The 144,179-nt window shown below is 45.5% G+C and overlaps 1 long non-coding RNA gene across 1 annotated transcript; it reads right to left on the reverse strand.

The window, feature by feature from the left end:
* Positions 1 to 129,625: 129,625 nt before the first annotated feature.
* LOC144819954 (uncharacterized) lies at positions 129,626 to 133,039 on the reverse strand. The gene is made up of 3 exons (XR_013607639.1): positions 132,954 to 133,039; positions 131,801 to 131,889; positions 129,626 to 129,849 (listed from the first exon to the last, which is right to left on the reverse strand). It is a non-coding gene; the product is annotated as an uncharacterized LOC144819954 (long non-coding RNA).
* Between the last annotated feature and the right edge of the window lie 11,140 nt (positions 133,040 to 144,179).

Genomic DNA, 144,179 nt, shown 5'->3' on the forward strand with positions numbered 1-144,179 from the left:
CTGCGGTGCCCCGGCTCCGTACCGCTGGAGACCTGCTGGGCTGACTTGCTGACCCAGGGAGCGCGGAGGAGGATGCAGGTGTCGCCGTGGATGTTGTCAACGTACTCTGCGTGTCCCCCTCCTCCTGGGCCACCAGCCGCCGATATTCGGCGGCAGTGGCCTCCAGCCTCCGTTGCCAGGCCCTTTTCGCCAGCTCCTTCCGTGTTGGTTTGGAAGGAGCATCTATATGAAGAAAGAAAGACATAGTCTGTAACCAATGCTCTTTAAGATTAACACAAAATGATTCAGCAGAAAGTTGTGTCACAGTAGAACTAGCAACTTGCAAGCGCAGTACATAACTATTGTGGCCAGTATCTATTTAACCTCCCACTTCTTCATCCTTGCTCTAACATTAGTGGGAGTTTAAGGAATCAATTCTACGAGCACTATGGACTCACTCCATTAGAGTCGACTATGACAGTACACCAGTCTTATTCTTCTTCTTCTCTCTTGTTTAGCAAAATATTTAATTCATTCTGGGGATCTGAAACCTAATTTTAACTGTGCCACATGCTCGGCGCTTGAAGCGCGGTCTTGTGCGCTTTTATCTGCGCATTTTAAAAAGGGAATACTTCACTTTGGATTTGCTGCGACTAGGGGGCTTGATTAGGACATACCTGCACAGTAAAATTGTTATCTGCACCGCTGTTCGGCGGCCCGTCAGCTGGACTGGGGGTTAGGCGCCATTTTGGGAGGGGAAGTGCCGGCAAGGGACGCCATCTTTGTTGGCGTTATAGTTGTTGCTGCAGACATAGCACGATTGGGTGCTACTTAAGCCGACCAGAGCAGGCGCTCGCTCTGTTCAGGTAAGCGTCAGTGTAGGCGAGGCATTTTTAGACACTCTGCTGCTGCGCTTGCTTATTTGTAAAATCTACTAACTGCAACTTACTCGTGGATATTTAATTCATTCTGGGGATCTGAAACCTAATTTTAACTGTGCCACATGCTCGGCGCTTGAAGCGCGGTCTTGTGCGCTTTTATCTGCGCATTTTAAAAAGGGAATACTTCACTTTGGATTTTCTGCGACTAGGGGGCTTGATTAGGACATACCTGCACAGTAAAATTGTTATCTGCACCGCTGTTCGGCGGCCCGTCAGCTGGACTGGGGGTTAGGCGCCATTTTGGGAGGGGAAGTGCCGGCAAGGGACGCCATCTTTGTTGGCGTTATAGTTGTTGCTGCAGACATAGCACGATTGGGTGCTATTTAAACGTCCCCATGATGACGCGCAGCGGTGACGCGCAGCGGGCGCGCCATATGCGCGCCAGAGGCGAGCCCATCTTTGCCCATCAGTGACCATCCGAGACCCGGGGCCAGAACCCCTGGCCCAAATGTGCATTATTCTAGGTGTGATCTATTGGAACTCAACATGGGTAAGTCCCACCTTGATCAGGATTGTATACTTCTCCTAGCTCGGGAGGGCCTTCTGATTACATCTCAGAGCACAAGAGCGCGGCAGCGCTACTCCAACACTCACGCTTTAAACTATGGCCTGTTGAATACACGCTCTTTACCGGGCCACAAGTTGGAGGTCTTCTCACTATTGGAAGACGGGGAGCTAGAGGCCCTTGCCCTTACCGAAACATGGCTGGATGATTGCTCGGCGCCGGATTTAGTGGCGGCCTTACCAGATAACTATCTGGCGCTCCATTTCAATAGGGAGGGAGCTAAGAAAGGAGGCGGAGTAGCTCTTTTCTATCAGGCCCGTCTCCGCGCCGAAAGGTTTCTATTCGAAACCCTGGGGGGCGCAGAGGTGATGGGGGTAAAACTCAGGCGGGGGCCGGTATGTGTGGTGTTTTTGGTAGTATACCGACCGCCTTGGGCCTCGCCAGAATTCCCGGCTCTCTTCATTAGACTGGTTCAGGATCTACGGTCGAGATATGACAAAATGATTATTGTCGGAGATTTCAACTACCATTGGGAAAAATCCCCTAAAGAGGGGCAAGCGCTACAGATTGAGGAAGCAATTTCCTCCTTGGACTTCACTCAACAAGTGAAGGGACCGACACACGAGAAGGGACATGTGCTTGATTTAGTTTGGACCACCATGCCAGTCCAGAGCTCTACAGAGATCTTGCCATGTGCCTGGTCTGACCATTCCTTAATAAGGGGTAGAATTCTATTGAACGGCCACCTGTCCAAGCCTGGGGAAGGTTGGAAAATGGCCCGGAAGTGGAGAAACATCGATGGGGAGAAAATGGTGCATCTCCTGGAAGAGTCTCCTCCGGTAAAGGAGCAGAATGCTAATGTTGATGCCCTTTGTGGACACCTTCAGCATAGACTGGGGAGAGCCATTGATCTGGTGGCACCCTTTGGCAGGGTGAAGAAGGTGGAGAGAGGAGCTGGGGCTCCCTGGTATAATGATTCCTTACGTGATTTGAAACGTGGGGTGAGGAGGAAAGAACGAGCATGGCGGAAAGAGTATGACGCCACAGCTAAGAAAGAATATATTTCATCCTTAGCGATTTATAAACTAGCCATTCAAACCAGGAAGGCTGCTTTCTTTGAGGAAAGAATAGTGGCAGCTAGAAATCCTCAGAAGGAAATCTTTCGGGTCCTGGCTGAGCTCAGGACAAACAAAGAGCAAAGCACTGAGTTCACCCAGGAGGATTGCCAGAGGTTTCAGGACTTCTTTGTGAACAAGATCTCCGATATTCTGGGAGAAATTGCTGCAACTATACCCCTTGATTGTCCTCGCCCACCTGACCATATTGGTCCGGCAGATATTACATTGTTAGCTGAGTTCTCCCCAATTGCAAAACAGGACTTACTCACGATTATGGACCGAGTTAAATCTGGTTCTCGGGTTGATCTATGTCCTCCTGATGTGTTTAAACTGGCACTGCCAGGAGTTGAGAAAGAAGTTTTGCATCTGTTGAACTCTTCCCTTCACACAGGACAGGTCCCTCTAGCTTTCAAAGAGGCCCGCCTGATTCCTCTACTAAAAAAACCTGGATCGGACACGAAGTGTTTGAAGAACTTCGGACCTATCTCCCAGCTGCCTTTTTTGGCAAAAGTGATCGAGCAGCATGTGCTGGCACTGCTCTCAGGACATCTAGAGAGCAATAACTTGCTGGAGCCTAATCAGGCGGGTTTCCGTGCCAACCATAGCACTGAACTAGTCATGCTATCAATCCTAGATGAACTGAGGAGTCGGGCTGATATAAAAACAGCGAGCGCCCTGGTACTATTGGATCTCTCCGCGGCTTTTGACACTGTGTGTCATGAACAACTATTGTCGCGGTTGAGGTCCTTTGGTATCAGGGGTACAGCACATGCATGGCTTACATCATTCCTGCAGGGCAGGACATAAAGAGTACAGTTGGGGGATCTTCTTTCTACCTCTGCCCCATCACTTGTGGGGTTCCACAGGGTTCGGCCCTGTCACCCCTACTCTTTAATATCTACTTGCAGCCTTTGATTGCACTCCTGAATAGGATGGACTGCCTAGTATATAACTACGCCGATGACACCCAGATAATCATCCGGCTGGATGATGGCCCAGGAGCGTCTACCAGGCTGCAGGACATACTTAAAGCCACGGTCAATTGGATGTCCGAGAATTCTTTAAAAATCAACCCGGACAAGACGGAAGTGTTGCCTATTTCCATCACGGGCAACCCCTGGAGCGAGAAATTCTGGCCTGCGGAATTGGGTGTGCCACCGGAACCGGCGTCTGCAGTCAAAAGTTTGGGCCTGTACGTGGATGACAAGTTTTCCATGAAAAAGCAAGTCACCATGGTAGTGGGTACCTGTATAGGCCTGATGCGACAATTGAGGAAGATCTCTGCATTACTTTCATTCTCCACCTTGAGACACGTGGTCTCAGCCACAATCCTGGCTAGGCTGGACTATGGAAATTCTCTGTATATTGGTCTGCCCCAGCGGTTGCTGGATATGCTACAGGGGGTTATGAATGATGCTGCCCGGCTGATTTATAAGAAACCTAGGACTGCCCACTCTTCCCCCCTGATGCAGGAGCTACATTGGCTCCCGATTCGGCAGAGGGTTGTATTCAAAGGTCTGTGTATCGTACATAAGGCGCTGTACGGTAAGGCACCAAGATACTTGAAATCCCGTCTGTCCCCATATACACCGAGCAGGACTTTGCGCTCGTCGGACGCTACCCTCCTGTCCCAATCCCGTTTTAAACTGGCTACGGTGGGTGGACGCGCTTTCTCCAACACACTCCCAGCTTTGTGGAACAAACTGGCCCCAGAGCTAAGGAAGGAAAGCAATCTGTTATCCTTCAGAAAAAAGTTAAAAACTGCACTGTTCAAGCAAGCATGGAGCAGCCTCTAGAGGTGGTGTCAAGATCAAGTAAATACTGAACCCCACTACGGAATCTGGACAAACAGCGCTTAGAGACCCCGGTGGTTATAACGCGCTATATAAATTAAATAAATAAATAAATAAAATAAATAAAATTGGTACTGTAACTTCTGCAAGCCGGCATAATGCCAGCGCAGTCAACTTGCACCCGAGAAAAACAGACGCCCGCCATGATGAGTGAGACAGACTTGCGTTACTGTACCAGTCCAGTACATGCAGGTGGTGATGCTCTTACTTTTCTATTACGGGTGGCACTGAGAATACTCTGTTACAAGGGCTACTGCTTAATTAATTTAACTTTCACCCTACAGTGCCAATGAATACTAGAAAAGGAAAATGAAGAAGATAAATAATCTGATTATCTATCACTGCACATGGTATGTATTTGCTTACATATGGGATGACTTTAGGTGCTTTGCTTTTTATTGAGTGAACAGTGATACATCCACACATGAATGACCGAGTTCTACTAAACTTATTAACAGAGGTAGTGAGTGGCCATCGTAATAGCCGGATATATGCTGTGCTTGCAATACAAACTACTGCTACTATTCATGGTAGTATTCGGACAAAATTACAACTTCTTTTCCTTGCCTTTCCTACACTGGGACGGACGTGCGGGTGCGGTGTTACATGCTCTTCAAAGTAACACTTAGTTCATCCGGTGACCGTCTACTCTTTCTAGATACACATATGCTATCTAAGAGTCAGATAGTACCATGATCCAGGCATCCATCCATTCAAACTATATGCCAATCATTCTTCTTCATGTCTCTCATCTGGACAAACCTTACGTTTTCTCACGGGAAAACAACCTTTTTCATTTTATTTGGGAAACCGCAAGCCATACATCCGTGCTTGACTTGCATTTCAATTTCAATCAAAGCATATATTGCGCACACATACAGTTTCTGTTTCAGCCACCCAGGCTGTTCTCCTTCCAACCATCCTTGCTTCATCCTTCACCCAGCCATGCATCATATTCCTTCCCAGCCACCTCGGGCACCAATCAAACACGTATCATTCTTCTTTGTCAGTCATCATTACTTTTAACTTGCTCGTCCTTCCACACTTACTTATACCCTTCTTTCGCTTTTCGTTCATCCCATCCATCAAGTTCATCTCAGATCTGATTTGGATTCTCGAAAAAAAATTCACCGCTGAGTTGAAGTAAATTTAGAGGAGGCTACTACCTGGTTGATAAAAACTTTGTTCTAAATTTGAAAGTCTGCTTAACAGTATAGTAACTTAACTGTAGAACATATATACTACACCCGTGCAGAGAGCACACTATGCAGTCTGCAATCTCAATAAGTAAGGAATATAAGAGCTTACCACTGCCCGCCACTACCGTGGCAACCCACACAGCAGTTTCATCCGGCACTTGCACCGCCTCCTCCCCAGAAGTGTCCTCCTCCACCTCCGCGCTGGGCCCAGCACCAGATGTTCCACCTACAAAGTACATTTAAGAATGTTAGATGTCATAGACATACACCACTCACTAGTATTTTGTCTAGGAAGGAAGAAATGTGAATACAGAAAACAATCTAATAATTTGTGACAGTCTACTCTAAAGTAAAAATGTCCCTTTTTCCAGGGAAGGGTGTTGTCTTGCTGCACTTTTTGGCACAACTGATGAATGCTTGCTTTTTAACACGCACCATTTTTCTCATAACAGACAGAAGCTTCACTTCAAAGAACAAATCATCATCACTAGGACGGAGTGACCAACGATTCAGCACCAAAAAGAAAAATTAAAGTTCAAACCAGGTGAGGGTTCGGCTCGCCCACAATAAATGTGTGAAATAAATGACTGAGCACTTTCCCATTTTTAATTAACCGTTCTTGTTTTATGACAAGCTTGATTCTAATAAATATTTTTACTTTTAATAAAGCTTTAAAACTTAAATAGACTGTGGTTTTTGGTCAAGAGTGAATGAGCAAAAGGTTTTGCAATTTCCAAGCATGAGTCCGTGCCTCTGACACTTCTGGACTCTGACTCCGTACTCTTGTCCTGCGTTGGATAATCATCATTGGGGATCAATCATCGATGAATTCGGGAGCTAAATGACTCTGCCACACTATCTAGTCAGTAAGGAGATTGGGGGTTCTTCAAAGTCTGATATCACTGAGGTATGTGGAAAGTCTACCTGCGCCTATTATAATTAATAAACAATGCACTATTTAGTGTCCATAGTTCTGTTTGTGCAGATTTGTCCCTGCAACAGTAGTAGTATGGATTGTCCTCCTATCCAAACCATAAGTAAAGTAGTATCTTATTCTTTCATGGTGGTCATTCACCTTTTTATTGTTGGTAATTGTCAAAGCATAAACATTTAGAAGACTTGAAAAGACGTTATGGACAATCCCAGAGGACTGCACTCAGTGCATAGAGCTATTGCTGACTAGAATGGGAGTTTTGTATATAACACCTTTTGCCAAATGTGCAATCTTAGTTAGGTACACAGACAGACTAATAAGAATAATCTAGTAATACCACAGGGAGTCATAGTAGAGGCAGGATAAGAATTTAGATACAGTCTACAAGAAGATCAAAGACGATTTAGAAAAAATCGAATGAGGAACGCTAGGAAAAAATAGGTACTCTATATTAAAATTAAAACTTATCGGGGCTAGCAAAGGAGCCCTCGCCTGACCAATCCTGGCCTTGAACAGCAGCAGCAGCCGATAACCCCTCCTCCTCTATCCTCTTGCCCCTTGGGGGAGCTGATGTACAACATAAAAGAAAGAAAGACCCGAAAACATGGATGATTGTTGTCAACTAAATCAAACATTTCAAAAGAACAATAACAAAATATTTTGGCGAAATAGCAAATAGACAACTATTCCACGGGATATATTGACCTATCTCATGTGGTCTACTACGATATTAGTATTGCTTGATTTGCGGACAGTCGACTTGGAAAGTTATGTAACTCAAGAAACAAACTACTAAAAAGGTTCACCTAGGACTGGCAGGCAGCAGTCTGCAGCACGCGAAGTGACAGACAAACTCCATCGTGATTGCAGATCAGTGACAACACTAAAAAGTTTCCTATTACATTAACCAGTCATTAAAATACTCAAACTATCAATCCACCACCACTATTTCTTCTTATTGGCAGGTGTACAAAGGAAGGACTGGACTTGAGTGTGTAGGGGCAGATTTACAAGCCCCTTGCGGCTCTTTTGCTCCATTGTTGCGTGACTTTTGTGACGCAGCAGCAGAACAAAAGAGGCGCCATGGTGTGGCGTATATTAACAACGTGACGCATATGGGAGATGCATCACGTTGTAAAGCCCTGCGCCATCAGGGGGCGTTCCGGCGCAAGGGAGGGCGTTCCTGCGCAGGAACGCATATAAAAGTGGCTGAGGGAAATCTACAAGATTTCAATCAGTCACTTTTAGGACAATGATGCATCACTCAAACCCTGCGCCTGCTTGAAGCAGACGTACGGCTTCACGCAGCATTGGGGAGATAGGGCACCCCAGAGCATTGCTGGAGCTGCGCCATCGTTGCGACGCAACTCCAGCAATGCGCCGCCTTTACGGCACAGATGCGTAACGCTTCGGTGACATTTTGGGCCCATGGTGCGCCGCATTGTAAATACGGTGCACCATGGGTGGTGGTGGCGTGGCGCACAATTACTGGCGCATCCCTGCTACTTTGCAGGGATGCGCCGGTAATTGAAAATCTGACCCTTAGTGTCTAGCATTAAGCAGTTCTTTAAACTACACTCATACATAATTTCTCAGGCCAATGAAATGAACACAAAATCGAAAACAAATAAGCATAGTAGCAACGCTACTGAGAAGGAGAGCAGTGCACCTGAAATGCACAGAAGATTTTGAAATATAATTTACCTACAATGTAATCGGCAGCATTATTGCTCTTCGTAAAAAACAAAAATTTGCAATATAATAACACACAGAGCAGGAGAAAACAGAGTAGTGATGAAATAGCTAGCTACTACTACTCACCAAGCCCGGGGATCTCGATGCCGAGCAGGTCGAGCAAGTCGCGTTCCCGGTCCAGGAGATCCGTCCAACGGTGGGTGGCCTGGTTGTAGGTGCGCCGGACCCGAGAGTGTTGAAACATGGCCCGGCACACCTTCTCCCACTGCTTCCGGCGCTCCCGGAGCCCGTAGCCGCTAGCAATCTTGCCAGCTGCCATGATGGTCCTGGGGAGGCGGCGCTGGACATAAAACACTAGTGCGGCTACCTCCTCCACGCTAAAGATCTCCCGTGGCATCACTAGCTCCCCCCTCAAACGCCGGGCACGGGGTGCGGCACCCTTCCCCTTCTCGGGCTGCTTCCCGGCTCCCTTTACCATGGTCTGGGCAGAAAGGAAGGTAAATAATAAATAAGAAATATAATAGGGAAGAAGAAAAGAAAAGGGTTTAAAAAAGTAGATTAAAATTAACCAAAAGTAGCAGAAAACACAAAAATATAGAGCTAGAAAAATAGAGGGATAGATAATAAGTAAAATAGATTAAAAAAAACTTCAAACAAGCAAAGGATGGCAGAGATTGACAGAGGATACAGAAAGCATGCCCAGAACCATAGCAATGAATGAAAAACAAGATGGCCGTGCCCGTTCACGACCGCGTGGGTAAGTTCGCGCGAGATTTCCCGCGCGATCACACGCGAACTTGTACTAGCGAGTCGCACACTTTGCGAGATTACACATAGCGCCCGGAAACGGAAATACGTCAGGCAAACAAGATGGCCGCGCCCATGTACGACCGCTAGGGTAACTTCGCAACGTTGCGCTACAAGCGGCTTGCAAAAACGCAAAAAATCAGGCGAACTAACACGCCGCAAAAAAAACAAATCGTATATTCGCACGAATTTGCGGCTTCCAAAATCGATCTTGCGCGAATTCGCGCCCCGCGAATCGCGCGAAATTGCAGAAAAACGAGTTTTGCAAAACTGAAAGCACTCAGCAGGTGCAAAAGTTCAATCTTATCATTCGTAACTATTCCCTGTAGTGCTTCCTGAGGGGCGCCTCCAGAGTTCAGTTGCCTACTTGCAACTATTCTATGACCCTGCTCTGACCCTCAAGGCAGGCTCAGAGAATAGCTACAAGTATGCCACAAAGGTCCTGTTAAAAAAAATTACACTGCAACAGAAAGCAATTACAGATAAGGAAGCAGGTGCCAGACTGGAAGTTCAAATTCAGTGACCATTAATCAGCCTCTAATTCATTCATGTCAGTTGAGGCAGGGCAGGTGTGCTTTTCCCCCCATAATCTACAGTGATGAAACAGAGGGTGGCATGGGTGAGCCAGAGGGTGGCAGTGGTGAAACAGAGGGTGGCATTGGTGAAAAAGAGGGTGCTGTGATGAAACAGATGTAGAAAAAACATGGTCGCGACCGTTGCTACCCGACAAGTAAGTTCGCGTTTGCGAACAGGTAAAAAACCCTCGCGAAATGGCAGAAACACTTGCGAACACACAAAAAACAAAATCTGCAAAATTCGCGAGAGTTCGCGGATTTTGCGGATTGCGAATCCGTAAATACGCAATTTCGCGGATTGCGAATTCGCAAAATTCGTCGATACTTAGTAAATATGATGCATCCAGCATGTCGCAAGGAGGGTGCAGTGAAAAGTGACGCATCATTGTTTTCACGCAGCGATGCGTCACTTTTCATAAATGAGGCCCCTAGAGATCAATACCGGACATCTCTAGAAACCATTTTATATGTGCATTATAAACAGCAATGGTTGCACTCCTCTTTTCCTGCTACACACTTTCTCTTTCTGTCTAGTTTACCAAATAGTCGATACATACCCCAGGACAATTTATGAATCACTATATCATGATGAGGACACACTGAATAAATGCTATACCAACATGCAGGCCAATCACAGCAAGGCCTTTAATGGACTGAAGCTGACGCGCTCTTCTTATATACGCTACGTTACTCCAGCATCAAGTATGTAACAAAACCTTTCATAATTTAAGGTAAGAGAAAACTGAAAATATTAACACTTTAAGCATGGAGTGCCATGTGCACATATCATTCACTTCACTTATGAGTGTATCACGTGTGATGCAACACCATAGCTTTGTTGCTTTTCTTAATAATGATGTCATGCTAGGAAATCAATGGTTGTCAAATGACCTTTCTATTTGCAAACTAGCTACTTCCAACAACTGAGAATTACACCTGACACCTTTAAGTACACGTCCTTCATTAAAGCTGAGAGGACGACCTAATCCTAAAGAGTGCCACTGACTCCTCATTAGAGAGTTATATAGGGAGAAACATATTGACTTCTGCCAGTAAATAAAATAATCCCCCACTTTCAATTTAGCCTATCACAGGGGGACACAGTAAAACTCACTAAGTTCACCCAAGAAATAGTTTTAACATTCCCTCCTCTGCCTGCCTGCCTCGTTTGAATTCACTATATAGCTGCGCATAGTTCTGCAATCTTGCTATCTACTTCTACTATACCTCAGTAAACTAATCATATCACTCCTTGCAAATCATAGACTCTCCTTCAGGGTATTTCTGCAATACCAACACCTCTATGGCTTATCTACTCGCATCACTCCCATACATCCCATATTCTCAGTCTGTTTAACCTCTCCTTGATATTTTACAATGTATTGCCTCCACCACCCTATTTGCTCACCCCTATTCCCACTTCCATGAACTCACTCTAATAATTGCACCTAACTCCTATTAGTCAATCAATACATCAGCTCTTGAAAATGGGGTATATTCTTTAGATTTCGTAGAGCGCAAGACTGAGCCAATAACCAAGATATCCATGGCAATAATTGAAAAACATTGAATTAACCACTAACTTTGGGGTACAGTGTAGCTTGTTACCCACCATAAAGACCTTCAATGCGTCATCAGGAGTAGCAACACAATAAATGAAATTACAGTACAATTATCATCCATTTTGTTCATTTATTTAATTCATTTTTTTTTATTGTGACAATTTGACCAGTTAAAGCTTTTTACATGTAGCAAGACGGACGAGAGATCTGGAAATAAAGATAGGGGAGCCTAGTGAAGGATAACCAATTTGACATCTTGCAATGGTGATAGATTGAACCATAAAAGCCCACTATGTTGGGCATAGTAACTTAAGGTATTATGTCTTGAGTGCGCTAGGTCCACAAGGAGAATAGATTTCTTTAGTGAAATCTTAGAAATTGTATCCCGTGAATAGGTAGGTCATGAGTTTTTGCAAACAGAAGGGACATCAAAAGCAATTTTTAAAAGGATTGTAGGCTTTCTAATTTGGAATGTGGGTCTAGAGCAGGATTGTCTTAGGTGTTGAGCTGGCATTTCTGTGCAGTCTGGCACTGTCAGATGGGCCCTCTTGAAATGGCCAGTGTGTGGTATATTTTTCTGGTCCCATCACGGGCCACAGGACCAAACAAATTTACTACCCTAGAGCCTTTGCAGATTGATTGATCTGGAAGAGTCAGACAGCTAGACTAGCTGAAAAGCCAGCCAATTATGGATTGTCCATGAGCTTGGGTTGTTAGGAATTTCAGGGGCTCCAAAGTGAGAGAGCCCTTTCTGATGGATTCTTTTACACCTTCAGCATTTTTCAGGACTTTCATTAATTTCCCGAATGGTGCTCTCAAAATAGCTGCTGTCTTCTTGCCTTTGTATTTCTTTTATGTTTCTTAATATCTTCCAGTGTTTTCCCACATTCTATAAAAAGTAGCTGTATGAATTTAAGGTTATCCATTGAGGGGTGTGAAACCCTACTCAAGCAACACCCATGAATCTTGAAAACTCTGAATTAACCTGTGATTAATCCTCTGGTAGCTTGTCACAAAATCAGTCAAGCTTAATTTAGAGGCAATGTGTAAAGTTTTTATGGACCACTTCAAACAGTTGTAAAGTGAAAACAAAACACATGGAAAATCCCACACCACTTTAGAAAAATTGAGTAACACTTAATACATTATTTGACAATGATGTGCAATTTTAAAGATTTAGGTAAAAATAGTACTTAACAGCACAAAGAACTAACTGTGTTTATCTGGTCATGCTGGAACAGGATAAAATCTGTTCAGGCTGACCACGATCGAGTGTGGGCTGGATTCAGGGACCAAGTTAGTTCCATTTAGAAATGTACCCTAAATCCTGGTAGTGGAGCATTGCTGCATGCATTGGCAGTTCTGATGAGCTGCGAAGGCTGCTATGCGGGCTTGCGTCGAGGCTGCATCACATTGCATCTCTTCTGATATGGAGCTGCAGGGTCCATGCTCAGGGTTAGTCACACAGCAGCCGTTTTGATGAGACACTGCCAACAGCTGCATCAGCTATGCGTTGTATTGCACCAGTTCTGGTAGAGACCACAGTTGGGCTAGCAGCACATCTTAAGCCCTGCTTCAAAGAGTCGAGGACTGGAGGTGCACCGGTTGGGGAGTTAGGACAACTCACAGCCTGCAGAGTCCAAGCACAAGGGTCATGATGATTGTAGCCTTTTCTATCCCTGAGGCTCTGATCATGAGGCCAGCTAAATAGCATTTGTAGGCACTCTGGTGGTCCTGTGGTCCAGATGCATGTCCAATTCTTCTCAGACAGACAGCAGGGCAGCCAAGTAGCAGGGCAGCAAGTTGGTCATTCTTGCAGCTGAGCAGCACATCAGTCATTCTTCTCAGTCTTCCACAGGCCCTAAAGTGTACTGAAGAGTTGGGTGTTAGGGTACACAACTTATACTGGGCACCCGACTTGAGGTGTCTGGAAATTCCTTCCTCCCTCCCCTAGCCCCAGCTGGGTACACAAATGACTATTGTGAAAGCCTTTGTGAGTGTGTTGAAGCAGAGTCTTTGTGGTATGCAAGTATATTAGTGCCAGCTCCTCCCCCTCATCCTGACAGATATGGCCCATTCTGAAAACACCTAGTCCATCTTTGTCTCACTCTCTAGGAGTAATCCACACAGACCAACTACCATCTACATCTATGTCTATGTCTATGTCTATGTAGGGGTATTTGTAGAGTGCACTGTTACTCCCAAGAGTCTCCTGGCGCTAAAGGCTGAAAGGAGAGCAGTGGGGAGGAAGATTATTGGCACAAATAGAGCCAAGTTTTCAGTTTCTTTCGGAACAGAGGAGTTGATTCAATGTCTCTTAAGTGAAAGGGCATTTTGTTCAAGAGGACAGGACAAAGGTAAGAGAGAGCCTTGCCCCTTGTACTTGACTTTCTAACTCAGGGGGTGATTGCTAGCAGCAGGTCAGATGAACGGAGAGTTCTACATGGGCTATAGAATGCGATTTTCCTTTTGAGGTACTCTGGTCTGGTCCCATATAGGGCTTTCTGGGTAAAGAGTAAGGTCTTAAAGATTACTCTTTTCCTTACTGAGAGCCAGTGAAGGCTCCTCAAAAGGTGGGACACATGTGCCTTCCAGGGGAACCTCGAAGATGGTACGGGCAGCTGCATTCTGGACAAGCTGAAGTCTGTCCAGCAGATAGCCAGGTATGCCAAGATAGAGACCAATCCTGTAGTCTAACCGAGATATAATCAGGGCTTGAGTCACCTGTTGTCTAGTCGCTCTCAATAAAAAATAAAAAAATTCCACCAGAGACATAGCAGAAAAAAGCAGGTATTCATCACCACATTGACTTGGCGTGGAAGAGCAGCTGGTTGTCCATTAAGAAACCCAGATTTTTCACCACCAAGTTGTTGTTCGCCATGGGGGTTGGTGCATCAGCTGGCCAAAAGACTTGCAGCGGTGTCTCAGCACCCTTGCCAAAGAAGAGCAACTCTGCCTTCCCTCCATCACATTTCAGCTGATTCGCAGCCAGCCACCCAAAAACTGCCGAAAGGCAGGCACTGATAGACAACCCGGGGCATGGTTCATTGTTCTTCCATGTAAACAACAGCTGCGTGTCATCGGCGTTCAACGCAAGTTTAGCCCCCAGCGATTCAGCCAGCGAAGCAAGGGGTGGGTGAGAGGTATATGTTAAACAGGGTCGGACTCAGTGTCGACCCCTGCGGTACCCCAATCTTTTACTGGCGCAAGGCAGCAGAGTAAGGGTGGTCCCAGACCTCTTGCCCCCTCCCCTCAAGGAAGAACGCCATCCATTTCCAGGCCTGATCCCTGATGCCAATCGAGTGGAGCCGAGACAGAAGCATATCCCGTGCGACCGTGTCAAAAGCGGCCGATAGGTCTAACAAGATCAACAGAGCTCTCTCACCTGCTTCCAAACTCAGCTAAATGGAGTGGTCTACCTCCAAAAGGGCAGTTTCCGTACTATGATTAGGTCAGAAACCAGACTGGCTAGGATTAGGTAAGCAGTTCAATTCAAGAAAGGAGGATAGCTGCTGATTAACATGTTTCTCCAAGATTTTTGAAAAGGCCGAGAGAAGGGAGATGGGTCCATAGTTGGCAGGATCTGAAGGATTCGCCTGCGCCTTTTTTATTTATTTATTTATTTAAAGTTTTGTATAGTGTGAACATGAACCAAGTGAGTATCAGAGCGCTTTACATATGAGTTGCAGAATACATAGGTAGATAGTTGTGGGAGAAAAGGAAAGATATATAGAAATAACATCAGGAACAAAATGACATATTAGAGGGCGACATTGGGGCCGTAGCATTTGCCAGGTAGCAAATTAATCGGCTATACATGATAGGAGACAAAAGGAGAAAAGCTTTTAGTTCAGGGCAGTGCTCATAAGTAGGGCTTTCATTTCCCTTTAGAAGGCTAGTGTTGAAGGAATCAGTGTCTGTTGGACTTGGCCTTTTTGGCAGGTTCACCCCTAAACTGTCTGCCTTTTCTGTGACCTGATATTGGTAGTTTTTGGCCTCTGCGCACTTTAGCACTGTGGCCCAGTGTAAAGTGTATGCGCGTTCTGAGTTGATGTGGTGAAATTGGCCTGCCCTCCCATAGGAATGCATGGGGGATATGTGTGTCCATGGTAATTCCTGGTATGAGGGGAGTGCAGGGACGTGTTTAGTATGTATGAACTCGTGAGAATACATGCCGCGCAATGGTGTGTGCAGATGTATGGTGAATGATGCAGAAATGCCACTTTTAGAAGTTGGCATTTCTGTGTACTGTTTGTCTGCCTGCCTGATGTGAATTGCATGTCTGGCTTGTGATTGACAGGAGCTGAGAGGTGTGGGTGGCTCCAGGAGCCAAGGAGAGTCAGCCCAGTGGTGAATAGAGAGATATGCATGCAGATGGGAGGGAGGAGTTGCACCTGGGACCTGAATAGGACTGTGCCTTCCCTCCACAAGGCTGGCGCTGCCCCCTGTAGTGCGTCTGATCCCTGAGCCCCCACCTGACAAAGGAGAGAGGAGCTGAGCAAAACAAAGTACTCCAAAGCTCCCCCAAACCAGTTGCATCTGGTTTTTCCCCCAGCACTGTGCTGTGTCACAAAGGAAAATGTCCTATAAAAGAAGGGGCTGTGACCCCAGCTAAATGTTGTGCTTTTGGGTGCTGTTCCTGACTTTGGGGGCCTGCTGCTGCTGGGCTCCAGGAGGAACCACCACTAAGGACTGCCTGGGCACAGGCTTTGCCTTTCCTTTATTCTAAAAGATTCCCCTGGACTGTGGACAGTTGATTTTATTCCTAAAAAAGAGCCTTGCTTTATTTTTCATAGAGCGGTGCTTTGTGAGCATTTTTAAAGAATTCCCCGAGGTGTGGAGGGTTCCCCTGTGCTCTAAGGGGGAGCGGGAGCCCACCCTGCATTTCTTCACTCTGAGCGGGTACCCACCCCGCTTTATATTATGATTTGAGAGGGAGCCTTCCCCTCAATTGCACTCAGAAGAAAATGCACTCCCCACCGAGGCCCGAGCCGAGCCACCTTTCAAAGTCCCTCCGGGCCGCTATCGGTGCGACCCGGAAGACAGGCGCGGTTGCCTGGTTGGGGGCAGGCCAACCGGAAGCTGTGTGGACTGCCCAATCACAGAGCGGCCCTAGGAGAAGCCCCAGGCGGGAGCCCACCCCGCACTGGGACATGTACGTCAAGACCCCGCAAGGCTTCCCTGCCGGTGAGAGCCCCGCATCAAAAGATGGAGCCAGGCGGGAGCCTACTCCGTGCTGTCAAGTGGACCGAAGACAACAGAGACTTCGATCCGTAAGGTGGGGACTCCCTGTGGAGAGATGAGAGCCCCATGTGCAACTTCCACAGCCGCCCCCGCCGCGAGACCGGAGGAGAGCCCGAGAGAGGAGCTGAGGTCTCCCAGAGAAGTCCCCGGTGAGTAGGGCTTCACAAGGGTAGTGTTGGAGCCCATCAAAGCACCTTGTCTGTACTTGTTGGACTTCACAGCTGCCCCATCCGATAGAGGGCAGCTGCCATGAGTGGGGTACTGCGTCTAACTTCAGAGAAACCCGAGCGGGACACCACCGGGTGCATGGTGGGTGCTTGTCGGTGCTCTCCAGTCCTTTCTCAGGTGTCCTGCAAGACCGCAGGCAGCTGCAATGCTGGGCCCCAGTAATTTAGAAGTCTCGGAGTGGGGCCTCCCCGGCGCGCCGAGTGCCAGCCCCATTCTTTCGCTTGAGGGCAGTTCATTTAAAGTCCCAGAGAGAGGGTTCAGGCGGCACGCTGGTGCCAAGGCTCAGTTTCACAGCTGCCCAGCAATTAGTGGGCAGCTGCTACGTTTAGGCCAGTTTTGCACACTGTTTAGATTCTTTGCTGCCTTGGCAGCTTACGCCCTGACTCTGTTGGACATAGGGCGTGGGAGCCCCTGAGAGAGGCCAGTTGGCCTGGGGCCAGTTTCAGGTGTGGTGCCCCTGCTTGGGGCACACTGTTTTTATGCCAATTTATTTCCTACGGTGTATGCTGGATATTGCATAATGTATTTATGCGTGTGAGGCCTATTGCGAATGCGTTCCCCTAATCTGTTTTGGGCCTCCTGATTCTTACATAATGTGCGTTTTGAGGTTGGTGCATAATAGGTGATCCTAATATTTGTTATGCCTAAAAGGATAATGCTGAGGTCATTATTGTGCCAGTTCTACTGGTTGTGTTCTACATTTATGATATCTCTTACTTTTACTATTTCTACTAAGTGATGATTCTGACAGTGGTCCATGTGGCCCTTTCATGTGTATATAATCCCCTGTAAATATCGCCCAGTGCCAGTTGGCACGGTGTACATTGTGTGATTACTACTCTAATGTGTTTCTTATAATACAAAGGCTATTTTTATATATAACCTTGTGTGGAGTTTTTTTGGTGGTGTGCCTAGTGTGTTGCTGCTATGTGGGTGTTGCGCAAACGACTTACACATTGCCTCCGGGATAAGTCTGACTGCCCGTGCCAAGCTACCAAGGGGGTGAGCAGGGGTTATCTTTGGCGTGTAACTCCCTTGCCCTGACTAGAGAGTGGTGGTTTCTGCCTGGCTTTGGTGCAAGCCTTAGCCAACCAGAAATCCCATTTCTAACAGTCTGGTTTCCACAGGTAGGGAGTTCCACATTCTCTGGGCAATACCTGAGAATGTACGATTGTAGGTTTTCATTATTTTTTATTTTTTCAGCTTGAGCAGCAAGGTACTGGAGCTCCTTGAGGAACGGGAGCCACCCGATAATTCGAGCTAATTTGCAAGGTATAGAGGAATGTTGAAATGTAGTGCTCTATGGGTCATACATGCAATTTTTAATTGAATCCTTGACTCAAACAGAAGCCAGTTGAGTGATTTCAGGCATGGAGAAATGTGGTTGGTTTTCTTGGAGCCAGTGATGAGCCTAGCAGCATTAAGAGATGCTCTGAGGGGGACTAATCTGAGTCTCAGTAGCCCGCAGAGAGTGGCACTGCCGTATTCTAGTTTTGAGATGACTAGCGCTTGCACAGCAGATTTGAAGTCATCTTGGGGAAGGTAGGGTTTGATTTTTCTTATGATGCTCTGTTGGAAGTTGCTCCTTGGGTAGATGGGCTGATGTGATCATGCATATTTAGGTTCTTATCCAGCACACTTCCCAGTGATTTCGTGGAATTAAGGATGTGTGGTGTGCAGTTGAGAGCGGAGAGGTTTTTCAGATATTTCTTCACAATGGGGTTTTGCTTAGTGGGTGAAATGAGGAGGAATTCTGTTTTAAGGGTGTTTAGTTTGAGGTGGTTGGAGGTTAGCCAGTTTAGGGTTAAGTGCAGGGTTCCATTGAGTATCTTGATATCTTCAGGGGAAGCGATTTTCATGCACAATTGGGTGTCCTCCGCATACATGTGATATTGGTTGTTAGATGCTTTGAGGATTACAGTAAGAGGTTTAATGAATAGGTTGAAGAGATTGGGGGAGAGCAAGGAACCTCGGGGCACCCCCAGTGTGCAAGGGCTGGTATTGCATAGAGTTTGATTGGACTTGCATTCTCTTATTGAGAAAAGAGGCAAACCATTTTAGTACAGTGCCTGAAAGCCCCATACGACATTCCAAAAAGTTCAGTAGATTGTCATGTTTGACAGTGTCAAACGCAGATGAGAGATCGAGTAGTATTAGTAGGCAAGATTCATTCTGGTCAAGCATTGTGAGAGCGTCATCCACTATATGAGTGATGGCTGTTTCAGTGCTGTGGCCGGGACAGAAGCCCTATTGGAATTGATCAAGAAGTTGGAATTCCTCAAAATGATTGCACAGTTGTTCATGGACACATTTCTAAAGGAGTTTTGCCAGAGTAGGGATATTTGTGATTGGTTGAAAAGTATTCAACAAAGGAGAGACTGTGGCTTGATTCCATTTAAAATGAACCGTGGCAGATAAAATGGAGGAACTCAATAGCTGGTTCACAGATGGATTTATGGTTTTCCACACCAGGGACTACAATGGAGGCGGGGGTGGGGTCCAATGGAGAACCCGATTTAAGGCCTTTTAAGACTCTAAGAGAATCTTCCTGGGAGTTGGGGTCAAAGTGGTTCTAGGAACAGGTCGCTGAAAGGGGGGTATGCAATGGTATGTTGTGCCTTGATCATTGCCCCCTTCTAAAACAGGACCTGAAGTAATATCTCCTAACAAAGGCGGAGGGAGGCTGGCCTGGATGGAAACTATTTTTTCTTGTAAGAATGAGGCAAGTCTCTCGAACCATTTCTCCGAAGGTGGTAACTCGATGGAGCACGCTTTGTGCGTAGAGAACGATTTTACAATTTCAAAGGTTTCCTTTGAATGATTACCTGCCTTTAGAATTTTCACCTCAAAGTAGGTTTTTTTGGCTAGCCTAATCAATTTGTGGTAGCATCTGAGCTCTAATTGAGGCCCCAGTAATTTAGAAGTCTCGGAGTGGGGCCTCCCCGGCGCGCCGAGTGCCAGCCCCATTCTTTCGCTTGAGGGCAGTTCATTTAAAGTCCCAGAGAGAGGGTTCAGGCGGCACGCTGGTGCCAAGGCTCAGTTTCACAGCTGCCCAGCAATTAGTGGGCAGCTGCTACGTTTAGGCCAGTTTTGCACACTGTTTAGATTCTTTGCTGCCTTGGCAGCTTACGCCCTGACTCTGTTGGACATAGGGCGTGGGAGCCCCTGAGAGAGGCCAGTTGGCCTGGGGCCAGTTTCAGGTGTGGTGCCCCTGCTTGGGGCACACTGTTTTTATGCCAATTTATTTCCTACGGTGTATGCTGGATATTGCATAATGTATTTATGCGTGTGAGGCCTATTGCGAATGCGTTCCCCTAATCTGTTTTGGGCCTCCTGATTCTTACATAATGTGCGTTTTGAGGTTGGTGCATAATAGGTGATCCTAATATTTGTTATGCCTAAAAGGATAATGCTGAGGTCATTATAGTGCCAGTTCTACTGGTTGTGTTCTACATTTATGATATCTCTTACTTTTACTATTTCTACTAAGTGATGATTCTGACAGTGGTCCATGTGGCCCTTTCATGTGTATATAATCCCCTGTAAATATCGCCCAGTGCCAGTTGGCACGGTGTACATTGTGTGATTACTACTCTAATGTGTTTCTTATAATACAAAGGCTATTTTTATATATAACCTTGTGTGGAGTTTTTTTGGTGGTGTGCCTAGTGTGTTGCTGCTATGTGGGTGTTGCGCAAACGACTTACACATTGCCTCCGGGATAAGTCTGACTGCCCGTGCCAAGCTACCAAGGGGGTGAGCAGGGGTTATCTTTGGCGTGTAACTCCCTTGCCCTGACTAGAGAGTGGTGGTTTCTGCCTGGCTTTGGTGCAAGCCTTAGCCAACCAGAAATCCCATTTCTAACAGTCTGGTTTCCACAGGTAGGGAGTTCCACATTCTCTGGGCAATACCTGAAAATGTACGATTGTAGGTTTTCATTATTTTTTATTTTTTCAGCTTGAGCAGCAAGGTACTGGAGCTCCTTGAGGAACGGGAGCCACCCGATAATTCGAGCTAATTTGCAAGGTATAGAGGAATGTTGAAATGTAGTGCTCTATGGGTCATACATGCAATTTTTAATTGAATCCTTGACTCAAACAGAAGCCAGTTGAGTGATTTCAGGCATGGAGAAATGTGGTTGGTTTTCTTGGAGCCAGTGATGAGCGTAGCAGCATTAAGAGATGCTCTGAGGGGGACTAATCTGAGTCTCAGTAGCCCGCAGAGAGTGGCACTGCAGTATTCTAGTTTTGAGATGACTAGCGCTTGCACAGCAGATTTGAAGTCATCTTGGGGAAGGTAGGGTTTGATTTTTCTTATGATGCTCTGTTGGAAGTTGCTCCTTGGGTAGATGGGCTGATGTGATCATGCATATTTAGGTTCTTATCCAGCACACTTCCCAGTGATTTCGTGGAATTAAGGATGTGTGGTGTGCAGTTGAGAGCGGAGAGGTTTTTCAGATATTTCTTCAAAATGGGTTTTGCTTAGTGGGTGAAATGAGGAGGAATTCTGTTTTAAGGGTGTTTAGTTTGAGGTGGTTGGAGGTTAGCCAGTTTAGGGTTAAGTGCAGGGTTCCATTGAGTATCTTGATATCTTCAGGGGAAGAGATTTTCATGCACAATTGGGTGTCCTCCGCATACATGTGATATTGGTTGTTAGATGCTTTGAGGATTACAGTAAGAGGTTTAATGAATAGGTTGAAGAGATTGGGGGAGAGCAAGGAACCTCGGGGCACCCCCAGTGTGCAAGGGCTGGTATTGCATAGAGTTTGATTGGACTTGCATTCTCTTATTGAGAAAAGAGGCAAACCATTTTAGTACAGTGCCTGAAAGCCCCATACTACATTCCAAAAAGTTCAGTAGATTGTCATGTTTGACAGTGTCAAATGCAGATGAGAGATCGAGTAGTATTAGTAGGCAAGATTCATTCTGGTCAAGCATTGTGAGAGCGTCATCCACTATATGAGTGATGGCTGTTTCAGTGCTGTGGCCGGGACAGAAGCCCTATTGGAATTGATCAAGAAGTTGGAATTCCTCAAAATGATTGCACAGTTGTTCATGGACACATTTCTAAAGGAGTTTTGCCAGAGTAGGGATATTCGTGATTGGTTGAAAAGTATTCAACAAAGGAGAGACTGTGGCTTGATTCCATTTAAAATGAACCGTGGCAGATAAAATGGAGGAACTTAATAGCTGGTTCACAGATGGATTTATGGTTTTCCACACCAGGGACTACAATGGAGGCGGGGGTGGGGTCCAATGGAGAACCCGAGATAAGGCCTTTTAAGACTCTAAGAGAATCTTCCTGGGAGTTGGGGTCAAAGTGGTTCTAGGAACAGGTCGCTGAAAGGGGGGTATGCAATGGTATGTTGTGCCCTGATCATTGCCCCCTTCTAAAACAGGACCTGAAGTAATATCTCCTAACAAAGGCGGAGGGAGGCTGGCCTGGATGGAAACTATTTTTTCTTGTAAGAATGAGGCAAGTCTCTCGAACCATTTCTCCGAAGGTGGTAACTCGATGGAGCACGCTTTGTGCGTAGAGAACGATTTTACAATTTCAAAGGTTTCCTTTGAATGATTACCTGCCTTTAGAATTTTCACCTCAAAGTAGGTTTTTTTGGCTAGCCTAATCAATTTGTGGTAGCATCTGAGCTCTAATTTATTGTCAGTTTTGGCCACAGGACAGTAGTTCATCCTCCATACTCTTTTCTTCAATTTGCATGTTAATTTAGATGCTTTCAGCGACGTTGTGAACCATGGGCTTGGCACTTTAGGTTGCTGCTGTTTAGTACAATTTTCCGGGGACAACATCAGACAGGTGGACTCAATCCAACCCTTAACCCGGTTCCCATCCTCACTAATTGTGCCAGTTAAACAGAGTCTAGAGGCATTAAGCATATCATTCAGTGCATCAGATTTGATTTTACCGAGGGTCCTAACTGTTCAGGGAAGAATGCTCTCCTTGAGAGGCGTGTTACAAAATGTAGGCCATCTGAACCTGAGCATGTAATGGTCAGACAAGACCAGAGGAGAGGGCGGGTCAGCATTGATGGGAGTCAATGTAAAAATGTGGTCACGTGTATGTTCGGCCACGTGTATCGGGCCATGATGGTAGGTATAGGGTCCATGGCTGTGCAGCTCTTTATGATTGTATAGCTGTCCTTTAGCTGATCTCAGTCCATGTGTAAGTTAAAATCCCCTAGAAGAATTAAATGTTTGTACCTAAGTGTCAGAGGGGATATTGTTTCACTGAGTACAAATCCTGCAGACATGCCCGGGGGTCTGTAAATAAGCCCCCCGGAAAGAGATTGTTTGGGAGATAGGGAGAGGGTAAACCCCAGAATCTCTGCCGCCTCCGTTTTCACCTGGGTCAATTGGGTCAAGATGAAGCTACCTTTGAAAATGATAGCTATCCCTCTGCCTCTCCTTCCAGTTCTATTGTTCCTTACTATTTTATAGCCCTTGGGGGTAGCTAACCAAATGTCTGGATCCGAGGCATCAGTGAGCCAGGTCTCAGTTAAAAACAGGACATCAAGGTCATCCTCCCCTAGCAGGTTGTAGATGTCCATCTCATGCTTAGGGAGGGAGCGTGCATTAATCAATGCCACTTTAAATGGGGGGAGAAGTTCACAGTGTCCTGGGAGGGCAAGTGTTTAGTTTTCAATGAAAAGTTACAAGATGTACATGAGTCAAGGTTCAATGGAGCACACCTATAGCGGGTGTTAAAAGCTAGGATTTGCGCTGTGCTGTAAATATAGTGAGACTTACCAGCTGTTCTCACTTGGGCATAGTGGCTATCACTAGACACTTCCGGGACGGTGACAGGCGCAGACGGACTTGACTTTGGCATGCCAGCTGCGTGCATCCGCTGCGCGTCTGCGCAGCAGCCACGGTTTATGTACATGAGTTGTTTTTGGAGAGCGCGCACTGACCCAGGATGGCCGCTCTAGCAGTCCCCAGGAGGAAACATGGCCGCCGTCTCAACGTAACACGAGACGGGAAGTCATAGCAGCTCTCACTGCGCCCCTCTAGCCATCAAGGCCGTCCTCCCACAAGTCAGGTGATAGGTAAGTAAAGTTTCTTTCTAGTCATTTGACCCAGGTTCCAGGATGCAGGCACCATATGGGTCGGACAAGAAAACACCAACTTTCTATAAGTGTAAAAGCTACAATTGTTCAGGCACAATAATTAATAAAAGAGAGGAAGAAAAAGACACTAATAACACAAAAACAGAATTACTCACTATAACATTCAAAGGACAAAAGTACAGAACTCACAGCAAAGTTTTGTAGAAAACGTAGTTATTGTAACTTTTTGTATGAATTATGGGTAGCACAAAGCTTAATATGCAATTAGTTCTTGCAAGGTGACACACAGCAGACAAAATAGAAATACAAATCACAGTGTGAACAAAAAACAAAAAACACAATGGTAGAGGGAAAAAATGCAAATATAGGTACGTATAATAACAAGACCAGAATGCAGTATATGCTTCCTCTTGATTTGCTAAAGGAAAGCGTTGACAGTGTTTCGACCTTATAAGCCTGGTTTACCAAGTACCATCTTGGGCCTGAACATGGCACTTTTTCCCAGACTGATTTAGTTGGCTCATTAATCAGCGATATCAACTGACACTTTAGTATTTAGTTGCACAATTCTGTTTAATGAAAGTTGGTGATGGTTTCTATCTTTGCCCGACTATTATGGCATGCAGGATACACAGGTTGTGTTCTGCATTATGCTCAATTTCAATTGACTTGCCCTTGATGGAATTCTTTGGATGTGATTTTTGTGCTTTGGTAGCCCAACAATTCGAATTGTTTTTATTTACAGATTGATTTTGAGGCTTTCTCCCAAACATTGTTTTATGTCTTGATGATGACCTGACAGATTTATAAGGTCGAAACGCCATCAATGCTTTCCTTTGGCAATTCAAGATGTTTCATAAACTACATTCTGGTCTTGTTAATATACTGCTTCCATAGGGTTTAATTATATTATTAAAAAGGAAGGTTAAGGCCTGGCAAAAAGATTTATCTGCCAGGGAGGAATGGTCGTTTAAAACTGCACACACAGGCTGCAATGGTAGGCCTGAGACAAGTTTCAAGGGATACTTAAGTGGGCAACACGATAAGTGCCTCAGACCCGCTTGTACCATTTAATTTACAGTCAAGTAGTATCAGTTTACTAGGGTTGTACTAGTAAAAAGCTGTGTTCCTGCATTTTCTGCTGAGACTCTTTTTTTAATCTGCAAGTCACAGGTTACACTTTTAGTCAATAGATCACTGACCAAAGGCCTTGGCCTTTATTGCTGAATGTAATCAAAAAGGCATTCTGTTGGATCTTTCCAGGATACCTCTATTTTAATTTCATGGAACGTGATAAAATTAAATCTATATGCTGCAGAATAACCAGCATATTCCACTAAATAATACAAATATTTCAGTTTGTTTTGGTATTAGAATATTTCTACAAAAACACATGCATGCCTATTGAAAATTATGTGCAGATAGTGTGCACTAAATATTAAAGTCGTCATCCTTGGCTCACACCTTTTTTACAATTAGGAGAGGTGGCAAAGCTCATCAGGGTGAATGAAGTTGTCTTCCTTACACTCGTACATTTTAAAGCTGCAATGTTAAACAATTCAGCAATTCAACAATTTTAAACAATTCAACGCATGCAGAAAAATTGAAAAGCAAAACAACACCGTGCATGCCTCCCTCCATCTTCACAGAGTGCCACTTCACAGCCCTTCTCGGCACCCATGACTTAATTTGTAAATTGCACACGTTTTTGCAAAGGCAATATGAAGAGAATGCGGGCGTATTGAAAACACAGCCTCAAATTCCATGTTTAGTACAAATAGGGAGCACAGTGATTGTTATCAACACAGAGGGAGTTTAGTGCAAAATACACGACACTGTTAAAACAAGCATTTACAATGCAACGGTTTCGCCTTTGGAAAAGTTAGAGCTATTAGCAATGTAAATGACAATGCCATTTATTTATCTGTTTTCAAAACCAACACATAAATACAAATTTTGTCATTTACAATGCCAATAGCTCAAACTTTTCCAAAGGCGAAACCGTTGCATTGTAAATGCTTGTTCAATGTAGACACTAGTTTCGGGCCAGCCTTTGCCCAAGTTCTTTGCACCAAGAGTCCACTCTACAAGGCCATTGTCGAAGGATACAATCTTCAGGCACACCCTGCACCCTATTCCCTCGCTCCATATCAATATGGGTATAGACTCCCCTCCTAATGATGTCCCTCTGTCCATAGAGCTTACTAAATGCAGTGTCTGGCCTTTGGTCACTTTCTACACTCACTCCCAAGTGCCCTCAGAGCTTGAGGCCATGGCATCTGGCCAGGCCCTGTGCAGTATGGCATTTAGCGACACCCCAAACTAACTTTTATTGACACTGGACCCCATAGAGCATCACATTCAGCCATGCCCACCACACTCTAGGCATCATCCACCTTCAGCAAATAAATGTAGCAAAAATTGTTTTAATGAGCTATTCATTGGAGTTAATGGTAATATGCAATGTCACCACTGATGTCCTCTCCGGACTAAAGTCTGATGCCTTCAGTATAGTTTGGTCTTGTTGAAACCAATATGTCAAATAAGGGTTTCAGACAACTTAAATATCTTAAACACGTGTAATAACGAATGGGTAAGGCACGCAAGATTATCGTCAAAGGGCCAAGTTGAAAATAATGCTTTCTTCACCAGGCAGTCAGAACAGCAGAAAAGTGGGCAGCCATGCATCTGAAAACAAACAATCCTAAAAAAAAACTCTGACATTTCTGTTTTATAACCTTGTTATATTTCAATCATAACTTTTCAGGATCGAGTAGAGCACGTGATGAGAGCAGGCAATAGAACAGACAGAACATATAAAACTGAGCAGACTTTCATAAACTGCAGAATAGGCAAATTACAAGAGTTATACATTTAGAGCATAAACTGAGAAGGGGCAGGAGTGGGAAATGGCATTTGACAGGGGCAGGAAATCAGGAGTGACTATGGCTATTACAAGGGGCAGCGAGGTCACGGGCATCAGCATCTTACAATAATAAATGGGGAGGTTAGATCTCACTAGGAGCAAACCTGAGTACAACTAAGCCCCAGAACGCTCTTAAACTGCACAAGAGGTTTGAAATAGGCCATGGGGGATTTTAGGGACCTCCTCCATTCGCTAAATTGAAAAAAAGGGCGATAACATGTTTTTCTTCATTACAGTGCAAAAATACCAGACATTGATTTTATAACTATTTTGCTAACTTTGCATTTATGGGTTTGAGGTGTGCAAATGTACAAACTAATTTCAGTCACAAAAATCTCTTAACAATATCCATTTCATCGAAGTCTTGTCAAACAATAACACTATGAAGAACACATTGACTCTGATGTCACGCTTTTACAATCAAAACGGTCATATATAATATTGGTTTTCCTGGCGGTTTTGTGGTGGGGCCTAGGGTAATGGTTAATTTATACTCCTGTAATTTCCTACCATGTACATCTATGTTCTCCCTATTGTTCTTTAGTAAAACCTATTTCTAGAAAATGGTGTTTTACCACAAATGCATGGTTTTGATTTATTTTATAGCCACTTGTTTGTTAAATCTGATATTGATTGCAAGGCTAGATCGACTAAAACTTAAAATATACGTTCAGAAAAACTTAATATGTAGTTTTGGGAAAAGCTCAGATGAAGATTTTTGGGGGTGCAAAAAGGGTCCTGCACCTACCAGTTGACAATAAACACCTGGAAATCTACACTAGTAAGTTTCCACCTGCCTACGTTTTTGTATTTATGCAGTTCACATATTTCACCTTCGTTATGCCAGTTAATCTACAACACCAGTGGATTGTCGGGTACATTTCTCCTGCGCTAAACATATGCATTGTCCACATTGCAGGCTATCGACCTGTGACAATTTTGTGGAAACGTGCATTTCCACAAGTAAATTTGGTCCTGATAAACCTGGCCCTGTGATTATGCCCACCTGTTAAATGCTGCTACCCAACTTTCACACTTACTCCTGGCGGGTTTTAGGAGGTCTGCCGTCTTCGCCATCACCCACGCACCACTCCTGGCTACTAAAGTTGGACACAGACTCACCTGACCTTAGGGCTGGGCCTGGCCTGGCCTGCTGCTTCAGAGGAAGGCGCGAGGTTGGGCAGGCAGCAGAAGCATAAGGCAGGGGCATGGCAAGGGTAGCCAGGTGGGGGTTGGGAGGGAATACTGATAAATTCATTTAAATTATGGATGGGGACGTCGGACAGGGCCTTCTTAGTCTCTGGCGACGGTGTAGGAGCGTGGCACCTACCCTGATTCAGACTCACCATTTAATGGAAAGCATAGCTGCCAAGGTTTCAGATTGCAGTGTGTGACATTTTCATAATTTCAGTGTAATTATGAGTGACATTTCAATGACTATGAGTGACACTTTCGTGTGAGCGAAATTTAGCAGTGAAGACGAAGGAAACATATAAATATTAGAAATTACACCCATTTGAGTAACAAGGGTTTAAAAACTTCTACAAAGGACCAGAAATTGAAGAGCTTTTGTAATCTGATCATACTGTTAAACGAATGTGTAACCATGGCATTAAACAAGTATTTCAGAGGCAGTATTTGATTAAACTTCTGTGCACATAAGGTATACACACACCCGGGTTGGGCAGGGGCACAAGCTGAGGTAGGAAAACATCAGAGATGCGCTGCCAGTGCCTGATTGGACACACTTATGTGTTGCCAACAGGATCGACAGAAAAGTCAATGAACAACCGATTGCCATAGCCATGCTTTGCCGACTGGGCCCCCATGCTCCTCCCTGGCTATTAATGATGCCAGCGCAGTTGCAGACCATCACAGTTTGGACTCCAGGGCCTTTCTGTCCCACGTAGGACCCGGCACTAACAGGATGCGAGGCCCGAACAACATTCTCATCTTAGCCCTCAATAGTTTTGCCGGGTGGGCCGGCAGAAAAATTAATTGATTTTGCTCACTGGGCCCCCTAGATACCCTCTGGGAGTCAATGAAATCCAATAGGCCTCGTCTTTGAGGCCGGTTGGCTCTACCAAAGTCGGGGGGAAACGTTGGACTCAGGTGTAAGGGCAATGGAGGTGCAGTTGGGGGAGGGATGGGATGGGGTGGGGAAATGAAAAGCAGCCGACAAGGGAGAGGAATACTGTGGAATCGGGAGAAGCATTCAAATGAATGAGTGCAACACGGAGCATAGGAGAGGAAAAGAAGCACTCAGGTGATAGAGCAACACGGAGCTGCTCCCCTGCTTTAGATGATTTTGTGCACAAGGATTATCAGTGCACACTGCAATATTGTGATCCTTCTGTGCGCCTACTGCTCATACCACACACCTGTTTTCAACTTTCCCAATTCCATGCATGTGCGTATACCTCATCCAGTTGTTTTGTTTTTGCTCTTTAGTTCTTCAAGTTGTGAGTTTACCAGGATAAAATATAGAACTACAATATAAAGATGCCCCAACAACACAGAACTCGTAATTTTAATTACGCACTGCAGCAGAGAAGATAGAGCGCCTTCTCAGCTGCAAAATTACGAGTCAACACAGTCGGCTGACTTGACGCATGTCCCCTGTCGGGATCTGGGGACGGCTAAGGCACACACAGTGACATAGTTGGGTCACAGCTGAGCTGACAGCCGGGGACGGGCGCTGCAGTGTACTTATTTCAAAAACGATATTACTCTCAGCCCAAATGAAACCATTACTCTGAAGTGGTCACTATCTGCGCACCGCTACCTGCCCAGCCCCGCAGGCATTGCAGTCAGTGGCACAGATGAGTTTAGCTCTCGAACATTGTTTAGAGTCAGCAGTCAGTATTTTACTCGCTGACTTGACAGAAGCACCTCCGGGCATTGATTGAGCAAGCCTCTAGCTAAGGCCCAACAGCAGGTGCTGTAATTGTTTTAATATACAGGCGGCTGGTACTTACTTTGAGCCGCGGACGAGAGTCCGGTCGCAGGACTGGGAATGCAAAGCAGTGAGCCTCAGAGGCCCGGCCGGGCCTGCGCACTACTTAATTAATGAAGAGGCTCAGTCAGAGCCTGAGGCCCGGCCGGGGCCCACGCATGCGCAGCACTTGCGCACCATTAAATTAAATAAAGAGCGAGCCATACCTCCGAGGCCCGGCCGGGGCCCGCAGGGGCCGTTTGTGCTGTGCGTACTGCACACCACTATTTAAATTATTAAGAGGCCGGACGTGCCCTTTACTTCATGATGAAGTGAGGGGCCCCCCCAGAGCTAAGAGGCCCCCCCGCAACGCGGGGGCTGCGGGGGCCTCTGTTACGCCCCTGGCCACCTGTGCCATTGACGCTGTGACCCACAAACCTTCGAAGAAGAGCTTTCTTCTTTAAATCTAACTGAAAGGGTGGAATAGTTTGGTGCAGGTCCACAGCAGACGCTGGAGTGTTACCACGATGTCCTGTTCTCCCAAACACCCCTTTCTTCTGTGTCCGTGCTGGGCGGGGTTAATAATTGTTTGTAAGAATAGCGTCAGTTCACAAGGAGCTCCTTTGGGAGTTACCATTTAAATATTTCTAGTAGCATAGTGGTTAATGTTATAAATGCTAGTGAGAGACGGCCTAGCCAGTGCACACATATTTAAAAAAGTGAGGTGCATTGATACATTCGAGCATATGATGAATATGGAGCTCAGTTCCTGCGGCGATCGTAAAGTGAAACAAGTCAGGTCCCGGGCCGCGCTGTGATTGGCTGACGTCACGGGGGTGTCCCGGGCCGGCAGCCAATCACAGCGCGGCCCGGGAATGACGTCACAGGGGTGTCCCGGGCCGGCAGCCAATCGCAGCGCGGCCCGGGACAAAGGGGCGGGGCTTAAAAAAAGCACCAGAAACGCCCCCGAATCGCGTTTTCGTGAGAAAGCGCGATTGACAGCCTCTGCCTCCCAATGGCTAGCCTCCATTTATGGAGCTAGCCAATGAGAGGCAGAGGCGGTCCGAACCTCACTACTAAAAACAAAAGATTTCGACTGGGAGGGGCTTCGCCCCTCGCCAAAGTCGAAACCTAAAAACGCCATAAAATGCAGATTAAACATTGATCTATGAAAGCTGTGCTATTTCAATGCAAAGCCTCCACTATTAATCTCTCAAACAAATAAAACATTGAAGAGAATAACCATGTTACTAATTCCTAATTCTATATAGCCAGTACATTTTCACTCAGTGTTTCTCTTGTTTGTGCTCTTCCATTGCGGTATCTCTGCTTGACTACAAATGTTTGGCATTTTCTCGGTAGGCAAATGATGAGCGCAGGTCATCAGTTTGGGGAATGAAATTTAGAAATGTCTTCTATATTTCTGAGTATAAATAAGGTGCTCGAACGGTGTCTGTTTCCTCATGTTCCTCCCCCTTGCCATTTTCTTCAACAGAGCTATTCAGATCTGTTATCTGCATAGCTCAATCCTCATTCTGCAGTGCAAATTCATGTTCTTGTTTTTTAGGGATAAAGCATGGCACAAGCCAAGTTCACCTAAGCAGAAGGATGTGCTGCTGACAGTATGAATGAATGCTAAAGTCACACCGGTTTCAATATCTCAATCGGAATTATTTCGCGCTATTTACAATTTCACACCCCACACATGCCGTGTGACATCCCAGGATGTTCCCACCATCCGGTTGATTAAATTTAGCTCTGCAAGGTGCACAGGCAAAAACAAGCTCTGAAATTTCCTAATGTCTGAAAAGGACCTACCCACATTTTACACTTTAATTGCTGTGCGTGCACCAGATCAAAGCATTGATGTCCTGAAGTTAGCTCAATCAGACATTTGTTGGAATTATAAAGAGCAGAGAATGCCTCTGATGTTCTGTGACTCAAAGAAAAGAATCAATCGTGGAGGACTGAATGGCTTTTTACATTTTCATAAAAAACATGTCATTACAGCGCTTTTATTCAAAGTTCTCTAAGTATAATATTTTGCCATTCTGTTATCACTGGAAAGTCAGAATCCACCATTCCAAATAGAAAGAGTACGATGCATTAGTCCAATAACGTGTGCTCACCCTTTGGTAGCTTGGCACTAAGCAGTGGGGCTTATTCTCAGTCCTCGAGTTTTAAGTATTGGTACAACACCAGTCTCGCAACACATTATGAATGCCACAAAAAACTCCACACCATATTTATAAAACATTTGTCTTTGTATTACACGCACTGAAATCAAACGGAGATACACATTGTATGTACACTTTAAAGTTATACGCAACTGTCAAACTTCCCCATTGAAATCAAAATGAGACACACATTTTTTATACACTTTACAGTTATATGATATTGTGGAGCTTTCCCATCAGTAGAAAGGACAAACAGTCACAAGTCTTTGGCTATGCATCATGACCCCAGCCCCTCAGTCATTCAACTACACTAGTCAACAATACACATTGCCCCATTGAGTAGCAAGTCAGGACCTCCTAATACAGAAACAGTTACTTAATTTTGTCTATCCGGGTCAGACCACCAGGCGCCGAACGACAACTGCACAAGTGTGGAATCACTATCCCCCCCCCCAAATACAAAAAGATAAGACCCAGGAAGCTGGCACACTTCCAAGTCTGGCAAAATGCTTTTCCCTCATGCAGATGTGTGACCTGTCATAGCCCCCAACATTCATTTGCAGGTGCCCACAAGGCACACAAAGGCCTCCGAGTCTCATCACTGTTTTCCACAATAAAGCACCTTATGGCGTGTGTACAGGGAGAGGAAGCCATCGGCCACAGGCCACGATGTCAGGCACTGTCATCCTCCTGACTTGGAGGCAAAAGACAGCCTCAGCTCCCAGCTCAGGTTCCCCCAAGGCCCATTGGATACCACACGCTCTGGAGTGCAAGTTAGCACTAGTCAATTTGGCTGTCAGCAAGGGTCTCTCAGACTCTTCAAGCTTCCCCAGAACTCCTTCAACTCCTCATGTCTTGGCACCACAAGTGGCTGTGGATCTTTACAAGTACACTCATCTGCACAGTGTGAAGATGGTGTATGTCGGGACGGTCCTTGTCCCAACCAATATTCGCTTCCACCCATCTCCCCACACACTGTGCGGTCCTTCGAACTCATGGAGACAGGAAGACCCTTTGTATCCCTGGCATTTCTTGGACAAAAAGCAAGCTCACCAGCCCTTGGAGAGTACTAAGGGACTCATGCAATGACAGTTGCCACTTATTTGCAGGCCAGCAACGCCCAGGCAAACCCCCCCCTAGTGATAGTCCCCTTCTTGGAGCACAACAAGATCCAGGCTACCACAAATCTGCAGATAGTTCGGTTGCAGTCTCTCCTGCCCCAATGATTCCTCTTGTTGATGTCCTGGTGTTGAACCAGTATACTCTGGTTCCAAATCCAAATGGGTCTCTACTTTCTTGGGTGAGAGACCCAGTAGATATACCCTCATTGACCTTTGAAGATACAATCAGTTCAAAAGTCCACCTTTGAAATGGACAGGCCCTTTCTAAATTTTGTCCTGTTTCCCATCCTACCCTGGGGGGTTTGATCGCTATCTTTAGTGGGGCCTAGACCCTGCCCCTTAGAATACAGGTGCCAATTCCACCCCCACGCAGCCACCCCTGAAGGCCCCTCAGAGGTCTGCATTTTCCCTTGAGTACTAGTTTATGGCCTTCTGTCAGGAATGCACAGATGTAGCTGTCCACCTAACATACAGATGTGAATTGGAAACAGGCTGGCAGGCACACAGAGCCACCAGCATCGAAATGCCCACTTTCCCAAAATGACATATCCATCACTGTAATGTTGAACCCACTCTTTCTACCAGAGAGGAATTGCCAATACGAACTCATTGATGCCAAACACTATATTGCTACTATTCTCCCCATAGGATATGCTGCTCAAAAGCCTTTCCTTACATTCCCCCATGCTAATCCAATGTGAGAAGCAGGATCTTTTGTAGCGAACACACCACACAGTGCCATTCAGGACCCTTGCATGTAACGTACAGACGTACATGTCCTACCTCTTCCCAACATAGCACCATGTCACCAGGGAGTACTCCAATATAGCAAGTGATATGCAGAACTTTGACACATTGCTTTTAAATGCTAAGCCGAGTAACAGTAACCCGTGCACACAGGCCCACCGGCTACGAGAGTACCGTCATAGAGGAGGACGCGCTGCCTGAGACACCCGACCCAACTGAACTTGCCTAATTATAACAGAAGGAACTCAGCGCCCATCGTTATCATAAAGATATTTCGTCCTCTATAGTCCGAGAACATGGAATAGATATCGCAAAGACTGGTGTAGATTAAAGTATCCCACTGGTATCACAGGGGACTTAATAATCACCAGGATACGAGGTACATAACACCATTAATGTTGTCTGAGTATTAAGGATAAGGCTGCTCCTCTCCTTTTCTTATTGAAAGACACCACAAATGGACTCTCAGGAACAGAGGTCCTTTTTATAGATACATATATCTTTTAATATCACTGTTGTTTCTCCTTATTGAATTGGAGAACAAAACCCCATGTTACTCTTACCATACAGGTTATGCGAATTTGCACCAGAAAATAGACAGTAAGAGAGACAGTTTATCATTCTAGTGCTGATGAAGGTGGTTTCTGAATAATCTATTGCCACCGAAACGCATCAACACCCCTGTTTGTCCATACAGGTTATATTTACAGAAACTTTCCATATTCAATTTTAACATTAATTGTTGTATGTACCTTGGAACTGATTGATTCTTATGAAATAACCACTATATGATGATCTGAATGTTTTTCACATATGTTACTTTCTCTTGCGCATTGTATTTTGCAATTTTTAACTGCGATTTTGCATCATATTGCTGTATTTTTATATATTTCTAGAAATTATCTTTTTAATAAAATTGTATTTTTATACATATTGTTGAGTTGTTCACAATGTGCTTGTAATTGTCTGTTGGGCCCACAGCTTGGGTTTATGTGAGATCCTTGAAGATATGTTTGGCTCTAAGAGGTTTGAGTGGGAATTAATGATATGTGGTAAAACCCGAGAGTTTCTCTTTACCTGTACTTTCTGTACCCTGTCTCTTGGTTAGTGGGGTCACTCCCTTTTTTTACATAACCAACGGGGTAATCCTGTGGGACAATCAATGACCTACCTCCATGGCTAGCACAATCTGTGCTTCAGGTCCATGGAGGAGAATTTGATATACATGCCCGGGTATATGTGTTACCCCATGACAACGGACTTTCAGCTAACTCAAATCAGCCAATCATGTATACACCAATCACCAGTATGTATATGATGACCACAGCACTTTGACACTAAATGGCAGTGTGAAACACGCTCTAAGTCTGAAGACTAGCATTCAGATCAGCGGAAAACTGGGAAGGAGAAAAGCAAAAAGTCAAGGGAAATCACCCTAGAAAGGGCCATTTCCAATATGATTAAAGACCTTAACTTTGATCTCATTGCAGAGAAAGTGCTAACCTTTGATTTGGAATGCCTCTATTCCTTTATCTCCTGAGAACACACTCTCGGGGTTGTTGATGACATCCTTAGAAACTTTTACTAGCAGCATTGTACTCTGATCACACTCATAATAGCTCTACCTGAGGGTACCTTGGCAAAATGTTTCTTTCTTCCAATTTGAGAACCATTTGTACCATCAGAATTGGGGTACTTCTCTGGGCAGCACCTTTGCACCATGGCTAACTTGCCTTCAGACCATCTTACCTACACCATGCCAAAGCAAATGAAAGTAGTCACATGGACTACTTTATGGTGTCTTCCTTGAGTCAACTGATATCTGTGTGCAACTGTGGTGTCTGTAGGCTCACATCATCCAGTACTATTTGATCTTGGCTTGAAATACTTGCAGAGACAAATGTCACACACTCATGTCAACATTGACTCTGTTTAGACAGTTCCCCTTTTAATCTTCACTACTAGGGGATGACTTCGTGTAATGGTAAAGTGAGGATAAATGACCACCAGACTAGTTTTGGAATATTAACAGCAAAATCAGTGTGCCACTTTAAAGAAAGACAGCAGACTGATGCACATTTGTAATTGACACTCGTTGAAAAGGTCCACAATAATGATACACCTACACTATGCAGGTATGAACAAAGGTGGGTGTTTAGACTAAAAATCAAAAGTTCACCTGAATGATAAGATTATATGGAGTAAAAAGCTTCTAGTGGGGAGTTTTATATAGCATGAACTTGGCCTAAATGTATCAGAGCGCTTTACACGAGCACCTCTTGTGTTACAGATGGACACATTTATTTCGTTATGCACCGGAAGATTCCGTGATTTGCCCTGAATCAAAGGATGTTGAATGCCCCTGCAGAGACTTGAACCCAGTTCTCAAGCTTCGAGGTTGACCGCCCTAGCCACACAAGCGAAATATATCCTGTATCCATTTCCCAGATTGTATTGTGTAAAGATAACCTTTTTTATTATTTTCTCATCTCTCTAACACATATAACTCTTATTTTACTTATCCAGTCTCTTCGTCTGCAAGCAAAACTGAACCTATCTCTTGTAATCAGAACATGCCAACAGGGTTTTACTTACCATATGTATTAACTACTTATGATTAAGACTTTGAGTGAGGCAGAATGTGTCTCTTCTAGTTTCATACTTTTGATACCCATTGATTACTTATGGTTTCATTTCACTCCTTACTTTGTTGACTGCATGTATTGTTGAATGCATTTCATTTGCTGTGCAGATAATATTAGCCTCTCTGCTGCATATAACACACCATATAGGAATGATTCATATGATTTGAGTTTGTCAGTTGTGTACACTCTAAAATATGGTGTTTCAGAATTGACATTGTGTTTCTGATAAATGTAAATGAAATGATCCCAAAGGGACAGTGCATTTCACAATACGGTTAGCATATCTTCTCAATAATAGTGAAACTTAGTGCATATTCGCCTTTTCTTTTATTTAAACATTATGGGCCTTATTTATGAAGGTCTTGCGCCGCCGGTGCGCCACTTTTAACATGGGAAAAAGTGACGCACCGGCGGCGCAAGGCCTTCATAAATAAGGCCCTATATATGTGTTCACCTGCAGATAATTTTTTCGATCGAGTGAAACTCATGGGAGACGGCAGAGAATAACGCGAAAGGAGCAATTGAGCGGAACCACGTGTTTCAGTAGCAAAGCGGGAAGTGATTAAAGATTTCGCTGAGGAGCAAGATCAAGTGGCATACAACCACGAGGAGGATTTAAGGCCCCGGAAGAAGAGCCACCTTGGGCTCGAAATGCATCGGGCATTCTTGAAAAATGGATATTATGTTTATGCCAGAAAAACTAGTCATTTTCGTTCTGTTAATTTAACTTTTGTCCTGTCAATAGCTCATGAATGTAATAATGAACAATTAATGAAAAATGAATGTTTAAATACAATGTATTGAGTTGCTGAAATGGAATTGTATTAGCAAATTCCTTTTCACTTAAGAGTAAACATATTTTTGGTTGAAAAATAAAATTGGAAAACTTTTTCCTGCAACAGTGTGAGGTACTGGGTTTTTCAGAACCGGTGCTTAACCGGTAACCCAGCGGTGTCAGGGAATACACACCCAAAGACCTCGAGTCCTTTTCCTGATTCAGACCACAGAAACTCAGAGTCTTCTAGGTGAAGTCAAAGATCGGTTTTATTGGCTGCAACCAAGGTAACAAGTGTCCTAGAAGTACAACACATGGAAGTATGTTCTCAGGATACTGCTTCAAAATCACGAAGTCAGACTTCTCTTCTTATACAAAATAATAAGCTTCAGGCAACATTCCTAGATTTTCAGGATACTATTCACATATTTCGACCCCAAATAAGTAACAGAGTTATGATGACAAGCTCACATTTCGTTTGTCTGATACATAATAAATTACTCGGCAAGGTCCGGTATTTCAATCAGATATCGGTGTTCCCCAATAGAATGAGCACGTTCTCATCATAAAACAAGTAGGAAAGAAGGAGCGGGGTCAGGTGTGGGCAAGATTCGGCAGGGTGAGAATGTGATGAAAGGGTTTTATGGCCGGGTGTGCCTAGATGCTATCTTGACCGGCCCCTGGGAGAGGAACTGACCAAATGGGTTGGCCTGGGGCGATGGTTTCAACCTGCCCAGGTCACGAAAAAGTCAATCGAGGAGTGCTTGTCCTTATGATATTGGATTAAGCCTATGTGAAGGGCAACATACAAAATGGCTGCCGTATACAAAATGGAAGCCAAGGGTTCAGGGTATAAGTGATGATTTTCGAGGTGAAAGCAACCTTCGAATGAAAATGTTTGTACATAATGTACTCGCCATTCTCGGTCTTTTGATACTAAATTTGTCGTGGTACGATGAATTTTTATTCTTGCGTCTGAATGGTTACACAAGTTTGGATTTTCAGTACTACAAACCCTCCTTTTGCCCTTACATAGGCAATTTAACCTACTCTCAAGTTAATCTGAGTTTAGGTCGATATTCCTGAAGTCATTGAGATGTTGCTGTAACATCCTCCTAGTACTTAGCTCGTCTCCTGATACAGGTTTCCTTATACATGATGTGACACAAAGGCCACATATTGCAGGAGCACACAGCACAAACAGACAGAACAGGAAAAGGATGGATAAGACCATCCCAATGACCATCAGGATTTTCCATCCCCAGCTGGATATTAGTTCCCAGAACCACCCCATTAATGACCATTCTCTTTTATCCACATGAATAGATTCGGAAATCTTATGCAGTTTGGAGATGGCTTGGTACACTGTTGGAGCGTTATCTGGGATAAAAATGCAGCAACTAGATTGGATCAATCTGCATACCCCACCTCGGTCTGCAAGGATGACATCTAAGGCGATCCTGTTCTAAAGGGTCATAAGACGATCCGACTGGAGCTCAGCAGTCAAGTTACTAAGGGCACCAGCAGTTTCAGTCACGGTGGACTCAACTACCCTTGTCAATTGTCTTATGTTCCTTCTGTTAGCCATGGATCCCCAGAACGGCAGAAAACCCTTTGCAAAGTCACCAAATTCTTGACCTGCAGTGTCCTCTTCACTCAAGACACCTCTAACTACCCTTGTCCTGTGGTAATCCGCTGCTGCTGTGTAGGTGGGAGGTAACAGGAACGAAACGAAACATGAGCCCGAGAAGTCAGGGGGCAACCATGTATAGTCTCTATCATGACAGATGAAATAAGTACCCTTAGCTGCTAAAAACGCAGGGGAAGTCTGAGACCCAAAAATATATGTTTCTGTACAGATACTTCTCCCTAACTGAGCTCTGGGATTCCTGCCAATGCCTTGCAGACACAAGTTACCTTGATGGGGTACAATCCAGATCGGGGAAGATTTCTTCGCTTGCTGTTTATCACTTAAAGTAGCTCCATATCCGGTCACGTTCCAACCTACATATGCAAGTATCTCGTCATTAGGGGTATTTTCATAAGAAGTTACTTCCTTAATCATGTCAACTATGCCTTTTACTAGGGCGCTAGTCTTGAGGTTGTCCTTTACAGAACGTAGGGGTTGGATTTCTCGTGCATATATGAACATCGTTCTGTATGCCCACGCAGAACCATTATGACTGAAAGGTAGAACTAGATAAGGGATACCTTTATCCGTCGTGTGAGGCATAAGTCCACATAGCCAACAATTAGTTGTGTTCATTACTAACTGGTGCTGGTGCAGGAGCAGAATGAAGGAATTATCAATGAATTCTAATCTCCTATGGGATTCATGGCCAGGAAGGGAGTGGAAAGAATGAGGGGAAACAGTAGTAGGAGGAGGTGTAGGGGATGCAGGTGGTGCGAGTATTACATGAAAAGAGAATCCTATCAGAAATATCATCACACTGGATATCATAAAAATGCATACTATTAAAAAACTTTTCCTTGTCGCCACTGTACACAACTGGCATCTAGAGTTCATTTGTTTGGCAGGCCTTTCCATTTCAGAAAACTCCATCCTTTCTAGAGTGCTGCCCGCGGTGGTAGGTTGATTCTGCTAAAAGATGCTTCTGTCAGTCCTGGGCCACTCCCTTAGACCAACCAGAACTCCCGACCTAACGTTGTTAGCTGCACCCAAAAGACTTTTTAGGCAACCGCGGCCCTAGCAGCGGAACCCGGATGGCGGTTCGAAAAACTAAAATGAGCAAGTTTTCTTCTGATGGAGGAGCTGCCTTTTCAAAAATAGTACTTGGAGGGAAAAAAATTATTCTTTATTAGTCCATAGGTGTTTGCTTTAAAGTGGAAAAAGAAGTTTAATTTATTAGTTCGTATTTCTTGGTCTCAAATCGTATCTTTGTCTTCCCGGTACTATGTTGTCCTGGAACAACAGTTCAGGCTCTGAAGTGTTCAATCGTTTTGACGGTGGCACACCTTCTTGAAGAATGTTCTCGTTTTCGCGCTCAGAGTTAGTTCCTTTTACTTGTGCATCACTGAAAGGTATGAACCGAGGTACTGTGTCTGTTTCTGAGTCGCCGACACCTTCCTGGACCCACTGGTCATATGGCAGAGGAAGAGGGACCTTCTTGCAGTGGACCCCGTGGATCCAGGCCTTTTTCCCTTCCACTCGCACTGCCGATCTTGTAGAGAGAAGGACAAGGTGTGGCCCTGTCCACCTGGGCTGGTCGTTTCTGGTCCTCTGGAAGTTTCGCACCAGTACCCAGGATCCAGGGTCAATGCTGTGTCCCGGAGTCTCAGAGACCGGAGGCAGGGTGTCGTTGACCTGTTGATGTAAAACACGCAATTTAGCCGTCAATTCATACAGATAGTCAAGTAGAACGGGGTGCTCGAGCTCGCTAAACTTTTTGGGCCTAGGCACTCCCCATACGTTGGCCGGGCGGCCGAAAATAATTTCGTAGGGGCTGAGTTTCACTCGCGAATGCACAGTCATTCTGGTGGATAGGAGTGCTAAAGGTAGAGCGTCAGGCAATTTAAGACCTGTGCTCGCTTGTATTTTGGCCAATTTTAACTTAAGAGTGCCGTTGTAGCATTCTACTAATCCAGCTGATTGGGGGTGATTTGCAGCGTGGAACTTCTGCCGAGTACCTAGTCCTTCACACACTCTCTTCATCACATGACCCACAAATTCACTCCCATTATCAGACCAGGCCATTCTAGGCATTCCGAATCTAGGGAAGTACTCTTTCACAAGGGCTTTAGCTGTGGACAGGGCAGTATTGTCTTTCAGGGGGTATGCTTCTATCCATCTCAAGAAGGCACAAACAACAACGAGCACATATTTTAAACTGTTGCACCTTTCCATATGGATGAAATCTAGCTGCAAAACCTCGAACGGATACGTAGGAGGTGCAAAATGACCAGCTGGAGTTGGGGTTCCCCTACCAGGATTGTGTTGCAGACACAACATGCAATTCTTGACCACGTTTTCTGCACACTTGGGAATCCCTGAATTCTCCCATACTGGAGCCAGCAACTTGCAAATCCCTTTCACGCTGATATGAGCCATACCATGAGCCATTGTGACTACTGCAAGCACGTACGCATCGGGTAACAACCACCTCTGATGCTCTGACAATTCAATCCAGCAACCACTCGCATCCATTCTACCCGAACTTTCTCTCCACGTACTCAACTCTTTCTCTGTGGCTTCGGCTTGAATGGACTTCACACTCTCTATCGTGTCTTCACACATTCCTATGTCACCAACCCATCTTGCAGGTCCTGCAACATACATTCGGCTCATCACATTCTTTGCAGTTTCTTTAGCCGTTTCATCAGCGAACACATTTCCACGTCCAACATCATCAGTCACTTTCTTGTGAGCGCTACATTTCACAATCGCTACTTGTAAGGGCAAAGTCAGTGATTCTAGAAGCTCATTTATCAACTGACCATGCTTAATTTTAGCTCCATGCAAAGTCAGAAATCCACGTTCTTTCCACAATCGTCCAAAACTATGGGCCACGCCGAACGCGTACTGGCTGTCGGTGTAGACAGTTACTTTCATTCCTTTCGACAACACACATGCTCTCGTGAGTGCAATTAGCTCCGCTGCCTGAGCTGAATTGTGTGGGATGCGTATAGCTTCAACAATCGTGTGCAAAGTCGTGACAGCATATGCTGCAGTCGTATCGCCATTCGGAAGCTTGAAACATGAACCATCCACCCACAATGTACCATCACATTCAGCAAGAGGAGTGTCGAAGAGGTCTACTCTTCCTTTCGTCTCTTCCTCTGTTCTATAAAGACAATCATGCTGTTCTGAAGCATCTGATTCTTCTATGAATGGTAACAACGTGGCTGGGTTAAGGGTGTTGCACTTTTGAATGTGCACATGACTTGCTAGCAAAGTCAGTTCGTACCCTGACAATCGAGCACTGGTTAAGTGCTGTGTCTTGGTTCTATTTAACAATGTGTCTACTGCATGTGGGACCATCACGATTAGTGTATTATTCATTACTAGACCAGCAGACTGTCGAATAGAAACAGCTGCTGCTGCTGTGGCTCTTAAACAACTAGGCAATGCTCTAGCCACTGGATCCAAAGTCGAGGAAAAGTAAGCACATGGACGCTGTTTGTTCCCAAATAACTGAGTCAGGACTGACAATGCACAACCATCCTTCTCATGGACATACAATGTAAAAGGCTTACTGTAGTTGGGGTTACCCAACACAGGAGCTGAACATAAGGCTGTGCGTAATTCGGAAAAACTCGTTTGACACTCTTCAGACCAAGGGACGGGATTGGGTGTATCTTTACACGTTAACGCCACCAAAGGTTTGGCTAATAACGAAAAATTAGGGATCCATTGTCTGCAATATGATGTAATGCCCAAGAAAGCACGCACTTCTTTCTGTGTTCTTGGCACACTCAATTTCGCTATTGCCTGAATTCTTTCTGGGGTCAGTTTCCTTCCCTCCTTCGATAAGAGATGACCTAAGTAGGTCACTTCTTGTCGGCAATATTGAAGCTTGGAAAATGACACCTTGTGATGCAAATCGCACAGATGGTGTAACAATGATATTGTTGCTTTCTTGCAAATTCCCTCAGTATCCGCAGCTATAAGCAAATCGTCGACGTACTGTACAAGAGTAGCACCTTTTGGCAAAACAATGGTATCAAGCTGCGTTTTGAGAGCTTGACTGTATATTGACGGACTTTCACAGTAGCCCTGAGGAGCGCGTTTAAAGCGGAAGCTTCGTCCTCCTAAACTGAAGGAAAAAATATCCCTGCTCTCCTCGGCGATCGGGATGCTGAAGAAAGCATTTTTCAGGTCAATCACTGAAAACCAAGTGGCAGAAGCTGGAATCATAGTCAATAATGTAGTGATGTCGGGGACAACTGGAAATTGTGGCACAACTATTTTATTCACCTCTCTGAGATCGATCACAAATCTGTACACCGGTGGCTGAGATGGGTCAGTTCATTTTAAAACAGGTAGAACGGGACTATTGCAAACGTTACCTCTTGTCTCTTTAATTACATCTTTTTCAATTAACTTGTGAACGATCGCTAGCAAAGCTTTTTCACCCTCACTAGATATTCGGTATTGCGGAATTCGTGGCATTTTAACATTGGCTTTCAATGTTACAACATATGGTGGTATTTCTAAGAGTCCCACGTCATTGGGACCAACGGCCCAAAGTATGTCTGGAAGAAGCGACAATTCTGTTTGAAGTTTATCTCTCGATAAGTACATTGGAGAAACCACTTTCTCACCCAGGGTAAGTTGTACTCCTGATGGAGAACAGTACAAAGTTGCATACAATCTTTTTAGCAAATCTAATCCTAGCAAATTTTCGCCACAACCTGTTGTCAGAATAAGGGGTGCTTCGAATTAGCAAGGACCAACAGAAAGAGACAACGGGTCAGAAATCGGGTTCCTAACCGGGGCGCCAGAAAAACCTACAGAAACGTTCGTTTCGCCAGACAAAGGTGCGCCAGGGAGTTTGGAGTGCATAATAGAACTCTTTGTAGCACCAGTATCCAAGAGAAAAGGCTCTGACACACCTGATGTGATCACCTCAACGTATGGTCCACTCTGATCTACTGGAACTGAAACAACTCCCTCTCTTTGTCTATGGCTGTCCTAGCAATCATTACTGCTCCATTGCTCGCCTTCTGTATAGTAATCATCTGTATAGTACTGAGCTGTCCTACCAGATGCGTTGTTCTGCTGATCGAATTTATTCATAGAATTCTGTGGTGGAAGAGACTGCGCATTCTGGGGGACGTTTCCACGTCCTCTACCTCTAGGTGCTTGCTGAACGCCTCTACCTCTTGCGTTCGAAACACCGTTCGCACGTTGTAACAAGATAGGGCAACTATACTTGAAATGACCTTCCTCCTTGCAATATGAACACTGGTTGGGACCTATATTGACACGTGGCTGATTATACTCGACTCTTTGTGAGTTCCCTTGATACTGTTGTGGCTGCCAATAGTTATTCTGATAGGTGTTCTGACCACCGTTATTCTGGCCATTACCACCACCACGTGGCGGATAGGCTTGCTGCAGTAAAACCTTAGACTTTAATTCTTTCATTTTCTTTTCTACTCTATCTTTCTCGTCTTTGTCTCTATTCTCGTAATATTGCGCAGTTGCTAATATCTGTGCTGAAGAGGAAACAGCCCAAGAACTCTCCGAATCTTTTAACTTTTTACACAATTCTGGAAGCAGATTGTGCACAAACTTATCGACAAATAATCGCTGACCACCTTCTGTGGTCATGTCTTGGCCACTGTGATCGACAAACGTTTCTTCGAACCTGGTGAAGAAATCTGAGACCGTCTCGTCTTTCTTCTGTTTACATGCAGATAACTTATCCCAATTCACACGTATTGCAGGAATTATCGTTTTCATGTAATCAACTATTTTACCAGGAAGTTCTGCTATTAATGGCTCAGGTTTAGCACCACCAACTTGCCGGGCATCTACAGCAACAATATTGGCCCATGAATCGCCTAATTCCTGATCATGATCTGAATGACGAATCTTACTCCATAAAGGCTGTGGAACAACGTTCCCAAATAACATATCTATATCGGCTAAGTTCATTATACATGACCCAGCAGTCTGCGACAATTCCTTGTAATACCCTGCAGGATTCTTACGCGGATCTGGTAATGTCTGTTTAAGTGCTAAAACTTCAGCTCTCTCCCATGGGACATGTACCCATACACGCTGAAAGTGTGGCGGAATAGGAAGTTCAACAGATGTGTCACCCTCCCTCCATTGCGGGGGAACTTCTCTCATGGGATACTGTCGTGCCTTTTTCCTAGGTGTATCACGCTCAGACTGTGAACCAGAAGTGTTCCCTTTACACCGATAAGACAACAACATCTCAACCGCTTTTTGGACATCGGGACCTACGATCATTCCTTCTCCAAACTTGAACCGTACATGACACAACTCCTGAGGGTTACTTTCTAAATCATTATCTTCCAAATCCTCACCAAGAAAAACACACATTTGTTCAAAAACATATCTTTGTGTCGGTGCTTCCCACTGAAGGAAGACTTTCATGATAGATTCAACGTCATACTTTGCAGTATCTATGATCCATTTACGAGCTAAACGATTCAATACATCTCTCTCTTGGTAGTCAGGCAGTTGACTTCGCAACTGTCTTCGTTCCGTGTTAGGGGTCGTTTTAGGCGACCGAAAAAGGGGTGAAGGAATGTTAGTGACAATGCTGGCCATTTTATGCCAAACGGAAGGTGAAAGTGAGGGAGGAACGGGCGGAAAAACAGTGTGAGATAAGGCTGAAGTAGAGGTAATAGCAGAGGGAGCATTATGAGAGATCGAAGATGCACTAGGCAAAGTCATAGAAGGTGTAAGCGAAGTAGATGTAGCCGGTGTGCCTTGAGGAGGCTGCACCGGAGGAGCGGAAGCCAGCTGAAGAACAGCTGGTGGGTGCTGTAGAAGGGCAGGCATAACAGCCATGGGCGGCGCAACTAAGGTTGCGGAGGCGCCGTGGCTGTTTGTGCATAGGGGGGTGGTGAACTTAATAAATGCGACATTAATGGGTCTTTTTCACGTTCTTTAGCTGTCTCTTGCTGAAGAGACAGCAAAACTGGATAGCATTTATCTGTTGCCATTTTACGTTGCCTGTGCAACTGCTCACTCATCTGTACCTCTTCTTTGTCTTTAAACCGCATAGCAGCTTGTATTACTGAAATATTCCCTTCTCTCTTATTTTTCTTCTCTAATTTAATTTCCTTCTGTTTGGCCTCTTTACGCAATAGGCGGAAAGAGTCAAATATCGCCGGCCGGGCTTTCTTTTTGAAAAGTGTGACCTCAAGATTATCTAAAATTTCGGTATCAAAGCTACCATGTTGGGGCCATTTTAAAACACCATCTTTTCTGGTGTATTTAATCCATACTTCGTTATATGTGATGGGGCCTACCCCATGTTTCACATATAACTCGTAAGTTGGAGTTCCAACCGGAGGAACCGGACATGAGTCCTCCAATCGGGAGTCCCTATTATTACCACCGAGACAAAACAAATTTCCAAGTCTAAGACTAGGCATCTCTGCTCTCTAGTCTAGTTCCAAACGTCAAAGGATTATCGATTACGATATTTTCTCGTGAAAACACGAGTCCTTCGGTTTTGGTGCTTGCAATACCAACACAAAACTTTCCCAAAGGATACCCAAAACTAAGAACCAACTAAGGACTGGGAGACGCTCCACTTATACTTAACTGAAATGTCGATGACGTCACTAGAAGACTCGTCTTAGTGTTTCGCTCTACCAAACTTCAAGGGTCCAAATCAGGGCGATAGCCAGGGCAGCAGTCCTTTGTAGCCGTCGGGAAGCGGGGAACCTCGCAGCAAAGACCTTCGGACCATGTCGACATGCAGGGGTCGCTGAAGTGGCGGCCTTCCTCCGGAATTTTCACACGAAGCTCCTCACGAACCTCTAGCTGGACCGGTACCGCTGGAATCGCCCCAAACGTTGGGCGCCAACTGCGGTACTGGGTTTTTCAGAACCGGTGCTTAACCGGTAACCCAGCGGTGTCAGGGAATACACACCCAAAGACCTCGAGTCCTTTTCCTGATTCAGACCACAGAAACTCAGAGTCTTCTAGGTGAAGTCAAAGATCGGTTTTATTGGCTGCAACCAAGGTAACACGTGTCCTAGAAGTACAACACATGGAAGTATGTTCTCAGGAGACTGCTTCAAAATTACGAAGTCAGGCTTCTCTTCTTATACAAAATAATAAGCTTCAGGCAACATTCCTAGATTTTCAGGATACTATTCACATATTTCGACCACAAATAAGTAACAGAGTTATGATGACAAGCTCACATTTCGTTTGTCTGATACATAATAAATTACTCGGCAAGGTCCGGTATTTCAATCAGATATCGGTGTTCCCCAATAGAATGAGCACGTTCTCATCATAAAACAAGTAGGAAAGAAGGAGCGGGGTCAGGTGTGGGCAAGATTCAGCAGGGTGAGAATGTGATGAAAGGGTTTTATGGCCGGGTGCGCCTAGATGCTATCTTGACCGGCCCCTGGGAGAGGAACTGACCAAATGGGTTGGCCTGGGGCGATGGTTTCAACCTGCCCAGGTCACGAAAAAGTCAATCGAGGAGTGCTTGTCCTTATGATATTGGATTAAGCCTATGTGAAGGGCAACATACAAAATGGCTGCCGTATACAAAATGGAAGCCAAGGGTTCAGGGTATAAGTGATGATTTTCGAGGTGAAAGCAACCTTCGAATGTGACGAAAATGTTTGTACATAATGTACTCGCCATTCTCGGTCTTTTGATACTAAATTTGTCGTGGTACGATGAAGTTTTATTCTTGCGTCTGAATGGTTACACGAGTTTGGATTTTCAGTACTACAAGTGCACAGTGGCTGGGTGTGATTCCACTTGAGGTAGGAAGGTTCACCTGTAGATAACGACTACTGGTTTTATTTAGGTCTAGTGTTGAAGAAGCTGCCGTTCTATTTCCTTCTCAAGATGGCAGCTGGGCTATGACTTTCTCTATGTGACTAATGCATTGACACAAATAAACCATATTCCACTCATAAAGAAGGGTTAAAGCTTGCTCCATGTTGGATCCAACCACCCCCAATACTTAAATAGGCACTTTTACTAGTCCTTCAAGTACAGTGAGAGATTTTTAATTGCTCCCTCCCTAGTGCGGCAATGACCAAATTATGGAAACATGCAGTTATCAAACCCTTCCTAAGAAAAACGTCCGAGGACTATTCATTGTCACAGACCTACAGACACATCTCACTTCTTCCTTTCCTTCTATGGTTCTATAGAAACATCAAAAGCTAACTCTCACTTTATTGAGCAAAACAGTCTTTTACATCCCTCCTATGCTGGCATTCGCTCATGCCACAGCACTAATTAAGCACTCCTGGCTGTAGTGGAGGATCTCAAACTAACTTTGGACCAAGGTGGTACAGTAGCCTTAATGGTACTGAATATTAGGGGCGCATATGATACTTCATGCAACAAGATTTTGCTAGGAAGACTGCGCAATTGTGGGGTAACAGACAGTGCATGAGAACTTGCTAAATGCTTGCAGCATTTCAGAACCAGGATTGTGACATGCCATTTTACTCAGACTAATTTCCTCTGATTTGTGTTGTTCATCAGGAATCTTCCCTGAGTCCCACCCTGTTTAATGTTTATGTTCAGTCTTCGGCAGATATTATGTAGACCTCTGGCCGCTCCCTGGTGTTGCATATTGATGACACCCTGCTGGTTGTAGCTTTTGTACCATACAACCTACTCAAAGAAGGTTATATCAAGGACTTCCTTACGGAGGTTGTCAACTTGATGGTGGACAGCTTTTCAAAATTCAATGGTGGCAACACAGAGGTTATGATAATGGGCAACAATGCATGTTAATAGACACCCAATTACTGGCTGGAATGCCTCGGATCCTTGCCACAGCCCAGAACCACCATCAACAATTTGGGACTCTGGTTCATGACTATTTGTCATCTGAAGTGCAGGTGAGGAAATTGGCAGACTTTTATTTTGGCATCTTAAGAAATGTGTGGAAGGTCTGGGCATGCCTGCCTACCTCCTCACAGAAAACTGTAGTCCTTGCCTCAATTACATCTCGGCTGGTGTACAGTAATGCCCTTTATTTGGGCACCCTTCAGTTGGGTCTAAAAACATTACAGATTATTCAGAATGTGGCAGCCAGACTTCTTCTGAGGCTGCCTAAACACCAGACTGTAACAGATTACTTGGTATAATTCCACTGGCTGCATAATACAAAGACAATTCAATGTATAGCAGTATGCTTCACCTATTGTACTTTTACTGATAAGGAACCTAGGGCTAGATGTAGGTAATTCCCATTTACAGACTCTTAAATACCGAATTTTACCGATTTGGTATTTAAGAGTCTGTAAATGGGAAGAGGGCAGATGTAGGTAATTCCGAATTCAGGAATACCGAATCTGTAAGATTCGGTATTTACCGATTCGGTAAATACCGAATCAGTATTGCCCATTGATTCCTATGGGCCTTGAAGCCCATAGGAATCAATGGGCAATACCGATTCGGTATTTACCGAATCGGTAAATACCGAATCCTGCAAGGGTGCAGGGGGTGTCACTTTGACACCCTCTAGCACCCCAAGTAGAGGCTTGTGTGACATGTGGCACACATACATGCCTTAAGGGCATGTCTGTGTGTCACATTGCACAGGTGTGCATGCACAGATGTGCATGCACACCTGAATTCGGTATTTTACCACACAATAGGATTGTGTGATAAAATACCGACTCTCAGGGCCTGTGGCACTGTAAACTGTGCCACCTACATTTGGAATTACAGAATCGGTATATTTACCGATTCGGTAATTTACCGAATCGGTCATTTTACCGAATCGGTAAATATACCGATTCTGTAATTTTCAGCCCCCTACATCTGAAAACCCTAATACCGGTCGGGAACGGATGAAATCGGCCGTTTCCGACCGGTATTAGGGCTCCTACATCTGGCCCCTACTTTTCTAAATTATTTGGTTTAAGGACATACCGCTTAATAAATGACTTAATTCCTCTCATTTCCGTCTTACAGTGATGTCCAGTTTCCCTAAGAGCTGCAGAGGCGGATGCTCTTGTTCTGTCTTTTCTGTCTTAGCATCTAAACTGTGGAACTCTCTGAATGAAGTAACGTTTAAGAAATCCCTTTGGGCATGGCTCTTCAAACATACCTGCTGAGATTGGCAAGCCTTGGCCTTGGTTATTAGCACTGGATAGCCATGCACTCTATAAGTTTGGTATATATCCATTCATGTATTCATTCATTCATCTCCTTGTGTTTACTGTGTTCACCCTAAGTTGGCAGGGTATACCCAGACGTGGGTCCTTGGTCACTTTGCCAATGGATTCAAGCTAGCCTGGCTGATGAGGGGTGTTACTCCAAAACCAGTTCCGGGATGCTTGTTTCTGATCCAGGGATGACCTGGCTGGCAATGTGGGCTGGAGTGTTTCCATGAGGAACAGGGGCAAGACTGATTTGCATATGACTGGGTCTGAACCGGGGTGGCGAAGTGAGCTAAAGAACGATGATGGATTCAACCCAGATCTGTGACTGGGGGTGAGTGTCTGAAAAGTTTCCACGCTCTGTCAATCATCTTCTTGTTTTAGCTTAATTTACTCATAATCAGTCATGTGTCCTCCATTTAAATGATTGACCCCCTTGGAGAGGATCCCGTTGGTGGACCAGTATCAAAGGGAAGTTGCATGTCTGACATACAGATATGATACAAACACCTGCTTATGCATGTTCAAAGATCAAACCATACTCCAAATCTCAAAGACTGTTTCATCTTTGAATAGTAGTGCCACTTGGTGCTGACTTTTGCCAGTTAGCAGTTTAATGAGTCACTGCTAGTGACTATCAAAGGTGTTTTAAAATGATTGCTTCTTTTTAAACCTTGAGTGGGATGGTGCACTGTAAGTGTCTAATGCGCAAATACCGCAGATGACTCGCTATGAAATGTTTGAAATTTGAAGATTTTGAACCATATCCTTCAAATATGAGGCAACGGGTGCATAATATGGGTTTAATAATTGTGTTCTCATTATGCCTACCTAGGTAATTGCATTGGAAGCTGCGCCATTCCAAACAAGGTGTAGATTTATCTTTACACATTCTCCCTTCTTCTACACATGACAAAATATTCAGCACATACTTCGATTCTGAATTGCAAAGTATCTTAAGCACATCATTCTTGCTGCATTAGTAGGAACACCAAAATAATTTTCTGCACCATAATCCACACATTGTTCATTTTTAACCAAATAAGGTCTCAAGTATCTCACTTTTAGAGAGTCATACGATATTCCTATCTCCTTTCAAGAGTTCCAGAGACAGCCTCTCTGCCTTCGTCTTGGGAGCGAGAGAGAGGAAGGGCCCTATGATGAAACATGGCACTTCAGTGGGTAAGGGCAAAGAAAGACCCAACATAAGGACCATTGAGTGCATTTCAAGCAAGCGCTTTCAATGTACAAGGACCCAGTATCTTGTCCATTTCAATGTCTTGTTTTTTCTGTGACTTATTATGCCAGGGAGGGCGTATCATTGATGCTAAAATTACACTAGAAACAATTTCTTACCTCGTTCTCTCCTTTGTAGTGAGTAAAGGATTTCTTTTGAGACAATGCAACTATCTCTAACTACTACTAAACTAGATAAGCTTCTGTTTCAAAATTAATTTCCCTGGAGGTGTTGGTGGTAATTATAGCAAATGTTATGCAATGATGTATTTCACATTGCGCTGTCCTTAACCTATAGTGGTCTAGTATCATTGCATAACTTAAGCAGCAGCCCTGAGCCAGTCAAACTATTGTTTTTCCAGTTTGCTAAACTGTACTAATATTTCTATGGGTACAGTTGACCAGTTGTATATTACTTTTTATCTTTCATTGTATTTTTCTTGTATTGTTTTGTCAAAGTCTAAGTCAGACTAGTAGACTTCATTCTCCATCATCCAGCTCCACTAGAAGTGGCAGCACTGCATTTCACATCAACCACCACCACAGGAAGTGACATCATGTGTTTCCTGCCAGAACCATCTTTAAAAGAAGCAAACTTCATTCTCCATCATCCATCTCCACATAGAAAGACCCCTGAGTTTCCCAGGATCCATCTAGACAGCAGGTGACATAACTTCCTGCCTTCTCCCCACCTACTTCAGTCAACTCATTATGGCATAAGAGAGCCTAGGCATCCCCAGCAAAGGTCAAACACAAATAGTAACATTGTTTATTATACCGTACAAGGTAATATATAATACAGTGTCCTACCCGACACCCCATGCTGTCAATCCCATTAATCACACCAAGACCTAGACAACACAAACTCTCGCATAGCATCCATGCAACTCATACACCACAACTCATTAAGAATCCACCAACTACCACGTACCCTCAGATTCAATACCACACATTCCAACTCCTGCTCATCAAAGATTGCTCTGCTGTATACCAGGCACCAGGCACCAGACATTACAGTCATTTTCACTTATCACAGGACTGAAACCCTCTTCATCACAGAAAACAGGTTTATCCCCATGGGAGGAGGCTTCATTGTCAATCGTAATTTGTCCTGTATCCTAGACAAGCAAGTAACACTAACCTCTATTTGCTCCTGACATGTCACTTTCAACTCTACTCAACGGAGACTTCCACATTCCATCTCATCTACAGGTCTCCCTAGGCAAAGCAGAGATTTAATTGATGAATCCTTGCATCTGTTTGCCACTTCACCCATCCACCATCCTCCTGGGTGACTTTAACCTCCAAGACAACACAAGCTCATAAAACACATAAGACAATCTTCTCAACCTTCTTCTCCTACTCAATGTGGTACAGCACGTTATCCAACGTACCCCAAAAAACAAAATTCTCAACCCTGTATTCTCAAGATCATCAACAACCGAATGTAAACCATACATATGCCTTGACTGGACCGACCACCATGCTCAACATCCTACCAATAAACTGAGGTCAGCCCAAAAGAGAAGAGCAAACCTTCAGAGACTTCTAAATCAACAACCTAATGCTTGAACACATAGCCAGCACCACATCTGATGACAACAACCTTTTAACTCACTCTAAAATTTGTTTAGAAAACTATGTGAACATCCACACTCAACAAAAACAGGTTAGTGCAGCCAAAACCTTCAGCAACCTGATACTGTAAAGACCTTCATGACAATAAATGTTCCATTTGCAGACAGGAAAGGAAATGAAAAAAAACATAACTCCTTGATGATTCCAGAAGTGTAATCCAGCATTTAGTGCTATTTTCTTAGTGCAAAATGCACCTTTGGTCCCAAAAATGCAAATCAATCAATCAGGGAATTGTAGAGCACACTACTCATCCGTGAGGGTCTCAAGGCGCTGGGGGAGGGGGTTCGGGGAGCTCTGAGGTCATCCCACGAGCCAGGTCTTGAGGTCCTTTCTGAAGGCTTGCAGTGCTGGGCTTCGTCTGATGCTGAGGGGGAGTTCATTCCATATCTTGGCAGCAATGTAGGAGAAGGATCTGCCTCCCATTCTGGCTCTGCGGATGCGGGGGATTTCGGACAGGGCAAGGTCTGTGAAACTGAGGTTTCTCTTGGGGGCGTGGAAGGAGATTCCGGTATTGTGGAGGGCTTTGTAGGAGTGTGTGAGCAGCTTGAAGGTCACTCTTTTTTCGACGAGGAGCCAGTGGAGGTCTCGGGGGTGCTGGGTAATGTGGTTGTGTCGTGGGATGCTGAGGATGAGACTGGCTGCAGCATTCTGTAGTGTCTGGAGTTTGTGAATGAGAGATTTGTTGATTCCGGCATATTATTAATATTATTAAATTAGTTTTGTAACGCGCGCAGCTACCCAAAAAGGGTTTCCCGGCGCCTAGCACACAAATTGCTAGAAAAGGAGCAGTCAAGAACCATTTGCTACTAAAACAGCCAAGTTTTATGATTTCTTCGAAAGCTGAAGTAGGACAGGTCATTCTTCAAGGACACCTGAAGAGAATTCCAGATTTTGGGGCTTAGACAAGAAAAGGAGCGGCCTCCCATTCTTGCAAGTTTAAATCTGGGAATCACGAAGTCTCCGTGGGCTGTAGAGTGCAGATGACGAGAAGGAATGTAAGGATGGATGAGCTCTTGCAGATACACTGGTGCCACACCTTGTTTGACTTTAAAGATGTAACACAGGGTTTTAAATTTAATTCTTTGATCAATTCTAAGCCAGTGAAGGTCACGTAAATACGGCAAGATGGCGAGCATAGACAGCGTTTCCGTAGTCCAGCCTGCTAGTAATGAGTGCATGGGTGACGGTCTTTCTGGATTCAGGGGGGATCCATTTGAAGGTCTTGCGGAATATGCAGAGGGTGTTGAAGCATGTGGAGGATACGGCATTGATCTGTCGGTTCATGGTGAGAGTGGAGTTGAGTATGATACCAAGGTAGCGGGCATGGTCTATGAGGGAGGGGGTGTTTCCGAGGGCGGGGGTCTACCAATAGTCATCCCACTTGGTGGGGGTGGATCCGAGGATGAGGCCTGCTGCTCATCCAGGATGAGACGTCCTTCATTCCTTCCTGGAAACTGTTTCTGGTGATATTGGGTTCCTTGGTGAGGGAGAGGATGAACTGGGTGTTGTCGGCATAGGATACTATGCTAAGTACATGTTTTCTGACGATGGTTGCGAGGGGGGCCATGTAGATATTGAAGAGTGTGGGACTGAGGAAGGATCCTGGGGTAATCCGCATCTGATCTCTGTGGGCTCGGAGAGGAAGGGCGGGAGTCTTATTCATTGTGTTCTGCCGGAGAGGAAAGAGTGGATCCAGTCTAAGGCTAGTGTGCAGTGGGAGACGGTGTCGAAAGCTGCTGAGAAGTCTAGTGATGAGGGACTCAGTGAGGCCTTGATTGAAGAGTGTGTGGATGTCGTTCATGGCAGCTAGGAGGGCAGTTTCAGTGCAGTGGTTGCTGCAGATTCCGAATTGAGATGAGTCAAGGATGTTGGTGGATTCTATGAAGTGTATTAGCTGGGTGTTGATGGTTTTCTCTGTGCTTTGGCAGTGAAGGGAAGGAGAGAGATGGGCCTGTAGTTCTTGAGGTCTGTCGGGTCTGCAGAGGGCTTCTTGAGGAGGGGTTTGACTTCGGCGCGTTACCATTTGTCGGGGAATGTGTTTGTTTCGAGGGTGTAGTTGATTGTTCGTCGTAGTTCTGAAACGGTGGCGTAGGCGGCTCTGTGGAAGTTGTGAGTTGGGCAGGAGTTGGTGGGTGCTCCGGAGTGGATGCTTCTCATAGTTTTTGCAGTGTCTTCTGTTGTGACAGGGGTCCAGGTGAGGAGGGTCGGCTCAGTGGCATTGCTCATGGGAGGTGTTGGGTCGGTGCCTTGGTCTTGGTCGAAGTTGTTGTAGAGTATCCTGATCTTGTGGTGAAATAAGGAGTTGAGTTTGTTGTAGAGGTCCTGGAAGGGAGGCTTCACTGTTGGGTCTGGTGAATTCTTGTATGATGGTGAAAAGTTCCTTGGAGTTGTTGGATTTGGAGAGGATTCTGTACTGAATTAAGTTTCTTTTCTCCTATGTGTGCTGCACAATGCAGCACACATAGGTGTTACAAATCACCATTAGTGATTTTTTATGTGCAGGAGGGACACCTTTTCCATCTATCCATCTAGGCTCTGAAAGAACATTCCCACAGCCATCAGGACCACACAAAAGCTGCTCAAATTTAGATAAGAGTTAAATATACACCTCTTTAAAGAACAGTATATCACAATGTAAAAATAGTGCACTTCTGCTCCAAGAACCCAGCTATCTCTCCTACTACTTGTTGAGCGTAGGCTTGTTTGACCCTGTACAGCACTAACATGGCTATTGGCTACTTTTTCACTATACAAATACCACATACATACATGAGTACACAGGAAAACAATCCATTAGCATGAAGATGGTGGATTTGTCTCCTAATATTTATTTTCTTGTATTAGTATACATATCCTCTAACAAAGTTGGCACAGCTGCGGCTGTGAGCTGAAGCAGAACCCTGGCGGTGCTTTGAGTACCAAGTTTGAAGAACTACGAATTAGGTGAGCGGTTTATCTGCTGTGTGGCGTTTCACTTGATCTCCTTGCCAAAGTTTTTTTTTCTGATGCTGCAGACCTGCTTGCCAGTCTGTTGAGTGTTGAATGATGACGCATAAGAATTCTTCGTAGGTATTGATGATTCTTTGGACTCCCCCTCTTCTCGTAGCAGTATCAATAAGCATCAAAAAACGTCAAGAAACGTCAAGGCTGCGTGCGCATTGTCTGGAAGTGTCAGGAAGCGTCAAGTCTATGTGCGTATTGCCTGGCATTCTCGTCATTTCTAGGCATTGGTGTCAGTGTTGGGGCAACGTCAGGTGTTCCGCCTATTAGGTGGAAAATATGGTACAGGGCATTTGAGAAGTATATTAGGGCCATGGGGGTTCCAGGTCTAGTGCGGAGAGGAAGAAATTCATTTTAGAGCACAATCTAAGGATTGAAGGACAAGCTGTACTAGAACATTTACCTTCTCTTGTTGTTGAAGGTGAGGAGGAATTGAATGTATTTGATCAGGCAGTAAAAATAATGAAAAAGCAATTTGACGTAGAAAGTAGTCTAGTGGTAGCTAGACACAAGTTCTTTACTAGAGTACAAGATATGGATGGGAGTATTGTATCTTATGTGGCAGCCTTGCGCATTTTAGCCTCTCAGTGTGAATTCAAACATTTTTCTTCTCAGCTAATTCATGAGAAGATTGTCGTTCATTGTAAAGATAAGAAGGTTCAAGAAAAATTATTAACTTTGAAAAATTCATCTCTAGAGGAAACTATTACCATTGTTAAAAGTATTGAATTGTCCCAAAAAGCATCTAAGGAGCTAGAACCTGAGAAAAGTACTGTGAATGTTATGAAAGAGCATAAAGATCAAGCAGGCAAAATTCAAGTAGAGAAAGATAAATGTTTCATTGAACAGAAAGGGAGAGGAATATTCCTGTTAGGTCAGAGAAAAAAGTAGGGTTTGGTAGAAATGTATGTACTAAATGTGGATTTCCATCTTATTTTCCTAATTCAGGGATCTGTCCTGCCAAAAATGCTTCTTGTCGGAAATGTGGCAGACAGGGACACTTTGCTATGGTGTCCTCCAAAAGTATGGTTAATGTAGTGTATTCTGAAGAGAATAATGATGATCCTGTAAGTGAGATTGTGAGTTCTTTGACTAATTTTGTGGTGGTTGTCAAGGATGACTCTGAAAATTGTGTGGATCCTGTAGTTGAATTGTTGAATTGTTTGAGAGTGTCTGGGGAGAAAATTCTCTCAATCCCCCAGACAGAAGTCCTGTCTCGTATGAGGGTAGGAGAATTGAGTTGAAGTTTTTTTTTTAAGCCAGTCTTGTTTTTAAGGACAGACACATCAATGGAAAGGCTTATGTGGCAAAGAAAGGCCTTAACATACCTGGGTGGTATCATCAAGGTTTGTTTGGCATGACCCTAAGACCTGTTAGTACTGAACAAGTCTTGGTTGTTGATGATGTTTCTTGTGGTGAAAATGTGCGTGTGTTGCACAATAAATTTCCAACGGTGTTTGATGAGAATTTGGGGTGTATCAAGGGTTTCAAACATTTTGCCACTGATATAAATTTAGTTTTGCCTCTTGTTGAGTATCTCTGGCAATATGTCTGGTTCAGCAAATAATCAAGTGTATACCTTTCAAAACATTAAACAAATATGTATCATCTTTCTTTCAAATGAAAGAGGCAGCCAGAAGACGGTTTTAAAATGTTGACATGGTGGACAGCAAGTAATTGCAGGGAAAATAATAGAACCCAGCTACTGATGGACCCTTTTCATGGAGGAAGGTGGTGGATACTTCTCATAATATCCTCAGACTCCACTCAAGTCCTTTTGTTGCTAAATAAAAAAGTGCAGGTATTGCTTAAGGATGCTGGCTCCATACCCATTCTTCTAAACCATTTGTCTCGGTCTCTTTTAGGCCCATATGTCCTGCCACACCTAGTGTTCTGAATTTTCCTACTCGCACCTTCCACACCACCTGGAAAAAACCTGTTTAGACTCACTGGAACCTGCTAGGGCTTGTCTTCCCTTTCAGTCAATGTACAGTTTAACTTTTCTCTGTAGCACCAGGGCTCAGTCGTGTGAGAGAAGTAATACCGACTTGTGTGTCTACCTATTTTATTCTCATGACATATACCACTTGCACAACGCTTTGCTGTGTTGGAGCAGGGTAAGACTGGGAACTGAAAGTATCATGACACGAATCCCCATACTGCATTGATCTAGCATCGCGAGTGCTCTTGTCTATTGCAATGAGGGTTCGTCCCGCCACAGGAAATTAATGGAAATAATGGGAAAATACATGCATTTTACAATACATTTTCTTTTCGTTAAACTGTATTCCCTCGTCTCCTTTTCCAGTTACTTCACCTTTCTTCTGCTCTGTCATGCATTTGCCTGATCCCTATCCTCCACTTGTCTTAAACGATACAATCCCTGCGACTTCTACTCTCACCCTTCTTTTCTTGTACTGTCTAATTCTTAGTATCACCCTCTATTTCATTCATGCTCATACTTATTTCTGTCTTCTTCTTTTCCCTCCCCAACTATTCTCCCCATCTCGTTTACCCTTTCCAATTCACTTTCTTCTCTCTGCAATCCTCTCTCCATTGCGGTGTCTCTTACTGAGATCCTTGTTCTTCTTTATTCCTTTTGCCGCCTTCCCTTCTCTCTCTTCTGGCTCACTTGCCCTTTTCATACCATTCCTCATATTTCTCTTTCTTCAGTTTTCAATCATTTTCTCTTTTTTTCCCCTGACTGCTATCACTTCTTCCATTTTACTCTTAGAAGCACAATGTTATTCTAATTGAGATGCTGCCTAAGAGACTTGTACTTTAGTTAGGAAGGGATTGCTGGACGCGATTCAATTTCTGACATTCATGAGCATACTGTGATATACAATAATGCACTACAGTCTCATGGGTTGACCTCACCAGCACTCTCCTTTAAGAAAGGCATAATTTCTACACTTTTGATTTATCATAACCACACTCTGCATTAGTATACACTCACACACCTGTGCAGGGAAGATATGATGTACATAATCTCCTTCATATTCACATGATTGTGACTCCAACCCACTTTCAAGACTCTGTCATCAGCCAAGTGCTGATCCTTTCTCTACCTATGCAGAAGGGGCTTTGTAGCAAACTGGCAGATATGTTGTTGACTGCAGAAGCATTAGAATCCGAACAAGGGTTCAAGGTAACAATGCATACATCAAACATCAAACTACACACTAAAACCTCAAAAGATTATGTCAGTTAAAAAGATCAATAAAGAAGAAAAGAAGGTAGGGGAGGAAAAAGGTAGAAGCAAAAAGAAGAAGCCCATGTACAAGTAAATACAAATCATAGAACATTTATTACCAAACATCTTAATAAATACTAATACTAAAACATGTAGGACAATGGCGCCCAACACAGTACACAAACCACAAAAATAATCAACAATACAATGTGTAATCGAACAAGTGGCTGAGGGAAGGGATTATGCATAGATAGGGAGTTCAGGACAAAACTGAAACAACACAAAGCATAATAATGTATCCTTCTTCAATTGCGGCCACATATAAGCATTGAAATGCTTGAATGAGGGCAATGTGGTGGCCATGCAAAAACTGCCCTGAACAAGGAACAAGACTATTGCCGAATTTGAAAAAATTAAACGCACCAAAAAAAAAATCCAAAATGACATTGCTAATTTTGACCAAGTGAAGGCCCATCCATATCTTTTGGATGATTTTTATTCTCAGTCTAAACAACTGTACACAGAGAATTACGAGACTTGGGGTAGATTTAGGAGGAATACAGCTATTACTTTCTCAGAATCCTCTGCTAGCTCAGCTAATGAATCTGATGACTTATTTACAACAAGGGGTGGTGATGGACAGAGTCTCTGAATTAAGCAGAGTACTCTCACCCAGTCAAGAGATCAGGGCTAGATCCAACACCGTTTTTTAGCTCATTGCACCATCCCAGTTTCAGAACCTGGCTGTATGCAAATTAGTCTGTCCCTGGCCCAGTGCATCATGGGAACAGGGCAGACCAGACTACAAAAGCCAATTCTTACACTGGGAAGGAAACAAGCTTCCGGGGACCGGTTTCTGCCATTTCAGGCGTCTTCGGCCCGGCTTGCTTGAATCCTGATGGTGCAATGAGCAAGGGACTCACATCTGAGTATACCCTTCCACGCTTAGGGTGGACAAAATTATTTACAACAAGGGGTGGTGATGGACAGAGTCTCTGAATTAAGCAGAGTACTCTCACCCAGTCAAGAGATCAGGGCTAGATCCAACACCGTTTTTTAGCTCATTGCACCATCCCAGTTTCAGAACCTGGCTGTATGCAAATTAGTCTGTCCCTGGCCCAGTGCATCATGGGAACAGGGCAGACCAGACTACAAAAGCCAATTCTTACACTGGGAAGGAAACAAGCTTCCGGGGACCGGTTTCTGCCATTTCAGGCGTCTTCGGCCCGGCTTGCTTGAATCCTGATGGTGCAATGAGCAAGGGACTCACATCTGAGTATACCCTTCCACGCTTAGGGTGGACAAAAATATTTACAACAAGGGGTGGTGATGGACAGAGTCTCTGAATTAAGCAGAGTACTCTCACCCAGTCAAGAGATCAGGGCTAGATCCAACACCGTTTTTTAGCTCATTGCACCATCCCAGTTTCAGAACCTGGCTGTATGCAAATTAGTCTGTCCCTGGCCCAGTGCATCATGGGAACAGGGCAGACCAGACTACAAAAGCCAATTCTTACACTGGGAAGGAAACAAGCTTCCGGGGACCGGTTTCTGCCATTTCAGGCGTCTTCGGCCCGGCTTGCTTGAATCCTGATGGTGCAATGAGCAAGGGACTCACATCTGAGTATACCCTTCCACGCTTAGGGTGGACAAAATTATTTACAACAAGGGGTGGTGATGGACAGAGTCTCTGAATTAAGCAGAGTACTCTCACCCAGTCAAGAGATCAGGGCTAGATCCAACACCGTTTTTTAGCTCATTGCACCATCCCAGTTTCAGAACCTGGCTGTATGCAAATTAGTCTGTCCCTGGCCCAGTGCATCATGGGAACAGGGCAGACCAGACTACAAAAGCCAATTCTTACACTGGGAAGGAAACAAGCTTCCGGGGACCGGTTTCTGCCATTTCAGGCGTCTTCGGCCCGGCTTGCTTGAATCCTGATGGTGCAATGAGCAAGGGACTCACATCTGAGTATACCCTTCCACGCCTAGGGTGGACAAAATTATTTACAACAAGGGGTGGTGATGGACAGAGTCTCTGAATTAAGCAGAGTACTCTCACCCAGTCAAGAGATCAGGGCTAGATCCAACACCGTTTTTTAGCTCATTGCACCATCCCAGTTTCAGAACCTGGCTGTATGCAAATTAGTCTGTCCCTGGCCCAGTGCATCATGGGAACAGGGCAGACCAGACTACAAAAGCCAATTCTTACACTGGGAAGGAAACAAGCTTCCGGGGACCGGTTTCTGCCATTTCAGGCGTCTTCGGCCCGGCTTGCTTGAATCCTGATGGTGCAATGAGCAAGGGACTCACATCTGAGTATACCCTTCCACGCTTAGGGTGGACAAAATTATTTACAACAAGGGGTGGTGATGGACAGAGTCTCTGAATTAAGCAGAGTACTCTCAGCCAGTCAAGAGATCAGGGCTAGATCCAACACCGTTTTTTAGCTCATTGCACCATCCCAGTTTCAGAACCTGGCTGTATGCAAATTAGTCTGTCCCTGGCCCAGTGCATCATGGGAACAGGGCAGACCAGACTACAAAAGCCAATTCTTACACTGGGAAGGAAACAAGCTTCCGGGGACCGGTTTCTGCCATTTCAGGCGTCTTCGGCCCGGCTTGCTTGAATCCTGATGGTGCAATGAGCAAGGGACTCACATCTGAGTATACCCTTCCACGCTTAGGGTGGACAAAATTATTTACAACAAGGGGTGGTGATGGACAGAGTCTCTGAATTAAGCAGAGTACTCTCACCCAGTCAAGAGATCAGGGCTAGATCCAACACCGTTTTTTAGCTCATTGCACCATCCCAGTTTCAGAACCTGGCTGTATGCAAATTAGTCTGTCCCTGGCCCAGTGCATCATGGGAACAGGGCAGACCAGACTACAAAAGCCAATTCTTACACTGGGAAGGAAACAAGCTTCCGGGGACCGGTTTCTGCCATTTCAGGCGTCTTCGGCCCGGCTTGCTTGAATCCTGATGGTGCAATGAGCAAGGGACTCACATCTGAGTATACCCTTCCACGCTTAGGGTGGACAAAATTATTTACAACAAGGGGTGGTGATGGACAGAGTCTCTGAATTAAGCAGAGTACTCTCACCCAGTCAAGAGATCAGGGCTAGATCCAACACCGTTTTTTAGCTCATTGCACCATCCCAGTTTCAGAACCTGGCTGTATGCAAATTAGTCTGTCCCTGGCCCAGTGCATCATGGGAACAGGGCAGACCAGACTACAAAAGCCAATTCTTACACTGGGAAGGAAACAAGCTTCCGGGGACCGGTTTCTGCCATTTCAGGCGTCTTCGGCCCGGCTTGCTTGAATCCTGATGGTGCAATGAGCAAGGGACTCACATCTGAGTATACCCTTCCACGCTTAGGGTGGACAAAATTATTTACAACAAGGGGTGGTGATGGACAGAGTCTCTGAATTAAGCAGAGTACTCTCACCCAGTCAAGAGATCAGGGCTAGATCCAACACCGTTTTTTAGCTCATTGCACCATCCCAGTTTCAGAACCTGGCTGTATGCAAATTTGTCTGTCCCTGGCCCAGTGCATCATGGGAACAGGGCAGACCAGACTACAAAAGCCAATTCTTACACTGGGAAGGAAACAAGCTTCCGGGGACCGGTTTCTGCCATTTCAGGCGTCTTCGGCCCGGCTTGCTTGAATCCTGATGGTGCAATGAGCAAGGGACTCACATCTGAGTATACCCTTCCACGCTTAGGGTGGACAAAATAATTTACAACAAGGGGTGGTGATGGACAGAGTCTCTGAATTAAGCAGAGTACTCTCACCCAGTCAAGAGATCAGGGCTAGATCCAACACCGTTTTTTAGCTCATTGCACCATCCCAGTTTCAGAACCTGGCTGTATGCAAATTAGTCTGTCCCTGGCCCAGTGCATCATGGGAACAGGGCAGACCAGACTACAAAAGCCAATTCTTACACTGGGAAGGAAACAAGCTTCCGGGGACCGGTTTCTGCCATTTCAGGCGTCTTCGGCCCGGCTTGCTTGAATCCTGATGGTGCAATGAGCAAGGGACTCACATCTGAGTATACCCTTCCACGCTTAGGGTGGACAAAATTATTTACAACAAGGGGTGGTGATGGACAGAGTCTCTGAATTAAGCAGAGTACTCTCACCCAGTCAGGTTCTGAGCTGGGATGGGGCAGTGAGATAAATAACGGTGATGGCTCAAGCCCTGATCTTTGGACTGGGTAAGAGTGGTCTGCTTAATTCAGACACTCTGTTCATCACCACCCCCTTTTCTGTATCGTTTTTGGCCACTATAGGTGTGGCAGGGTATACTCAGACATGAGTCCCTTTCTCACTGCTCCATCAGGATTCAAGCAAGCCGGGCCGAAGAGGCTGAAATGCCAGAAACCGGTCCCCGGTAGCTTGTCTCCTTTCTGGTGAAGAATTGGCTTGGTAGTTTGGTCTGCCCTGTTCCCATGATGCACTGGGCCAGGGACAGACTAATTTGCATATAGCCAGGTTCTGAGCTGGGATGGGGCAGTGAGATAAATAACGGTGATGGATCAAGCCCTGATCTTTGGACTGGGTAAGAGTGGTCTGCTTAATTCAGACACTCTGTTCATCACCACCCCCTTTTCTGTATCGTTTTTGGCCACTATAGGTGTGGCAGGGTATACTCAGACATGAGTCCCTTTCTCACTGCTCCATCAGGATTCAAGCAAGCCGGGCCGAAGAGGCTGAAATGCCAGAAACCGGTCCCCGGTAGCTTGTCTCCTTTCTGGTGAAGAATTGGCTTGGTAGTTTGGTCTGCCCTGTTCCCATGATGCACTGGGCCAGGGACAGACTAATTTGCATATAGCCAGGTTCTGAGCTGGGATGGGGCAGTGAGATAAATAACGGTGATGGATCAAGCCCTGATCTTTGGACTGGGTAAGAGTGGTCTGCTTAATTCAGACACTCTGTTCATCACCACCCCCTTTTCTGTATCGTTTTTGGCCACTATAGGTGTGGCAGGGTATACTCAGACATGAGTCCCTTTCTCACTGCTCCATCAGGATTCAAGCAAGCCGGGCCGAAGAGGCTGAAATGCCAGAAACCGGTCCCCGGTAGCTTGTCTCCTTTCTGGTGAAGAATTGGCTTGGTAGTTTGGTCTGCCCTGTTCCCATGATGCACTGGGCCAGGGACAGACTAATTTGCATATAGCCAGGTTCTGAGCTGGGATGGGGCAGTGAGATAAATAACGGTGATGGATCAAGCCCTGATCTTTGGACTGGGTAAGAGTGGTCTGCTTAATTCAGACACTCTGTTCATCACCACCCCCTTTTCTGTATCGTTTTTGGCCACTATAGGTGTGGCAGGGTATACTCAGACATGAGTCCCTTTCTCACTGCTCCATCAGGATTCAAGCAAGCCGGGCCGAAGAGGCTGAAATGCCAGAAACCGGTCCCCGGTAGCTTGTCTCCTTTCTGGTGAAGAATTGGCTTGGTAGTTTGGTCTGCCCTGTTCCCATGATGCACTGGGCCAGGGACAGACTAATTTGCATATAGCCAGGTTCTGAGCTGGGATGGGGCAGTGAGATAAATAACGGTGATGGATCAAGCCCTGATCTTTGGACTGGGTAAGAGTGGTCTGCTTAATTCAGACACTCTGTTCATCACCACCCCCTTTTCTGTATCGTTTTTGGCCACTATAGGTGTGGCAGGGTATACTCAGACATGAGTCCCTTTCTCACTGCTCCATCAGGATTCAAGCAAGCCGGGCCGAAGAGGCTGAAATGCCAGAAACCGGTCCCCGGTAGCTTGTCTCCTTTCTGGTGAAGAATTGGCTTGGTAGTTTGGTCTGCCCTGTTCCCATGATGCACTGGGCCAGGGACAGACTAATTTGCATATAGCCAGGTTCTGAGCTGGGATGGGGCAGTGAGATAAATAACGGTGATGGATCAAGCCCTGATCTTTGGACTGGGTAAGAGTGGTCTGCTTAATTCAGACACTCTGTTCATCACCACCCCCTTTTCTGTATCGTTTTTGGCCACTATAGGTGTGGCAGGGTATACTCAGTCATGAGTCCCTTTCTCACTGCTCCATCAGGATTCAAGCAAGCCGGGCCGAAGAGGCTGAAATGCCAGAAACCGGTCCCCGGTAGCTTGTCTCCTTTCTGGTGAAGAATTGGCTTGGTAGTTTGGTCTGCCCTGTTCCCATGATGCACTGGGCCAGGGACAGACTAATTTGCATATAGCCAGGTTCTGAGCTGGGATGGGGTAGTGAGATAACTAACGGTGATGGATCAAGCCCTGATCTTTGGACTGGGTAAGAGTGGTCTGCTTAATTCAGACACTCTGTTCATCACCACCCCCTTTTCTGTATCGTTTTTGGCCACTATAGGTGTGGCAGGGTATACTCAGACATGAGTCCCTTTCTCACTGCTCCATCAGGATTCAAGCAAGCCGGGCCGAAGAGGCTGAAATGCCAGAAACCGGTCCCCGGTAGCTTGTCTCCTTTCTGGTGAAGAATTGGCTTGGTAGTTTGGTCTGCCCTGTTCCCATGATGCACTGGGCCAGGGACAGACTAATTTGCATATAGCCAGGTTCTGAGCTGGGATGGGGCAGTGAGATAAATAACGGTGATGGATCAAGCCCTGATCTTTGGACTGGGTAAGAGTGGTCTGCTTAATTCAGACACTCTGTTCATCACCACCCCCTTTTCTGTATCGTTTTTGGCCACTATAGGTGTGGCAGGGTATACTCAGACATGAGTCCCTTTCTCACTGCTCCATCAGGATTCAAGCAAGCCGGGCCGAAGAGGCTGAAATGCCAGAAACCGGTCCCCGGTAGCTTGTCTCCTTTCTGGTGAAGAATTGGCTTGGTAGTTTGGTCTGCCCTGTTCCCATGATGCACTGGGCCAGGGACAGACTAATTTGCATATAGCCAGGTTCTGAGCTGGGATGGGGCAGTGAGATAAATAACGGTGATGGATCAAGCCCTGATCTTTGGACTGGGTAAGAGTGGTCTGCTTAATTCAGACACTCTGTTCATCACCACCCCCTTTTCTGTATCGTTTTTGGCCACTATAGGTGTGGCAGGGTATACTCAGACATGAGTCCCTTTCTCACTGCTCCATCAGGATTCAAGCAAGCCGGGCCGAAGAGGCTGAAATGCCAGAAACCGGTCCCCGGTAGCTTGTCTCCTTTCTGGTGAAGAATTGGCTTGGTAGTTTGGTCTGCCCTGTTCCCATGATGCACTGGGCCAGGGACAGACTAATTTGCATATAGCCAGGTTCTGAGCTGGGATGGGGCAGTGAGATAAATAACGGTGATGGATCAAGCCCTGATCTTTGGACTGGGTAAGAGTGGTCTGCTTAATTCAGACACTCTGTTCATCACCACCCCCTTTTCTGTATCGTTTTTGGCCACTATAGGTGTGGCAGGGGATACTCAGACATGAGTCCCTTTCTCACTGCTCCATCAGGATTCAAGCAAGCCGGGCCGAAGAGGCTGAAATGCCAGAAACCGGTCCCCGGTAGCTTGTCTCCTTTCTGGTGAAGAATTGGCTTGGTAGTTTGGTCTGCCCTGTTCCCATGATGCACTGGGCCAGGGACAGACTAATTTGCATATAGCCAGGTTCTGAGCTGGGATGGGGCAGTGAGATAAATAACGGTGATGGATCAAGCCCTGATCTTTGGACTGGGTAAGAGTGGTCTGCTTAATTCAGACACTCTGTTCATCACCACCCCCTTTTCTGTATCGTGTTTGGCCACTATAGGTGTGGCAGGGTATACTCAGACATGAGTCCCTTTCTCACTGCTCCATCAGGATTCAAGCAAGCCGGGCCGAAGAGGCTGAAATGCCAGAAACCGGTCCCCGGTAGCTTGTCTCCTTTCTGGTGAAGAATTGGCTTGGTAGTTTGGTCTGCCCTGTTCCCATGATGCACTGGGCCAGGGACAGACTAATTTGCATATAGCCAGGTTCTGAGCTGGGATGGGGCAGTGAGATAAATAACGGTGATGGATCAAGCCCTGATCTTTGGACTGGGTAAGAGTGGTCTGCTTAATTCAGACACTCTGTTCATCACCACCCCCTTTTCTGTATCGTTTTTGGCCACTATAGGTGTGGCAGGGTATACTCAGACATGAGTCCCTTTCTCACTGCTCCATCAGGATTCAAGCAAGCCGGGCCGAAGAGGCTGAAATGCCAGAAACCGGTCCCCGGTAGCTTGTCTCCTTTCTGGTGAAGAATTGGCTTGGTAGTTTGGTCTGCCCTGTTCCCATGATGCACTGGGCCAGGGACAGACTAATTTGCATATAGCCAGGTTCTGAGCTGGGATGGGGCAGTGAGATAAATAACGGTGATGGATCAAGCCCTGATCTTTGGACTGGGTAAGAGTGGTCTGCTTAATTCAGACACTCTGTTCATCACCACCCCCTTTTCTGTAATGAATCTGATGACAGCACCAATTCTGGACAAGGGCCATCAACATCTGGATATAATCCTATTTTAGAATAACGCGGTCAAGGGAGAGGTCGGGTGAAAACCATACCCCCCCCCCCACACACACACACACACACAACAGTGGCGCTTCCAGGTGGGAAAATGACAGACCCGCCGGATGTTCTATCAGTGGGGACAACCTCAATAGATGAGTTGGTCAGCGTGGATACTTGCCTTGACACCATTCCTATTCTTAATTTGTCAAATCATTCACTGTCTTCAGCTGAAATCACTCTTTTGAGTAAAGGGCTCAGTTTTGTTCCGACTGAAAAAAAACAGTCTCTTTGAGATTCAAACGGAACTTTTACAGTTTTTCAGAAAACTACGTCTGAAAGCTTTTTTCTTGGAAAATAGTATCAGTGATGTTTTTAATTCATTGGGACTGAGACCTCCATCAGTTTTCAACCCTCCCGCAAATAAGATGCCCATTGAACTGCTGACCTTTGAGTCGATTGTTCTAAAGGAAATTATGGCCCACAATAAAGGGTTCCAATATATCTCCTATAACATCTCCTTGACTGAACGCCAAGCACTCCATGCCCTAAAAGAAAATCAGGAGGTCCTTATAATGCCCACCGATAAGAGCGGCGTCATAGTCGCGCAACATATTGACAAATATAAGATCGAGATTAATGCAAAACACTATACTATTCTAAGTTCTGATCCCCTGTCTGATATCCAAAAGTTGATCACAACGGCAACATCTAAGGCTAAATTGTTGGGTTTTCTTAGCAATAAGGGATTCACTTTTTTACATTTAAAATCTCCCAGGACCCCTGTCCTTTATACAGAGCATAAAGATCTGGCCAACCCCCTAGGCTGACCCATTGATCTCCGGCTGTGGGTCGATCCTGAAACCACTCTGCAAACATATTGATGTATTTATAAAAGATCTAGCCGTTAACACCCGGAGTTACGTACGTGACAATGGGTATATTATTTCTAGGCCTGGGCATAGTTTGCAAAGTTTTGGCTCTCGGAACTCCGCGAAGTTACCAAAAAACTCTGCAAAGTTCTGCGAGCGGCGGAGTGCAGTGCGAACTGCAATTTGTGCGGGTATTCCTGCCGCTCGGGTAGAAATTCTACCCGAGCGACACCTCGTGCTTGCAAACTTACCGTTGGTTATCGCGAGCAGGGAAAAAACTCCGCTGCACATCGGAAAGCTGAGTTTTCTGCACTTGGAGAGCTCCGCCGAGTGCAGAAAACTCCGCAAACTCCACAAACGGAGCAAAGTTCACTGCCCAGACCTAATTATTTCTCAAATTGAAGCAATGCAATTTCCCCTGAAACTGAATAATTGGTGTGTTTGGACATTGAGTCCTTATACACCAATATTTCCCAACTGGAGGGCATTGAAGTCCTTAGAAGAGTCTTGGACAAACATCCTGGTCCTGTTACAGTCCCTACTGATGTCATTGTTGAACTGCTGACTATTTCTCTAACTCTAAATTTAATCAACAAGAGAGAAAGGGTCGATAAGCCACTCTTATACCCCTTAGAAATACTACAATCAAATAACAGAAGAGTAACTGGAGCGAAAAACAAGCAAAAATAGGGGTGGTAGTGAGGGGGGAGGGGGTAAAGAAATTCAGTTACCACCACCACAGAGTATTATCAAAAGAGGAGAGGGAACAAAGGATGGGTTTTGCAAACACAGTAAGGAAAAAGAACCCTCAGGCACCAAAGTAAAGTCCACATTTGTAAAGCGCACAATCACCCGTAAGGGTCTCTAGGCGCTGGGGGCCGTCGGGAAGATTAAGCGAGCTATTGCCCGGAGTCACATGGTGCTGGGCTAACCTGCCGCCGGAGCCGGGGATCGAACCGTGGTCCCCAGATTCCAGCGTCAGTCGCCCTGGCCGCGGTGCCACACCTCTTCCCTGAACGTTGCTAGCCAGTTGTCTTCATTGGGTTCTCATTGTAAGTACATAAGATAGTACCCAATAGTGTAAAGTGAATTAAAAGTAGTGTGGACTATTCCCCAAACCAGAATAATGTATTTAATGAAGGGAAAGTTCTAACTCCGTTAAAAAAGTGATAATTGGACATACAAATGGTTGGGTTAATTTGAACCAGAGAGTCCTAAACATAAAAGTGCAAAGGTAATTTCTCTAACTCGTAATTATTTTGAGTTTGATGGACATTTTTATTTACAGATCAAGAGCACTTGAATGGGGGCTTCTTATGCCCCCAGTTTTACTATTCTGTTTTCTGTTTGTTGACGACTTTGTACGCACATTTATTTATGACTCTATAAACAATCCCTATTTTGAGAACGTCCGCCATTGGCAAAGTTATATTGATGATATTTTCTTTGTTTGGACTGGCACTGTTCTTGATTTAACTTCTTATTTGAGTTGGCTTCATTTGAGGTCCTCTGGCCTAAAATTCACCTCTTGTGTCAGCAACCAAGAGGTTGACTTTCTTGATCTAACCATTATTCCACACAATGGAAAATTGACTACAAAACTGTTCACAAAACCTACAGCCCGGAAAGCCCTGTTGGATTATTCCAGCCACCACCCCAGGGTTTTGAAGGATGGCCTTCCTTTTGGGCTTTTTTAGTTTATACACAGGAATTTATATTTTAAGGAGGATTACTTTAGGGAAGCAGAAATCCTTGCAAAAAAATTGGAACATTGGGGGTACCCATGGAGACTTATATAAAGATCATTGAAGAGAGCATGGTAGAACCATCACAAAATTCTACTCTCCCTGAAGCCATCTAAAACAATGAACCGCATACCTTGTGTGACAACTTTTAACTCACAAAGTAACAAAATGACTGCCATCATCAAAAAACATTAGCCACTAGTTTTATCAACGGGCATTACAAGCGAACAGCCCCTATTTTCATTCAAAAGGGGCGGAAACATTATAGACCATTTGGTTTGTCTGCTTTACCAAGTATAGAACCACCTGATTTAACCACACTTTGGGGTTTGAATAAGATTGCGGGTCATTATAGATGCAGAAATTGTTTGATGTTCGATTCAAGCCTCAACACCAAACAATTCATCCACGGAACTATTTGCAATGATCTTCGCGATCATACAAATTGCAATACACAAAATGTTGTGTATGCCATTTGGTGCCCTTGTGATCTCATTTATGTGAGCCAAACAACGCAGAAAGTTAAGGCACGCCTAGCACAACAAAAAAGCTGAATCAGATGCAAAACTGAACACTCTCCCTTAGTGTCTCATTGGCAGGTCATTGAAATTATTTAAAACACTGCCTAGGGGTGGAAGTATTACGAGTATCCTGAATAAAACTGAATGTCGTTGGATACTTCGATGTGACAGCATCCACAAGGGTCTCAACAGTTGGAGGAATGTCATTCGATTATATTCTGTTGACAAAATATTTAAGCCTATGCCGTTTTGTTGGCTATATGCTTCTTCTCACATGTGAATGTAGCATACGATGGTCCATGCAAATATACCATATTGTGTTTGTTGTGATTGCTTTATTAGTTCTGTATATTTTTGCATGAGGCATTGATGTTTGCTTTTCTATAAGAGTTATGCATACAACGTTGGTCTATGACCTATTCTTTGTTCAGTATGCATTTAAGACTAAATTTGGGCAATTTGTGATGGTCTTATTGTTTCTGAGTACCATGATTTGTAATAAGCTATAATATGTGGAGATTTAATTGCAATGCATGTGTTTCATATTATGTACAATAAGTATTTTTCCAACATCGGCTTAATTACACTTTCAGTCTTTTTCACCTTTCGCACCTTTCCTTTTATAAATCTCTGGGACTATTGGTCACTTAACAGCAGTTTGCACGTACTTTCTAGCACTCAACTCTACTTTTCAATTCATTGAACTTTATTGTCCATAGGGTGATAGTACTTGCCTATCCCAATATGGCCGCCACGGTTCCTTGGACTTGTGTTGTTCTTTTTCTCCTTTCTAGTTTTTTCCCGATGGTTTCCATTGGCTATTATCTCTATTCTTTATTTTTTCTAAGGCGTCGTAATTCCTTTACTGTTGGTATGGTTATCTCGCAATAAGAACAAACCACACATGTCAGAAGGTTTACTTTTCTTCAGGGCTTGCACTATGCTAGAATGGATCCACCTCCAGGCAGCTCCAAATCTGAATGGCGTTATGACACAGATGATTAGAGTGGCCAGGTGGGGGAAAGGGTGTTGGGTTGGGAACAGCTGGGAAGGAGACCTGCAGAACAAGGTTCCAAATTGTTAATTTATGCAACCTTAAATACTAGGAACAGATAATATGTATGGGTTAATTAGATAACTAACTATATGTGCTTTTTTGCCTATTGGGGATTGATAGTAGAATGATAGGTTATAAAGTAAATACAAAGTAATTGTTAATAACCATGTACTGAAAATATTCCCATACCGAACTCTAATATTCTTTGATCTAAAGAAAACAGTTATACACACCTATGTTTTCTACCATTGCTCCTTAAACCTGTTTCTTTTTCTTCTTATTGATTGGTTTTCTTAGACTTGGCAATTATGAAGAAATGCGGGACCTGCCTCGCAACTTTATACAAAATTATTCCAGTTCAGTTCCTTTAACTGTTGAAGATACTCAAAAAAAGTAATTCCTAGAAATCCGGAGACCTCTCAGATCAGAGGTCAAACAAGCAATGCTGCCTTACTGACTGCAAACAAAATACCGAAATGTCTTTAGCTCACATTTGGTCACAGTTGATCTTTACTTTAGCACAAAAACAAAACCGAAACTCTCCTACTCGAGTTCCAGAAGAGAAGAGTTCTCCGAAGTCTTTTCTAAGCTGCCACTTGAAACCTCTGTGTGTCCTGGAAACTCCCCCGGTGAATGCTTCAAATTACAACAAATGTTCCGAACTGAAGGCAGGAACGGAAGGATAGCGAGTGAGTGCAGTCGGGTGTGGCTTCCTTTTATAGCGAGGATCCGGCCTTGAGGAGGATGACGTTCTCAAGGTAGCGTGTGTGGGCGTGGCTAACTCCCGGTATTAGAAGAGCAGCTAGGAAGGAAACTGGGCAATAATTAGTGCAAACAATAGAAAACATAGCGCTTGAAACAAAATTGTGCAAGTGAAATAAAATATAATGCATGAGATAAACAGCTCAAGTAATGAAACAGAATTCAAGAAATACCTTGACACTAAACCATCTGTGTACACCTCTTATGGCATTTCCACCAGTATCGAGGTGAAGAACTAGCATAGCATGTTGTGCCAGAGACGTAGTGCACTTTCCACAGATCTTGTGAGGAGATGATGTTGTGCAGTATGAGCGGCTGCCACGAGATGTGACAGCGCCCCTAGAGCCGCAGCCCAGAACCATGACAACACACCATTATATCACTTAGCAGAAAAGGTCACTTTATTAAGCTAGGCAACAGAAAGTAGAATTTCTCTAGAATAAACATTGTTGAAATAAATACCACATTGTCATTACGCTTTGAAACTTTTGATAGACAATTAAATATTCCCCACAAGACTTTTCATCAAAAGACCCCATGAACTGCACAATCCGAATCAACCTTTCCAACACCCCTCCCCCACCCCAGAGGGAAGGATAAGCCCGCACTATATCCAAACCCCCAAGAAAAAACGCCTACTAGAAGCAAAACAAACAAATAAAAGAAAAAACTGTTACCTGACCTTAGGTGACGTAACAAAATTATTTTTTTTATCACAAAGTGTTTACAATAAACCCGCGAACATTTTTTGGGAGGGTGGGTGGATCAATAAAAAACCACCGCCTTCCTAATCACCTCAGCGCCTCTTAGCTGCTAAAGAAGAAGTCGGTAAAATAAATACTTCCTCAATCCCATTAACATGACACCTCCCCCTCCCACCGGTCACCCGAGACTTTGAGGCAGTAAGACTCCTGGAGGCGGCACCATCCCTCCCCTGCACTCTCCCCCTAGCCCGGCCCACACGAGTTGCTGTTACCGCCCCCAAGTGACCTGATTTCCTGTCAGGGAGTGACGAACAGCGTGAAGCCTGCCGCCTCCATTCCTACGGGCAGCACAACCTCTGCTCTGGAGCTGCTTGAGCACCGCCTCAGCGTGACCTCCTGCCTCTTGAAAACGACTCCGTGAAGGTAAGCAGGCTGCCAAAGCATCGGAAACACCTTGCGCTGCCACACACTTCAGGTATCTCCCGGCCGCCGCCAGCACCGCTGATACACTGGGAACTAACATATCGTCCCGGCCCGCCTCATAAATGGCGCGGAGCACCTCCTTCACCGCCGCTGCCTCTGCCATCCTCCCACATTACGGCTTGACAAACTATTGTGAGGAGAAAAAACCAAGAAGGCAGCAGTCAATAAAAAATGACCACCTTTCTAATCACCTCACCGCCTAACCGTTCCCTTCCCAACCATCCAGCTAAGAACTTGCAATATAAGCCCCGCCCACTGCTTGCCTAAAGCCCTCACAAGCTGTGTGGCCCGTTCCACCGCGCGACAAACCCCAGGGGGACACCGGCTCACGCCGCGATTCCCCTGGTTCCCCATACTGTGTCCCACACTCTCTCAACACTGGATTTCATGAATTTCCATTCCCAATATGGCCACTTCTGTTATCTCGGGAAGTTTTAGCCCTTCTTTTTTTTTTTTTTGCAAAAACGATTTTTATTGGCAATCAAGTGGAAAGACACATTACAGGATAAAGCAAGTCAGGCATCAGTTAACGATGCAATACAGCGGCACAGCCCCAACAAGACACCTTTTTTAATGAACAGTCCCCAACTGACCCCCCCCCTCCCATAGTTCCCCCCCCCCCGTAGCCAGTGTGCCGTACTCTACCCTCCCAATCGATGATGTATTGGCAGCACCCGTCCTGAATAAGGACCACAATGGAAGGTAAGAGGCTCCTCTCAACGGAGAGTCCCGACCCCCAGAACAGCCAGCAGTAAGTATAAGTAGTGTGTGCACCCTAGGGAGTGTGAAGAATCCCAGGTTTGGTGTCCTCACCCCGGGGTCCCCCCCTCATCCTCGCTCTGGTCGCCTTCCGGCAAGTGGAGCGCTACCACCAGGGCCTCCCACGCCCTGGCCGCCTCCAGCGCTTTGTCATTGTCAAGACTCCTAGCCTGTCGCAGCCGCAATGTACTCTCCGCTTTCGCCCAGCGCTCTAGTGTGGTCTTCCAACGCAGGTAGCTGGGGCCTTGAAGTGACTTCCAATGCATTGAGATCTCCCGCTTAGCCAGTATTAAACCCAGGTCGCAAAATTTGCTGGTAACCCAGTTGCGAGGGGTGTGAGGGAACCACAATAAAAGGCATGTGCCCATATCAAGATCGATCTGCCGGTCCGTGACAGCATTCAGGCAAGACATCACCGCCTCCCAATAACCCGCTAGCTTGGTGCAAGTCCAGAACATGTGGGCGAAGTCCGCATCCGCGGTTCCGCACCTGGGGCAAAGCGAGGAAGCCCCCTCGAAATACTGCGAGATCTTCGTCGGTGTTAGGTACGCTCGATGTAGAGTGAAAAACTGGACCATTTGGAACCTGGCGTTCCTTGTGCCCTTCCATGCTCTGCGCAGTAGCTGCGGCCACACCGTGTCAGGAATAGGACGCCCGATGTCCCCTTCCCATTCGGTTCGTAGCCCGTCCATGGGTCGCAAGGCCGTAGACGTCAGCCGTCGTTAAAGGCACGTGACGGCCTTATACTGGCAGCACTCCGAAGTCGGGGGTTCAGTGAGCCCACTCCTCCAATATCGACGAATACCTGCCACCAATGCAGCATGCAACAGGTACCCACCCCTCGGCAGACCGTAGGAGTCCTGCAGCTCCTGAAACGGGAGCAGCGAGCCATCCCTGTAGAGGTCGCCGACCATATGCAGGCCAAGTTCCTCCCAAACTGCTAGGGCGGACCAGTCGCCACCATGAGGGAAGGCAGTACACATCCCGAGCGGGATGTCTGGGGCATAAGGGCGAACAGCACCGGAGCGCTTGTGCGCCCGAAGCCAGCAGCTGCGGATCGTCCGTTCCTCCAATGTAAGCAGAGCTAGGTCCAGTTTCTGTCCCAAAACTATAAAAGAGATGATATGTCTCGGGAACAATTTGCCTGGCGCGTCCTCCGGGCCACGGAACTCCAAAGCCACTGCCTGGGTCAGCCACTGCAGCTGCGCTGCCAGATAGTACCACTCGAAGTCCGGGGCTGCAAGGCCCCCGTCCGCCCTGGGGCGCATCAGCGTGGTCAGTGCTACCCGTCTCCTGCCCGAGCCCCAGATGAACCCCGTCATCAGGGAACGGAGTCTGCTGAAAACCGATGCGGGTATCCAGATCGGCAGAGTGCGAAACAGATACAGCAATCGGGGAAGCGCTACCATCTTCAGCAGCGCGACTCGACCCGCGACCGAGAGCGGCAGCGTCTGCCAGAAGCCCATGCAACCCCGTAGGTTCCGAATTGCCCTGTCGATGTTACCGTCTAGGAGGGCCGCAGGCGAGTGATAAATGTGCGTGCCCAGATAGGGGAGACAATGGTGCTCCCACTGCAAGGCACCCTCCAGCTGGGTGTCATCGGCCCTCGGAGTCAACGGGAAGAGGCAGGACTTCCCCCAGTTGACCCGCAGCCCCGAGAGATGACCAAAGTCCGACAGGAGCTGTTCGGCCCCGCGTAGGGAATCGCCCGCATCCGCCAAGAACAACAGGCAATCGTCCGCATAGAGAGAGATGTAGTGGGCGTCGCCTCTCAGTGGGAGCCCTGCATACGCCCGACCCAACCGGGCATGCGCCGCCAGCGGCTCTATGGCCAGTGCAAATAACAGGGGTGACAGAGAGCACCCCTGTCGAGTACCTCTACCCACCACATACGAGGCAGAAATGGCGGACCCCGTCTTGACCCGGGCTGTGGCCGCAGCATAGAGCAAGGCAGTCCACTTCACAAAGCGCTCACCCAGCCCAAACGTCTCCAGGACACGGAGCAGGTATGGCCATTCGACGCTGTCGAACGCTTTCTCGATGTCAATTGAGAGGATTGCGGCATTCGGAAAGCTGGCGGCTTCGCCCCCCATGATCCTGAGCAGCCGGCGCACACAGGTGGCAGTGGTGCGCTGAGGAATAAAGCCCGCCTGGTCGCTATGCACCAGGGAGCGCATGTGGGTCAAAAGCCGCGTCGCGAGAACCCGGCTGAGGATCTTATAATCCGTGGTGAGCATGGAGAGCGGGCGATACGCCGATCGGCAGCTCGCATCACCCCCTCTCTTCAGTAAGGGTATCACCAAAGCCTCGCGAGTAGACGCCGGCAAGCGCCCCAAGTCCCAGGCCTCTTGGTAAACCGCCCGCAGTCGTGGAACCAGCACATCCGCGTAGGCCGCATAAAATTCTATCGGGAGTCCATCCGTACCCGGAGTCTTTCGGCGAGCCATATGTTTGATGGCCACCCTGATCTCGCCCTCGGAGACATCTCCGCCCAGCTGTTTCGCGTGCTCCGGGTCGAGCTTGGGTAACTGCGCCGACACCAGGAACTCCTCAAGCCCCGCCGGGGGGCCCGGCATCCTGCTCGCGTAAAGGTGTTCATAATACTGAAGGAATTGGTCGTTAATGTCTAATTGCGTGTAGACCATGCGCCCCTCCGGGGTGGCAAGCGCCACTATAGGGGAGCCACGGGCTCCAGGACTGGCCAACCACGCCAGCAACGAACCCACTTTGTCCCGCTCAGCGTGAGCCCGGACCAGGAACTCCCTATAATCAAAGCAGCGCAGCTTTTCCAATGCCGTCGCCACCACCTCTCGCGCCTCCGAAACCGCGCCACAAGCCTCGGGGTCCGTGTGGTTACGCCGTTCCTCCGCGCGCAATCGGTCCTCACCGCGCTCCACATCCTGCAGCAGGGTCTTGCGGACGCCTGCGGTGGCCGAGATGCAGACGCCCCTAACCACCGCCTTAAAGGCGTCCCATTCCACCGCTCTGCTGGAGGCTGTGTCCACATTGGTGTCAAAATACCCCTCCACCCCACTACGCACACTTGCCTTAAATGCCGGGTCCTCCAGCGTCAGCGGGTTTAACCGCCACGTTGGAATAGCCTGGCGTCGTCGCATCCACTGTACCGACACCAGGCAAGGGTTGTGGTCAGACACCGTCCTAGTTAAATACTCACTATGGCGGATCAGGCTCTGGATGTCCAGTGAGCACAGAATGCTGTCTAAGCGAACATGCAGATCGTGCGGGGGGGAGTAAAAGGAGTAATCCCTTTCCGACGGGTGGTGGGTCCGCCATGCATCGAGTAGGCCCCAGCTACCTTGCCAATCCCTCCTACCCTGCGCCAACTTATGAACCGCTGCCTGCGCCAGTGGTGGGTGAGACCGATCCAGTCCCACGTCCAACACAGAGTTAAAATCCCCCCCAAGCAGGACCGTGCCAGCCAGCACAGTTGCCAGCTCCCCAGACAGTCGCGCAAAGAAGGCAAGCTGGTCCACGTTCGGGGCGTAGACACTGCAGAGTGTCACGTCCCTCCCATCCAGGCGGCCCTGGACAGCAACAAACCGTCCCTCCGGGTCAAGTATCGTCACCAAAGGCTGAAAGGGAACCCCCGCCCGGACCCATATCAAAGCCCCCCGTGCAAATGCCGAGTACGTGGTACAAAACACATGCCCCCGCCACCTGCGCTGCAGGGCCCGCCCCTCAGTCTGATCAATGTGAGTTTCCTGCAGGAAGGCAATCTGCACCCCCCTGCGGACAAGATGTGCATGGACCTTGTGGCGCTTCAACATGGAATTCAGACCCCTCACATTCCAGGTCACACACTTCAAATCAAGGAGGGTCCCCATACCTCAGAACAAGCACAACCCCATCGGAGGCAACTTCCGCACGCACACTGGCTACTCCCCAAGAAATGAACCCTGACACACCCCAACAGCCCCATGTCCCACCCCTCCCCAGAATAGGTCCCCAACAGCAGAAACCCATCCAAATAAGTAGCACCCAACAGCAACAATCCCTGGTAACTACCAGAGTCCCACAGTAGGTGTGGGAAAAAATGAGGGGGTGGCCTGTTGCCTCTCTCTTCAGACCGCCAGCAGCTCACTCCCCCAAGTCAGTGAGGCCTCCCCTACGCGCCCCACGCCCCCCGCATCCCCTCCACAAGTAAAGCCATCAGCACTACAGGCGGTGACCGCCCAGCCCCAGTCCCAGGCCCAGCAGGCCAATTTCGCCATTCCAGGGCACGATCACAGCAGGTCATACAATACCAGTTCAGGAGAGCAGCAGCTTCACTCGTCCATCAGACCATCAGCAGTCCCAGGCGTGGCATGCGGGGGTGCGGGGTCCCCAGTCACCGATTCCTCCGAGGTCCCCCCGTCGGTGCCACCTCGAGACCCCGACTCCACAGCCGTCGCGGAGTCCAACGCCTGGGAAATGTCGGAGACCGCCTGGAGGGCATTCCTGCGCTCCTGCTCAGTTTGTGAGACCGTGGGTGTCCGAACCTTCGGCGGACGTTTCTTGCGTCGCCTGCCCCGCCGAGGCCTCGGTGGCGCCCGCCGCTGTTCCCCAGGCGCGTGATGTGCATCCGTCCCGGTCCTGTAGAGCTCCAGCCAGTCCCAGACATCATCGGGGTTGTCGTAGAAGGAAGATTTGCCATCAAGCATGATCCGTAGGCGGGCTGGGAACAGGAGAGAGTAGCGGACGCCCTCCTCCCGAAGCGCCTTCTTGACCGCCAAAAAAGTAGATCGCTGCCGCTGGACCTCCAAGGAGTAGTCAGGATATATGGAGACCTGGGCGTTGTCCACTTTATAAGGCCCCAAAGCTCGTGCCCTTTGCAGAATGAGGTCCCGATCTCTGTAATGCAGCAACCGCGCCACCACCGGGCGGGGAGGCCGGCCCTCGGCCGGAGGGCGAGCCGGCACGCGGTGGGCACGCTCTAGAGTGTAGAACGGCGACAGCCCCTCCGGGACAACCACGTCCCGTAGCCAGACTTCCAGATAGCCCAGCATGTCGGCCCCCTCAATTTTCTCTGGCAGGCCCACCACGCGAATGTTGTTGCGGCGGTTTCGCCCTTCTGCGTCCTCCGCCCTCTGTTCCAGCAGGTGCACCCTCTGCTGCAGCTCCCCCAGTAAGGCGCCAGCCGCTTTCGACGATGGTTCCAGCGCTTCAATCCGGGTTTCGGTCTCTTTGACCCGATCTGCCAATTTGCCGTGGTCTGCGCGTAGTAGTCCCAGGCTCGTGGACACCTGTCCGATATCACGATGCAGGGCCTCCCTGGTATCAGCGATGGCCTTCAGGATCTGCTCCAGCTGACTTTGCGGCAGACCCGCCGCCGGGACAGCGTCCGGATTGGGGCCCTCATCAACCACAGGCCCCCCAGCAGCCTCAGGGGGGGGCTTCAAGGGGCGTTTCCCCATGGGGGCAGCTGCGTCTCTCCCCCGCAGCAACAGGGTCAGCGTCTTACCCCGCGTACAGCTCGCCAGACCGCAATCCTCGGTGCCTCTTGTCGTGCGGCACTCCCTCTGGGTTCGCCGGACCCCAAAACCAGCCACTCTCCGACGATGCCTGGGACCCCCACGATAGAATGCAGTCCGCCGGCCACCAAGGGCCCCCCAGCCGCAGCACTCCCTCAAATCCAACTGCGACGTGCAGTTCCGTCAGTCCAAAATGGCGGCAGGGCGGCTGTGCAGGGACCCAAGTGCACGAGGGTCAAGGATCAGCGTGCTCGGGCCCCAAGAGAGGAGCCCCCGGGTGTCCTCAGGCGCCGGTCACCAGTTCGTCAGTCGGTGGTGGTAGGGTCCCTCAATGGAGGATGGCCAGGGGTCGCGCAGGGGCGTCCCCCCCCAGGCTGGCAGCCACAGAGTCCGGATGCGCCCCAATCCCGGGGCCCTCGGCCTGCAACACCCCACTCCACCGGGCTGCACTGGGCCGGTTCGCACTCCAGGCCTGCGCTCTACAGGCGGTGCACAGCGGGGGCCCCAAAGTCAAGCTGGGGGGGGGCAGCGCCGGTCGCCGTGTCCCTGGCGGGCTGTGCAGGAAGAGGTCCGACTCCAGGCGCGAGCCTCTCAGTTGGGCAGCAGCAGGGCCCCCCCGGGCCGGGTGCCTCACCAGGTCCTCTCTCGTGCAGGCACCCTCTGCAGGTCTCCGCAGGCACCCCACGAGGAAGCGGGTCAAGCGCCGCTGCAGCGGTGAACCCCGCACCCAGGGCTCCAGGCCACTCGGCAGGCAATGGCCGGCCAGGTATCGCCGCAGGTCGGCCGCCGGAGTACCTGAGGCCGGGGATGCGGCCGATCGTCAAGGCCGCAATATGGCCGGCGCCGCCCACCAATCCGTCGGTGCGGCGCGGGCTCCGCGCAGCCGGGGGCTCGCCTCCGCCGCCTCCGAGCAGGCCCCCAGGAGAGCAGGAGGAGACACGGGCAGTCTCAGGGCGCCAGGGCCACCAGGATCATCTACGGCAGGATTAATGGGGGAAGGCCGCTGTGGAGCTCAGCGCTCACACGTCTTCCTCCATCGGCCTCCAAGCCACGCCCCAAGTTTTAGCCCTTCTTTCCTTTAGTTTTTCATGTAGGCTTCGATGGCCTCTGTATACTTATTTGTCTCTCTTTTTATTTCTAATTGTATTTCTTTACGGCGTTGTAATTTCACTGTTATGAGTATGGTTATATTGCTTCTCATTCCATACTCATACAGCATTTATATAAATACTCCGTTTTATCAGTGGATTTAGTCCTACCTCACTCTTTATGGAGGCTCCGACGTGAACTGAATTGGCGCTCGTGTTTACTATTTAAATAGCTACCTTGCACGTTGGGAGGCTCCCCTGACCAGTGTGATGCGAATCGGAACTTAAGGTGAGTCAGTATATGGGTAGCAATTCTGGCGGTGTGTAGGGTCGAGCTAGGTGTTATCTTCTTACTATAAGGATTGTTAGAGTGTTATGGTTTATTGCTCAACTTTGTCTATACTGTATATAAAACATATGGAGCTATTACCCTTGGTTATCAGGTACTACTTGATAGGTTATAATACCCCATATAGGAGTACTTACTACACCTTGTTACTGCCCCCCCTTGCCCTTAAGGCTCCTTTGTGTCTCATATTTCCTCTAAACTCGCTACTGCTTTCCTCTTCCCTAGAGGCTGACCCATCTAGTCCCATGATTTTTCATTTTTGTTTCTTTAGGGACACACATTTTTAGACCTTGCTATGGTTTTTGAGGTTTTAGACTACTTATTCTTATTTGTGTGCACATTGTGATAGCCCTAAATCTTTAACTAAAATACAGACCATATCAGGATGCCCTGTTGTTGCGAGAGCCCATAAATTATGGCTCAGGTCTAGATGGTTGGTAATCCTTTACATAGTGATCGTGAGCATAGCGTGCCATTTTCTCTCTATTTATATTTTCTGAGCTGAATATCATATGTTTTTTTTCAGATCCCTGTGGGAATGCATGGATTTTATGAGCATGGCCAACACGCATTTACCTGACTGTGCTTAACTAATTGAATGCGCTACACAGGCAATATGATTGACCATGCGCTAACAGTTTTTCTATTTTTATTACACCGGATAGATTCTAACTACACATTATTATTTTCTTTAGTCATACGTACATTGATTCTAACTAAACATTAATATTTTCTTTAGTCATAAGTAAATAGTCGTCAATTTTGAGGTGATCACCAGTTGCAGGATTTGCTCATTGCCAATTACATAGGCTATAAGTATTATCAGAGTAATACAACTGTTTTCCATGTCAGAACAGTGCTAGATGATTTACCCTTTTAATATTCCCTTTTAGTTGTTCAATCTCCTGATTTCTTTCTCAGTCCCTCCAACCTTTCGTGTGGGTTAATTAAATCCATGACCTATTAAATAACGACGATATCTTCCGCACTTTGTTTCTGAATGTGAGCATGGCAGTTGACACTTTCACTGTCATTTTTACCTTGTAATAAGAGTTGGCTAGGGACACTAAATATTAAGATGTTCCCATTGTTCCTACAGTATTTTATTCTTCTGCCAATTTCTTGGTGGATCAAACCTTATTGTGGAAATTCTGGTCGGACCTTCTCCTCCTTTTGAATAGGTGAATTATTTAATATATCTTGGTCTGTGGTGAAGGTTACTATCTCACATTGGGATTTATTTCTCTACGCATTCTGTGTGGTGTCATTGAGTGTATTAGTCTTTATACTTCTCTTACTTTTGACTTTTCTCTTTCGTTCTTTTTTCTCTCTCTAATTTTTTCATTCATTCTATACAGGGAATTATTTGGATTTATGAATATTGTAATATAACATTCCTTCCCATATTTTTTGATGCTCATGTACATATATCTTTCGCTTTTAGATGTTTTATTCAAATATTTTGGATGCCTAGATAACTATTGTTCTGTCCAGATGATGACCATGAATGTCTACAATGGTCGAAACATCGTTGGTGTATATATGTGCCTTCAATTAAAGAAGAACGCATTGTTATGCTTTGTGTTGTTTTAGTTTTGTCCTGAACTCCCTATCTATGTATAATCCCTTCCCTCAGCCACGTTGTATTGTTGATTATTTTTGTGGTTTGTGTACTGTGTTGAGTGCCATTGTTCTACATGTTTTAGTATTTAAAGAAGTTTGCTAATACATTTTCTATGATTGGTATTTACTTGTACATGGGTCTCTTCTTTCTCCTTTCTCCTTTTTCCTCCCCACCCTTCTTTTCTTCTTTATTGATCTTTTTAACTGACAGATCTTTTGAAGTTTAGTGTGTAGTTTGATGTTTAATGTATGTATTGTTACCTTGTACCTTTGTTAGGATTCTAGCACTTGCTCCTGGTTCAGGTTTTCACTCGGTTCTGCTCCTGTTGCTCATAACCACAACTGCAGAAGCATGGCACAGATATATATTCCTCTCTTCTTCCTTCGCCTGCATCATCCTGAGGAAGTCTATTCAAATGCCTGTGTCTCAGTACTCTTTTCAGGTAAAGACATTGTATACCTACAAACAATGCATGCTCCATCTATATACCTGGACTTGTCGCTTAAAATGAGTTCCAAACGATAGCACCTCACTCTGAAATTAAATGCAAGGAAGACTTTGGGCCGGATTAGGAAAGAGTTTGGTGGTGTGGGAACAGAAGCCAGATCAGTAGTGTTCTCCTGCAGCCGCGGCCCGTGGAGGGAGTTACGGTGGGGCAGGGAGGCGGGGAGGGGAGGGACAGGGTGGAGGGTGCTAAAAACCGGCATATGTATAATTGCAGGTAAGTAAACAATTTAATTAATAAAACGAATATGGTAGTGCGCCTTGCATCGCAAAATGCGATGTAGTGCGCGCTACGAAATCCGTTTTATTAATTAAATTGTTTACTTACCTGCAATTATCCATATGCCGGTTTTTAGCAACCTCCACCCTGCCCCTCCCCCTCCCCACCTCCCTGCACCACCGTAACTCCCTCCACCGGCCGCGGCTGTTCTCCTGTCTGGCAGGTGGTTCTTTGCTGTTCTCAGGGTGTTGCCTATGAAATAGGCACTGCAATGGAAATTTCAAAGGCAGTACCTGCATGGCATGAACTGCTCAAGTCCATACCATGCAGGTACTGGTGTGCATGCACACAATGGCACATGTTGTGCCCCATTGTGTGCATCCATGTGGCTTGAGGCACAACAAGGTCCTGCAGGGGCCTCTTTGCTTCCTCACCTTCACACTTTTCATGGCTGTCACAACACCATGAAAAATGTGGCGGTTAGGAAACTCATAATATGCTTGGCATTGGTCCTGCCAAGCATTTTGCGGCCTCAGGACCTCTTTGCAACCCCCAGGGAATGGCAGTTCCCTGGCAAATGCGGCGGATGCGGTAGTCCCAGGGTGGCCCAACCACCCTAGTCATAATTGGAAGGTTGGAAGACTGACACTAGGAGTCTCTTGAACTCCATGTTGTACAATCTTAAAATGTAAACATACCACTTTTGAAAACCTGCAATTTATTAGATTTGGTCCTTGAGTACGTTTAGCTGTGTCACCAGACTATTGCCAATAGGTTTCACCAATTGGTCTGTTTAATTATCATTCACATTTTGTTTACACCCACCGTTGTGGTAATAGGTTAGCCCACATTACCTCTTGGTTCACTCCTCTTTCAGTGACTTTGTAAAGCCTGTTCACATTATTCACACCAACATAAAAATAGTTATTTTCTCTTCTGTGAAAAATGTATTTAATCTTTGTTTTATTTATTTTTATATTAACTTAAAATGCTGGCTATTTATTGCTTCTGAGCTTCGGGTGCACAGTCAGATGGTGAATTTTGTGCCATCTCCTTTTTAAACTGTATGTATTAACCCATGTTAGTGACACTGCAACACTGTGGCTGCCTGCAATTTGAGGGCTTGGTAATGTCTGATGTATTCTTGTCTCATTCAGCAGTGAAATTCAAAAGAACATCTCTAGTATATTGGAGATACCAGTAAATGTTTTTATAAACAATTTATTATAATCAAAGACTTAGAAATAATTTTATTTTTTTTCTATTTATTTTAGTGGCACAAGCTTGCAAAAATATATAGACAAAATAACCATTGCTCCAGCTTGACGAGTGCCGCTTTATTTTGATTGCAACTGCTTGTTTTCGGTGTTATAATAGAAGGTAAGGAATCCTTAGGTGATCTTTGAAGCCAACATTCACACACAGGTCTTTTTACTTAAAAAAATAAAGATTTTTTTTCCTCTAGACATAAGAAGTTTTCATATTATACACCTTACAGAATGATCGAAATTGGCCTTCGCCATGTTCTGACTGCTTTAGGTGTTCGACGTCAGGGGAAGATGCTACTCACATCTCTTTTTTTTTAAGTTCAATAAAAGTTTATTGGTTATAATAAAAGGCATGAATACATAATACAGCAAAGAAATTATGGGGAAAAACGGAAAGGGAGGAGGGGAAGAAGTATCAAGGAGGAAAAAGCAAAATGCATTGTAAATATGGAAATAACAACAGTAAACTTATCATGGGCAATAGAATCGACAAAGAGGGTACAGCAAATATAGAATAAAAATGAATGCAAATGAAATTATGCAAGTAATCATGTTAACATAGAAAGAGGAATTAAACAAAACGGTATCAGGGTGGTTTGGAAACTTCCTGCTGGGCAGGCCGTGGGCGATAGGAACGAGTTGTACAATTATCTAAATACATCGTAACAGGAAGCCATAAATCTGCACGCTTAGCTGCCAACTGGGCAGGAAAAACAAAAGCAGTATCAAGTCTATGATTATGACAAACGTTGTACCACCATGCTTTGAAGGTAATAGTAGAAGAAGATTTCCAATTAATAGTTATTTGTTGGAATGCAACAGCCAATAGTAAATCAACAACACGAACATAGAGGTTAGTCTCGTCCCAGCAAGGAGAAAGACTGCCCAAAAAGACATGTGTGGGGGAGAAAGGGATACAAGTGTGGAAAATAACATTGATTTGTGCCCAAGCCTGCAACCAAAAGGCATGGACATCTTTGCAAAGGAACAACATATGAAAAAGAGTGGCGTTGGAGGAGGAACAAGACCAGCATAAATCAGGTGTGGTAGGGAATTGTTTGTGAAGGGTAAATGGAGTAAGGAGTAATCGATTATATACGAAAAACAGAGACTGAGATAGGGAGGCCGACCTAGAAGTTTTACGAACTTTTGTCCAAATCTTGTCCCACATGGAAATTGGCCATAATGTAGAAAAGTCATTTTCCCAGTGCTCCTCTACCGTGGATTTGGGTCTGGGGAGTGTATGAGCATGAAGGTGTTTGTAAATAGTAGAAGCTTTAGGAAGGGTTTGCAAAATAGAGTGAAGTTGGATGGAGGGAGGTTGAGGACTGAGGTCCGGTGAGGTAGAAGAGGGGGGTATCAACAAGAGTTTTGTATAAGCCTCCATGACAGCTGCTTTAAGGAGTAGATACTTGGGAGCAAAGGAGGACGGTAACTTAAAGGTGGAACGTAAAGCGTGAAAAGGCAAGCAGGTTGATTGTGAAAAAAGCTGCGAAATCCAAATTAATCCCTTGGACCTCCAAGAACTCCAATAAATGGGTTTACCTCGAATTAAAAGATATTTATTATGCCAGATAGTGGACGAGAGGAAATCGGTAATATTCGCAGGGGGGGGAGATTTAGCAGATAGGAGGAGTTTGATAGTGAATTTATGAATGGGAGTGGGAATTGAAAGGGGTTTGCGAGGGAAAGAAATATATTCAGCAAAAGAAAAAGGGGAAAGAAAAAGACGTTCAACCTTGGTCCATAAAGGAGAAGGGGAATCAGGGTTTTGCAACCAAAAGGAAGCTTGGCGCAACAAAAAAGCTTTGTGGTAAGCCGGAAAATCAGGAAAATTGACACCTCCTTCAGAGGTAGGGCGAATGAGTCTAGCAAGGGACATTCTGGGTTTCGCTTTACGCCATAAAAAGGAGGATAAAACTGAATTCATTTTCTTTAAAAATTTGGCCGGGATGGAAACAGGAAGATCAGAGATTGTGTATAAAACAATGGGGGATAACATCATTTTAACGGTATCTAAACGACCCCACCAAGACAAGTAGAGAGGGTGCCAACGAGCTGTAAGGTCAGAGAGTTTCTGAGTACATTTAGTAAGACAAAGGGAAACGGTGTCATGGATGGAGGGGGTAACATACAGTCCTAAATACTTAATGTGAGATGGGCTCCAGGTGAAATTAGAGGCGCTAAAATCAGGTTTAAAGGTGAATTTGGTCAGTGGAAGGATCTCACATTTATCATTATTAAGCTTATAGCCAGAGATTGAGGAATACTGTTGTACTTCCTCCAAGAAAGCAGGAATGGAGACCGTGGGTTTAGAGATGAAGAGTAGAATATCATCTGCGTATGCAGCAAGTTTAATAGATGAGTCTGTGGTCTGAAAGCCGTGGATGTCAGGATTTTGGCGTAACCTGGATAAGAAGGGTTCTAAAGCAAGGTTAAAAAGAAAGGGTGAAAGGGGACAACCCTGACGCACACCCCTACCAAGGTCGAAGTAGGGAGAGATTTGGCCATTAGCACATACTGCAGCACGTGGGTGAGAATATAATAAGGAGACTAGGGAAGTAAATTTAGGGCCAAATCCGAACCAATTAAGGGTGTGAAAAAGATACGGCCATTCAACCCTGTCAAACGCCTTTTCAGCGTCCAGGGCTATAGCGGCAAAAGAGTGTTGGAGGTGGGATGATTTTGAGAGAATATTAAACAAAAGCCTGGTATTATCCGTAATATAACGACCTTTAACGAAGCCAGACTGCTCTTCTCCTAAAAGGTCAGGCAAAAGATGATCCAGTCTGATCGCCAAAGATTTAGCAAATATTTTATAATCGATATTAACAAGGGAGATGGGTCTATAATTCTTGCAATATTGTACGTCTTTGCCAGGTTTGGGTATCAAACAAATGTGTGCATCCGAAAAGGACCCAGAGGAAACACCCAAATCTGCAAAGGAATGGAGAAGAGAGTGCAATTTTGGTAGTAATAATTTGGAAAAATGAAGGTAAAACTCGACTGTAAAGCCGTCCGGGCCAGGAGCTTTGTTAGGTTTAAGATGCTGAAGCGCGTTGAGTAACTCTTTCTGTGAGATATCAGTCTCCAGGGAGGACAGATCAAGAGGGAAATGTGAAGGAGGTTGAATAGTTGAGAAGAAATGAGTGAGAGAATGAGGGGAAGGTGGAGTTTTAGATGTGTACAAGGTCTCATAGAAGCGGGAAAACGTGGCAAGGATGTCAGCATCTTTATGATGTAATTGTGTATTGGAATCATAAACAGATTCAATATTCATCTTATTATGCTTGACCTTCAGATAATTGGCAAGGATTTTCCCAGCTTTATTCTTACCACCATAAAATTTAGCACTTGATTTAAGCAAATATAAGGAAGCATCTTCAGTAGATTTTTCATTATATTTAAGCTTAGCAGCAACTAAAGCTATTAGACTATCTTTGGAGTGTGTGGTGAAATAGATGTGTTCCAATCGCTTAATTTCGGTGAGGAGAATTTTTGTGGATTGACGCGCAGATCTGCGTTTTTTTGCGACAAAATTGATAAGGAAGTCGCGTGAGGCTGCCTTAAAAGCATCCCAAACAGTATGTTTTGAAGTGGGCGGAACATCATTAAGTAGAAAAAATTCCTCAAAAAATGCAGTAAAGGAAGTGGAAAATTTAGGATCCAAGAGGAGGGCCTTATTAAAACACCATCTCCTGGGCCCATAGATTTTTGGGAGCACATCAAGGCTAACCACAACAGGAGCATGATCGGACAGCAGAATGGGGCCAATTTCTGCAGTAGTGAGCGTCTGAGCAAGATCATGGGAAACAAAAATGTAATCAATCCGTGATTGAGAGTGATGGCTAGGGGAATAAAAAGTAAATTCCTGCAAAGTTGGGTTGCAAAGTCGCCAGGAATCGACAAGTTTATGTTGGGATATAGCCTGAGTAAAAAGTTTGTGTGGTCTAGTAGGGACAAACGTAGCATCAGATTTCCTGTCTATGAATGGATCAAGAGGCTGATTACAGTCTCCTGCAAGAATGAAATTCTCATCCATGAATTGGGTGATGCGTGGAGAAAAATCAGCCCAAAAAAGGGGCTCTCCAATAGTGGGACCATAAACATTAAGGAGAGAGATTGGAACACCTCTAATCGATAGTCTAACATGCGCCCATCTGCCATTAATATCAGATTCTTGAGAAATAACTGTAAAAGGAAGAGATTTACGACACAGAATTGCAACACCATTGCGTTTACCATCACCCTGTGAATAAAATACATCACCTACCCAACCTCTTTTAAGCTTAGCGGACTCTACATCAGAGAGGTGAGTCTCCTGAAGAAATGCAATGTCAACATTCAGTTTAGCTAAATGAGATAAGATGCGTTGACGCTTAATCGGTGAATTGATACCCTTAACATTCCAAGACGTTATATTCAAAGACATAACATGTTCAACAAAGCAATGAGTTCGTAATAAATGAAATCAAAATAAAAACCCATGAATGAAAGCAGATGGAGAGAGAGGAAAGTGACATTAAGGAGTAAGAAGAAGGAGAGGAGAGAGAGATAATCGAGAAATAACAAGTGTGCAAAAAGAGAGGGGAAAGTGAAAAATAGCGGGAAGTATATGAAGAACGGGAGAAGAAGAGAAAGAAAATAAAGGAAAATACAACTTGGAAAGAAGAAGTTATGATTACAACAAAGCCAAAGGAGTGGAGGCACACAAAATAAACAAAAAACCATAGGAAAACAAGGGAGGGAGAAAAAACAGCGGATGGACATACCCACATAAGGAGGGAACGAGGAGGAGTAATCGGGGGGGGGGAGGGAGCCATAGAGGCATGGCAACACATCCGAGGACGGCCAGACGGGAAACCAGGGAAACGTCATCGAACGAGGAGGGGAACCTGAAAGGCAAAGAGGGGAGATGGAAGAAAGAATTACAAATCGACATCAAGAGAGAACAAAGAATGAACCACTGCATAAACAAACAAGAGTAACAATTAAGAAACCAGCATGTAAAAGAGAAAACAAAAAAAAACAAAAAATGAGTAAACATGAACAATGCAAGGATACACAAAATGATAACTCAGCCAGGGCAGGACGAGGAAGGACCAGATGAATCCGTGGCATTAGGTTTGTGTGCATTGATGAAGCTCTGCAGTCTCTCTGGATACTCATATGTGGTCGTCTTGTTGTTGTAGGTGACTTTAAACAAGCAAGGATGATATAGGCCATAACGGGCACCCATGGAACGAATGTCGTCTCTCATGCCAAGAAAGGCCTTCCGGCGATTTGCAGTTGCTTTGGCATAGTCCTGAGCAAAGAACAAGGTAGATCCTGACCATGACAATTTGGGAGATGCCTTAGCAGTAGTGAGAACCTTCAAAAGATCAGTATATTCCAAAAAATAAAGGATAACACCTCGTGGACGTTGTGGAGAGGAAGTGGAAGCAGGAGGGCGACCCAGACGATGAGCACGTTGAATATTAAGATTTGTACCTTCTGGCAAGTGGAGCAACTTGGGGAGAAAGGATTTGAAGAAATTGATAGGGTTCGCCCCCTCAAGACCTTCTACCAGGCCGTAAATACGAAGGTTGTTACGTCTATTTCTATTTTCCAACTCCTCAACCTGCCTTTGGAGGGTATCTACCTGTGAGGTTAGATGAAGAACTTTGGTGGTGGTTTCTTGGAAAGAAGCAACTGACTGTTCAACTGTAGAGACTCTTGTTTCGATTTGCGACCAACTGTCATTGAGAGCCTGAAGCTTAACAGTAGTTTCCTCCATAAAAGGACGCAATGTCCCGATCTCTTCCAAAAAAGGGCGGAAGGAACGAATCTCCTCCAGTAAAAGTTCCATGGAAACAGGGGTAGACTGCTTGGAAAGTGAGAGAGGGTCCTTTTTTAGTCGCTTGGTAGTAGACTTCCGTGATGATTGCGTAGGAGGGTCCATGATGGTGTCGGAGCCAGAAGATGTGAGAGAGTCTTCCAATTTAGAAAAAGCAGAGAAGACTTTGGAATTTTTCACAAGGGCCACCTTTGTAGTCGATTTGGAGGGTGAGCGCGACATAGATATAAATCGTCTCATAGAAGGAAGCAGGAATTGTTATCACACAAAAGAGTGAGAAGACGCTCTGTAAGGTGAAATATCATCCAAACAAGTGCAGGACAGAACCACTTGCAGTGAGTGAAGAAGATCGTTAATGGCACGCAGCCAGAGAGAGTCTGCACTGTATGTTCAATAAAAATAGTTTCTATATAGAGATATGGGCCATAAATTGCGAGGTTTGAGGAAAATAAATAGCTGTGTAATGGCCATTCAGTTAAAGTCAGAGTCAATAAGACATGGCAGAGTTAGCAAGGAAAAAGACCATGCAGGTTATAAAAAATATAGTAAATGAGTGAATCATGTAGGATACCAGCAGCATCACTCATGACAAAGGAAAGTCACTGCGAAAGTGCCATGAGAAAAAATAGATAACAATGCATCAGGGACCGCAGTGGATGGACAATAGACGGTCAATGCAGAGGTTCTGGGGTAGGCAGCGATGTAAAAGGCGCCAAAAAGCGCGACGTCATCCAAAGTTATCAGCTAGTAAAAAAACTGCACGGCCAGATGTACGCCCTCGCAAAAGCAAACTTCTGCTATCAAGGGGCAGCAAAGTACCAGCATGGCGCTATAAGGAGGTAGTGGAAAATGACAGAACAATGGTCACAGTAATGCAAAAGCAGCAAGCAATCTACTACAGATGCAAAACAGGTGAACAATGGAGGATATCATACTGGCAGTAAAGGAGAAGTGCTTATAATAAGTGCTGAAGGCGAAGCTTGAGGCAAATGGAGCAAAGCACAACTGTTTCTCCCTGTTTGAAAGAGCGCAGCGCGTCAACTTGACTAAAATGGTGACTGCGGCGATAAGATAAAATTCCAGGAATTCACTGCCTCAGGCATCAGGGTGTTGAAAGGGGAAACGACGCTCCAAACAGCGTGCAGCCTTAATAGAAAAGGCACAAGGCGAGTTAATCTCTGGAAATGAGCAAAAAAGTTGATTGCTTACATCGTCTGTGAGGGAAAATCAGCGCGCCGGCTGATAGAAGATGGCGGCCGCAGTCACAGTAGATCCCCTCGAAACGCCGAACACAAAAGCTCCGTTTGCAGTCAACGGAGGAAGTCGTCAGGTGAAGCAGAGCATTGCTGGAGCATTCCGACGGTGAAAATTATCCTCGTTGTGAGAGATAGCAGCAGGGAAGGAGGATATTCCCCGGAGTCGCCGTGGAGCCTCACTCAGGCGCCGCCATTCCACCCGAGCGCCAAGCCACGCCCCCCCCCGCTACTCACATCTCTGATACTTGACTCTCCTTGGGTTCATATTGAACTTTGGTTTTCCATCTGCTAAATAGTTTATGAGACAATGGTGATTATAAGTCTACTCTAATTATGCTGGGCCGTTTTGTTACGATCTCAGTGGCCAGATTCTGCATTGCTATGGCATGGCTGCAGCATGAAGCACCCGTTCACAGGGCTTACTGGTATGAGTATATTTTTTTCTTGTGGGATAGAACTCACAATTATCAGAGCCTGATTACAATCTTGGCGGTGATGGTCCTGCCATCATCAGGATCACTGATCTGCCCACCCTATTTCAATGTGTGTGCTTCATCAGCGGAAAGACCACCTGCCTCCCGCCGACTCAGTCGGTCTTGCTCAACTGCCTGGGGCGGTCTCAGGGAAAAACAGCTGACGGCAGGAGCCAGCCACATTCTCTGCCCAGCCAATCAAAATATGCCTTCCCACCGAGGCAACTGTAGCAGTAACATCTCGACACTTGAGTTGGAAGAAAGCAACACAAATGAGACCAAAACTCACCTATGCTCACCTTTCCACTTCCTGTACTACCATAGACCCAATATTACAAGTCAAGCTGCCGCTGCTACAACATGAACAAAATCAACACTGTCATCTCCGGAGCTGAAGGTATGCACCACCATAATCTGTTACCATCTGACTTGGCTATTCACATTTGGAAATAATATGTGCATTTGTAAATTACATACACAAGCCATAGCATACCAATGTGTTGGGCTGATGTCAGTAATGTTGATGTTTACGACATGTAAAGTAATATACCTGTATGACTAAAGTGTATTGTATGAGTTTGAGAAAACTGCATTAAAAAAAGTAGGCACTTGCTTCCAAAAAAAATCTAACCATGAAGCTAAAAGTCACCAAATAGGTGTGTTCAGACAGATTACGTGAAAGGCACATCAAAATAAACTGGCAAACACGTCATTATGATGAGTGCACTATAACATGTAGAAATTGCACTAGACAAAGTGGAAGTTTCACCTCAATAATTCTTTGAAAAATCAATAAGAGTCCCATAAGTTAACCATTTTACATATTCCTCACCACAGTATTTGACCATGTCTAGTGGAAGTCATGTATTGCATACAATAAAACGTGGCATATAAATGTGCATGGGTCAATGAACATATGCAAATTCTTAATTAGTATTCAATGGGAAACAAACACTTATAAAAATCAAATATTTGTTGGTGCATATGACCATTACTATGATGAATGCCTGTAGCAAAATGCACATAACTATCACTTACCATAGCAACAAGTGTAAGCATCTAAGAAAGTAGGCATTCAAAAATAGGATCTGGATTACTTGTTATCATGAAAATGACAAATATGTACTACACAGGTCAGTCTCAAACATTGCTATGAATCAAACAATTGCTAAGGGAAAGACATGCCAGGACTAACTTGCTGAAACCCAAACCATAGGTTTATTCAAAATAAATATGATAACTTTCTCAAAACAATAATGGCAAATGGCAGTCAAAAATGCTACATGTAAAAAAAGTCCTGTGATCTTTTGTGCCGTGCGACAAAGCTTGCCTCCGTTATCACTGCCAAGGGGAACCTCCTCATCAAGAGGCATCCAGTCAGCAGAGCAGGCAACTCAAATAACCTTCATGGAGGCAGGGTTGGAGGGGTGTACTTGGATTTGGAAAGGGTGTTCTTGGCTTTGGGAGGGGGAGTCTTGGTAGTGGAAGCAGTGGGTTTGCATTTGGGAGTGTGGGCCTTTGAAGTAGAAGGGGTGGATATGCCTTTTTCATGGGTGGATTGGGATGCTGGATGGGTGTTGGAGGAGTAGATAGCTGTTCTATTGGCCTTCGTTTAGTAATGTGAGGGGTCATGGCAAGGGTAAAATGGGGATCCTCAATGGGGAACTTAGGAGGCTGTGTGGTAAGTCATGGGGTTTGGGAGGCAAATGGACTAGCTGTGTGTGATATGCATGTGTCTGTTGATGGTGCTGTTGCCTCTGGGTCTGGTGTATGTTTGACAAGTGTGAATGTGTCTTTTGTCCTAGTTGTCTGTTGTGTGTATGATTAGGTGTGCCTCAGTTTCTTAGGTGTATGCTCTAAGGATGTTGTGTCTGTGTATGTGTGTGCTGTGTATGTGATGGGGTGTGGCTGATGACTGTGTCTGTGTCATCTGTGGATGTGATAGGGTGTAGCTTGTGAATGTAGATGTGGCAAAGTCTGTGGATGTGATGGTTTATGTGTTGTTGACCGTGGATGTGATAGTGACTGTGGATGTGTTGGTGTTGATGTCATTTGTGGATGTGATGGGGGTGTGGCTGGTGACTGTGGGTGTGGTGGAGTCTATGGATGTGATGGTTGTTGTGGTGGGTGTGGTGGATGTTGTTGCGGGGACTGTGGGTGTCGAGGTGTCAGTATGTTTGCTAGTGCTCATGTGTTTTGTGGGGTTTGTGTGTGTGTGTCTTATGCTAGTGTAGTATGGGTATGAGTATGTATGTATGAGTGTGTGCATGCACGTTTGTTTGTTCTTGGTACATGTGAGGGGATTGAAAATTGGGATAAGGAAGAGGGGTGATGGCCATGAGGTTGTGGTGGATGGGAGACTGTGGTGAGGGAGGAGGCCAGAGCCTGAACAGACCTCTGTAGGCCATACATTGCACTGTAAATGCCCTTAAGATAGGCCACTGTTAGAAATGGGGTTTCTGGTTGGTTAGGGTATGGACCTAAGCCAGGCAGAACCCACTACTCTAGTCAGGGTAAGGGAGTTACACACTGAAGATAACCCCTGTTCACCCCTTGGTAGCTTTTCAGAGCAGTCAGGCTTATCCCAGAGGCAATGTGTAAAGCGTTTACACAACACACACACACAACAGTGACAGACTAGGCACACCACAAAAGGAACTCCACATTATAAAAAAATATCCTTTGTATTATCAATAAAAACACATAAGATCACATATATTACCGTGCCACTAGGCACTTGTCATGACTTCACAGGGATTTACGTAAATCACTTGGCCAATTGAAAATGAGGTCTTCCGGATTGACCTCCTCTCACAATTTAGTTGGAAGGGGGCCTTATTCTATCGGCCCCCTGGCCCCCTGGCAGATTTCTCTCTCCAACTTATTGAATGAATTGCCCCCATGTAATTTCCACCAAATGCATGAATAACCCAGAGGCATCCTCGCTTTCAGCAGATCTTGCGCTGTGGGGCCTTGACAAAACAAAGGAGGACCCAACACATACGGCTGGTCATACCCTGGACATGATTATTTCCAACTCATCTAATATTTTGTGTAAACCACCCCAACCACTGACCAGGTTCAATCAACCATCTATCGAATTCTGTATACAGGGCCCTAGGGAAGTCGCCGCTTCTGGCCCCACCACCCAATGTACATGCAGACAGTGGAAAAATATTTCCCCTGAGCGCTTCCAGACCTTAATTCCGGCATCTTGGAATACAGTACCAGTTACTATTGAGGAAGGACTAGTCAAGTATACCTATGCGGTCTCTGGCGCCATTGACCTGCTCACACCACTGAAAATATTCCCTAACCCTTCCAAATGTCTCCAGGCAGCCTAGTTTTCCAACGAACTCAGGACAGAAAAACATCAGTGCAAAAAACTGAAAAGGCGATGGCGCAGCACCAATGATGTAAGAGACAATAACAGATTTAAAGTAACACTATCCTGCTATCATACAAATATAAGGGCAGCACGTAAAGCCTTTATTGCCTCCCAGCTTGCCCAAGCAGGTAATGTTTCAAAAACCCTCTAACAAATTCTCAAGTTCTTAACCAACCCCAAGTCCTGCGACAACGTTGAGGCTCCCTCACAATCTCTCTGTAATAATATAGCTCAGCATCTTTCAGATAAAATTGAGCTCATATACAAAAAAATTATTTAATCAGGGCACCAGGCCCGGTCGCGGTGTCACACTACACGTCAGAATGTATTAACACTCAATTATTGGAGAGCTTCCCCCTCTGACGTCTGTAGATGTTGAAGCACTCTTATGCTCAGTAAAGTCCGGCTGCCCTCTTGATATTATGCCGGCAAAAATGACTGCCTCTTTGTCCCATTAATTGTCCCCAGCCATGTGGACCCTGCTCAATCTTTCTCTAAGTGATGGTCATCTTTCCCTGGAATGGAAAGCGACTCAGGTGATACCTATCCGGAAAGATTCTAACGCCCCCATGAAAGATCTCTCTAATCTCCGGCCTATCTCACTCCTCCCCCATCTGAGCAAGTTACTTGAAAAACATGTAAATAAACATCTGTCCCACCATGTAGAACACACTGGCAGCCTAGACCCTTCTCAATCAGGCTTTATGGCCAATTACAGTACAGAATCTACCATGCTAGCAGTCACAGACAACATTAGGATGACCCTAGATGGGGGGAAAACTACTATTCTAGTGCTGTTAGACCTCTCTGCCGCATTCTACATGGTCTCACACCAGATCCTGCTCAGGAGACTAGAGGAGATTGGACTTAGGGACTCCGCCTTTCAGTGGACGAAAAGTTTTCTCTCTTTCTACTCCCAAACCATTAATCTGGACCTGTACCGCTCAGCAACCATGACACTGACCAAGGGAGTACCACAGGGCTTCTGTTTGAGCCCTACCTTATTCAATATCTATGTCAATCAATCAATCAATCATGCCATTTGTATAGCGCACTACTCACCCGGGAGGGTCTCAAGGCGCTTGGGGGAGGGGTATGCTACTGCTCGAACAGCCAGGTCTTGAGTTGTTTTCTGAAGGCGAGATGGTCCTGGGTCAGCCGAAGGTGGATGGGGAGGGAGTTCCAAGTCTTTGCAGCCAGGTAAGAGAAGGATCTTCCTCCGGCGGTGGCTCTTCGGAAGCGTGGTATGGCTGCGAGGGCAAGGCTGGTGGACCGTTGCTGGCGGGTGGGCGTGTAGAAGGTCAGGCGGTCGTTGAGGTACTTGGGGCCCAGGTCGTGGAGAGACTTGTGTGCGTGGGTGAGGAGCCGGAATGTGATCCTCTTGTCGACGGGGAGCCAGTGCAGGTTCCTCAGGTGGCTGGAGATGTGGCTGCGTCGGGGGACATCCAGGATGAGTCGGGCGGAGGCCTTCTGGATGCGCTGGAGTCTTTTCTGTAGCTTGGCTGTGGTTCCGGCGTAGAGGGCGTTTCCGTATTCCAGTCGGCTGGTGACGAGTGCCTGGGTGACAGTCTTCCTGGTCTCGGTCGGGATCCAGCGGAAGATCTTGCGAAGCATACGCAGGGTGTTGAAGCACGATGAGGAGACGGCGTTGACTTGTCTGGTCATCGAGAGGGAGGGGTCCAGGATGAAGCCCAGGTTGCGTGCGTGGTCGGTTGGCTTGGGTGCGGTGCCCAGGGCTGGGGGCCACCAGGAGTCGTCCCAGGCGGAGGGCGAAGATCCCAGGATGAGGGCTTCCGTCTTGTCCGAGTTCAGTTTCAGGCGGCTGTCCTTCATCCACTCGGCGACGTCTTTCATCCCTTCGTGTAGGCAGGTTCTGGCGGTGTCGGGGTCTCTGGTGAGGGAGAGGATCAGCTGGGTGTCGTCGGCGTAAGAGATGATGTGTGTTTGTGCTGGCGTGCGATGGATGCGAGAGGTTTCATGTAGATGTTGAAGAGGGTGGGGCTGAGTGAAGATCCTTGCGGGACGCCGCAGATGACTTCGGTGGCCTCGGAGCGAAACGGGGGGAAGCGGACTCTTTGTGTTCTTCCGGCGAGGAACGAGATGATCCACTCCAGTGCCTTCTCTTGGATACCGATGTTGCTGAGGCGCTGGACTAGGGTGCGGTGGCAGACCGTGTCGAACGCAGCGGAGAGGTCCAGGAGGATGAGGGCCACTGTTTCCCCCTTGTCGAGCAGGGTCCGGATGTCGTCAGTGGCTGCGATGAGGGCGGTCTCGGTGCTGTGGTTGGCTCTGAAGCCGGACTGCGAGGGGTCGAGGGATCCGTTCGTCTCGAGGAAGGCGGTCAGCTGTCTGTTGAAGATCTTCTCGATGACTTTAGCAGGAAAAGGGAGGAGCGAGATGGGGCGGAAGTTTTTGAGATCGGTGGGGTCCGCTGTAGGTTTCTTCAGGAGGGCGCTGATCTCGGCGTGCTTCCAGCTCTCCGGGAAGGTGGCGGTGTTGAAGGAGGCGTTGATGATGTTCCGGAGTTGGGGTGCGATGGTGGAGTCGGCCTTGTTGAAGACGTGGTGTGGGCAGGGGTCGGTCGGTGATCCGGAGTGGATGGTGTTCATCGTGCAGGCTGTGTCTTCGGTGGTCACCGTGGTCCAGGTGCGAAGGGTGGCGGTGGGGGGCGTTGGTTCGACGGTTGGGTGCGTGGGTGGGGCGCCGAAGCTGTTGTGGATGTCGGCGATCTTGCGGTGGAAGAACGAGGCGAGGGAGTCGCAGAGGTCTTGTGACGGAGTGATGTCTTTGGTGCCGGTGCTGGGGTTGGAGAACTCCTTGATGATAGTGAAGAGCTCCTTGCTGTCATGGGCGTTGTTGTCCAGTCGTTCCTTCAGGGATTTCTTCTTGGTGGTGCGGATGAGCTGGTGGTGCTTGCGGGTAGCGTGTTTGAGGGCGGTCATGTTGTCGGTGGTCTGGTCGAGGAGCCAGGCTTTCTCGAGGGTGCGGCAGGTCTTCTTGGAGTCCTTGAGGTCGTCGGTGAACCAGGATGCCTTCTTGCTTCTGGGTCTGCTGGGAGGGTTCTTTAGTGGCGCGAGGTCGTCGGTGCAGCCGGTCAGCCACTGTGTGAAGTTGCGGGCAGCTTCGTTGGGGTCTGTTGTGTTGGCGGGTGGGCTCTGGCTGAGGGAGGTGGTGAGCTGGTCTGCGGTGATCTTGCTCCAATTCCTGTGAGGTACCTGTTGCGGGTGGTGGTGGGTCGTGGATCTTTTGAAGCTGAAGTGGACGCAGCTGTGGTCGGTCCAGTGGAGTCCGGTGGCGTGGCTGAAGTTGATGTACTTGCTGGAAGAGAAGACGGGATCAAGCGTGTGGCCGGCGTAGTGGGTGGGGGTGTTGACCAGTTGCTTGAGTCCGAGGTTGGCGAGGTTTTCCAGCAGGGCGGTGGTGTTGCGGTCCTTGTTGTTCTCCAGGTGGAAGTTGAGGTCCCCGAGGAGGATGTAGTCGGTGGAGGGGAGGGCGTGCGGGCTGATGAAGTCTGTGATGTCTTCGCTGAATTGTGTGCTTGGTCCCGGGGGTCTGTAGACGAGGGTGCCTCTGAGGGTCGTCTTAGGGTTGGTGTGAATCTGGAAGTGGAGATGTTCGGCTGCGGCGAAGGAGTCGTTGGCGTCGGTCGTGATGCGGATGGTAATCCTGTGGACGATGGCGATGCCACCTCCGGTCTGGTTGATGCTGTCCCTCCTGATGATCTTGTACCCGTCCGGGATGGCGATGGCGATGTCGGGTGCAGAGGAGGCGTTCATCCAGGTTTCCGTGAGATAGGCGACGTCCGGTGATGTAGCGTCGAGGAGGTTCCAGAGTTCCACGGCGTGTCTGTGGACGGAGCGGGTGTTGATCAGGATGCACTTGAGGTGGTTGCTGCTGGTGTTTGTCTTGGCGGGTGCGGGGCAGGTTCGGAGGCAGGTGAACTTGCAGGTGCAGCAGGTGAAGGGTCCGTGGGTGCGTCTCAGGGTGGCTCGGCAGCAGGTGTGGGTCCGGCTGGCATTGAGTGCGTTGAGAGTGGTGGCATCGTAGGTCAGTCGGGTTGTCTTGCCTCGGCGGGGAGGGCCAGGGGTCCTGGCGCTGGGCGCGGGCCAGGCGCGGACGGGCGCAGACGGGCTTACCTTTGGCGCACCTTCGGCGCTCAATCGGTGCTCCTGCTGTGCGAGTCCGATGTCGCTCCCTTGGCCAAGCTCCTTAGAGCATGTGGTTTCATTCCTATATCCTATGCCGATGATACTCAGCTTCTATTCCCTTTCTTCAAGTTCTTCTGTTCAGATGGCTTTTTCCAATGATATGAGGGCCATTTCCAACTGTATTAGAGATAACTTTCTCCAATTCAACCTCGGTAAGATGGAGTTCATGCTTTTCAGTGAGGCCCCACTGTTATGGACTCCCGATTGGTGGCCGGCGAATCTCGGTACCCCTACTCCCTCTAAGTCCCTTGTCATGAACCTCGGTATACGTTTAGCCCAGTCACTGACCCTGAAATAACACCCTGTGCAGACCGCTGGCGCCTGTTTACATATGCTGGGTCTCCTGCGCCGGGTCTTTCTTTTGCTCCCGGATTCCACCCATAAAACTCTGATGCAAACCCTTATACTGAGCTGCCTGGACTACTGCAATGCACTACTGGTCTCAGCAAATGAGTCCTCATTATGTAGATTGCAGGTGGTCCAGAATACTGCGGCATTCCTGGTCATAAATGCACCCCCCCCCAAAAAAACTTCTTCCCTTCCACTCCTTCGCCAACTGCATTGTCTTCCAGTTCGAAAGCGGGTGAAATTGCACTGTGCATAAGGCCCTATACAATATCGGCCCTGTGTACCTGCTTGTAGATCCCCGAGTCAAACGAGCCAGGCTGAGTGGTAAAGCTTTCTCCCACCTGGCCCCCCTCTACTGGAATCAGCTTCCCATTGATCTCAGAATGTGTTCAGACGATCTCCAGTTTAGGAAGACTATTCTGTTTTGATTGTGCTCCTCAGCTAACCCTGCAGAGATACCCCTTCGGGGGTCGATTCATGCGCTATAGAAGCATATAAAATGAATAAATAAACAAATCGGGCAATGGTCATAAACATTACAGTTAGGGCGCCCAGTAACTACTGGCATTATTACCTGTAGCATGAAACCATTAGGCATAACCAAGATCATCAGCAGTGTACTTTAGTAACTACTAGTAGCGTGCAAGTATCATCAACACATCATGCCCACCATAGGCATATGCAGATCACCATTACTGGGAATTATCTTACAAGGGGCACCTGAAACACATTAGGGCATGAACCGGAAGATATTGCCCCTGAATCTGCAAGTCAGTAAACATGTCTCCCCCCGTGGGCTCTTGGGAACTCGCCCGCCTACCACAGTCAATTCGGCAATCCAGGAGGGTTCCTTCCCACTTGGGGAACTCTAATGCTACTCCTCTGTCCCAATGAGGAGTGGAGGCCGCCGACGAGGTTGCCGCTTAATGCCTCCCAGAAGTGAGGGTCAACCGCCCATGACACGGGTCACAGTTACCAATACCACAGGAGAGGGGCCCGGCCACTACTTCAGGCCAACAGGGCCAGCCGTGACCCTTCTCTATGTATACCAGCAATCCTCAGGCTTCCCCCCAAGGTCTGGCTTGCAACGGTGGGCCCAAGCGGGCTCACCCCGTCGGACATCTTCACCGGTCTCCACTCAGCCCTGACCTGGTAGATGCCACCCCCTTCGGTACTCGTCGGCCCAAACCCGGAGGGCCCAGCTGACACAGAGCGAAGTCTCCATCCCCTCCACTTTCTCCTCTGGCTGTTCTGGAATGTGGTACTGCTTGGCCTTGCCCAAAACCAGGCTTGGCTACGCGGCCCTTCCTCTCTGCCTGGCTTCTGGCTGCTGCCGGGGGTTCCTGCTGGGTGGCAGCAAGCTACGGCTCCTCTTTTCAGCTTCGGCCAGGTTGCTAGGCAACTCTTAGTGCTCCTGCAGTCGTCAAGCAGCTGGCGAGTGGCTGCATTCCAGATCAGCGAAAGACTCAGGCTCAAGCACCCACATTGCGCCACGTGCGAGTTAAAGTGTAAGGCGGGTAAAACTACAGTGTTTTACACTGCGCCAGTCCACACCAACAGTGGGGAGAGAAAGCACCCCACCCTCACTTATCAGGGAGTAGAGCAATCAAAATGCTCCTCCTGTCTGGGAAGGAAAAGCGCCCAACACCAACTTTGCTCTCAAGTGAATGGCGCAGCACTCACCCCTTGCTACAGTTTCTATCCACAGGGCAGGCCACAAAAGCCCTTGAAGATCACTGTGCTGAAGAACAGGGCACAGGCAGGCCAGCACGCAGGGTCCCTTAGCAGAGTGGCAGTCTCTTCCGCTACCCAGCAGTCAGCAGGTTTAGTCCCACAAGCAGGTAGTCTTAAGCGGCAGTTCCTCCTGGCACAATGCATTCCTCTCGCTGTCCACGCAGTGTCTTCTCATCTTTACATGAGGTCACAGCCCCTTTACTTATAGTCCAAATTTCTTTGTTCAGGGGGCGCTTTAAACTACATTTACAAATGGACAACACCCCCCCCCATTCACAGTGTAAGCCTTGGCCCCAGACGCACCGCAGGGGGGCGGAGCCAGCATTGTGGAAGGCAGGCACAGGCCTTCTCAGGTGTGGGTGCTACTCCTCCCAGCACTCCAAATGCTGACCAGGCCTAATCAGGTGAAGGGACAACTCCTTCTGGGGTTCTGTACCCTCAGCCTAGGAGAGGTATCTTCAGAACCTAAAATTGTCAGGACGCTGGTATCAGCCCTCTCACACAATTCTCCCACCAGTTCAGGATTTCTACCCTGCAACTGGACTCCCAACCCAGGGACCAACCCCTCAGGTTGAACCCGGAACAGAGGCAAGTACTCCATCCCCCTGCATCCCCTTCCAGAGTTCTGCACCCTCCCACCTGGAGTGATACCCCCAGAACACAAAATGATAGGGACACTACTAGCATTTGTCCTTCCCTCCAGGTCAGAAATTACCTCCTGAACCTGGGATCCCAATCCATGGACTACACCTTGCAGCTGAGCATGTACCTGGGAAGCCAGGACTTCCTGGGGAGCACACCTGCCCCGCTCAAGGTTAACACATAACTCATGTGTTGCGTGACAGTCTCCCTGTCGCTGATCTACCGACCCCTGCCCATCTGACAGTGAGCAAAGACCCACCAAATCAGAAGCGGTGTCACCATGGTCATTCCTGTGTAGCTCTACCATCGGAGCTGGCCCCTGACCCACTGACTCTCCCACTGGGGATTGCCTCCCCCTCTCACCCCGCCATTTTGATTTCTACTTCCTCCACTCAGGAGTGGTGCTGCTAGACACCAGAACTGGTGGAATGCTGCTTACAGAAGCCCCTCCAAGTGCTCCCGACACTAGGAGATCACCCTCAGTGGCTAACCTTCCAGTGCAGACTAGGCTCATCTCATGGAACCAACCAGGCTCTGGGACTGGGCTTTGGGCACCTTGGGGCACACCCTATTCCCACTGCTTCTCTCCTGAGACAGGACGTGAGCCCCTACACTCCTCCCACTACACTGGGATCTTGCTGGGCTACTACAAACTTTCCCACCACCCTCGGTTGGAAAATACCGAGTCACTCCCCTTAGCATCACTCCCAAATGCCTATCCTGACCCTCTGGTACTCAGCCAGAGGTCTGTCTCCTGTGCAAGTTCTCCGGGATCAGAAACCTCACACCGCAACAGAACATGTGCTCTCTGACAATCAGATTTAACAACCCTTCAAAGGTGTTTGCTGGGCTACCCTTCACCCATCCTTCAAGCGCATCACGATATTCTTCCACAAACTTCCCCCAAGACTGGTGAGACAGTTTCCTACGGCTCCTGAAATAAAACCTATACCCTTCAGGCGTGACACCCCACGCCTGGGAACTAGGTACCACGCACTAGGATCTGGGAGTGGAAATTTCTACACTACATTGCTGCCACCACTAGACTCCATCCTCACTGGTGAATCCAGAACACTGAAACTACACTCAGGGGACAACCTATCCTCAAGAGCTAGATTCTCTCTGGTGAAGCCTTTCTCTGCCTCCGCCATCCTCTCAGAATTAAGGCTCTCTCCACATCTGCCTTTCTCTCCTCCACAACCAGCTGTGCTAGCTCCTTGGTATGCTCTAATCTGAGCCATTCCAACACCAGCTGGTGCTCCCTTTCTTCCCTCCTATCCACCAATGCCTTTGAGGACAGAGAATGGGAGAGGACACTAATCCTAGCACTAGGCCCAGCAAAAGACTATCTCTCCACGAAGTCCTCTCTACCTACTGGCGTCCCTGCACAGTAATTTCCTCCCTCCTCTCTAGGCTCTTCAGGGTCTCCCTCAGAACCACCACCCTCTTGGTATGAAGACTGGGAACCCTTCCACTCAGAGTACTCATGTTTCCAGTAATTCTCTTGCCACTTGAACATGACTTTCTGAAGACCTAGCTGGGTGTCTGCTGCAGTCACTACTATTTTCCACGCCCTGCAGAATCCTTTGAGCTCTTCCATAATGTATTCCCACCGATATTGGAAGTTAAAGATAGATGCCATTTTGGTAAGGTACTATCACACATATGCGACAATAAATTTCCAGGTGTAAGAGCTGAAGCAGAAGTACAAAATAAAAAATGACCAACGAGAGAAAATCAGGAGAAAACCAAAACATGTGATTGTTTAAATGCAGAGTTTGTAGTGCAACCATGTGTCACTGTGGTACAGCGCAAACGCAAGTCCTATCCCCACCACTGACAACCAATGTTAAAAATGGGGTTTCTGATTGCCTAGGGTATGCACCTAAGCCAGGAAGAACCCCCCACTCTAGTCAGTGCAAGGGCCAACTCCTCCCGCTACTCTTAATTCAGCCAAGGTTTATTCATCCTCGTGCTGAGTCACCCAGGCAAGGCAGGACACACCTCAAAAAAGTCCCCCCCCACCCCCAGGGGCTGGCTGGAGTGAATGCTCATCTCCTCTTCCCAGTCAGTCAGAACCAGACAGTCAATGCACATCCAGGTAAGGCGCAAAGACACATAGCACACAGAAATGCCCACTTCTAAAAGTACCATTTCTAAAATAGTAATAATAAATCTGCTTTCAACACTTGGCGGGATTTCTCACTACTATTCCAAATATACCAAACATGGTCATGCTAACCCTGCTATGTTAGGAATTACCACTGAAGCACACATCAGGGAATCCCCAATGCAAGCCTATGAGAGGGCAGCCTCACAGCAGTGAGAAACCAAATAGACTGTCACTATCAGGACATGCCACACAGTTAGGGCACATGTCCTACCTTTTACCTACACTTCACCCTGCCCATAGGGCTAGCTAGGGCCTACCTTAGGGGTGACTGATATGTATTAAAAGGATAGTTGCAGACGGGGCAACCACTTTATATGCCACATCACATTGGCAGTAAACTGCACGTGCAGGCCCTGCAGTGGCAGAGGCCTGAGACAGACTTTGAAAGGCTACTCCGGTTAGTGGTGCAAGCAGCGCTGCAAGCCTACTGGTAGGATTTAATTTACAGGCCCTGGGTATATGGGATACCACTGTACAAGGGACTCACAGGTAAATTAAATATGCCAAACAGGTGTAGACCAATCTTACCAAGTTTACAAGACAGAGCACATGCACTTTAGCACTGATTTGCAGTGATAGAGTGCTCAGAGTCATAAAAACACCAACAACAGTGCAGAAAAAATACAGGAGGAAGGCAAAAAGTTCTGGGATGACCCTGCTAAAAGGGCCAAGTCCAACACAACCCGCATAAAGCCAGGATAGACTAATCAATACCTTAATGGGCTTCCCTGCTTGGGGCCAAAGAACATGGACCCTGGCCCGCAACTGCAGGGGTACATTCCAGTTCTATGCCAATCTGAACCCATGTGGATCCCTCTGTCTCTGCTCTAAGGACCAACTAAGCTTCCCCATGGGGACTCCTTAGCTGTCAGCAGCCAGAACCAGGCCCCAGGCCACCCAGGGGTTTCTGGTCCTTGCCATCTCACAGAGTGGGGGGCGGTAGCCCCAGGTACATAGTATCCTTGCTCCACTCTACCTCTCATCAGTACAGTTCTACTCTGCCACTGTTCCCTCAACCCAGGGTCTGCATCCTCAGGCTGACCAGGGGTCACAGACAAGGCTGCCTGCCCACCCCTCCTTCTGGGGTTCCATACCATCCTCCTAGAAGAGGTACCCTCAGAACCTAAAACTGTCAGGGCACTGGTATCAGCCATCCCACACAATTCTCCCACCAGTTCAGGATTTCTACCCTGCAAACAGGACCAAGTGCAACCACCACCATTTGCAGCGGATGGCTGCCTTGCCCCTGGATAGCATTCTATATAGCTGTCTGACCTACAGAGATGTTCCTCAAGGGGTCAATAGCCTCCACACTTAGCGCAGCTGGAGTGACAGTGGTGGGGGAGCAACTGGAATAAAGGAGATAGCAGCCCTTTTAGGGCTGCAAACCCAGCCAACTGGGTGGGGAGCAACAGGGAGGGTGGAGCTGGTCCTGGGGGTGGCAGACAAGGATGATGTTGTCAGAGTCCTTGTTTGGTCCACCACCACTAGGGAGTGTCCACTGGAGGACGTGTCAGATGATGAAGTTGTGGAACTTGCGTCCTCCATAGCACTTTGCTCTCCCTCTGGGCCACTGACTCCCCCAGTCTCCGTGTTGTGAGGACTAGAACCGCTGTGGACAACTGCTTCCCCACCATGGTCAGCCCTTGTGCCTTTACTTGCCCTCGATGATGCTGAAATCTATACTAATATAATAAAGAGAGAGCCCCAACCTTTCTAGCGGGTAATCTCAGGAACTACAGCACCAATCACAACACCCAATACAGCGGCAGGGCAGTTGCAGCAGAAGGACATAGGCCATGCAGACGCCCACCATATACATTTAAAAGGTAAAAGAACCGTGCCAGAAAAGTAGTCCCTTGTGGGCGTGTCTGCGTTGTGCTGTGGGCGTGTGCTGGGGGCGTGACAAACGCTGGGGGCGTGTGGTACGTTCTGCCCTTCATGCCATGTCTCATATCGTGTGCTAATCCCACCTTGCTCCCTTTAAATACCCCTGCACCCCATAATCATAACCCACCCTTACTCCTTAAAATACCCCAACACCCTAAACACTAACCCATCTTATCCCTATAAATATACCATGTACCCCAAAACCCAAACCTATCCCTAAACCCTAAAAATACCCCTGTAACCCAAAACCCAAACCTAGCCCTGAACCCCATAAATACCCCTCTACCTCAAAACCAAAACCTACCCCTGAACCCTAAAAATACTCGTACCCCAAAACCCAAACCTAGCCCTGAACCCTAAAAATACCACTGTACCCCAAAACCACCCCTGAACCTTAAAATACCCCTATACCCCAAAATCCAAACCTAGCCCTGAACCCTTAAAATACCCTTGTACCCCAAACCCCAAACCTACCCCTGAACCTTAAAAATACCCCTGTACCCCAAAACCCAAAACTAGCCCTGAACCTTAAAAATAACCCTGTATCCCCAAACCCAAACCTACCCCTGAACCCTAAAATACCCATGTACCCCAAAACCCAAACCTAGCCCTGAACCCTAAAAATACCCCTGTACCCCAAAACCCAAACCTACCCCATAATCCTTAAAATACCCCTGTACCCCAAAACCCAAACCTACCCCTGAACCCTAAAAATACCCCTATACCCCAAATCCCAAACCTAGCCCTGAACCCTAAAAATACCCCTGTACCCCAAAACCCATGCCTATCCCTAAACCCTAAAACTACCCCTGTACCCCATAACCCAAAACTATATCTGAACCCTTAAAATACCCAAACACCCCAAAACATATACCTCAGTACCCCAAAACATATACCCCTATACCCATACTTACCTTATCCAAACATTAAAAAAAACATGCTTTTACCATTCATGCATTTACAACGAATTTCGTTGTAAATGTATGCGTGGTAAAAGCATATAAAATGTAATGCCATGCGTTATAATGGCAGTTATGGTACTTTCGTAAGGAAAGTATGCGGAGTGATGGTATGCGGAAAGAAAGTTGCGGAATAATGGGTGTTTACCCTCCCCCGGTAAGTATATTGGTGGCACGGCGGCCCACATCTCCAGCAACATACTCATATTTTTCACCACCCATTTGAAAAATGCACAGGTCTCTCTCATTGATGGCCAGCACCGACATACACTATTAGACACACCTCCCGCCACAAGTTCTAGAATTGCGAACTTTAGAGCTGGGGAGCTACGTTCGAATCTCGGCATCAGCTCAACATCCTGTGATTCCAGGCACATCGCTTTGTCTCCCCGTGCCTACCACAAATGAATGTGTTCTTCTGTAATGTAAATTGTGCTCATGCCATGTTGTCAAGTTCGCGCTATATAATATTGCAAGGAAAAATAAAGTAGGGAAACTCGAGTTCACACACTACTGAACGTGCACTCTTAAGTGCATCAGCAGTGCACTGTGAATCGGAGCGTTTAACAGGCCTGTCACAGATATGAAATGCTATCAAAATGAAATCCTTCAAGACAATATACTACTGGCCGGCAGCAATTCATACCCGGACAACGTCGGGACGGGCTGCTAGTTACATATACAACAGGTTAATTGAATCTGTGTAAACACAAGTGATCCTGAACATCACAGTACTTGTTCACATGCAGCATTCACTATTTAATATTTACCTCAAACACTCACACATAAATCTGAATTGACAGTATATTACACCTTGATGCATGTCAACATTTGCTTAATGAGTCATGAGTTTGCCCTGAGCTACAGTTCACCTTATTGAATATGCCTATATATATATATATGTATATAATGAGAATTCCCTTGCTTGCACAATCCCTGCAAGTATTCTAATAATCTTAACATCACTTCATCATATAGTCATGAAAAGGACATAGTGAAATACTTTAGGGTATGTGTTACTGACTGGCTGGCTAACACACACATTTGTGAAGGAGTGAGACCTCATGCTAATCTTACACTCCAAACATTCATGATATAGAATTTCTGATGACAAACACCTTTTTTTGGAACGTATTTATTTATTTATTTTGTGTGCTTTGTATAGCGCGCAGCTACCCCAACGGGGTGTCCCGGCGCTCCTGCTCCCATACTAGATCTTGTCAAAGGGTGGTTAACAAAAGAGGAAAGTTCAACGCTTTACGGAAAGGTAACTCATCCTGAATCATTCGGATGGAGATGGGAAGATTGTTCCACTGTGAGGAAGCACATACCTAAAAAGTTTTCCCCCCAGATCGGGCTTTTTTAAATCTGGGGGTGGTCAATAGGCATTTCGAATTGGATCGGAGGTGTCTAGCATTACTATTGGGGCGGAGGCAGGAGGAGAGATAGGCGGATACCTTTCCCTTGATTGCTCGATGAGCCAGGGTGAGTGTTTTAAACTCTGCCCTTTTGTGGACTGGCAGCCAGTGTAATTTACGTCGATGGGGCGAAATGTGCTCTCGAAGAGAAATACCGCAAATCAGCCGAACTGCCGCATTTTGAACTATCTGTACCCTATAACATAGGCCAGATGAGAGAGCCAGGTAGAGACCATTAGCATAATCAAGGTGAGATGTTATTAGTGCCTGCACAATGGTTTTCCTGGTGTTACTGGGCATGTAGTTGATGAATTTTTTAATCGTCCTTATTTTTGAAAAACAGGCAGTGGAAACGGTCTGAACTTGTTTGTCAAAGGATAGATTGGAGTCCCATCTAACTCCCAGATTTCTTACGGAATCTTTAGGGGAGGGGGCCGCACTCAGATCTAATGGCCACCAGAGGTTCAACTCCAAAGGAGAGGGTTGATGGAAAAAGAGAACCTCATTCTTACCTGCGTTCAGTCTGAGAAAGTTATTGTCCATCCAACTGGCGATGTTGCGGAGGCAGTCTTTCAGAGGATCAAAGGTGGTCGGAATGGGGTCATCAAAGGAGAACAGAAGCTGAATGTCGTCAGCATAAGAGGTGACCTTAATTCCCGTCTGAGAGATGAGCTCGGCCAGAGGAGAAAAATAAACATTAAACAAAAGGGGGCTAAGGGAAGAGCCCTGGGAACGCCCCATTTGAGCGGGCGGCTCACAGACGTGAAAGGGGGTGTAAACACAACCTGTGTTCGATTGGATAAAAAGGAAGACAGCCAATCCAGAACCCTACCCTGAATGCCTTTTGACCAGAGACGGTCCAGCAGAACGGGGTGAGGGACGGTGTCGAATGCTGCGGAAAGATCCAGCAGCACCAACACCGAGCTTGAGCCCCCATCCAGCGTCCATCGTACGGAGTCAGCCATCTCTATCAGGGCCGACTCGGCGCTGTGGCCAGAACGAAATCCATGTTGAGAGTCGTGGAATAAACCATGGGTTTCTAGAAAGCCTGCCAGTTACTGATGCACCATTTTTTCGAGAATCTTGGCAGGGGCAGGGAGAAGGGAAATAGGCCTATAATTGGCCGGGTTATCGGGGTCTGCGCTAGTTTTTTAAGAATAGGGACAAGTTGAGCATGTTTCCATGATTCCGGGTAAATGCCAGTCCTGAGAGAGTCATTCCAGATGTTATTAAGGAAGGGATTAAGAAGAGGGGTCAGTACTTTGTATTGTTTAACCGGCCAGGGGTCACTAGGTGAGCCTGATCTGCATTTAAGAAGCTCTGCAAGGGAGCGTTCCAAAGTGATCTCCTCGAATTCTGAAAGGACTGGAGCTGACGAAGGATAGATCATGGGTTTTTTGTCAGTGTCTTGACCAAGATTTCGAGGAAAGGAATCGTAAATGAATGCAATTTGTTCCTCAAAGTAGTCAGAGAGACGAGTGCAGAGGGATTGAGACACCGGGGATTGATGTTTAAGGGCCCCGGGGTCAGTGAAAGTTCTTACTGTTTTAAAGATTTCCCTGGAGGAGCCATGTGCCCTATTGATTTTCTCCGCCAGGAAACATCGTTTGTCGTTGATAATCTTTTTCCGGTATTCCTTCAGGGCTGCTTTATATTTAATTTTACTTTCTGCAGAGTAGGAGTGTCTCCAGCGTCGCTCCAGAAGTTTACACGCCGATTTACACTTACGGAGTTCATCAGAGTACCAAGGTGAGGAGGGTGCTGATCGAAAAGTTTTGATAGGCCTGAGGGGGGCAATGATGTCAATAGCGGAAGAAATCCAATTGTTGAAATTGGTCAAACGGGAATCTAAGTCTGAAGCATCCAGAGGGGCCACGGCAGAAAAATGATCGGCTAGGCCATCCGGGTGACCTTACTCCAGTTCTGGCCAACCTCCTTGGCCGGTAACCTAGGTCTGTCCTGATGAGACAGAAAAATACTAAAAGTAATAAAATAGTGATCAGACCAGATCACCGGGCTGGGCGTACTGATGGAGATTTCCTCAAGGTTGGAACAGATAAGGTCCAGTATGTGTCCAGCCTTATGGGTGGGAGAGGAGACCAGCTGGATTAGTCCACCATCACTCAGAGTAGAAATGGAGTTATTACTAGTAGAGTCAGACATATTCTCAACATGGAGATTAAAGTCTCCTAACAGAGTAAAATTTGCATAGCTAGGACAGGCCTGGAGCATATAATCTAAAAAAGCAGGAAGGCAGGATATGCTGGACTTTGGGGGAGGATATACTAATAAACCAGAGCAAGTAATGTTGGGGGCAAGTTTTATACAGAAAGGCAGCGCTTCTATAGATTCAATTTGGCCATAAGGAAAGGACGAGATGGTCCACTGAGATCTATAGATTATAGCAACACCTCCACCATGTGTATTACTTTGCCGATTGGCGCAAAGGATGTAGTAACCCAAGGGAATAGCCAGACACAAAGCTGGGTTGGTTTTATCTCCCAGCCAGGTTTCCGTTAGAAAAAGGAGGTCCCAGTTATTGTCCCTGATAGTCTGAGCGATGTTTAAGGAATGTTTCACCAAAGCGCGGCAATTTATAAGGGTAAAAGACTTGCGATTAAAGCGGGGCCTGGCCGGGAACTGTAATAATGAGCATTGACATTTAGAGCTGCCTGATTCAGGTCTAGAACTACAGGGCATGCAAGGGTAGGTGGACGTGGAAAGGTCCGATGGAATAGAGTGCAAAAAAGCACATTTATAAGACCTTAAGGATAGGAGCATCTGCCTACTGTACTGGATGGGGGTTGCAATACCAAAACCGGCAGCATCTCCGGCCCCGGCCGTGTCATGGTCGCGGACGGGCGCAGACGGGCTTGCCTTTGGCGCGCCGCCAGCGCACCCGCTGCGCAGCCGGATGGGGTCGCCCATAGATAGCGGAAGAGGATAACAGGGAACTGGCAGCTAAACCGCTACCCTACCACTACCCCCAAGATGGCGGCAATAGCTGTATCCAAGAAACCCCATAGCAGCACCTAAATCGGCTGCGGGTGGGCCAGCAAAGAGTGCAGGGAAGTAATGTGGAATTTTAAAATAAAGCAAAACAAAGTAAAACAATATTCCACAATTTGTAAAGTTTTTAAAAAAAGATCTCTTTCTTCCCAGCTTTCTGCCTCAAGAGGGAAGTGCGAGCAAGGTGTGGCGCGATTGAAACGCGTCCTTTTAACGCGTCAGAGGGCGGGAGGGAACTGGCAGCTAAACCGCTACCCTACCACTACCCCCAAGATGGCGGCAATAGCTGTATCCAAGAAACCCCGTAGCAGCACCTAAATCGGCTGCGGGGGGGCCAACAAGAGTGCAGGGAAGTAGTGTGCAATTTTAAAATAAAGCAAAACAAAGTAAAACAATATTCCGCAATTTGTAAAGTTTTTTTTAAAAGATCTCTTCCCTCCCGGCTTTCCGCCTCAAGAGGGAAGTGCGAGCAAATAATATATTATTTGTGTAGAATAACAAATTAACTATGTGAGATTTGGTGCATGCACTGCATCATAAGGATGCTATGTCAACCACGTTAGTAAAGGACCATCACACCTGACATAATAAAGACTATAATTTGGTACATCTGCCCCTTATGGCATCAAACAACTTAAGGTATATGTGGAGTTGAGGCAAATATGTGTCTGCTCAGACTATCCTACTGGGTGTAGACAGGAATCATGTGGGGTCATTTTCCAGGAGCAATAGGCAAAGCACATCATCATACACCCTGTACAATACTTACACCTTCAAGGACTCTTCTTGTGCGTTGGGCATGGGTCACCATTATTGTGGATGTGAAAAATCCTGGCTGTAACAAAAAGAATCAGTCATGTAACATGTGGAACTCTAAACAGAACTTAACTCCTTGTAATTACTGTTGGGCCCTCAACTGCCCATCATGCACCAGATAGACTACTGCAAGGATGTGGGCCATTAGGGGGGTCAGTGTGCAGTGCGCTCCCTGCACATGCTTAGGGGACTTACCTAGCTGGACTTCTGTGATCTTCCGGGTCCAGCGTCTCAGGTCCTCCCACCTCTTGCAGCAATGCAATGATCATAGACCCCCAGGAGCCAATTCACAAAACTAATCTGAGACAAAATCCTAATCTTACTTTAAAGTTAGTATTTTGTCTTAAGTTAGGATTTTGTCTTAAGTTAGTATTTTGTCTTAATTTAAGATTTTGTCTTAAGTTAGGATTTTGTCTTAAATTCGTATTTTGTCTTAATTTAGTATTTTGTCTTAACTTAGTATTTTGTCTTAAGTTAGTATTTTGTCTTAATTTAGGATTGTCTCTTAATTTACGATTTTGTCTTAATTTAGTATTTTGTCTTAATTTAGGATTTTGTCTTAATTTAGGATGTTGTCTTAACTTAGTATTTCGTCTTAACTTAGTATTTTGTCTTAAATTAGTATTTTGTCTTAAATTAGTATTTTGTCTTAACTTAGTATCTTGTCTTAACTTAGTATTTTGTCTTAAATTAGGATGTTGTCTTAATTTAGTATTTTGTCTTAAATTAGGATTTTGTCTTAAATTAGGATGTTGTCTTAAATCCAAAACGTAAGACAAAATCCTAATTTAAGACAAATACTAATTTAAGACACAATCCTAATTTAAGACAAAATCCTAATTTAAGACAGAATACTAAATTAAGACAAAATCTTAACTTAAGACAAAATTCCTAATTTAAGACAGAATACTAACTTTACTACTATTAAATACATTTTTGAATACCAAAAGTAGTACGTTTAGGATTTTGTCTCAGATTAGTTCTGTGAATCGGACCCCAGGGTCTGCACCATTGTGGGAATGACCTTCCATATGTTGTGCTTCTGATGGGCATTGATTTATATGGATGCAAAAATAGAAAAAAAAATATCAGTACCATAACTCACGAGTTAGCTTACAACATGTGTATTGTCACATTCTGCCCTGAACCAATATCCTAATACCCACTTTTGTCTTGACCTGTTACTCATCCTTATCCCATGTCATGGTCTAAACACACTAATCCAGGCCTGTGACAACATCTAATACTGGGCCCCTACATAACCTGGGTGGAGACCTACTTCTGATCAGTGCTTAAGATTGATACCTACTGAAGAATAAACATTCATGACACCGTGAATAGTGGACACTTTGGAATAGGGCCCTGAAGTGTGGACATTAAAACGAAAGAACAATATGTGAAACAACTGTTATACTGGTCACGTAAAGAGGTAAACCAACGATAACATGCAACAACTATGATCAAATACCATAAAGCCCAAAGGATCACGAGAGGCCTTAGGATATCCCTCAAACCATCTTTATGTAAGAACTCGGTAAAATTCACTGACAAATGGTATGCCATACTAAATAAATGTAGTTTGGATCTAATTCTTCTAATTATAGAGGAACTATCGTCAATACTGGAGAACCTAAGAAAGAAATCAACAATGTCAAAACTGAACCCGATAAACTAATCACCACGGAGGAACTGACAAACATCTTAGAAGATGTAAATGACCAGATATCCAAACATACCCAAGAGGTCAATGAGAGAAAGTTAAGGAAATATAGACGAGACACCATTGACTATAAATTGGGAGAGGTGTACACCTGGGCCGAAGTGTACGCAAAGAAAAGGCAAAGAAAAGGCAAAACAGACCATACACAGCACACACAGATACCTCCTCCACAGAAAGTGACACCTCATCAAAAAGGACGACACGTAATGATCAAATACGAACACAACAGGATGGAGCAAGCACCTCAGGAACAACAGCAGGTCCTTTTTTAGATATAGGCTAACCAGAAAGAGCAGACCCAGGAGGGGAAAAGGAAGGCGGCAAAGAGAAAGAAAAAGAACCTCCCCAGACGAGAACAGTGACGGCGAGCAGAGGCAGATCCAAGAGATAAACCCAGAGGACAATTTGGTTATAAACTTAACGGATCGGCATTTCACCAAAGAACAACTAAATACCCTACAGAAGGGCACTTTATATGTACCCACGGCACAAACTAACCAATTAGAATTAAATGTAAGCTTATTCAAATTAACCAGAAAACTACGTTTAAGACATTTCTTCGATAACATAGTAAGTGATCAAAAACCAGCACCAGTCAGTACCTATATGCCACCAATCGGTCACAAATCCATTGGTTTATTTGAGCAATTGTGCAAACAAGACATATCTAAACTGAACACTTACAAAAGGTATGGACGTAAGAATCTAACCAACAAGGAACCAACAAGGAATTCGGGATATTGAGATCAATTGCCAATACCAATCAAATTAAATGCCACAAAGCTGATAAAAATATTTACAACAAGGGGTGGTGAGGGACAGAGTCTCTGAATTAAGCAGAATACTCTCACCCAGTCAAGAGATCAGGGCTAGATCCAACACCGTTTTTTAGCTCATTGCACCATCCCAGTTTCAGAACCTGGCTGTATGCAAATTAGTCTGTCCCTGGCCCAGTGCCACATGGGAACAGGGCAGACCAGACTACAAAAGCCAATTCTTACACTGGGAAGGAAACAAGCTTCCGGGGACCGGTTTCTGGCATTTCAGCCGTCTTCGGCCCGGCTTGCTTGAATCCTGATGGTGCAATGAGCAAGGGACTCATGTCTGAGTATACCCTTCCACGCTTAGGGTGGACAAAAATATTTACAACAAGGGGTGGTGAGGGACAGAGTCTCTGAATTAAGCAGAATACTCTCACCCAGTCAAGAGATCAGGGCTAGATCCAACACCGTTTTTTAGCTCATTGCACCATCCCAGTTTCAGAACCTGGCTGTATGCAAATTAGTCTGTCCCTGGCCCAGTACATCATGGGAACAGGGCAGACCAGACTACAAAAGCCAATTCTTACACTGGGAAGGAAACAAGCTTCCGGGGACCGGTTTCTGGCATTACAGCCGTCTTCGGCCCGGCTTGCTTGAATCCTGATGGTGCAATGAGCAAGGGACTCATGTCTGAGTATACCCTTCCACGCTTAGGGTGGACAAAAATATTTACAACAAGGGGTGGTGATGGACCATCAGGATTCAAGCAAGCCGGGCCGAAGACGGCTGTAATGCCAGAAACCGATCCCCGGAAGCTTGTTTCCTTCCCAGTGTAAGAATTGGCTTTTGTAGTCTGGTCTGCCCTGTTCCCATGATGCACTGGGCCAGGGACAGACTAATTTGCATACAGCCAGGTTCTGAAACTGGGATGGTGCAATGAGCTAAAAAACGGTGTTGGATCTAGCCCTGATCTCTTGACTGGGTGAGAGTATTCTGCTTAATTCAGAGACTCTGTCCCTCACCACCCCTTGTTGTAAATATTTTTGTCCACCCTAAGCGTGGAAGGGTATACTCAGACATGAGTCCCTTGCTCATTGCACCATTGGAATGTCACCAAAGAAAAACTAACAACGCGGATAAACTCATTGAATACCATAGATGAAAGAATTCAGTTCACTTCAGACATTCAAGATAACACCATCCATTTCTTAGACATGTAAATTACAAGTAATCCTACAGGTTTTTGAACAAACCTTTACAAGAAAAAGACAGATAGAAACAACATTTTGAGATATGACAGCTATCATCCAAACTCACTAAAACAACATCTCCCTTACTCGCAGTTATTGAGGGTAAAAAGGATCGTATCGGATCCCGAACAGGTTTTAGTACAAAACTCAGCAATGAGAATACGCTTCCAACAACGAGGTTACCCAGAGAAAGTAATAACAGATGCTAGGGAAAGAAGCGCAAAGGTAACAAGGGAAGAGCTACTTAAAGCCAAAACAACAAAGAAAGATAACAGAACAACATGTGCCATGAAATATTCAAAATCAAGCCAAAAGTACAGACAAATTATCAGGCGATACTGGGAAGTTCTAAGATTAGAACCAGACTTTAAGAACATCTTTTCAGAAGAACCATTGTTTGTATATACCAGATCGAAGAATATAGGTGAAATATTAAAAGTTCCTGCAAAGGAAGACACCACGAAATACATGGGAACTAAACCATGCTGGAATTGCAGCAATTGTCACAATATTATCACTGGCAGTGAAATTAACCATCCGATGAAAGGACAGAAAATAGTCTTGAAAGTCAATGCTACATGCGATACTTCCAATATAATATACTTATTAAAATGGCCGTGTGGTAAGGCATATGTTGGACAATCAGAACGAAAACTAAAAACAAGATTATATGAACATAAAAGTAATATAAGAACCAGGAAGTTGAAATCAACGATAGCTTCTCATTTTGTGGGAGCCAGTCATCAAATAAGCCAACTCAGAGCCTGCATTTTGGAAGTAATTACACGAACAGAAGAAATGGATAACAAAAAGACATTGTTGCAAAGAGAAAACTATTGGATTTTTCATTTAAACACTTTAATACCATATGGATTGAAGGAAAGGGTGGAATTTATGTGTTATTTGTGAAATATTAAGGTTTTCTACACATTGTCATAAGCTCATGCATATCAGTATGTAACATTATCAGAATGAAATACCCTTTAAATTCTGCTTTTCAGCAAAGTAATTAGTTTCATAACATTCCAATAATGAACATAGGTATTAACGTTATTCACACTGCGATGTAGAAGGGCAATCCATTCCCTTAAGAACTCAAAGCGATTCACACATTAAGGATACCAGGTTCACACTCCAGCATTATAACCAATGTTATATAGTGTTTAGAATTATCATAGGTATTAACTTTATTGACATCCATGATGGTTAACACAAGGGAGTAAGGCAGTTATAAGCTTTATCAGAATACACAACGTGATTCTCACTTAGAGCCATGTGTCTTTAAATTTTGCGCGTATGAGACGGGCAGTAAATACACGTCACACGCCAACAGCAATCGACAATTCACCTGATGCAAGCCACACGCGCGTAACACCGGTGAAGAGAGGAGAGATACACATTTGAGCAACCGGTAAGTGCCGTAACACACGACCTGGCGATTCTTAACCAGTAACAGTCAGGTATTAGGATTAACATAAAATTAAGCGCACATCGAATCGACGCAGTGATGATTAAAAAATCACGATTTAATACAATGGCACTGTAATGGTTTTAACCCACTAACCCAGAGCGCTAGACACGTAAGCTTTTAAGACGATTTTGAAGAAAGCGATAGGCACATGCGAACCACCGTTAACATCACATACACCCCGAGATGTAAAGAGAGAAAGTAACAATATTCACAAACTCTAAATCCACATTGGTAATGGTGGCAGCACATTAAGTAGGAGGTTTCCAGTAACTAAAATAGTACTTTTTGTTTAATAACGAATATATCTTGAGAAAGCATCTAGATGGATTATGATGTCAAGGGTTGCACAAATATGGAAATGGCAACATGTTGAACTAAAGTTTGTGAAGAAAAATACCACTACAGAAGAATAAAATAAAATAAACGAAGAAACGATATAAAGAATGATTTGTGTTACTTGAGCAGATTAACTAGCAAATAAGCCTGTGCACTGCGAGACAGCCCAGGATACCCTGGAACTGCAACTCTAACCGCATTAGTCTAACTATCCCTAGTAGGGATAGCATCACAGATGCACGGTGACTACAGAAAATATTAGGAGAAGAAACAAGGTGGTGCACGATCACTCTTCAAGTCAAGACATTAAAATCTTGACATGTGAGTCAAGTGAGGAAGTGGTAACTCAAGAAGTCAGTTAATCCTCCCTTTCAAATGGTGTCCATTTAAATGAATTCAGGGGCCTATTTCAAGCACACTTTTACCTGCAAAGATTTTATGTTCAGGGCAGCTGTACCTCAGTCCTTCAATTGTTAGACCCTGTAACTCAGGCTTAGTCTGCCCAAATATTTTGACAGAGCACTGCTCCTTGTCAGACAGTGCTACCTGCAGCCTGATGATCATGAGTTTACATTAGCACTGATTTGCATCTACTCTTACAGTGAAAGGGTCACCTGTGCCCATCCAATCAGTCACTTCAAGGCAGTGTGGTACTCTGAAGGGGTTTGGGAGATACTGGTAGTTCTCAAATCACATCATGGAGAGGCTTAATCTAGGCTGAGTAATTTGCGGGACTATACACATAGTTACCAACATTCATATTAACCAATTTATAGAGCACCTTCATATCTCCAGTTGTTAACAGTACTAAATGTGTTTCCATTGACCATGATGGAATGTGCCATCTTCTCACATATATATCAATTATATACATGCGGAGTAGAACTCTACATATACACAAAATGTGGCATCTGGGGCGGATCACACGCTACTCATATTGAGTAGTCAACATTGAAGAGTGCTTACCACTGACTAAGATCACAAAAGGGGATATTAATTCACACCGGAGTCACGGCGCCTGAAATTTAACGTACTGTAACTAAACACATTCAATTAGTATGGCGCAACAGGTGAGGAAACAAAACCTAAAACCCTCCAAAATGGTACGTAAGAGTCCACAGTAAATAATGTTAGTTCCTGTGCACACGCTTCTGTGTAGTTTAAAAGTTCATCAAATGTAGAAAAAATTGTAAGCAAATATTGTCTCTTGGTGTATTTTCTTAATTCTTAATTCAAGAGAACACCACAAAGTCCAGCCAACAGGTGTTTCATCATTAGGGTGTTAACCCTCGACTTCTTCAGGGCTATATAGTTATAGAAAGGAATTAAATGCCTAATCACTGGTTATAATTCTGATCCGGCTGGTCATTTCAAATCCCAATATCGCACACCAAATCAATTTCGATTCAGAAATCTTTGGAAGTTTGCTCTTCAATATCCAAAATTAGCATCTTATGAAATCAATCATATGCTGATGTGTGTGAGAAATAAATCAAAAAGGGCGATGTAAACCATGACAATCTTCAGTGAGTACCCTATCCTTTCTAAGTAAGCTAAGTGATCTAAAGCGAGTAGGCTGATCCCTTCAACATTGCCGGCAACGCGTTCTGATTATGTGAATATGTGAATACTTACATCTAGAGTGAGACTTGATGCAAATCAAGATGTAATAAGGTATTTGTGAGACCTAATGGTTTCCGGCTGGCTGCGACGCATCGAAGACAGTTCCAAATCTACCATTCTAGATAGGATGAGTATGATACATGTGTTTGATAATCTGTGCTCACCCCTGGGTAGCTTGGCACCGAGTAGTCTGGCTTATCCTCAGGGCCCAAGTGTAAATTATTGGCACAACACCACCTTCACAACACATTGCAAACACCAAAAAAGACTCCGCACAATATGTATAAAACACTGGTCTTTGTATTAAACACACACTGAAATCAAAACAAGATACACATTGTTTTTTGAACTTTACAGTTTTATGCAATTGTTGAGGTTTCCCATTGGTAGAATGGTCAAGCAGTCACATGTCTTTGGCTATGCTTCATGACATAGCCCCTCAGACACTCAACTATACCAGCCAACAATACATGTTGCCCCTGCTGGCGCTACATTGACTAAGCTATCGGAATCACCTAACATGGAAATAAACAATTATTTAGTTTCATCCATATGGATTAGATCTCTAGGCGCACTGCAGCACCTATACGAGGGTGGGATAGCTATCCCCCCTGCAGTCTAAAGGTTACGCACCAGGATGATGATGCGTTTCCAGGTCTGTAGAAATGTTTCCCCTCAGGCGGAGGTGTGAGCTGCTGTAGCTCCCAATAGCCAGCTGCAGGTGCCCACAAGGCACAACAAAACCCCTAGGGCCTCATCACAATGTTCTCCACAACAAAGTACCTTATGGCGTGGGTCCAGGGAGAGGGAGCCAGAGACTTCGGATGGAGGCTGCGCTGCAAGGCACTGTCGTCCTCCTGATCTGGACGTCTAAGACAGTCTCAGCTCCCAGCTCAGGTCTCCCAACACCCCTCTGACACCACATGCACTAGAGAGCAAGTTAGCAGAGGTCCCCTGGTTGCAAGCATGAGTCCCTTGGACTTTTCAAGCTTTTCCCACACTCCGCACTTCCCAGCACCTCAGGTGGCTGCAGATCTTTACAAACACACTCCTCTGCACAGTATGATGACAGTGTACATCAGGATGGCCCCTGTCCCAACCGATGATCACTTCCAACAGTTTCTTCTGCACCATGGGCAGTCTTTACAATCCTGTGGAAACAGGGAGATCCTTTGTGTTCCTGGGATCTCATGGGCAGAAGGCCAGCAAGCAGCACTTGGAGAGTACTTATGGACCCAGGAAAGGACAGTTGGCATTTAGCAGCAGCCCAGCAACATCCAGGCAAAATCCACCAGGCGATCGGCCCCTTACTGGAGCACAATAAGCTCCAGGCCACAACAAGTCTGCAGAAAATCCAGTTACAGTCCCTCCTGCTCTAAGAATTCCTTTTGACGATGTCCTAGCATCGAACCAAGCTACTATGGCTCCAAATCCAACAGTGTCCCTACTTTCAGAGGCCAGAGCCCCAGAAGTTATACCCAAAATGAACTTTGAAAATACAATCAGTTCAAAAGGCCACCTTTGAAATGCACAGGCTCTCTCTGAATGTTGTCCTGTCTCATGTCCTACCCCAGGAGGTTTGAATATTATCTTTAGTTGGGCCAATGCCCTTCCCCTTGTAATACAGGTGCCAATTCCCCCTTCAGGAAACCGTCCCAGACAGGCCCCTTCAGAGTCAGAGGTCTGCAGTTTTCCTTGAGCCCCAAGTTTATGGCCTTCTATCAGGAATTTACAGATGTAGCTGTCGCCTCAGCACCCAGGTGTGAATTGGAGACAGGCCGACAGGCACAGAGAGCCATGAGCATCGAAATTCACACTTTTGCCAAGTGACATTTCCCCACATATAATGTTGGACCTACTCATGCCACCAGAGAGAATTTGCCATTACAAGCTCATTGATATCAAACACTATACTGTTACTACTCTGCACATAGGTAATACTGCTCAATAGTCTTTCCCTACAATCCCCCATTCTAATCCAATGCAAGAGGCAGGCCCCATCATACCGAGCACACCATCTGGTGCCAGTCATGTCCCTTCCATGCACCGCACACATCCCCTTCGTCTTTCCAATACAGCACCTGTCACCAGGGAGAACTCCAGTATAGAAAGAGTCATAAAGAATCTTGGAACGTAGCTTTTTAAATGCCATGCTGTAACCTGGGCACATAGGCCCCACCAAGGCAATCCTGTGGCACAATCAATAAGCTACTTCAGTGGATGGCAAAACCAGGGCTGCAGGCCCACAGAGTAGAATATGAGGTACATGCCCTGGGTCTTACAGCTAACTGAGTAAGCCAAGTATGTACACACCAATCACTAGTATGTATATGATGAGCACACCACTTTGGCACTGAATGGCAGTGTCAAACGGGCTCAAAGTCCTAAGGCTAACACCTAGAGCCAAGGAACACTGGGAAAGAGGAACGCAAAAAACAAGGGAAAGTACCCTAGAAAGGGAAATCTCCTACAGCATTGATGTCATATCAATGTCATGTTTAAACAGCATCCTCAAAAACTCTTTGTAAAAGCACAAGATAAAAATAAACCCTCAAATATGCTTCTAATATTTTGTGAAGTCTGGAAGCTCATATTATGCATCAATTTCCTCCTAGTTATTTGGTAAGCAGCCAGTTAGAACAGAGAACAGAAAAACAGAGAAAAATGATTCCTAAAACAGCTGAAAACCTACAATACTGAGAATCCTTTCAAGAATGAACAACTTATGTCCAGTACACAGGTATCCCATTAGTTCATTGTAAATAGCCATATCAGAGTCTGTCTATCATCTTTCTCGCTGCTGTCACTTAGGGCCTAAATACAAGTTTGGTGGTGGTGGTGTGGCCACTGCTGCACCGGTGGTCTGACTGTCTTATTTCGAGTTTGGCGAACCGTCACAAGTCAGCCACGACCGCTGAGGATCATAGACCTCACAGCTGTGGTGAAGAAGTCTGAGGCTGCAATATACTGGTGGTGCTGATGCTGCACCACCAAGCATATTACGAGTTGCTTCTGTGTGACCCTATCCTCGGCGGTGAGCCCGACATGGAAAGGGTGGAGGTGAGGCAACTCACCTCTGTGTACAGGAGTGCATGGTGTTCCCCTGTATGTTAGCACCCCCAGTTCCTTCATGGGAAGAAATGAAACAACATGGTTCATTTCTTCCATGCAGCAACCTACTTCGGCTCTCACTTGGTGCTGCCTTTCTATGGTTCTTCATCGAGCCTTAGAAAGGCACCCCCGTGGGACCGCTGCCTCAGGACCACCCACCAGGATTAAACTCATAACTCAGCAGGTGGTCTGACTGCAGGTTTGGCATGACGACCCACTGAGAGATCACCAAACTTGTAATCAGGCTATCAGTCTTTTATTCCATGTTGTTATTGAATTTTAATACCTGTATTAAAATATATGTAAATATTTGCTGATTTGTTTACTGGTAGTTACATTTGCAAACAATTATATGTTTTGAATTTGGCCTTACTTGGCAATGCACTTGATTTGTGCAGTCCTTCCTCTCATATGTGTTTGACCGGCTCTTGCCTGGGTCCACTTGACTCAGCAGAGTCCCTCTTGGGTCCCGGTGGAATTGCAATAAAGGTCTTTCTACTCGCACCAGCAGTAGTTCAGGGTATGTTCTCTGCAGACACCAATGGTGTGGCTCCTATTGCTTCCGGTTGCATTTTAGGATCGGAGTCTCTATGGAGCTCCGTTCTGTATCTGCATCCATTTTTTGAAAACCTGAGATGAACTTCTCTCTTTCAAAAAAATAAACCCATTTTCATTTGTCACAGGCTGTTTTTTAGCCAAAGAACTTTATTGTTCCAAGCGTGTGAACCTAGGAGTGAGCATTTATCTTAGCATGATACAGGATCCCTGGAACACGACCTGGATATCAGTGAAGCGGTATTTAAGGGAAGCAGAAGGCACTTCATAAATACATCTGGTAGTGCTTTTAATGCCTCAATGGGTTCAACCGTGTAAAACATTGGCAAAAATGTAGGAAGTAATACTGCCCAAGTCCTTTTCTACTGGCATCTAAACCTAATTATGGTAAATGTCCAAACTCATATGTGGTTCCAGCACTGCATCATGATGTGCTGAAATTGGATGGACAAGCTTTGCAGCAAAGTGCTATTCACACTATCCACTTGATGACAGACATGTGGACCAGCTGTCAGGCAACTGATTACATGTGCGTCACTGCACACTGGATCTTTTTTGTGGGGGTAAAGCAAAAGAAATCTACAGGTCTTGGCCCTGTAGAAAGTTTTAAGAGCGTTCAGCGGTATGCAACAGTGGCTATGTTTGCCATGGAGAAATAACAAACATCTGTAAACATCTTGGACACATTTAACAGCAAGGTATATAAATGGCTTTTACCCACAAGTCTTAGAATTGGGTTTGTAGCCACAGACAATGGCAGTAACATAGTCAAGGCTGTGTCAGACAGTGGCTATTCCAGGGCCCTATGTTTGGCCCATTGCAACAACCAGGTGGTGCAAGACTTTCCAGAAAGGAAGACATAGTCAGCCACAAACTGACCATCTGCAGAGGAATCAGCCATTCTTATAAAGCCCTGAAACAGTTGCGGATAATTCAGGGAGCTAATACAGCATCAATCAAAGCACTGATACAGGAGATGCTAACATTTTGGAACTCGACCTATTACATGTTGCAACATCTGCTTGAGCAGTACAAACAGATTGATGACTATGTCATTCAAACAGGAGAGAATGTAGTTGGAGAAAACTATGACCATGGATGCGGACAAATGGGGCCTAGTCAAATGTCTGACAGGGATGCTACTAGCTTTTGAGGTTTTCACATGGGAAGTTAACAAGGAGGAAAGTAAGATGAGCCAAGCTATCCTGTTGTTGCATCTGATAGAGGACCAGAAAAAGAAGGTGTCTGAAATGTTCGCCCCTGTGGGTATGAACGAAAATACATAAGTGCATGCCTTGGTTGAGAGCTTAATCCTTCATTTGGCTTATAATACAAGGCTGCAATATGACATCATCTCGTCCAAACAGTACATCTGTGCCACACTACTTTATCCACAGTCCACGGTCATAGAAAAGGGCTGCAGCACAACCTACAGTGGAAAAGTGCATTTTTAAAACACCCATGCACTGTGTACAAGGCACCATGTGGTGCCTCCCACACAGTGAATGGTGCCCCTATGCTATATTCCAGTGGTCTACGTGGGGATGGGGCTCTGCTTGTGTCCCCAAAGTACGTTTTTATCGGCCATAACAAGGCAGTGGGACATCCTACTCCCTATGACAGTGCCTCCACAGGCACAGCTCCTTGTATAAATTAGGCTTTGACCGCCGCCCCTGTGGGCTCTTTGAACCCGTCAGAGGCAGCTGTTCTTCCCCCTCCCAAATTGCTCCAACTACCAGAATTGTAATCCGATAACCTGACTGGTACACATGATGTTGTGCAGACCGCCACCGACGACCTGGCAGTGATAGTCCGCCCAACAACAGAATGAGGCCACAAGAGCCCCATCCCACAGTTCTAGGGTGCCACCTTCAACTTCCAGAGAGGGCAGTCTTGTCTAACAGCAACCAACAACACCATCAACCAAACCATCGGCAACAACAGCAACAGAAGGACTGGACCCAACCTCTGCATTTCAATTGGGCAGGGATTACGTTCAGTGCAGAGGCATTGGCAAAAGAAGTTGAGCAAGTGGCAGCACCAATGGCCCTCCACAGGATATTCCAGGAGTATCTGGATGATCCAAAAACATCTATAAGGATCAAAATCCATTCATGTATTTGTATGGGAGGATGAGCCAATGGCCAGAGCTCAGCAGGCTGGCAATAAAGTATCTGGCTTGTCCTGTAGCTAGTGTTTCTGCTGAATGTGTGTTCAGTGCAGCTGACATGGTTGTTACAGTGAGAAGGACCAGTCTTTCACCTCTAAACATGGAGAGATTGACTGTGATCAAAATGAACTAACATTTCACATCACACAATTGCACAGTTTCTGACGCAGCAGAGGAGGATTGGTCACAGTCAAGTGTTCTATGTGATCCAACTTCTGGGTGAACCACCTGAGTTTGAGGACAAACTCTATTTCCCGGACTCAGTATGAGAGTGCCCCATAGAATATTATAATATTAGTTAAATAAATATATCTTTCCCCCAAAAAATATAGCTAGTGGGAAATTATTATTTTGTGTCAGTTGTTTGCTGCCTCATCAGTTTTTTGGTCACATATATATTACCGGATTGTAGTTGGACAATTCCTCCCCATAAGTTTGGAGACAGCGGCTGCCTCCCTCTCATGCCTATTCTTTTTTATATAACGTAGCAGGGCTGCCCCCAGAAGATTGTTGATTTACAAGTGTGCCAATACCAGATTCCAATGTGCTGCCTGCATCAAAATGGGGTGTGTACCTACTACATAACATTGATTTGCATATAGCGGGGTCTGAACTGAGGTGGAGAAGGGAGCTAAAGAATGATGATGGATTCAACCCAGATCTGTGACAGGGGTGAGAGTCTGAAAAGTTTCAGAGCTCCGTCCATCATCTCCTTGTGTTTGCTTTGTTCGCCCTAAGTTGGCTGATGAAGGGTGTTACCCAGCAACCGGTCCCAGGATGCTTGTTTCCAGTACAGGAAAGCCCTGGGATGGCAGTTCGGGCTGTACTGTTCCCATGAGGCACAGGGTCAAGACTGATTTGCATATAGCTGGGTCTGAACTGAGGTGGCGAATTGAGCTAAAGAATGATAATGGATTCAACCCAGATCTGTGACTTGGGGTGAGTGTCTGAAACGTTTCAGCGCTCCGTCCATCATCTCCTTGTGTTTGCTCTACTACATAACATACCTGGACTTGGATTGGAAGAGGTTACCACAACTATTCCAATGGTGAGTGAGTGTTTGTGAGTTATGATTGACATTTCATGTGGTGGCAGACAGTGAGGGAGGGTGTTGAACTATAATTTGGAAACTTGTTTCAGGTGATTTGACATTTTTGGGGCCCGAAAGATGAGCAATCTATTCTTTTTAGGCGATTGGCCTTTACAAACTTGCTCAGCAACAATTAACCTGTTTTTATATCACCTAGAAGGGCTTCCCCAGACGATGATTTGATTTACGAGAGTGCCAAATTCTAATCTGTTGGTTGCATCAAAGGGGAGATAGTGTACTTACCACTGTACTTGGATTGGAACAGGTAACCATTGCACCGAGTGATTAATGAGTGATTGTGAGTGATGACTGATGGTTCATGTAGTGGCAGACAGTCAGGAAGGGTGTTGAACTGTACTTTGAGAACTTCTTTGAGATGATTTGCAATGTTTGGGGCCCAAATGATGGGCAAATATTTATTCCTGTGGGTGATTAGCCCGTTCACACTTACCAGACTTACTTGCAGAGTCCGCTCCTTTTTTTCTGGTTCATCAGAGACCAGAACAGTCATTTTAGTTAACAAACAAAAACCTATGCAAAGTACTTTAATTCTGTTTCCGTACTTCTTCTTCAACAGCAGTGCACTATATGTCTATCTTGCTCTGGTCATGACTCGGATGGAGATATTCAAAGTCAGGAGGGGGATGGAAGAACTCAGGGCGCGACTACCTCATCAACAGCTAGAAGCAAAACGTTATCGAATTCAAAGGGAAACCATGACTCTGGGGCTTAGTACTCATCTATGTGGAATCGAGAGAGGTACGTTGATTTGTGAAATGATGTCTGCATGTGCTGCACTGGTAGCAAAAGTGAAACTCTGAATCCCCCTCTTGTTTGTTTTTTGCTCTGCCTCTGAGTCTTCTTGGCACACTCCTCATGAAGCTTATCTACATTCTCATTGACTCTAAAATACAGTTTCTGTTATAAGATCCACAGGTCTTCTAGTCTACTGCAGGGACAAAAGGCAAAAGCTGAGCTCAACACTTTTGCTTACCTACCAGACCAGTTCAGACAGGCAACCAAGAGTGATGAACATTCCCAAGGGGAATGCAGATGTTCCACCTAATTTTGCAATACAGTATAATTTTTCATTTACCAATCATCATATTTGGAGAACTGGGTTGGTGCGTTCACTCCTCCATAATTTTATTTCCAACCTAGAAGACAGAACAATTAGATTTCTGATAACTAGAGTCACTGGAGCAGAATGACTGTTTGTAATGCATTTAACTGTACTTAGTCATACATATTCCTTCATTTCCTTCCACAACAGATTAACTACGATGTGCTTCTCATTGCCCAGTTGAATATTGTGTTTGTATAGTGTTTGTCTTTGTCAAACCTTACCCAAAATCCCCTTTCTCATCAATTCATCAAACCCCTTCCTTCTTGTCCACGGCTATGTGATTTATTTAGGTGTAGCTTAATGTACACCATCAATAGATCACACGTTTGGTGGGATGGATATGGTGAAAGCAATACCAACTCACTGCAGGATCTTCTATTACCTAAGCAATAGCCTACACTTCCCCATTCACTCACCTGTACATACAAGTGATCCATATTTTAAATATAGAAGGAAGAAAATCATTCATCAACATCATCATTCAGGCCTTGTTTTGCGTAACCATAAATGCCTAACCGTAGCTTATCCACTCCAGACTTTGAGTACAGTTTTTGTAATTCGAGGATTTCATAATCTTAGTTTTAATTAAATAGTACCTCCCCATTGCTCAAGTTACTATTATTGCTATGTGTTTGCTTTTTATCACAATCAGAAATTCTTTGTTGACTCATCATTCAGTAGTCCGGTCTCAATTCTTTGTAAAGCATTGACATAACCCACTAACTCAGTGTTTTTATTTTCATTTAGTGTCTTGCAATGAATGATCCTTTTGATCAATCTTACAGTTGGAGCTCATTTGCGTGGGGACCTTGCTTGTGAATTTGTGATGCCTTCTCTGTTATTGCTTCATCTTTGTTCAGGTAACTATGGAGTGAAGTGAACTAGTTAGGTCACTAAGAAAATAACTAACTATTACTGTAAGTAATCATTTATCCATGTTGTTGTAGACAATTTATGGTCAAGATAGTTAGAGTGGTATAACTATGTATAACTAAGCAGTATCATACACTCCTAAAAGCAGATAAACATACTGCATAAAAACTGAAGGCAGCAGTGCAAAGTAAATGTTAAACACAAAAAACTACTTCAGACTTACATTTTGATGAAATGTAATAACTATACCTTCTTTTTCAACAAACAAAACCACCCTCTCCACCCACAACAGGCCTACCCTTCTCCCCAAATAAATTGACTAGACCACTAAAGTGCAGAAATGTCCAACAAATAAAGAAAAATGGCCCCAACTACCTTCCCACCCTCTCCACCCACATCAATTCCCTCCCACCAAAACAAAACATTTCAATAAAAGAACTGGAAGATGGAATTGACCATTTTGGGTCAAGAGCTGTTCCAGGCTTTGCTCCATTCTGTTGAACAGGCTTTCTATAGTATCTAGCCACATGATGCACCACAGTAATGGCCTGCTGTCAGAGTGGGAGGGGTTGGCAGCAGTTGTTGTCAGCTTGCACCTGCAACAGGATGCCCAGGAGGCTGGAGGCCAAAGGGAACCGGCCGCATTGTGGCCCGGCTGAGAGGGAGTAATTTCCACCTCTTCTTCTTCCAGGACCACCATCCACTGGTATTCCTGTTGGATGCGGTCCCACCTCTGCAGATGGGCGCTATCACCTGCCTGTTGGGTGCCGCAGGTGAACCAGCAGGATTAGCTATATTGAAAGAAACATAAAGAAAAAAGACAAATTGTAAATAATGCTCTATGCAAACAAGTGTTTGAAATTAGTGGGTAGCACTGTAGCAGTACATTGATGGTCCCCTAGGGTCCTTAGAATTCTATGTCATTATGAATTGGAGAGTCACAAGGCTAATTTTATGTTTTACCCATACATGCCTTGCATAAAAATCACTTACTGTGTCTCAGGAAGATTTTAGACAGAATAAAAGAATAACACCAGATTAAAAAATAGTGATTTCATTTTATTTTCTTCTAAAGGCTTTTCAAATACCTAAATAGACACTTTGAGTGGAAGAATACATTACCTCTCATTAATGAGTAAGGTAATATGCACTATGGAGTACAAGTTGTGTGTTGTGCTAAATTAATGGACGTATGCTCATTGCTACCCAGCACATCTGGTATTTCACTACTGTCTGCAGCTGGGAAAGCTGTAGTTGACAATTATCTATATTTAGTTCCAATGGCCCTGCTCTTTTCTAAATGTTTTTCTCTTTCTACCCTGACTCCAAAGAAGCAGTTGGATAATCAAAAAGATACTACATCACACACCTCATGTATGAAATATGGATATTATCCTGTCTGCTGTAAGTAATCATTGGGGAAAATAACGCACTACACTACAGGGAAAGGAACAGGCTACATAGATTGTATTTGGCAAGTTTGTCACAACATATCGCATACGTCAAATTTGACATCAAATCATTTACTTACTCCCACTTTACTCATGGACCTTGCCCACCACCACATAGTATTTCCAGAAAATTAATTTGCTGGGCAGTAAAGATATGAAACTTGACTTACTCTACTGCAGGCTAGGGTAGAGGGATTAGGTGGGTAGGTTAGAGATTTTGATATAGAAAAGAGGGGTCACTGTCACTACACTGATTATCGATTCATCATCTTTGGCTTATTCAGTCACTGTACTAATCAGCAGAAGTCAAAAGTGAAAAAATTTGAACATGCGTAAAATAAATCTGTGGTAAACCATGAAATATATTTCATGTGACTATAAAATAAAATGTGTCAGACACCAAGAATGGATTTTTCAGCTGTTTGGTAGGTTAGGAAAGAAGCCCTTTCGGAAAAAATAAAGGAGTGAAGTACTAAAAGGTGACTGAGTGGGCAAAGGGAAACACACCTTGTGTGTTCAGTTTGCAATGAAGTGAAAACTTTGTAAATGCTGCATTAACAGAAGCAGACACACATTGCACAACCAACACTGCAGTTACGACTGAACCATACTGCACTTCAGTCATGGGTGGCAAAATGCCATGGGTGGGGAGGGGTGTGATGAATGATGAAGAGTGGGATACATCTGGCTCGCTTAACAAGTACAGTTAGTCAATGTAAGTAGAAACAAACATTTTAAAAATACCCCCCACTTTGAACCATAGCTTTGATAACCCTACATCAACAAAATAAGCAGAGTAGGTGAGCAGCATGTCCCTCTCCATGAGAAGAGCTGCCTTGCTTATTCATCCAAGCAGTTAAAAAATGCATTCATCGTGTCATTCTAATTCATCAATGGCCACCATGATTAAGCTTTACTTTCTCCCATCCAGTCTTTTATCAACATTTCCAATCCATTATATAACCATTCAATATGAATATCCACCCTTTCTTCCAACCAACCTTTTGCCTATCCATCCCTTTACTCACCCACATACACTTTCATCCACCCAGCCTTTAACTCATATTAAATAACATTTTCACCCATTCTTTCAGTTAACCTTCTGTTGTTTCACGTTTCGCTCAAGCCCTCAACGCTCATTATGTGAGCTTTTGCTGAGTTGCAGATAGAAGAGGCCTCAATCACTGCTGAAGCTGGTAAAGCAGAGAGTTCCCAGTCAAGAGTCGATGACACCCTGGCAGCAACTGAGTATAATAGTAATTGTCAATAAGCAAGCAATTATGTGACTTACTAGTGCATGTCCCTCCTGCCGCTTCCACCTTCCAGCTAATTATCCTCCTGCAGTAGCACTTAAGCCACAATCGCTGGTTGTAAGTGTGGCTTGAATAAAACATTAGACATATTTTAGAAACCAGATGCATTTCCCCTTAATTTTTTCAATCAAAACAATACAACCGCAATACATCACTACAGTTCAATTAGCATTGCGGTATCTTCTAACAAAAATATCACTTTGAACATTTGGTTATAATGTTAGACCGACCAGGTACTGCAGCCAGCAAAAAACTTTGTATAATAGAGGGGCAGAGCCATTACCTATGATGATAATGATGACTCAGTAATTGAAGCACAATGCAGGGGTCTAATAATGTTCAATGAAAAACATAAGGTGTTGGTTGGCAAATGAAATGGGACCTCATACTTTCCAACCATGCTGCACTGTCCTGGAAACTGCTGGTACACTGTATAAACAAATTACACAGTACGCAAAATTGGGGGGGGGGGATTACCATTGCCACTCTCTCGTTAACTTTACTGTTAGAACATTAGCAGGTAAAAGAAATCATTTTCAACAAACATACCTGGTGAATATTATTTATAATAGTAGCCTATTTGGGTCTGCAATCTTCACAGTAGACAGTAGAGTACCAAAAATGTATTCTCAGTCTTACAGTACCACAACATATATAGGAGAGAAAGATTATTACAATCAAAGCAGAAGATAAGTGTACTAGAGACCAGTACTAACAGGAAAAAGTCAGCTACCAAATAAAAACATGGAATAAGGAGAAAAAAAGATAATGCAGCGATAATAGGAATGAAAAGGAAAAAAAATTGAACAGGAGAGTTGGAAAAATGGAGACAGGAAAACAATGAACAAGGTCAAATTTAAAAGTAGCATAGTGGGCAGAGGAAAAATAACTAATCCACTGTGCTTTGCACGAGTGGGTTCGTATCTCATTCTTGCCGCCATGTGATAGGACGGCAGCAGATAAAGGGGTCAGAGCAACTGTATTTCTTGCCAGCAACACCAGCCTCCAGGCAGCAACTCCCGTCCTGGAACGCAACACCAACATTCCAATACCCCAAGATTATACCCAAGGCCCACAACACTCATAAAACCCAACATTAGGGAAATTATAATAATAAATAATAGGACTTACTGGGGTTAGCAGAGCCCTCAGCAGTGGACCTGATGGTCGGCGCCTCCTGCTGACCAGCTACTCCTGGATCGATCTCCACAAAGTTCCTTTTCTTGCCCTTGGGTGCTGATTTAAGAAATTAAGAAGATAAAAAAAATAGGTTAGTGGTTCAGTTCTTCTCCAGATAATTATTATGACAGGCAAACACAGTCATTGTACTTCTCTAAAACAGATCACCTCTAGTACTAGTTTTGAGTCTATCGACTATCGTTGAGTTGCCCAATACTAATCCTAAAATCTCTATTCCAAATTTACTTACCAAAAACTGCATTTGAAACTAATGCATTGCAGTGAATGATCTTTGATTATATTCTCATTTTTCAAACCCCTTGGTGGACCAACTCAGTCTCCTTTTTTTGCAATGCATTGATGCATACTACACATCGTAGTGAAACAGTTTGGAACTCTATGAGCTACATAAAAAAGTCACAGAGAACGCTAATTCACTGATATCATTGATTCACTATGATGAAAAGAGGACTAAAGAGTCTGCAATGGCTTCTTAATTAGTCAGCCAAAGAGAGCGCCAATGATGAGTATGATTAGATAGTGGTGAGCACCTGCCTTGCAGAAACTGGATCACATAATAATAATATTCTTAATGTAAACTACATGTAACTTACCTCTGAGTGTGAAGAAATGTTAGCATTGTAGAACACAAACACAACAAATAATAAATACGCACCGGTCCTGCGCCCGGTTAAGAATATCCACCTGGCTGCTAGATGATGCACTGAACCTGGCTGGTGCGCTGTACCCTCCAGTGCACCCTCCCCCAGCGCAGCCGACATTTTACAGAGTATCCACAGCTGGGTCTGCCACCTACTGGCAGCATGGAGGAGAGGTGGAGCTGCCCTTACAAAAATATTGCGGCCACCTCTTCCTCGCTGAAGATCGCCTGGAGCTGCAGACCTGGGAGGCGCCGCTGCCCGCAGGCTGGGAGACCATGCTCTGCCATGGCATTGGGCGGGTTAAGAGATTAGCAAACAAACAGGAAACAAGCATTTGCAATGCAATCTGTCTCGCCTTTGGGACCTTATATGTATTTAGCTATGCAGCACATTTGCCTGAGTGCTGAAATATCTACTGTACCTTAATATGGAGGGAAAGTAAGCACCAAACTGCGTGACATGCCAGGTATGGGTACAAATGGAAAGAAATATTGCCTTTCAGCTCGAAGTGGTATAGTCCAAAGATCTGTTTGTAATATAAAATCATGGCCTTCAGGGGTCATATCACTGAAAATGCCAGATGTGGCAAAAATATTATTGTCTACTGGTGTTTGTGGAAGACAATTTCTTTGGACTGGAATCTAGAGAATGCTAAAGTGATTCCGGTATTTTACTGACCTCTGCTGGTCGTTTTCTATCAGGAAAGTTAAATAGAGACAGTTGCCAGAAAAACTTAAAATAGATAGTCCCTCAGTAGAAAGCAATTCTGGTATTTTATTGATCTAAATTGGTCGTTTTCTATCAAGACAGTTAAATAGAAGCAGTTGAACAAGCAGAAAGCAATTCTGGTATTTTACTGACCTCTACTGGTCGTTTTCTATCAAGACAGTTAAATAGAGGCAGTTGACCAGAAAAAAAAATCCCTAAGCGGAAGCAGGCAAGTCCTAGGGATGATATCCAGAGCCTACAAAGTACATACACATATAAGTAAGTATATACTAAAGTATATACAAGAGGTTTTGAATGCTCGACCTAAAAATGTGGCTAGATTATTAAGGAGAGTTGAGGATTACAAAGATTATATAGGGATTGAAAATTAGGCCCATTGCCATAAACAGAGTAGAAAAAGAGATGGCTGCGCCCATGTGAACCCCACGGTGCCATAGGTGCGCGATTCGGAATGCGAGTATGTTCTTCACATTGCGTTTCATGGAAAAAACAATAGAACGGGTGTGCTGGAAAACTCTGCATAGCGTGACACAGCAATCTCTGCCCAGGCCTAGTCAGCACTCTAGACTTTGAGCAAATGGGCAAGGGGTGGGAGGTGTTAGAGACTACCTGCTTGATGAGTAGTTTTTTGGGCAGAGTTGGGGTCAGGGTAGTTTTCAGGGCGGGGTGGGTTTTAGGGCTCAAGGTGGGGGTTGGGTAATTTTTAGTGCTGAGAGGCAGTTTTAGGTCTCGGGTGAGGTGCTTGGGTGTTTTTTGGGCTGAGGTTGGGGTAGTTTTAGGCCTGGAAGCCGATTTAGGGCTCATGGCAGGAGATGGGGTGTTTTAAGGGCGGGGTCTGGGTAGCCTTGGAACTTTTATGTAAAGCTGTTTAATTTATTTCCAATTTCTCCACAAGTTTGGAACAATATATGGCTTAAACTATTCACAACATCTAAAACTGCTTGTATTGCGCAGTCACTCATCACACTGGAACATGCTGCTAAATTTGACTCTTCTGTCTCTCTTCTATGCTGGTCTTGTTCTAATTCTATTGGCTCATTAGGTCATATTGTATACAACTGTTGCCTTGTTAAAACGTTTTGGACTTTAATCTGGTCTAAAGGTTCAAAAAGTGGAAATGTAATATTCTGTTTCCATTATAAAAAGTTTTTCTAGGTTCTTTGTCACCCAGTATTGTTAGACATTCTCATTGCAATTGCTATTAATGCAATTCTTTTTTTCTGGAAGGACTTTTCTAAATTACTTGAACTCACCTGGTGGAATTTTGTATGTGATGAATGTAGAATGCATACTCTATCTTCCTCTACCATCCATCAAAATATTAAATCTGGGTTATACAGGTTACCCTTTACCACATTTCTAATTTTGCACTCATCACCTTCTTAATCTACTGTTCCTTCCTTTTCCTCTACTGTCCATTCTTTTTATACTCTCTCTTTCTCTTCTCTTCTCTGCTCTTGTTTCTCTGTTTCTATATAACCCAAACACCTTTGCTTGATAATATCTTTTTTTGTCAGTGTATTTAATGATTGCTTTATTGACCTGAAATAAAAATCGTTCAACAAAAAAATAAGTGACTGATTTCGACATCAACAGAAAAAAAATTGATGAACAATACTCACCTATGAGTTTTTGTTAAAATTAGAACTTTCCTACAGTAAACACTGGAAAATCCACATTCTTTTAAATATGGGAGACACTGACAATCAATTTGCAGTGTGACTCTTGCCTTAGTTGAATGTGGAGTCAGTAACTACTTGATACGTTTTTTTTACATAAACTTTAAAAGAACAAGCAATGTAGATGTTTCGGAATAAAATTAGAGCCCTTTATTTGGAATTTGAAACATATTTTCTGAAACGTGATGCTAGTTAAGATATATAGACGCTCATTATTTTTAGAACACTCATTTAAGCATTACCTGCACTTATAGCATGATCTTTCCTTAATATTTGTGATGACAAATAGTTCTCGTTTTTGGTGCTTCACCTTGTGTGAACAGTTTTATCAATGTAATGACTCTGTTTTATGCATATGCAAATAACCTAAAACATGCATTTGTTCTGCCTGAAAATGTTGCATGTCCAAGATGTTGTGCATCTACTAAGTAGGTTATCAAATATTCCGCAGGCATTTCACGTGTGTGTGCTGCAGTAAACATTATATCCCTGTATGGGTTCAAATGTGCCCACAAGAATGATGCCAGTGCATTTTGAATGTATCCCAATTTGAACATGTCGATGTCTACTCTAAAAATAAAGTGGGTTTCGCTCTAAGTATTCATATAATCTGATATGCTTGAGGGAAACATGAGATTAGCCAAAATAATTCCTTTCCATACTAAAGCATATTACAGCGCATACATGCCTAAAAGACATTATCGCAGCAAGCAGAGGCGCAATGTACTTCAATCACGGTTCTGAATTCCCCGTACTTCACTTCCCTAGCTTTCACCATTACAGTCTGAAATGTAAAATACCAAATTAATCCTTTTACCACTTCATACTGAAAAATAATGGGCGAAATATGTAAATCTGTGCTCTGTGTGTATACACTGCCTACACAGCTGCACTCTAAGAGAAATCTGCAAGATTCCCTTTAGTCCAAAAATGTCACAATTTCCTTTGGAGGCTTTGAAAATCTACCATCTGTGACTTCAGCAATTTGGAGGTAACACAACGTGGCTCCCACCGTAGGACCTGGAGGGCCCCTGATGTCCCCTGTGAGTCCAAATGCCAAAATAATTAGCACATTCAAAATGTAATCATAGACGTCCAATGTGTTTTGCCTTCTCATTAATAGGGACGGTGTTCCCTTCTCTGACTGGGCTTTGTTGAGTGCTTAACAGTTATGAATGATCTGCCTGAATCGCTAGTACATATATTGAGTTTTTGTAAACAATAACAGAAAGTGTAGGAGGTAGAGATAGAGACAGTGATTATACCAGAAAATGGGTTCCCTACCCTACTTACTATATAACAGTAAGGAGAGTCTAAAGGGTTACATCACATTGGTGATCAGAGGTGACTCCATACATTTAAACTGAGGTATTCTAATGATGGATTGATATTCAAGCTGCAGATGCAGCTGGGCTATTCACAGGATGTGCTATTTTAGATCGTCCAGTGCACTATGTTCCAAACAGCGATATTGAAACATTATATAATGCATATGATGACCTCAATTCAAGGAAGCCTATCATATGTGACACAGACAGTTAGGATTGGGACTTTTACCATTGGCAGGCAGACTAACACCCATAGGAAGTACAAGAGAAATATTGCTAGATGTAGTTGCAATATAGACAGGATTGCGCCAGTTTGGATTGTTGCTGCATGACACTGAGGTCACTCAACCAACACTTGCACATGCATAAGCCACAATCATTATTCCATTGACAATGGGGCATGTGCATCAAAGTATGCATTTGCGATTCCTACATCGCAAATTTTATTAAATTGCATTTTAGAATCGCAAATGTTTATGCATGTAGAAATCGCAAATTTCTTTGTGATTCCTTATCGAATTGCAAATGAGGAATTGCTTCCCATTCATTCCTAAGGGCCTAGAGGCCCTAGGAAAGACTGGGAATTGCATCCTGCCGCAAAGGGGCAGATTCACAGAATCTCCTGGTATTTACAATGATGAATGTGCCCATTTATGTACAATATTAGGGCGTTGCCTAGCTGAACAAAATTAAAACTCTTTCTGGGTAGCTCTCACACATATCAGTAGAGGTGGTTTAACCTCACTTGGTTCTTCACGGACTAAACATAGTATGGTAAATATGTATTTCCCAACGTGGATGATGCCTGGAAGAAAGTGGGTTGTTGGTGGACGGGGGTGTGAGCGCTGGTCACGCAATATCCACAATCTCTTGCAGGTTGAACCATAATTAGTCACAAAATTAACCTGTGCTTAACCCTTTAAGAAAAACCTTTATACAACGCACCTTTTAGATTCTTAAGCTTTTTCCCTTCACTTAAAACTGCTGAAACAGACGCCCAATGGTACTTGCTGATTGGTTGGGACCTGTCCAATCAGTTTGAGATCGGCAGGGCCTGTTAGAGCTCCAAACCCAGAAATGTGTTCCAGAAATGTGTTTGGCAGAACAGCCGAGCAGCGGATGCACTGCTGGCGCACCAAATGCGCGCCTGATGCAAGCCCGTCTGTGGCCGGACTGCACTATGCGCCAGGAACCTTGCACAATTCTCAATGTATTTTGGAGAAACATTGCTTGATTTTAAAGATATAGGGAAGTATGTAGCCTGTAATAAGTTTACAATGAATCTATTACATATTGGGTATGTGTGTGATTGATGTAAGTTCACATGCCAAATAGAGCCGGCTCATAATGTTTCTAGCTGAGTGACTCCTAATACGAGTCTCTCTATGAATTGTAAGCTCAAGTGTGCTTTGCTGAACACTCGGTCTGTTATCAAACATAACTTAGACATTTTTGAATATCTTCATTCATATGCCCCAGGCTTTCTTTCCCTGAATGAAATTTGGGAGGGCAAGAGTTCTGAGCCAGATTTAGCCTTAGCACCCACAGCCAGCTATCTTATTAGGAGATTAGATCAGGAAGGCAAGTGGGGAGGAGGTTGAGCTATTATTTACAAGGATTACAATTAATCCAAAGGCAAATAGGTAAATTTAACTGACGATGAGGCACTGTTTTTTAATCGTAAATTGGATAATAACTCAAGGTTTTATGGTCTGTGGATCTAGAGACCTCCGGGCTCTGAATTGAAATTCCTGAAAGCCATTAGTGACTTTCTTGATACCATTATACACTAATTATACACTAATTTTGCAATAGTAAGTGATTTTAATTTGCATATGTAAGTTACATCTAACAAAGACTCAAAAATGCTCATTGATAATATGATGGGATTTGATTTGAAATTATTGGATGTCACTCCAACACATACTGCAGAACATTTGCTGGAGGGGGGTTTCTTCAGCTATTCAAATTTACAGTGGGAGGATACCTTCTTGTCACTTAGGGGCAGATTTATGAAGGCCTTGCGCCGCCGGTGCGTCACTTTTTCCCATGTTAAAAATGATGCACCGCGGCGCAAGGCCTTCATAAATCTGCCCCTTAGTCTGACCATTTCGATGGTGCGCTTTAGCAGTTAAACAGGAAGAGGAGTCAGCCTTTTGCTATCAGGGTTTGGAAAAAATTGTATTTAAATAAGTTTGTTGAGACTTTGGATGCCTCTACAGCTACTATAGGCAGCGATTCACATGGAGCTGCAGATGAGCTCTTTAATTGGATCAATGAGGCAGCTCTTCAAGTGACGCCCATCAAATTGATGAAACACCACAGAAACTGTCCCACAGCTCCATGGTACTCACAAAGTTTAAAAGATATCAAGAAGTGCCAGAAACGATACACAATTTGGAAGAGTAGATATTCCTTAGTGGAACGGGAAAAATAAAAGCAATTATTCAGGGATATTAATCCCAGATAAAAGCACAAAAGTTTAAGTTCTTCTCAGATAAGATTAGATTGGCCGCTAACTCTTCTTGGGAATTGTCACAAACGGTTCAGATGCTGTCACGCTTGTCCTCTGTTAGCTCAGTACTCCCAAGTAAACAGCTCTGTGATGATTTGGCAAACTTTTTAAAGAAAAATATTGAGAATGTCTATAATGAGTTAAGTGTGATCCAGAGGGATGGGTGTCCATTGGACAAGGAACATCCTTCAGAAGAAAATCATTTGCCTTTCTGCAATTATCCACTCTTGGCACCTGAGCATGTGGAGGAATTGATATTGACCGTCAAATCATGGAAGGCCAGTAGATTTGTGCCCTCCTAGAGTGCTACATGAGATTGCTGGATGTAATGCCACACCTCTTGCGGCAGGAAAGTTTCCTAAGAAATGGAAACAGGCATCAATCCTTCCATTATTTAAAAAAAAAAAAAAACTCTTTAAACCCCAATGAAGAGAAGAACCAGCATACAATCTTGTGTCTCCCTTTTGTAGCAAACATTTTAGAGAAGCATTTAGATATTTCAATCTCAGAATTCATGGATCAAAATGAGATCTTGGATGAGGCCTAGTTTGGGTTTAGGAAAACCTACAGTATGGAATCGGCCTAAGTGGCAGCCATGGAGGATATTCGAGACATAATGGATAAAGGTGGGAAGGCTGGGGTAGTGCTTTCAGACTTGTCTGCAGCCTTTGATACTGTTAGTCATTCAGTGGTAAAACATCGGCTGACAGAAGTAGGAATTGGAGGGTTAGCTTTCAGTCTTTTCGGTTCCATCCTTGATGATAGGGAACAATCAGTTGCCTTTAGAGATTTCTCTTCTAAATCCTTTACCTTGGCATGTGGTATCCCACAGGGGTCTTCATTAAGTCCCATGCTATTTAATATGTAAGTGGCTCCTTTAACCTAAATTGATAACTTTTGGTTTCCCCACTATCGCCTATGAAATGATACCCAAATAGTGGTATCTATCACCAACGGCATTGAGTACGTGGCTGAGCATTTTAGTAACTGTATGAGAGCCATAGTGAAATGGATGAGCACCTACTGCCTTAAGCTTAACTCCAGCAAGACAGGTGCTGATTAAGTGTGGGCTGAAAATCGGTTCCGCTTGCGGATTTTTTACATTTTTTTGGCAATTTTGCGGTCCGCGAATCACGCCAAATTGTCAAAAAATTTGCAATTCACAAGCTGGCTGTTTTTTTTGCTTGGTCGCGCTTCAAAAATATAATCTCGCGCACACGGCGTTGACTTACCGGGATTCTGAGTTCGCCGAGTTGTTTTTCCTCCCGGTTTGCGTGCACTGCACCATTTTGGATCTGGCTGCGTGATCGCGCGAGACTTTTCGACCGCGAGTACATCATAGCGGCCCGTCATCTTTCACTGCGAGAGTTTGAGAACGCGACTTCGTCATAAGGGCCCGCGATCACACATCGCGGGAGTAAACAATTGCGAACACGTAGATGCGACGCGCAGCTGACTTCCGGTGGGAAATTTGAACAGCTCGCTTTCCGGAACTTGCAAAAATTGCAATTCTGCACAAGAAATCTACCGCAGGCAGCATAAACCTTCTGAAAATGATTTGGATCAGAATAATTGACATTTGGCTGCACTTTTTTGTGCAAGGATTCCATTTTTGGGGGGGTGGGAGGAAGGAAGTGCCCCAGAGTCTCCAACTTCCTGTTACTGTCCAGCTGGCTCCTCCCATTGCTTTGTCCATGTCCTGGTCACTTTTCATTTGGATCTGGAGCTGGAAGGATTACTTTTTGTGGATGCTGCTGGATATTTGTATTTAAGGACTTTTTGTTTGGATCACTTTTGGATTACTTTTGGATTTGAGATTTTATAGGCCTGCACCCAGTCTGCCTTGCTTTCATCCATTATGCACAGGGATACTCAGTGGTGCATGGACCAAGGCTTTCTGTGGGGTGTCTTGCATTTAAACATCATTTAGGGCATGAATGGCATTGGATTGTGGTGATTTTTTGCTTTTTTGGGGTGTTGTTGGGGCCTGGCCATGTGGGTGGGGCCATTTTGAGGCCTGGTCCAGGCAGGGCCTGGCCATGTGGGTGGGGGTCAAGGGCCCTTTTGAAGCCAGGCAGTGTGCTTTGTGCCATAGGCCTAAACACAGTCTGCCTTGCTTTCATCCATTATGCCCAGGGGTACTCAGTGGTGCATGGACCAAGGCTTTCTGTGGGGTGTCTTGAATTTAAACATCATTTAGGGCATGGGTGGCATTGGGTTGCGGTGATTTTTTGCTTTTTTGGGGTGTTGTCCCCAACCGACATCTGCCCGGCACAAATCCTCTGTCAGATCTTCACTGAATGCCCAGCCCCCGCCCTCACTCTCCTGAACAACTCCCTTACGCTTGGCTTTGTCCCTGCTTCTTTCAAAACTGCCACAATTCTTCCAATACTAAAAAAAACGGGCGCCGACCCGTCCTCCCCGGCAAACTATCGCCCCATATCCCTTCTCCCTTATCTGGGAAAGGTAGCTGAGTCCCACGTCACTCAGGTGCTCAGCTCTTTTATAGAGGACAGTAATTATCTCGCACCCTGTCAGGCGGGCTTTCGTCCCCTCCACTCCACTGAGAAGGTGGTTATCTCGGTCATGGACCAACTCAGGCAGGGACTTGACACTAACACCCCTCAAGCCCTGGTCCTCCTAGATTTGTCCGCCGCATTTGACACGGTGGACCATTCCATTCTTTTGTCCCGCGTCAAGGCGGCGGGCATGGGGGAACAGGTACTAACCTGGATAGGTTCCTTCCTGGCCGATCGCACTCAGGCAGTCCACCTTGTGGAATTCTCTGCCCTGCCCCGCAGGGTGAACTGTGGCGTTCCCCAGGGATCCTCCCTCTCCCCCCTCTTATTCAATCTTCACATCTTCCCCCTTATTTCTGCACTGCAACAACTGGAGGTCACAGTCTATAACTATGCTGATGACCTCCAACTCATTTTTAATTTCTCTTCCCCCCTATCCGGCGCCGCTAGCCTTCAGTCCGTCATGCTGTTTATCCGGGATTGGATGAATGCAAACCATCTCAAACTCAACCCGGATAAGACAGAACGGATTTTGACTGGAGGCAGTGGCAATCCCTGGTCTCCTTCATTTTGGCCCCCTTCCCTTGGCTCACCTCCCACTCCTTCTTTCTCAGTCAAAACCCTTGGCATTACTCTCAACCAGGATTTGACACTCCATTCTCACATCAGCTCTGTTGTTTCTTCTTGTTTTTTCACCCTGCGCACTATCAGGAAAGTATCCCGGTTCTTTTCCCCCTCTGCACTGAAACTTATAGTGATGGCCATGGTCTTATCCAAGATCGATTACGGGAACATAATTTACAATGGTGCTCCTGCCTACGCACTCCAGCGTCTCCAGCTGGTGCAGAACCAGGCTACTCGCCTGGCACATGGCCTGCCCAAATTTCATCACTCTTCACCCCTTCTTATTGCCCTTCACTGGCTTCCCATCAAACAACGCGCTCTTTTCAAACTTGGCTGTCTCACCTTTCAAGCTCGGGCGGGCACTGCCCCTGCTTTTATCAACTCCACCATCGCTAATTACTGCCCCTCTAGAGCGTTACGCTCTTCTTCTAAATCTTTATTAGTTATCCCCCGATTTAAGAAAAAAAGATCGGGAGGTCAGAAATTTTCGGTTCTCGCACCCACCTTCTGGAACTCTCTCCCACCCCAGTTTAGACTCTCCCCCTCCTATCTTGAGTTTCGCAAAGCTCTCAAGACTTTTCTGTTCCAACAAGCTTTCAGCCCATAGCCCCCTGTGTCCGCCTTAGCTCAAGAACCCTCTAGCGCCAAGAAACTGCACAGTGATAGTGCGCTTTATACATTTTTTTAAATTCAAATTCAAATGTTGTTGGGGCCTGGCCATGTGGGTGGGGGCCATTTTGAGGCCTGGTCCAGGTAGGGCCTGGCCACGTGGGTGGGGATCAAGGGGCCATTTTGAAGCCAGGCAGTGTGCTTTGTGCCATATGCCTGCACCAAGTCTGCCTTGTTTTCATCCATTATGCCCAGGGGCAGTCAGTGGTGCATGGACCAAGTCGTTCTGTGGGGTGTCTTGAATTTAAACATCATTTAGGGCATGGATGGCATTGGATTGTGGTGATTTTTGTGTGTTTTTCACTTTTTTGGGGTGTTGTTGGGGCCTGGCCATGTGGGTGGGGGCCATTTTGAGGCCTGGTCCAGGCAGGGTCAGGCCATGTGGGTGGGGGTCAAGAGGCCATTTTGAAGCCAGGCAGTGTGCTTTGTGCATAGGCCTGCACCCAGTCTGCC

The sequence above is a fragment of the Lissotriton helveticus genome, chromosome 2_1, assembly GCF_964261635.1.
Source record: "Lissotriton helveticus chromosome 2_1, aLisHel1.1, whole genome shotgun sequence".
Taxonomy (NCBI): Eukaryota; Metazoa; Chordata; class Amphibia; order Caudata; family Salamandridae; genus Lissotriton; species Lissotriton helveticus.